General features: G+C 45.4%; 6 protein-coding genes across 8 annotated transcripts; 3 read left to right on the top strand and 3 right to left on the bottom strand.

The window, feature by feature from the left end:
• Nucleotides 1-3,157: 3,157 nt before the first annotated feature.
• On the top strand, nucleotides 3,158-5,432 carry LOC136944487 (protein FAM8A1-like). 2 transcript variants are annotated; one of them, XM_067238276.1, is made up of 5 exons: nucleotides 3,158-3,653; nucleotides 3,802-3,922; nucleotides 4,028-4,151; nucleotides 4,317-4,456; nucleotides 5,060-5,432. In XM_067238276.1, the coding sequence occupies exons 1-5, from the start codon at nucleotides 3,158-3,160 to the stop codon at nucleotides 5,202-5,204; spliced, it is 1,026 nt and encodes a 341-aa protein (XP_067094377.1). In that variant the 3' UTR covers nucleotides 5,205-5,432. The 2 variants fall into 2 exon arrangements, with proteins under 2 accessions (XP_067094377.1, XP_067094378.1); XM_067238277.1 differs by having other exon boundaries at nucleotides 3,176-3,668; nucleotides 5,060-5,355.
• A 9,003-nt stretch (nucleotides 5,433-14,435) lies between these two features.
• On the top strand, nucleotides 14,436-22,392 carry atxn1a (ataxin 1a). Its single transcript, XM_067238480.1, has 3 exons — nucleotides 14,436-14,508; nucleotides 19,165-21,157; nucleotides 21,516-22,392. The coding sequence occupies exons 2-3, from the start codon at nucleotides 19,388-19,390 to the stop codon at nucleotides 22,071-22,073; spliced, it is 2,328 nt and encodes a 775-aa protein (XP_067094581.1). The 5' UTR covers nucleotides 14,436-14,508; nucleotides 19,165-19,387; the 3' UTR covers nucleotides 22,074-22,392.
• A 5,355-nt stretch (nucleotides 22,393-27,747) lies between these two features.
• Nucleotides 27,748-61,050, bottom strand: itga8 (integrin, alpha 8). Its single transcript, XM_067237392.1, is given in 33 exon segments — nucleotides 27,748-28,077; nucleotides 28,271-28,393; nucleotides 28,557-28,658; nucleotides 28,780-28,893; nucleotides 29,210-29,326; nucleotides 32,396-32,554; nucleotides 33,773-33,878; nucleotides 34,602-34,682; nucleotides 35,889-35,968; nucleotides 38,073-38,165; nucleotides 38,910-39,057; nucleotides 39,473-39,540; nucleotides 39,666-39,797; nucleotides 40,005-40,162; nucleotides 40,621-40,676; nucleotides 42,309-42,416; nucleotides 42,565-42,610; nucleotides 46,809-47,006; nucleotides 50,141-50,174; nucleotides 50,176-50,322; nucleotides 50,324-50,348; nucleotides 50,427-50,463; nucleotides 50,466-50,478; nucleotides 50,549-50,605; nucleotides 51,736-51,779; nucleotides 52,399-52,443; nucleotides 52,609-52,734; nucleotides 55,036-55,081; nucleotides 55,680-55,741; nucleotides 58,123-58,246; nucleotides 58,416-58,516; nucleotides 60,277-60,407; nucleotides 60,689-61,050. Coding segments are annotated over 33 exon segments (3,162 nt in total). The 5' UTR covers nucleotides 60,880-61,050; the 3' UTR covers nucleotides 27,748-27,987.
• A 2,692-nt stretch (nucleotides 61,051-63,742) lies between these two features.
• Nucleotides 63,743-83,030, bottom strand: mindy3 (MINDY lysine 48 deubiquitinase 3). Of its 2 annotated transcripts, XM_067238832.1 has the most exons (16): nucleotides 82,220-83,030; nucleotides 82,011-82,090; nucleotides 81,773-81,833; nucleotides 81,368-81,571; nucleotides 81,042-81,093; nucleotides 80,329-80,443; nucleotides 80,067-80,140; nucleotides 79,681-79,760; nucleotides 79,285-79,355; nucleotides 78,520-78,600; nucleotides 71,629-71,701; nucleotides 69,170-69,242; nucleotides 67,787-67,874; nucleotides 66,811-66,882; nucleotides 64,480-64,662; nucleotides 63,743-64,295 (listed from the first exon to the last, which is right to left on the bottom strand). In XM_067238832.1, the coding sequence occupies exons 1-15, from the start codon at nucleotides 82,311-82,313 to the stop codon at nucleotides 64,513-64,515; spliced, it is 1,368 nt and encodes a 455-aa protein (XP_067094933.1). In that variant the 5' UTR covers nucleotides 82,314-83,030; the 3' UTR covers nucleotides 63,743-64,295; nucleotides 64,480-64,512. The 2 variants fall into 2 exon arrangements, with proteins under 2 accessions (XP_067094933.1, XP_067094931.1); XM_067238830.1 differs by having other exon boundaries at nucleotides 63,743-64,662.
• Nucleotides 83,031-83,456: 426 nt separating this feature from the next.
• Nucleotides 83,457-97,275, top strand: si:dkey-12j5.1 (uncharacterized). Its single transcript, XM_067238393.1, has 11 exons — nucleotides 83,457-83,592; nucleotides 83,878-83,987; nucleotides 84,138-84,284; nucleotides 84,430-84,582; nucleotides 84,837-84,940; nucleotides 85,055-85,178; nucleotides 85,780-85,884; nucleotides 86,404-86,472; nucleotides 90,432-90,485; nucleotides 92,224-92,376; nucleotides 96,681-97,275. The coding sequence occupies exons 1-11, from the start codon at nucleotides 83,526-83,528 to the stop codon at nucleotides 96,870-96,872; spliced, it is 1,278 nt and encodes a 425-aa protein (XP_067094494.1). The 5' UTR covers nucleotides 83,457-83,525; the 3' UTR covers nucleotides 96,873-97,275.
• A 10,455-nt stretch (nucleotides 97,276-107,730) lies between these two features.
• On the bottom strand, nucleotides 107,731-140,105 carry LOC136943817 (G patch domain-containing protein 8). Its single transcript, XM_067237279.1, is given in 7 exon segments — nucleotides 107,731-110,694; nucleotides 111,131-111,193; nucleotides 111,196-112,147; nucleotides 122,306-122,436; nucleotides 127,623-127,760; nucleotides 139,226-139,348; nucleotides 139,590-140,105. Coding segments are annotated over 7 exon segments (4,887 nt in total).
• Between the last annotated feature and the right edge of the window lie 4,074 nt (nucleotides 140,106-144,179).

The following is a 144,179-nucleotide window of genomic DNA, read 5'->3' as shown; positions in this document are numbered from 1 at the left end:
AAGTTACATGTCACTTTTGCACATGGCCACATGTAATATATTTGGGGGGGAGGGGGGGGGGAGGTTAAAGCTTGATATATTTACAAGTCAACTGATAGGGCTTGGAGCAGAAATTGGAGGACTTGGTGCAATTCCAATGTACCAATACTTGTTGCAACTTTTATATGCACCATTGTATGTTGCTTTGGATTAAATGATATTTGAACTTTATATGGGCCAAAACATTTGAGTTAAATGGTAGCAAGATGTTACAACAGCCAATAAAAATGCAGGGTGGAGCCCTGACCCTCTGCCCATAAGCTTTCAACATTCATTAGACATGTGATCCCCAGATCCCGACTTGGATTGAAGACTTAATACCTCCGGATTAGTTTGACTTGACATGCCTTTTGTAAATTTAGCTGTGTTGCTAAGGTACCTTTTCAGTGAATTTATGAAAGGCAGTTTGCCTCAAGACCAGCACCTTAAATTGGCATAAGTGACAGATTTCCTTAATAGTGAAGACCTTGACATTATCAACAGGTACACAAGCAACATTGAATTCATTGTCATAGTAAAAGGGGAAAGTTGAGGAGGCCCACTCAAGGTTGAATATTGACCTCACGAGCTGTAGGCCAAGCCAGCTGAGATGCACAGACTTCCCTGTTCAAGCAAGTGCACATAATTCCTTTAATTAGTGTTCTCTGGGTCAGCAGTTTAGGGCCCAAATTCTCCAAAAGATTTCCAGCTTTTTGTGAATGATTATGTCTGAGGGTGGTGTCCGATTATGACCAAGGGTGGTGCCACTGCAACAATCTGATTAATGAAAAAAGAATGAGGGTTTGCAGAGCCACAGAAATTAAACAAATTCTCGAAGAGAGGAAGAAACAGAAAGAGTACTGCTTTGGAGGGCGGTGTTTAAGGAACATCAGAGTGCAGAATTACAGGTATGAGCAGGAAGTCCAGTTCAACTGGGTTTATTACTCTAATTCAGTGGTTCTCAAACCTGTCCTCAAGTACCACCTGTCCTGCATGTTTTATATGTTAATGTGATTCAAATAAATGGGTCGTTATCTAGCTCTGGCAAAGCCTGGTAACGACCATTCATTTGAATCAGGTGTGTTGGAGCAGGGAAACATCTAAAACATGCAGGACAAGAGGTACTTTGGGACAGGTTTGAGAACCACTGCAGTCTAATTCAATGTAACACAAAGGGCACATGTTCGGTAAAATGCACTACACAAAAATGTACAAAAGTTAACATTCAAGACAGGGGCCATATCAGCAATGCTATCGACAACTACACATTCAACAAAAAGTATATCAAACAAAGGTAATTGCTAGCTATTCAACTTCACCCCAGAACAGAAATCAAAGACATGTACAAATTCAGCAATTACTACAGCAGTACCGCCCCATACATACATCTTTTTTACAGGTGGAGTATTCTGATGCTGTGAGAGATAGAGGGACTGGAATTAGTGACAGGTGCTTTGGCTTGCAGTTGAAGCATTTATAGCAAGGACGTAGCCATGGAGTCAACATTGGGAGGCCCAAATCTGTGTGGGGTCTGGGGTAAATTTTATCTTATATAACACAACACAAAAGCAACAGACTCATATAAAATGTATGACTTTATAATGGGTGGTGGTTTTGCCCGATTTTGACACGGCCAAAATTTTGCACTTTTCAAATATTATTGACCCTAATTTGACTCCATATTTCTCCTTGTGCTCATTCAGCTCAGGTCAATCAGCAATCGGCTAATAATATTCCCTTTTGTGCTCGTGGCCTCGTGCCCTGTTCGAGCACATTTGCAGGCAACTTTTCTTGACGTAGGCAAATAAATGAGGTGCTAGTTTACCCATTTCAGATTGGTTTCAAACTTAGCAAAAATCATGGTTGCTTTGTACGCGGCAACATTTTGGTTGTCCCTACCAAATTTCACTCCAAGGTTTTTTGAAAAGTAGGCAGCCCTGCATATTCATCCAAACGGACAACCATTCATAGGCTTTAGCAATAATTAATAGCAGAACAGTTTATAATGTAGAATAGGCCTTCATCTGGTGAGTAACTTGCTGCTAGTGAACGTTTTTACACAGCAAGCCAATTTTTCCTTCGCAAACAAAAATGGCTTCAAGGACGGACATCCTTCCGTCTTTCAGCTAGAAATTGCCGCTCTTCTTAATTCTCTCCGTTTGGTCAAAAATAACCCCAATTTTTTTTTTTACTTTTATGCCTCCTTCACAGTTGTTAAAGGATAACGAAGGACTTCCTATTTGTTCCGTGTTTATTATTTATTTATATTTGTTTTGTTATTGTTGATTCTCTGTATACTACACTTTAATGTACTGCTGTACAAGTATAATGTATGCTGTTATTTGTATTTCTGTATTGTCACTAAGCATTAATCCTTATTTTATTTATTTTTAAGTAGCTTGCTGCTAGACAAATGAAATATTAGCCTACCAAGATGATTTTAAGAAGTTTTTGGCAGAACCTTACGTATGTCTTAATTCTGCTGTTATGACTGAATACCCCATTGTTTTTAGGATTAAGCTTTGGATAGTTCTTGGAGAATGGCAGTGTGCCACAGATCTTTTTCCCCCGAGATGCAGGCAGCCATGCTAAGTAGCGGGAATCCTTTGAACCCATTTCTATGTAATTAGCAAGTTCTTGGAAGTTTGATTGATTTGTCTGCTCTGCCAACAAATTAAACATTCACACGTTTACGAAGTTTGTCACTTTGTCCCATGTGGGACAAAGTGAATGCACGATTGAACAGTCAATTTTAATGACATACATCAAAGAGGATAGCCTGCTACTTCGACGCAGCATAAAGTGTGACCACCAAACGTCTACTTTTCGCCAGAGCCATAGCAGAGCCATAGGTTTTTCTATGTCTCTGCGTTTAGCGAAGCTTTCACTACACTCTTGTGGTGATTTGTTAGAAGTGCGGTTTAAAATATTTGGACTGTACCAAATGTGACAGTGACGAAATGAATAAAGTTGAAATATGTTTCTACATGACAGCGTAAATATTTGATTTAAGTATATATTTACATGCAAATTACGTACAATTATCAGACGCGTGTGAAACTGTTTGCAACAAAATGTGTTTAATACAAGCATTTTTTGGTACAAGAAACCCTAAATGCGTATGACGTAATTTTTCAACATGGCCGATTCAGGAAACACAAACAGAGAAGTATATAAGGAACATATTCCTTATAATAGTAAAGCCAGGCCAGTGTCATATGAAAACATGCGGTCATCGAGTCATCAAGACTCGACGGAAAGCAGAAAAGATAATTTTCGAAAGCTGAGTACGTCGGAATATTGTGAAAAGCTGCAAGGATGGATGTGGCAGTACTACACAGGATATGTTAACTGGCAAAGCTGGCTATCTGTCTCTGCTATGTCGTCTCCTCCTTATTTACCACAGTCAACGAACGAGACATCGACTTCACCACTTTGGCCAGCCGATTTGTCCAACTTCGATGCGCAAAACTGGTTCAATAATCCTTTCGGGTTACCTTTATCGCCATATCCACCTGCCTTAGTTACACCTGGTAGCCACACAGGCGATACTATTGGCAATGGACCTGTGCCAGCTTCAGTGCCCACACAACCGCAGCAGCAACATCAACAAAACGGCAATGCACAACGACCAGGTCAGAATGTTGTCTGTACGTTCAAAAATATTCGTTTTCAACTAATTGGTATGCTTGTCCAAGTGAAGTAGCTTACACAACTGTAGTTTTAATAAACGTTGCTTAGCCAAGTGTAGACTATGCTAACTTTTGCCTTATGTCCTCCAAGGTCGAGAATATAGTATTCCTTCCCCTCTGCAGAGGTTCCTTGCGGAAATGGTGGATTTTTTCATCCTGTTCTTCATCAAGGCCACCATAATCATCAGTATTATGCACCTGAGCGGAATGAAGTATGTACAGGAGTTGGACAGGAGACAAAATAAACACACAGCAAGAATGGGAGAAAAGGCAACTTACTAAAATAACCAAGTAATTTTTGATCATTGTGTTTATAGGGATATCTCCAAGTTTGCAATGCATTTCATTGTGGAGGAAATAGATGAGGACACATCCATGGAAGAGCTACAAAAAATGATGCTTGTTGCACTTATTTATCGGATATTGGTGTGTTTCTATGAGGTATTTTAACTTATATTACAATTGGTATCAAATGAAAATCTTGCACCATAACATGACATATCCTACCCACATCGAAATAATTGTTCTTCAGGAGCCAATGTCCAGGTCAGTGTTATAACTTTCTGAGGTCTTCTAATGACACTCATGTTCCTTGTGCTCCAACAGATTGTCTGCATATGGGGGGCAGGGGGTGCCACACCAGGGAAATTTATCATTGGCCTCAGGGTGGTCACATGTGACTCATCAGTCTTGCTTCAACCCAATCGGGTCCTCGTCGTACCAGCGACAAATGTCTCCCTGACCGCGTAAGTAGTGACTCACAAGAAACCAACCTGTTTTCATTTGAAATAGTGGAACGCATAGGCTTGCTGTTGTAAACGCCTCAGTGCAATTGTAACAGGCCATAGTCGCACTGCTCGTCAGTCCTCCCAATCTTTCCACTAACTGGTACTCGATCCCGGGATCTCTGACTCGCAAGCATGACTACTAGACAACTACGCCAACAAAAAAGCTAGCTATTTTTTTTTTTTTGCTTCAACAAAAAGCTAGCTAGCAGGTAGACTGTATTTATACCTGAGGAATGCGTTTAACCCTTGTGCTGCCTTCGGGTCACATGACCCAAAGGTTCATAACGAACCATCGTTGTGTTTACCCAATTTTACCCAATACAAAAACAAATACAAATAATTTTCTTTTAACCTTTGCAATGTGGGGGGTCTGAGAGAGCCCAACGGTTAAAAGAAAATGCTTCACTTTGTTTTTGTATGCGGTAAAGTTGTCGCAATACGACGGTGGGTCACAATGACTGATGGGTCAGAATGACCCGAAGATAACAAGGGTTAACCAATTCACATTGGTTAGACATTTTCATTCTGATTATGTGTGTTGTTTTTCATGTCTTTCCTCAGTTCAACTGTAAGAGCCCTGAACAAGAACTTCTCCATCGCCTTCTTCTTCCCAGCCTTCATCACACTGCTTTTCTTCCAGCACAATAGGACTGTGTATGACATGGTGGCCGGCACCATAGTCGTCAAGCGCACGGGGGCGAGATGACCTCATGGTTAGAGTTATTAAGGTTAATGTCTAGTGCTAGTTCATGGCTTCCTCCAAAGCTTGAGTCTAGCACAGCAAGATGTGAGGAATGAAGGCCGCAAGGGGAATTGCTCTGCAACATCACTGAAGAAGCAAGCTAGTCTCTTAGACTCGTATGCTCTCGTAAATCGGACTATTTTTCTTTCATTAATGGTATTTAGAATAATTTCTTTCTGAAATTGCTGCTTGATTTGTTTTAGTGGCAAACTGCTATGGCAACCTGAAGGGGTCATGATACAATTTTTGTAATGCAAACGGTATTATCAGTGAGAACTGATAACATGTATTAACAAATCAATTTGATAATTTTGTTTAATTTTCCACCTGAAGCTGTGAACCCTGTGCATGATTTTGCAACTCTAAATGGTTTTAGCTCTAATAGTGCTGTATTTTATTACTAAATATGTATTTTATTGACATTTTGAAAGGAAGACTCATGTTAATTCTGAAATGTGTTACCAAGGTTACAGTTTAGACCATTGCTACCAAATATTATGGCCAGATTTATCAATCTTTTTTCATACATTTATCTCAAGCGCTTCATACAGTATAAATGTGCCATCATAGTGTTTGATATGCCTGTTAAGTCTAAGAGTGAAAGCATGCTGTTCTCTATTGCTTTAAAGCTGTTTTGAAATTTGAAAACCAATTTTAGTACCACTCTATGCTGTGAGGCCTGTGTTGGGTTAATTTTAAAGTATTTTATTTATTTAACAAGAAGTGTGTCCCTAATGACAACTATAGCCAGTACACCTTAACAGCCTCACATTAACAGGTGATGAAAAGATACAAGCAGATTCAAGCAGAAAATGTCAAATTTGCCTTACAGTGTTATGATTTTGTAAATTGTGTTTGTCTATTTGTTCCATCGGTACCAATAAATTGTTCTTTAGGGACAATTTGTAGATTTAATCGAACTGACGTGATATTTTGATGTGAATCGGTGTTTGTAGTATGTAAGCACCTTCCTTTCCCATCATTCCATGCAAGATGAAGATGCTACAGGATATGGCATTTGTTTTTATAAATTCTGATTTTCCAGTTGGACAATGGTACATATAAACAATTTCCTACATCCAGGATTCAGTTTTTACTTAAATTGCTCTGTGAAAGGACATGGATTATTGCTTACACATTTCAAGGTCTTTGTCAGAAACACATGGTAGACAAGGCACACAGTGTAATGAAATGCACCCTCAATGTCATAGGTATGAAAAAGAAGAAAAGCACAAAGTTTTTGCTTGCAATGTACATTGGATACTTCCACTATGTTAGGATTACTCCATGGCAGTGAGCCATGGAAACAAGGTTCTGAACAAATGTGCAGTCTGGTCTACATACTGCCTGAATACGAGGAGAAGGGCACATCCCAGTGTTTGAGCAGTGTAAGTACATGTCTGTTAACTGACTGTAGTAATAACAGAATCCTTTTGATGCTGAACATAATTTTTTGGAGCAGCATCTACTCATTTAACCTGTCATATTACCAATGACTGCCACCCTGTGCATTATAAAACCTCCAGGATGCTTAGACTACTCAAAACCAATACCCTGACATTTGTCCCAGTGTGTGCTGCCGTGTGTTCTGCCGTTCTTTCTGAAGTGAGTATTGGAGCTTAGTATCCATTGCCCAGATTTTTGGCATGTTTTGCAGTGGTGATTGTGTTAGTTTTGACTAAGTGGCAGCCTCTGCTGACAGACACAGATGGTGTCTTCGGATTACAGCCCCTCAGAACAGCTCCGCCTCCTCTGATGCTGTCGCCATGGTGGGCATGGTGACAGTGTTGCTGCGCGAGGAGCCCTTTGCACACCCCACCATCTCCCCTCGCCACAACTGAAACCCTGTGAAAGGACTAATTCATGAGCATCTCTATCAGTGTCCGGTGAAGCTGACTGTATATACTCGCCTCAGTCTTTGATCCCCTCAGGGCCTGCAATCAGTCCTCCACGTAGGGGAATGATCTCCTTGGGACTGGTTATGACATGAACCCCACTTTGGGAACCCCACTTTAGAACAAAGACTGTCAAGTAGAATTTGTGCATGCACTGTAGCGTGGCAATTCATATAGCATTTTATAGAAAACATGATGAATATTAAGCTTGTTGTTGAGGAAGAATACTTTACCAGTCACACACACAAGCAGACACACATCCTAATTGATCTGAGGAAACTAGTGTGTGTGACTGATCTTCAGACATGCCTGGGAACATCTACACATATAGAAATATTAGAATTTATTAGCCGGTTAAAGTTGTCAACTATGCACCATTTTTATTTACTGTTAGTAATAAATAATGAATAAACACATTTTCCAATATACATGCCCTGTACCAGAGAAATGTTTCCCCTCATACATTTCCTGTCAGATAGGCAGTAAAAAGAGAGCCTCTTTATTTGGTTCCTGAGTAGGAAATCTATACCCCCCCCCCCCCCCCCCCCCCCAAGACAGATGGTTGGAGGAACTACTGGCTGTCCTTACCTCTCTTATACTTGCAGCACTGCATGACCTCAAAAAGATTGTCCATTATGTATGGCAAATATATGTTGACATTTTAACTTGTACCTGTAGATTTATATTGATGGAATATTCATAATTTTGTTTTTTGATCTTTTGTCATTAAACACCTAGTGCAGTGGTTCTTAACCCTGTCCTCAGGGAACCCCTGTCCTGCATGTTTTAGATGTTTCTTGGGTCCAACACACCTGGTTCAAATGCATGTTCATTACCAGGCTTCTACGGAGCTAGATAACGACCCATTTATTTGAATCAGGTGTGTTGGAGCAGGGAAACTTCTAAAACATGCAGGACAGGGGTTCCCTGAGGGCAGGGTTAAGAACCTCTGACCTAGAGTTTTGTCTATTGGAGCTTTGTTTTGTTTACTATGGTCTGGACTATATACTATTATGACACTCCAGAACCTGTAATACCGTGAAGCCTGAAGACATACCGCTAGAGCTTAATGACCGAACCTTACAGCCACCAATATGCAGTAATGGAGGCCCTTCTCTCATTCACATCACTTAAACCTATTCCAGTCTCTCCTCTTCTTTTTTGAGGGACAAGAAGGGTCTGGTGCAGAGGCTGATAAGCGCAGAAAGACAGACATTGTGAACAGATACTGAAGACAAAGGCACAGATAGACAACCTGAGTATATGTCTACTAAAGATATTGGTCTTGAGAGGTGCTTGGCATTGTTTGACTTGGTGTTGACCAGCTTGGCCCATCTGCAGCTCAATGATACAACTGACTGGTAAAAGATGCCACTGTTTACCTAACAGCACGCAACCACAACATTTTCCAAACTTTTCCAGACAGAGAGAGAGAGAGAGTACTGAGAAATTGAGCCATGAAATGTTGGGGAATTGTTCACATCAAAGACAGAGTACTGAGACGTGGCCAAAGTCTTCCAGTTTGTGTTGTGGTCTCTTCTAGTTTGCTACCGTACACAACTAATGTACACGGACATTCCTTGAAACAGGTTGCCCTGCAAACACAATAGGAAGGATGAGGATTCAACGATACATTGCATGATGTGTAGTTTGATTTCAAATACGTTTTTGCACCTTTTTCTATGTTTGTATACTCTATCGTGTAACATTTACCATTCATTTACCATTACTTTGCAATTCCATTTTACAGGGGAAAGAGAGAGGGAAATAGAGAGAATGGGGGGTCTCTAAAATGTAGGTTTCCCTTTTGTCATTTCATGGATTACATCACAAACCAGTTTTGCACTGAAGTGTGCTGCCCTCTGCTGGTTGTGTATAGAAGAGAGAGAGAGACTTCACAGAATGGGACCAAAAGTAGTAAAAAAAAAATTTCTAATAATTTCAAACGTTTTGAAAGAAAATAATATTGTTGATTCTTTAGTCTCTACAATTATGGCTGCTAATGTCACCTATAAGGTTGTACTGACAATGACTGGGACACACATTACAGTCACTTTACTTATTGTAAGGAGTCTTACATAAAACCATCAGCTCAAGCATTCAAAAAAAATTGTAGTCTGTTCTAAGTTGTAGGTTACTGGAAACTGCCTCACTCCTCCAGTTCTGAACGACAACCTCCTCTTTCTGCGGCTCAAACAGCATACTGAAGACAATGTGCGTAAGCAGGGGCCGGCTATTTTCAGCTGAATGGAGAGTCTTGGCTCTCAAACATGGGAAAAATGCCTCCACCCTGGAGAAATGTGGACCCAGACTCTTTCAAGGACATTAAAGCACATGCAAATTGTTCCACCCATTGACAAATACGAAAGGGGAGAATCACTTGGACCTTGGTAAAAATATGAAAAGTTCTGATAAGTGTTATTAAACACAGTTCACTAGCTGTTGTCACATTCCCTGACTAGCCTACAATTTGTGAATCCCACAGAGCCCTGCAGGCCTTGTTGAAGACAACAACTAAATTGAATTCCTGAGGGCAGAAACTATAGGCAAACATCAACAGAACATCTATCAGTCTATTTTTAGAAAACAAAAGATTTTAAGAAAAGATTTGGGTGACGCCTATCAATTAATAAGAATGTTTATCCGGTAACGGTCCCACAGTCTGAACATGCATAAAAGTAACTATTTTTAAACGACTATACCACTGCCAGACCAACTCGAGTGTGTTAAACAGGTCAAACGTAACCTGTTTGACCTGTTTGACCTGTCAAGGTCATTCAAAGACAGCTGCAGCCGAATCCTTTCCACCTCGGAGAGTAAACTTACACGTAAACTCGGTCACCCAGAAGTAGGGCAACAGAGCAATTTTTTTTGGTTTGTGACCATTCTGCGGTGTTGACGTGAACTCTGAGTGGATAGGTGAGATTGGTGGCACTTGCCTGCCGACCTGCTTGTCACCTTGATCACTTTCCCTCTGCTTTTGAATTCCCCAGCACTCAATGGGATCTTTCAGCCTGTCATGCTACACCGCCATTGAGAAGTAGCCACACAAGCACCCATCTACCCATCTTTCTTAATGGGGACTGGAGACCGTGGAGCAACCCCTTGTTGCCATGGCAGCATCGAGTTTTCGCATTCCCAACACGCGCGCAGAGCGCGCCATTCGTTCTGAGACCGACCGCGCCACAACAGAGCGAGCGGCCGCTGTTCTCCCGGGGAGTCGGGCCAGGTTTATTTACCCGTTCCTCTGATGGGCGAGACAACGCTTAATCCCAGCTCCGACCCCGGTGCTGAACCCCCATGCTGAAAATGAATGGAATGTGACCCAGCATGGTAGCTCCTACGCTTTCATTCACATCTCCACCCGAGGACGCGTTTAACTGTGTTTATGTGTAGATATTCTTTATTACAAGCTACATGATACCAGTTACAAGTCGTATTGGCAACTACCCAAATATATAATAAAACAAAATGAAAGCAGTGGTATTCCACTTCCCTTTCACCCTGCTATGGGAAATTATGGGAAAACCGAATGTACTGGATTATTCAAAATGGGATTTTGACAAGCACAAACAGAGGGTTAATTATTCACAAAGAACAAGCACAATTTCTCTCAATCCAAATGTGTGTTGTGTGTATGTCTTTGTATGTGTGTCTGTATACATGTGTGTTTACTGCATGTATGCAGTGTTTTGGGATGTGTGCCGCATGCCTGGACATGTCTGCTGTTCAGTAGGAGCAGAGGTGGCACACACAGTCCTGCTAGGAGCAGAGAGAAGGACGACAGGAGACTGGAGACGGAGGGCCTACCCAGGTGGACATGGGATACAGGCAGTCTGGACCGTGAGTAACAGGGGTTGACTAGTGTTGTGGGGCTAATCTTTAGCAGACAAGGTGCCCGGATTGCTGTGGAGCTAGTGTCTCATTAGCTGTCCTGATGCCATGTGTGGCATTAATAGAGAGTTTCCACTTACCTTTGTGGATAGGACAGTGTGATTTCTGTGCTCCTAAGTGGTTTAATCTGGCACTGGGCTTCACAGCGTAAATGTTGCTTTATGTAACCCGCAGCAACAAAACACCCTTGGCTTTTCAAGGTGAAGGTAACGTGTGAGCGTGAAACAGAGGGTGCTTGACTGTGTAGAGAGCTACAGTGGAGCTTAAAATAGAAGAGCAGACACACATTTAAGGACAGTGTGTGCCATTTGTTTGTGAGTGTGTAAAGGTACACATAAGAGGATAAGAGCATGATTCATGCAGGGATGAATAACACACATGCAAAGGTACTCTCACACATACACATACACACACACACAGATTACTACTAAATTAAATATTTCACAGATAGCTTTGGATAGACACAGTATTAGAGGTTTGGACAAAGTTGCAGCAGTAATTGTAACTTTAACGATGTGTTTTGGAAAGCCTTCCTTTTCATTTAGGGTTCAGCACTTGTGGAATGTTATGCATGCTACAGTTGTGTCTGCACTTTGAATATGAAACACATGAGGAACTAGGTCACCAACAAGCCTCCTGGCAGTTGTACACACACCCATCACAACAGTACAGTCATTTACACAGAGGCGTACAGCACTGTATACAGCACCACTGGCTGCCTGAGCTTGACCCATTGTTGACCCCCATTAAGGAAGCCCCCCACCTACCCACTCAGGGACCAGACAGGGAGGCAAATTGAGTGGTTCCAAATGTGCCTTTGGACCCAAATGTACTGCTGTGTTCTCTTATTCTTACTGGTCCACTGTCAGTGTAGTGCAGTCTTGTATGGTATTCACTCGAATATTAGCGATAATATCGCGATGTGACGACGACATGACGACGATGTAAAATTTGAAAATATCGTGAATATCGAATATAAAATAAATAAATAATCTTTTTATTTATTTTTTTCGCTGGTCCTTGTGTTGCTTGTGTTTTAAGATCACCGTCTGGCTCCTCTGTGTTCACATACACACACAGACAAACAAACACACACAAACTGAAAATTGCACTCGCACAGGCACTCTCTTTTGCTCTGTTTTTGTCCTGTCACATAAGGACATTTGCATGAATTGTTCCATGTGAGGTCCATTTTGTCTAGTTGAAAGTACCATGTTATGGCAACTTCTTAAATTTGCCCTACACATTTTGTACTTTGTAACAATAGCTGTTCTATCTACATTGTTTTTGTTGTTTTCTAATGGAGGCAAAAGAGGCTGATAAGCCTTTTTTTTTTTCAAATGCAAACATATCGGGGTATGTATTGAATATAGTAAATTCTTTGACAATATCGAGATATATTTTTGGTTATGTATCGCCCAGCCCTACTGTATAGTAGTGTACAAAAAATGATGTAGTGAGGATACTATGGTTGTGTAGTAAAATAATGTAGTGAGGATAATGTATTGAGAACTATATAGTGAGGATCCTGTATTGAGGATAGTGTTGTGAGAATAGTCTAGTTAGCGGTGCATAACCACAACAGCACGTCACAGGAGGAATGACTCACAGGGACAGGATGGAACTGCACTCATGTGACAGGTTTCTCACAGTTAATAGCTTCATCATGTTTCAAGATTTCAACGAATATTTGTGTGTCCCTTATATGACCTGCTTGTATCTTGCAAGTGCTGTCCCTATATGTGCTATAGAAGTACTTTATACTCCACTGTGCGTCTCTCTGTGTGTGTTTTCTTTGAGAAACATTGGTGTTTGTAAGTGTCCATTAAATTACCTGACTGTCTTTCTGATGTGCTATAGAAGAACATTATGTTCTAGAAAATATTTGCATGTGTGTGAGTGTATGTTTGTGAATGTGTTTATGTGTGTGTACATGTGTGAGTGTCTTCCTCTATATGAATCAATGTGGGAAGGAAATATATAGATATATGTGCACATGACCTACCTTTATTTTGGGCTACAAAAGTACACTGTGTCTGTGTGTGTGCCTGTGTGTGTGCTCATGTTTGCGTGTGTGTGTTTGAGTAATGCACAAAAAAGGAATCTTGGACTAGCTCTTCAGTCTGTTCTTTTTGTTTCCTTCAACCTGCCACTCCCAGACCTCTCCTTCCCACACTTTGTGTCCGGGTCTGGGGTACCTCAGCTCAGTGAGGGCCTTGCCCTGGAGAAGCCAGATGCTATTTGTATATTGCTTTGGATAAAAGTGTCCGTTAAATGAACAAAATGTTCAACGAGAGCTGGTGCTGCTGGTGTTGGTGGTCTGGGTGGCTGCTGTGGATACAGGGGCCAGGCTAGAGGAGGGTCCCAGTACCAGGGTGCTGGGTGGGGAGTGTTTATCAAGCCAGCTCTGCCTGCTATGGGTGATAGATCTGAGGAGCAGAGAGGACGGAGGCCTGGGTTCCACAGAGGGGCAGGTTACTTCAGGTCAAGATCAGCTGGGTCATCTGCCTCTAAGGCTAGATTTCAACCAGCAGATTTGTCTCTGCAGATAAAATGTATATAGCAGTGAAATATTGAACAGCTTTAAAATGCTTGTCTGTTTAACCCTCTGTGAGACTGTGTGTGTTTGTGTGGATGTGGATGTGTGTGAGCATGTGTGTGAATGTGTGTGTGTATTTGCGATGTGTGCATATGTGCCAGCCAGTGTGAACGTGTGGTGCATAGCACACACAGCCGTACTCACATCCATATGTCTGTATGAGTAAACCTTCGCTGAATCCCCAGCTCTTTCCACCTCCTCCTCCCCCCTCTCCCTCCCTCTGTCTTCCCTCCCTACTCCCACACCCCTCCCTTCTTCTTCCGCCCTCCCTGTGTGAGCGTAGTCTGGGCGCGCTGCCAAGTAGAGTGTTTTTTTTGAATGAATACCCGATGCGGCTGATGAAGCTGGCTGGGGGAGGAGCTGTGTCAGTGGAGTACTGAGAGAGGGAGGGTGAGAAAGTGAGGGAGAGGGAGGGGGTAGAAAGAGTGGAGAGAGAGGGAGGGGGGAGAAAGAGTAGAGGAGAGAGAGAGAGAGAGAGAGAGGGAGGGAGAGGGGAGGGAGAGGGAAGAGAGAAAGGGGGAGAGCAAGTAAGAGAGGCAGCGATGGAGAGAGAGAGGAAGAGAGAGAGAGAGAACTGGCAGTCTGGTGGCCTTGCATAACACACGTTGGAGCTGCCTTGCACGCAGGACTTCATGTGAGCTTCACCAGAGAGGGGGGACTTCCTTTATCGTCAAGCCGTCCTCAGCAGAGTAGTAGGCAGAGGGTGCTCAGCTGGGAGCCTACAGGGGGATGTACCACTGAGCTGGACCGCCGTAGAACCCACACCTCTGGCACCGACCTGCACAAAGGAAGCAGTGAGGAGGACGAAAGCACGTCCACAGCTCCCAGGCAGCAGAAAGCTCAGGCTATGCTTAGCAAGCAGAGGACTGTGGACTGACTGGTAAGCTTATTCCTCTCAGGCGGTAGGGGGGGGGGGGGGGGGGTTGTCATTTCTCGTTTGTCGCCTATCTTTTACAGCGTAGTATTTTCCTCCCTGTATTCACCACTCCGGCACTGCTGTTCTGATGCCCCTAGAGGCCAGCCAGCATCTGTTAATCTCAGAGGCTGAGGGCTGGAGAGGCAGAAACAATGCTCCTGGTTCACAGGTTTAATGGAGTTTCCCCCCCACCCCCCCCCCTCTCTCTCTCTCTCTCTCTCTCTCTCACTCGCTGTCTCGCTCTCACTCTCTCTCTGTCTGTCTAAGGATCTGTACATTGTGTGAGTTGTTGGCTGCTGCAGCGGCTCTCTGGAGTCATTGTGGAGACAAACAGGCAGAGCTGGAGCTGGGCTCTCTGTCTGCCTCAGACGGAGAGAGTTAATAGGGCTTGGGTCCGCCTCTTAAAGGGACAGGCACCCCTCTTTGGATGCACACAGGCAAGGGGGAAATGGCTCATTGGAGCTTCAGAGAACTGGTGACACACTAACGAGCCTTGTAATAAGGAAGGAGCTTGTTTGTGAGGGAAAAAGAGTAATACTATTTGATGGAGACAGAGAGTGAGTCTAGCGTGTTGACTCTCTGACCAGTTGTGTGCATTCTGTGCAGTCTGTAGTTCACCGAATGATGATGATATGTGTTTCTAAGTATGCAAAATTGGATTTCTGATACTAACTGCTTCGGTGCAACCCGCCACAAGAGGACGCAGGATCTGATTACTGGCTTGTTTACCCTCTACGTTCCCAGAGTTTGGTCTGTGAGTTAATAAGTGAACCCTGCTTCTCACCTCAGTCTCCACACAGTCTCCACAGTCTGCAGAGATAGATCAATGCTGGGCCGCAGCAGTGTGGAACAGAGGAGAGGAGATGGGATCAGAATCAAATCGTCATGGTGTCTAAACAACACTCTTCACAAGACACACTCACACAAAGGGCTCGACTGATGTTAACACCAAGGCTCATCCAAGGCTTAAAGCCTTGGATGAGACGGTAGGGTGTGTGAGGTCCCAGCAGGATTTGTGTATGTGGAGGCAGACAGCTGCGGATGGTGACTGGGAGGTTATGGAGGGTTGTTAGGGGTTTGGGGCTGGGGAGCTTGTACCCCCACCCCTTCCTACCAGCAGACACCCTACTTATCACCTGGGAATGTGTGAGAGAGGAGTTTACATTGATGGTCGGTCAGGACACAGTCTACCATATACTATATATTTTTTATTTTTCCATTCAGGTGTATTTCTGTCTCTCACACACGATTTCTCTCAATTCAATTCAATGATGCTTACTCAATCATCTCTCTCTCTCTCTCTCTCTCTCTCTCTCTCTCTCTCTCTCTCTCTCTCTCACTCACTCACTCACTCACTCACTCACTCACTCACACACACACACAGAAGCTCTTACTGCACACACACACACACACACACACACACACACACACACACACACACACACACACACACACACACACATACACACTCTGACGTACCTCTGTGGTTTGTGCAGTTTTGTGTGTGTGTGGGAGTATGAATGAGGATGATTGGATGAGGTCACTCTACCATTCTGTTTGACTAAAGTGGCAGAGGTAGGAAGCTTCAGTGTGTCATGATCTTCACAGAGACCCGCCTGTCTGTCCCTTTCCACACAGGCGGTGTCAAGGGTGACAATCTGGAGGCTTTCCCTTTTACATCCTACATGTGACGACTGTGTGTGTGGCTGTGTGGGTGTGACTGTGTGTCTGATAGTGAGTGTCTGACTATATGTGTATGGCTGTGTGTATGACTGTGTGTCGAACTGTGTGTGTCTAAATGCAGTCCGTTGTTCTCTGTGGTGTCATTAAGGGTGTGTGTTTGTTGGTTTCACTGTTCTAATTATAACTGTCTGTGGAAAATCTAGCAGGCTGCCTGCTCTGTGTATATGCTTTCTATGCTCCTGCTGCTTAATACTTTTCCCAATTGTGGGTGGACGTGTGTGTGCACGTGTGTGTGTGTGTCCGAGTGTGTGTACTACACTGCCTCCAGAGCATGTTGAGAGAACCTTCTATAGTTTAGAACATACTGTACTATAGATAGCAGACTGAGACTCCATTCCTTGTACAGTGTGTGTTGTCATGTTGTGGTGTGTAACAGGTTTGTGTGTGTAGTGCCCTGCAAACAGTGTTGTTCTGCCATTGAAAAGTGAAGCATGGGGTTGTGATGGTGCCGTAGCCATGGCAGGCTTAGAGACTCAGTTACCGTGTTCCCTGGGCGTCGTTAGGGCTCTGGGATTATCACACTGTTGTCATGGTGTTGCCGTGGCGGGGTTGTCACGGCGTTGCCGTGGTGATATGTCTGTCATGTGGTTGTGTTGCTGATGAGGGATCTCTCAGGGAGGAGGTGTGTGTGTGTGTGTGTGTGTGTGTGTGTGAGAGGGGGGTGGTGACTACACCACTGTGATGCTGCAGGCTCTGCTCAATGTGGGTCAGGAGAAGCAGCTTTCTCTTTTTGCTTTACATCTCTGTGTCTGTCTCTCTCTCTTCTTCTTCTTCACATCTCCCTTTCCCTCCTCCTGTCCATCTCCAATTCCTCTCCATTGTCTGTCCCCCCTCCCCTCTTTCTACTTCTCTCTCTTTTCTCCTACTTGCCACCTTTTTCCCTCTGTCTCTCGCCTCCCCATCCGCTCTATCTCACTCTCTCTCTATGACTCTTTCCTCCCCTCCTCTCTCTTCATGTATCACATACTCTCTTTCCTCAACATCTTTCTCACTGCCATCTTGCTTTCCTTCTGTCTACCTTCCTCCCTCTCTTACCCTACCCCCTCCCACCCATCCATCCTCTTTTACCAGCCCCCCCCCCCCTCCTCTATTGCACCTCCTCTTTGTTACGTTTGGTTAATCTAGCTGGCTGTGCCCTGAGATAAAGACTGTGGCTGCTTCTCCTATGGATGCCGTGACCTTGTCAAAGTCATGGAGCCTGAGGTTGATGGGCACAAATTGAGATCCTCTGAGGTCGCCGCTGTGGTTTACCGTTCTATTTATACATCATGTTCAAGGGGCATGTCTGCAGAATAAAGGCTCGTCCATACATCAAACAACACTGGATGACTGAACGGATGGATTTCATGGTGTCTAATAATCCTCTTGATGGAGGATGTGTGTATTTGTGGGTGCGTGTGTGTGTGGTGTTTGTGCATGCTTGTGTGTGGTGTGTGTTTGTGCTTGCCTGTGTGTGTGGACTTGACTTTGTGTGTGTCCTGCCCTCCATGTAGGTGTCCCTGGCTAATGAACGACAGAGAGTCCTGTGCACTGAACCTCAGATAAACCTGCAGGAGACACACACTCAGAGGGAGGGAGAGAATGAGAGAGCCGAAAAATAGAGGAAAAAAACTGACAGAGATCAAGAAGAAGGTTATGTTTGTGGGCACACATTATTAATATCTCTGCGTTTGTCTGGGTGTGTGAGGGCTAGTAAGTGCATGTGTGTGTTTTAGTGACTATACCCATTTGTCGATGCCCGTCGTGTGCTCCAGTGGGTTTTTATGCCAGTCAAACACGGTCAACATTGACAGGGCCTCCTTTGGCTGAAGCCTGTGGCTTGTTGGCACAGTGGTGCTTGCTTAACCCACTTTCTACAGCTCTACTGGGCCATTCCCTGACACAACATAGGCCCAAACCACTAGTGGGTGCAGATAAAGAACTAATTTCAGTGTTCACTGAACCCAGCCTCCAGGATACGACATACACTACAACCAATCTGTTATAGAACCTACTCATCTGATACAAAGTTGTATCCCCTCGTCATTTGTGCACTGCTTTTACTGTACGACACCATCATCTTTTTCATATTGAATAGAAAGAATACATCAAAGTGTATTTGTTTACATTGATACTATGCGCTCCAAGTACTATTGTTTTGCCTGCGACATACACAAAGAGAAGCTTCTGTCAAGAAGTAGGAATCGATATATGCAGTTTGAGCTCAGATGAGATAACAGCTGCCTCAGTGTTTCAGTCAGAGACAAAAGCAACAGGCCTCCAGTCTCTGGGTCTTTCCTCAGGAGCTTTGGAGCTGTATGGTGCTCTCTTTACCCGGGCCCTCCTTCCCTTTTCGTCTCTGTATTCTCTGCTGTAGAGTGGAACTGGGAGTCTGATAACAGCCCACAGCTACAACTACACACTGCTACAGTGGAACACTCTCTCTTCTTCCACTCTGCGAGTAACTCGAAAATTCCTAGCTCGGTTTCTAAATGAAACAATATAACCGGTGCCTTTTGAAAACACAGATGATCCAGGAAATGTGTGTCAGCATTTGCATGCTGTGTCTCACAGAAGCAGCTATGAGAGAAAGCATGATGAGGTGGATGACTGAGGAGAATCTGACAGTTGTCCCTGGGGAAAAGGCACCCATTGGTTTATCTCGTAGTTCATTGGCTACTTGAGGTAAACACATTCCAGATGAATCAGGCGCCACCTAGTGGTGGACATTAGAACAGCATCTTTAAGTGTAATTTGTGAATGGGGGATTAAAGAGCAATGATTCAATAGCTGACTCAATGACATGTTGACTGACTTCCAAAGCAATACTATCTCATCTCTCATTTTCTCCTTTAAGCTGCATCCTGTTTCAGTTGCATGTTCTCCTCTGCTCCCCAGATTTGCACTGAGCCTGTGGAGGGAGCTGGCCAGACAGACATGATTCCTCATGAAGTCCATGGATCTCCTCCGTCGCCAGGTGTGACTCGCTGCTCCTGAGGCTGAGGTCTGGAACCAGCCAGCCGGGCAGACGGTCCTCCCTCCTCCCTCCAGCACCACACAGAGAGAGGGGCACAGACAGATAGTAGTACTGGACAACAACAAAAACACGACGAAGCGCACGATGAAGTCCGCTCAGGAGCGGAGTAATGGCTGCCTGCCTCCTAAGAAACGAGAGATCCTCGCGCTGGAGCAGCGCCCGTTGGTCGTGGCCGCCGCTGCGACAGCTGCCCCAGACAACCAGCACACAGAGAACCTGGCGTGGCTGGCCAGCGTAGCCAGCGAGCGCTGCCGGTCCACCGAGACCAGCAGTCCCCGGTTTCCCGTCTCCTCCCCCTCCTCTTCTTCCTCTGTTGCCCCCTCCCTGTCGGCGGTGCCCCTGACCTCCCTCCCCACCATCTACCCCACGACCCTCACCCAGCAGGGTGGCACCATACAGTATGCCCAACTCGCACCCAACGTCCAGTTTATAAGCTCCGCCCTCACCGGGCCCTACGCTGGCTACATCTCTTCCCAGATCCTCCCCACTAATGCCATCTCCAACCCTGCCTCTGGCCCACAGCGCCCCCAGCTTGATGGCTACACCACCCTGGTCTCCCAGGGGAGCAAGGGCGAGCAGCAGCAGTTCCAAATCAGCCTCTCCCCAGACCTGGCTGTCTCCTCCACCCACGTCTCCAGCCAGTACATCCACCTGGACAGCACTCCTCTGACCGTCTCCGCCCCCTCCGGACACCTCCAGCTCCACCCTCACTCAGGGGTCCTCCCCCATACCCTCACCCTCGGCCCCTCCCAGCTGCTGGTGCAGTACGCCGACGGTCCCCCAGCCAAGAAAGTGGAGGGGCCCAACAAGGGTCTGGTAAACGGAGACCTGGAGTTGGGACTGGGTAAGCCAACGGCTGTGGTGAAGGCAGCAGGAGCTGGACATCCACTTAACAACCAGCAGCAGGTTCATGGCTATGAGGCCAGGCATATCCTGCTGCCGGCAGACTATGGGCAGGAGGGCTCCGGCCTGCAGACCTCCCTGGTCCTGGTGGCCAGCCCCCAGCCCAGCACCGGACCTGAGCTGGACACTGGCCCCAACAAGATCATCTCCTCCCTTGTCCACACTGACAAGGGGGGCATCTGCCTGGGGAGGCCAGTCTCCAGGACCTCCTCCTTCTCCTCCCTGTCCTCCTCCGACACCCTGAAGCCCTCCACCCCCCACACGGTCATCCAGACCTCTCACCCTGCCGAGGATCTGCCAGCGAGCCTCTACTCCTCCGGCCAGACCCCTATTATCGGCTACATAGCCAGTACGGGCCACCAGCACGCCGTGAGCTACCACGCCACGCTGCCCCAGCACCTGGTCATCCCTGGGGGCCAGTCCCTGCTCATACCTGTCAGCAGCGCCGCCGGTGGCACCCGAACCTCAGACCTGGAGGTTCCTCGCTCCATGACAGCGACGGCCACCACCCCTCAGCTGACTACCGCCATGCCCCATGCCTACCTCGCCACCGCCCTGGCCAAGTGTGAGTTGCTGGGCTCCGATGGACACCAAACTCCTCCTGTGGTCCAGGCCCAGGTTTTGCCCATTGTCCCTGTAAACTCCACCCCTACTGTGGTAGCCTCGTCCTCAGTCCCGGCCCCAGCCCCGTCCCCTGCTGCCCCTGTCTCCATCCAGGCTTCCTCCACCTCTCCGGCTGCCCTGCCTCCCTTCTTCATGCGCGGCTCCATCATCCAGCTGGCGGACGGGGAGCTGAAGAGGGTGGAGGACTTGCGGACCGAGGACTTCATTCAGAGCGCTGAGATCAGCAGCGAGCTCAAGATCGACTCATCTACCGTGGAGAGGATTGACTGCAGCCCGACACCCAACGCTGTGGTCATTCAGTTCGCTGTGGGGGAGCTCAAGGCTCAGGTAAGCTACTGCCGTTGGAAGGGGGAGCTGTTGAACATAAATCATGCAGGGAAACATTGTGTTTATGTATGTGAAATCAGTATAATGCGATTCAGGGGCATAGGTTTTATTATACAAGGGTTGAACAAAAAAAGATCTGTCCCGCCGACTGTTTATAAAGAAAATCATATTTAACAGCCACATCCTCAGTTATAAAAAAAGCTGTCCCACCCACATTTGAAAACAAACCTACACTCCTGATATGATAACACATTGCAACAAGGAGCATACCTTTATGGTTCACATCAGTGATAACAAATATACAGGTGCAATGATGAAAATTCTGTCAATAATCCTGTGAGTGTGTGTTCCTGTGCAGGTGTGTGTGGAGGTGCTAGTGGAGTACCCCTTCTTCGTATTTGGCCAGGGCTGGTCATCTTGCTGCCCTGACCGGACCACCCAGCTTTTCGAGCTGTCGTGCGCCAAGCTGTGTGTTGGCGACGTGTGTGTGTCCTTGACCCTGCGGAGCCTGAGGAATGGCTCCCTGATTGCCGGCCAGGGGTCAGAGATCAAGCTGAGGAGCAGCCAGGGCCCGGAGCCCTTCCAGGGGCCTGGCCAGTGCTCGGACTCCCCTGTCAGGACCAGTCCCAATCATACTGCACATAAAGCAGCCAATGCAGACTGTCTGGAGAAGGATAGAGGCCCAGGCCCAAGCACGGGAACCACAGGGAGCGCTGAGCTGAGACAGATAGAACAGAGGAGAACACAGTCGGCCGATGCGGACAAACCGCTGGGCCGTAAGCGGCGCTGGTCAGCCCCGGAAAGGGACCAGACAGAGAAGGCGGAGGAGGAGCCGCCCATGACGCTGCCCAAACCCTCCTTCCTCCCTCACGAGGTGAAGGTCAGCATCGAGGGCAGATCCACCACTGGCAGCTGAGGACTGGGAAAGTGTCACTTCTGGGGAAAAGAGGATAACAAAAATTGAATGTTTGTGATATATCGTTTGTGCTTTTCTTTTATCTCTACCCTTATTCAGATAACTGTAATATAGAGTGAGTTTACACAGTATTTACATTTGTATTGTTACATACAGGCAAAGTTAGGACGTTATGGAGGTTAGTGCAATTAACCCTGAGAAAGGCCAAGAGCAATGAGCTGGCTGGGGACTGAGCGTAGAAGCCACACATCCAAGATAAGCTCACCGCTTGACACCAATGATAAGCTGAGTCTTGTGATACAACTTTTTTTTTAACAGACAGACCAATCAAGCAATGTTACATGTAGTTCCATGTGTTTTTCCTCTGGGAAGCAGGGAAGACACAGGAAGGCATTGGTGTATGACACAGGTCCACCTCTCAGACTTGATGATAGTATGGTGCTGTCTGTCTGGGGTGTGTGGTGAGGGGAAGGGGGGACAGGAAGGGGGAGGGGGGATGACTGCTCCAGTAGCACTTTACCTTGCACAGGTCAGACTGACGGAGACACCCCTCTGGTTATCCCCATGGAAACACATTAGCAACTAACTGGATTGGCGGTGATGTCATCCCTCCTCTTTTTGGTATTTAGGCTGCCCCCAATACCAGTTTTGTGTGTTGTGGTGCTGTTTCACAGACAGGGAAGGAACAGGTGTATGTTTGTGTGTATTTGTTTTGTGAGTGAATGTTCAAATGTGTGTGTACACAATGTGTTTATACATGTGTGTGTTTGTGCTTGCATGTGTGTGTAAGTGTGTGTAGCTCTCTGGCTAGAGTCTGTCCCAGTCTCCTCTTGAGCATACTGGCTTTGAGATTGCAGGCCAGGATAGGTCTGAATGTACCTCTTAACCATCACACTGTATCTCTGTAATACTGAGCTACAAACATGCCCGTCTCAGCTCGATGAGCAGATTGATGGGTTTCTAACCCCTTTGCAGAGATGCGCGCACAACTAGGGGGCAAAAAAGCAGCAATGTTCACAGCATTTCTAGCAGAGAAAAGCTCCAAAGCAGAGATGACAAGGAGTTGTTGTGAAGTAAGCTGCACTAATTGCCAAAAAGATGGATGGATATAGTTATGGAGGTAATTCAATGCATCTAATGATTTGTATGCACGCAGATTCTCCTTTGTATAAACACTGGGCCTCTTTATGAGATAGGTGTATGTATAGGTAGGGCCATATGACCATTGCCCACTTGAACATCTAAAACATATTTATCGTCTTGAATAGTGTAGGGATTACAAACAACGTTGTTTGTCTACGTTGTTTTCAATGGCTGTTTACAATATTCTGACTTGCTGGCAAAGCAGTTTTGCTCCCTTGATGTGAGCGCACCCAGTTATGTGTGTGTACAAGAAAACCTCCTATAATAAAATGCTAATTACTGAACCCAGATATTTTGCTATATTATGACATTTCAGTCGAAAAACACAAATAAAAAATTGTGGTGATTTGATTTCATGAAGGCATAATCCTGTGTGGATGTAGCACGAGATTGCAATATTGTGATCAGGTAAAGTGATCAAACCCCTGGAGTCTGAACAACGTTGTGTGATTAAAGATTAAAAATCCACTCCACTATTAGACCCTCCCTGCTCAGGCCCTGTTCCTGTGTGCAATATTGATAATATCTTTATTTACGTAGGTCTAGTTATCATAAGTTATCACCAGTCATCATTGCCAGATCATGGCTCTGCATTGTTTTGACAATGCAAATGCCCAGTGACCTGTGTACTCCAGTTTAATCTTGGAAGGAGAAACGCCATTCAGCCTTTAGTTATATTTTGATAGCTTTAATTCTGACACATAAGATGTCTCTGTCTTTCTATCTGTAGATGACCCTGTCTTATCAAAACCTGTACTCTCTAAACTGACACAGCCAGAAGGGTACACTTGTACACTTGATTCCTGACCCCTGTAATCTCTGTTAGATGGATATGGTGTTACCTGTCACCGTTATTACAGAACAGCCAAAAATAAATCACACATTAAACAGTAATTACTCAGGAATGGCATGTGTGTGTGTTTGTGTGTGTGAGCGTGCATGTGTGTGTGTATACTAACCAGCAGCACTTTTATGTAACTAAGGGTGAGAAGTGGAGTCTCCGTGCCCCTCAGTAATGTTATCATGCCAACTCCCTCCTGTCCAACAGCTAGCCAGCTCCAGGAATCAGAAGTTTGTACATATCAGATCATGGGTGAGGTGGTGATGGTCATCACAGTGTAGTGGTACATATGAAAGCACATCTATCAATCATTGGTCAACATGATCCTGGACTGACCACCCTCTCTGAACTTGAATTTGGCCTGATACATTTGTGTTTCAAAGAGAAGGGAAAGAGAGAGAGAGAGAGAGAGAGAGCGGGAGAGAGAGAGGCAGGCAGGCAGGCAGGCCGTGTGCGTGTAATGATCAGGTCTGCATGGCTCTTCAAATCATTCCATTTTAGGCCATTGGTTTTGCTGTGGTCCCCCGCTGTGTTTGTAACCATTTCAATAGAACATGTTGAACTAAATGTATGAATGTGTGACAGGTTTCCAGGAGGAACAGCTTCTGATCGAAGCATTTCTACATACATCTCTGTTGTAATCAACTTGCACATTTTGAAATGAATGTTAAGATGAACTGCAGTCTAAAAGCAACCCCGGTGACAACATGTCCGTTTATTTGTTGTTTGATATGACACCTCTCTCTTATTGTTATAGTGGCTAATCAGACTCCTGGACTGTTGTTTGTGTCTTGTCGGTGTTACAGGCAAACTGCCAGACAGACCTCTCAGGACTAGACTCTGCCCTCTGACTGTTCTCCGTAAATATATATATATATTTATATATATATTAATGTACATGACTCATTGCTATCATCGTACTATCTGTGTCTTAGTGGCTATCATTCTGAGTTATGTGTAACAGTGTGCTGTAATGCTGTCACAGGAGCATCCCTTATTTGCTTCTTTAATGACACAAAGTTTTGCAAAATCCTGATATCACCCCAGAATTCAGAACACACCTCATCCAATATGCACCAATGACAACATTCTTAATTTAAGCTTTTCATTGTAAGTGACGAGATTTGCGTTGAGTGGTGATAATTTGAGTTGTCATGGATATTTGATGTTATCGTCCTCAGAGGCCTCAGTGTTTCAAATGGAAATGATTTATCGAGTGTGGGTTCCCCCTAGTGGTAGGCCAGCAGAATAGCACATTGGCAACTGGTTCCAAGAAGGTAGGTGGTGGTGGTGGCAGTGGTAGGAGGGGGTGGTGGGGTGGGGGTTTCTGGTGCTAAATATCTGTAACCTTTGACGCTTCTGATTATTGTACAGTACTTTTTCATTTCCCTCCTCATGTTCACAGAGAGAGAGAGAGAGAGAGAGAGAGAGAGAGAGAGAGAGAGAGAGAGAGAGAGAGAGAGAGAGAGAGAGAGAGAAGAGAGAGAGAGAGAGAGAGAGAGAGAGAGAGAGAGAGAGAGAGAGAGAGAGAGAGAGAGAGAGAGAGAGAGAGAGAGAGAGAGAGATTGTATGGAAAAATGGAGCAATGAAATGTTGGGGAATTGTTAATCACATCAAAGACAGAGTATGATGGTGGCCAAAGTCTTCCAGCTTGTGTTGTGGTCTCTTCTAGTTTGCTACAGTACACAACTAATGTACACGGACATTCCATGAAACAGGTTGCCCTACAGACACAATAGGAAGGATGAGGACTCAACAATACATTGCATGATGTGTAGTTTGATTTCAAATACGTTTTTGCACCTTTTTCTATGTTTGTATACTCTATTGTGTAACATTTACCATTCATTTACCATTACTTTGCAATTCCATTTGACATGAACTCAAACCAACAGAAAACCAGAGGAATGAAGACTTTTCTCAGATCAGATTTGTCCTGTTTTAAGTCATTGTCCCCGATTTGATGCCATTTGCAGGTTTTCTTGTTTGAGATAATGAGATCATTATTTTAAATGTTTGATTTTAGATTGATCAAATTTGTTCAAAGAAATAAAACATATAAACAAGTGTATTGTCTCTGTATACTCCTGGTAATAAAATAACAGAGTCCACTGGTATACCTCTATGTTCGTGCTTTTATCTTGTCTGCCCAGAAACACCACTAAACGATTTATTTATCGAACACCCAGTTCAAACACATGAATCACAACCAATAAAAAAGCGTGTGCATTTGTTTGTTTTTGTGTGGGGTGCTTACGTTTGTATCTGTGTGCGTGTTGGCGTGTGTGTGCATTCTTGTGTATTTGTGTGGATCTGTTTGTGTGTGCATGTGTCTCCCTCCCTCAGAGCAGTGCAGCGGCAGCTGCAGTGTAGTAGCAACAGCAGCAGCACTGTCACTGGTCACCTGACACAAGCTGATGTCAGATGGACCTATTGGAGCGCAGAAGCCCAGCACATCTACTGACAGGTCCAGAAACAGGAGAAGAGAATGTAAACTCCACCCCAGTATCTCACAAGATGGAAGATTAGAAAAGACCACTAGTTAACCACAAACTGCACGGTTTCTCTCCTGTAATGAATAATAATGAATTCATCCACTTCATTAGAACTATTTATGAGCTGATGTTTAGTATACATTCACAGTCTAAAACCATAAACTATCCATAACCAGCAACTGCAATTAAGTAATCCTCAAAAAACAGTGCGCTACCAAAATAACCCACTGGATGGAGTAAGAGTTATATGATCTACTTGTGGTTTGCAACAAGGTCTTTCTACAGCTGATTGCATGAGTCAGAAACAGGACAACATGAACAATTAACACTTAATTAAGGACACTTTATTTGAACAATCCATCATCCAATGGTATGCTAACCAAATCAACAATCCAATATGTGATGAGAGTCTGCTAATTAGTGATATTTACATACATATTTACATACTGTACTGTATCCATGATTCTAAACCACTGTATCTATGCATGTAATAGCATGTTCTAATAACATGATCTGGAGGAGTTTATTCATAATCTTTATTTTTACAATGTTTTTATTTTCCCTTTTTTTCCCTTTTCTCCTATTGAGTTCTACAACATAAATAGCTACATGTGACACAATATCTTGAGTTGATTTGACAGGTCATCTAAAGATTTGGGGGTTCTTTTGTTTTGAGTAAATTACTTCAATTAACATTTAACAATACAATCTTTAAAAGTTGTTAAAACATTTCCCTCTATATCCAGATCAGTCTGAATCTGTTTAGGGTCCTGATCCCTCCAGGGTTTGGAATATGCTAGGAGAGCACTTATTTACAACAATCGGAAAAATCAAGCTCAAATAAAATAATGCCAGTGTAAACACGCTTCAGTATCATGTCCAAATATTGCACATACACCATTCATTCATAGATATACATATCTCCCGTGTGTGTTACGTATATAAAACTATACTTCTGTCAGAACTACTGTCAACATAAACAGAGAGGAATGCATTCAACATTGAGAGGAGAGGAGGCAGTGTTTCTGGCAAGCACAGAACGATAGAGTAAAAGATAAACGCACAGACAGACAGACAGAGTGATGACAGACGAACAAACAGACAGACAGACAGAGTGACAGACAGCCATGGTGTCTACTATATAAGAAAGAATGTATCCAACCCCCCCACCCCCACCCCACCCTCCCCCCTCCTCACTGCCTGTTCAGCTGAGCCCAGGGAACACACACAGGTACACAGAAACATGGTCACACAGTGACTCTGCAGGGCTGGTTTCTCTGTGTTGCTGGCTGGATCTGGACCAGTCTGTTAAGGCTCTGGATCTGGGAGTCTGTGGCCAACCAGCAGATCTCAGATCTGTTCCATTGATTTGAGTCACCTCCAAGAAGCCTGGCTCCCCCCAAACCGCCTCCTCCAATCAGAAGTGTGCAGTGTATCAGGCGTCTGCTGCTTGGTCGGAGGTCAGTTGCTCCCGGTCAGAGATGTCATCCCCCGCTGGTGGACGCGCCCGATCAAAGAACCCACACTAGAGGGTGTAGCTACAGTTAAACTGATGTCATGGGGAGGCTGTATGTGTGTGTGTGTAAGTTTATGAATATGTGTGTGTGTAATGTCATCCTGTCAATGACACGCACTGAAGAGAAGTGTATGAGTATGTCAGTGTGTGTAAGCATATGTAGATGTGTGTGTGTATGTGAATGTGTGTTTGTGTGGCATACCTTCCACATAGCCAGTGTTAGTATGGCCAGAACCAGCAGTCCCAGTAGTATAGCCAGTATGATTACCCACAGTGGAACAGCAAACGCCACATCAGGGGTACCCCACAGGACCAGCGTACCCATCTTCAGCACACAAACACACACGCACACACATACATGCACACACACACACAGTAACAAATGCATATAGGGTTTCAATTATTAACAGAATAAAAAACACAGAAACAGTATCTAGATTTCACTCCCCCCCCCCCCCCCCCCCCCGCTCACTCCCTCTCTCTGTTACCGAGGTGTTGCGTCGGGGAAGGGAAGGGGGCTGGATGCGGTAGGGCAGGGATGTCACTCTGAACGACATGGTGGAGTTGAGAAAGTACGGGTCGTTACGCCTCTGCAACAGAGACAGCATGGGGACGTTAGGCAAGTTTTAAATATCTGTGTGTGCTTGCGTGTGTTTGGGTGTGTGTGTGTATGTATATGAGTATGATTACTGGATGTATACGTGTGTTTACCTGGAGGAAGGTGTGAGCCCAGAGGCGAGAGCGTATCTTGACCACAGCACTCTGACCGCGATCCAACCGACCAACCACACACAGAATGTTCAGACAGATGATGTTGCTACAGTTCTGTACAGAGGAGGAGAGGTTGAGACAGTGATTAAGTACAGTGTGTGTGTCAGTTTATATGTGTGTGAGTGTGTGTACATCTATATCTATGTATGTGTGTGTATTTTATGTATGTATGTATGTATGTATGTGTATGTATGTGTATATGTATGTATGTATGTATGTGTATGTATATGTGTGTATACTGTTCATGTGTGATATGTATGTGTGTATGGGTGTGTGAGTATATATATGTGTGTATACTGTTCGTGTGTGTGATATGTATACGTGTGTATGTGTGTGTGTGTGTACAGTATGTGTGTGTGAGTGTGTGTACCAGGGTCTTGCTACTGTAGCTCTCAGCAGCAGTGACAGCTCTCCTGCGACGGTGAGGACCACTAGTGCTGTTCTTCAGGAAGCCAAGCAACTCTGGAGTGTCCTGGAGAGAAGACGTCTGACAAGGAGGGAGGGAAAGAGGGTAGGAGAGACAGGAAGAGAGAGAGAGAGATAGAGAGACAGGGGGAAGGAGGGACAGAGAATGACAGAGAGAGGAAGAGAGAGTTCATCAGGTTCTCTATATTATATCAGGTATAATTGGGTGTGCTTTGCCTTCGGCAAGGGCACAACCTTTGTTCTCTCACATATATATTATTATTATTGGGTGTGCTTTGCCTTCGGCAAGGGCACAACCTTTGTTCTCTCACATATATATTTAGTGTGTTTGCTGCAAGCAAAAACACTATTGTTATTCTGCATACTTATTATTTTTTAGTGTGTTTGCTGCAAGCAAAAACGCTATTGTTATTCTGCATACTTATTATTATTTTTATTGGGTGTGCTTTGCTTTCGGCAAGGGCACAACCTTTGTTGTTTACGTTCCGTTGCATGATTTAAGTGGAAATTAAGTTTTTGTGGCGAAAAGTGAAGCTAACGGTGGCTAACTTGCTAGCCAGAGTCAATGACGCTACTTACGTCACTAACGTCACGAAAACCCGCGTGACTACCTCTAGCAGAACATTAGTTTAGCAGCTCGTTAACTTCTGGGAGATAGCTAAGCTAACTGCTTTACTGCAAGGCAGCTGCAGAAACGCCACAAGCAAAGAGGCCAGGGTGATAACTATTTACTAATTTTACTTTGTGATATGACACACAATTGTGACGTGTAATGTACAATATAAGCTGATTTTATTAAGGAAGTACATCTACTTTCGGAAACGGTAGTCTACTATTTCACTGAAGCATTAGCATCATGACGTTAGCCTCTGTTGCCCGGGCAACACCTACTACTGGTCTATGATGCATCTGTTTTCAATCGTTAAAATAAACATTCCTCACAAATACATTTTCGTTGTAGGATTTATTATGACATTACATTACAAGTAAACGATTTGTGGGTGAAATTATCATTACCTGTGGTTTCAAACCAGTGTTGCTCACTGAAACGCTGTAGCCTACGCGAGACACAGCTGTTTAGGAAGCCAAACGGCGACAGAACATGTTCGGCACTCTCCTTACTTAAATCAAAAATCTATCTAACTACTAACCTTAACTTCATTGCCACAGCCTAAACTTTGTCAATCTGTTAATGAAAATTATTAATTTCAGCCTAAACCGTACAACGGAACGTTAACCCTATCTAGCCGGCCCATTCAAATATGGGTCGAAAAAGACCCATAAGACCCGCCTTAATATCTTTGCCGTCCAATCACCGATTTTATTTCTGAAAACTGCCAGATACTCATGACAAGTTAAGCTCAAAGTACATATCATTGGTTAAGGGGTTACTGGGAGGGGAAAATAAATGTATCGTCTGCAACGGCAGCCATTGTTTTTCGAGGCGGAGCCAGAGCGGAGACCATGGGAGATTGCCTACAGAGTTAGATTTACAGCTTCGAATTGAAATCTGAGACGATATTCTGAGTAAAGACAAGTTTATTAATATGTGTTGTCAATATTGTCAATTAAAAGTCTAAACTTTTTACATACGAAGAATTTGTTTGTGGGAGTGATGCGAGTTTTTTCCAGAAAAAAACTCGCGTTCTGCCGTGTCCGGCAGGACAGGCAGTAATGACGTTAGTAGCACTGTTTAGCCTCGATTTTAGCAGATTTCTAAAAAACTTAGAAAAACAACATTAACTAGCTAGATTATATACACTGTAAGCTAAATGTACATGCCTTGTTTGGCCAATTCGGTCGATTGTGGAAGAAACTCCAACGTTTTTTAGTTATCGAGAGGAGTATCCAGCCATAGCGCTAGCTACTTTTGGGGCAGAGAAATGTAGGTTTCCCCCATGTTTCCACGTGTTTCCATGTAGTCACTAGAATGGTCATAACTTTTAATCAAAATATGATATTTCTAATCTGTCTTCTGTTCCACATTGCCCACAGATGTGTGGATATTCCACCTGCTCAAAGTTTTCCTCCATCTTGTAATTAAAGTGGTTAAAAATGAAGTTGTCTGATGAGGTATGGTGGATGGAGAAGTTTTTGTAAAAAATGGCTGCCTGAAATCACCTTGATAAAATATGATTTGCCTTAAGTAATCATATATTTATTCACATCATAAAAATCCCCTAGTTCTGTTCTTCAATATGGTGTCAACAGTTAAGGTGTATGATTTAATATGAAAATTCATAAAATTTGCATATTAATATGAATATCATATTTCAACAGCATATGGAATGTTTGGAATGTTGGCTTAGGCAGTAAAAGGTTAAATCGAATTCAACCAACGCAATCGCTACCAAGACGAACACAGCAGTACTGTAGTCTAGTACCGTAGTAGTAGAATTTACCGGGGCAGCTTCTCCATACAGGGCTATATCGCATTTTGCGTTGTTACTGACAATGATCGCTACCAGTGAGCTTTTTATGAATGAGCGATTTTCCACTAAATAAATGTCAAGCTTATTTACGTTTTGGGGGGCATATTTTCAGTTAGCAGATGGGACTGTTTGAATCGCGATTCCATCTTCTACTGCCGGGTAACGTCGTAGAATAATCTTCAAAGGGGGTTCTTTATTAATGAATGAATGCAATGAGTAGGCTAAATGCCTGAAAATATCATGAGAAAGGAAAAACTTAAAATGACGTTTAAGTCATAGAGATTAGGTAAATCTTTACACCGGTCTGCCAAATTTATTCGTTTTGATTCAACGATGAGGCTGCCTCTTGCAGGGGAAATGAGAAGACATATATTTCATTCTACACTTCACTTGTATTTTCAGTTGTAAATGAGCAGCAAAAAAAAATGCTTTTAAATCTATGTAATCTTTATAAATAATAAGTATGCATTTTTATATAAAATATACAGAAATATCAGTTGTAAAAATGTCATTCAAAAACGGACCCTTGTGCAACCGACGCAAGCAAGCACACCCAACAATTTCCCCAGAAATTGTACCCTCTCTAGTTATTAATGTGTTTTATTATTATTAAGACAATATAAAATAGAATGAAGTGGCATTATACAATATATACCATATGTATCTCACAAACTCTTTGTTGTTGGAGGTCCACATACCTGCAGACCCAGGGGGTTCAGACTGCTGTTGGTTTCACAGCTGATTGGTCCATCTGTTTTTATCTCCATGGCATAAAGCAAGTTTTCGTCACGGAAACGGGAAGGCCAGCCTACCTGGAGCTCCGCCTCCCCAATACTACTGGGACCAGAATTGTGGAGCTGGGAGGGAGGGAGAGGGAGAGAGAGAGGTGGGGAGGAAGAGAGAGACAGAGGGAGAGAGGGAGGGAGAGAGAGGGAGAGGAGGGATAGGAGGAGAGAGACAGCGAGAAACAGAGGGAGAAAGAAAGAGGAATAGAGAGGGAGACAGAGAGAGAGAGGGATGGATGGAGAAAGAAAGAGAGGAGAGAAACAGAGCAAGAGAAAGAGTGAGAGAGAGAGAAAGAGAAAGAGTGACAGAAAGAGAGAGGGTTACATGATTGTTATCAGTGCCTACCCCATAACAATCTCCTCATTAAAAAACCATGGTCACTAAATCATTAAAACATCTACTCTGTTTCCTGGAAGCTCCATGTGTTGTAAGAAAACTACCTCCATACAAGTTCCACACACACATGAGCACACACACACAAACACTCACAAACACACGCATGGACACACATACTCACAAACACGCATACACAAACACACACACACAGACTCATTCATTAGCACATAGAGTGGACCATACAGGACACGAGCCTCATGCTCCCAGGCAGGAATTCTCCCTGAGAGAAACTCCGGCCTCTAACCTGAACCAGCTGCTGATGGGAAAATTACAGCTAATGAAAATCATTATCATCTGCTGGAACACGGAAGACCGGCTAGTACACTGGATGTCCATACACACACAGGCACACACACATATACACACACACATCAAAACTCTCTCACACTGTCGCCAGTCAGACTGTCTCTGATATATAGGCCAGTTAACCTCTAACCTTTATCTCTCTATCTGAGATCATTCTATCTCTGACCTTCACCTCTCCCTGTCATCCTCTCCCACTCTCTTTCTATCTTTCTGTCGCTCTCTCTCTCTCTCTCTCTCCCTCCTCTTACAGGTATGATGTAATGTGTGTCTCTCTCTCCCTCTCTCTCTGTCTCTTTACAACAGTAATTTCCAGAATTACCACAGTGCAAGAGCTCTTTGATCTGCCAACATTTTGTGCTTTACAGGGCTACTACTTTTACTGTGTGTGTATGTGTGTGTGTCAGTGCAGACTAATTTACAACAACCATACCCCTCCATCCTCTTCCCTTCTCTTCCTCTTTTCTCCCTCAACCTCACCCCTGTTCTCCTCCACTTCCCCCATCCTTCTCTCATCTACTTCCTACGTCAGACCAAACCAATGTTCCCCATTCTTCTCCTTGACTGTGTGTGTATAGGTGTGTGTGTACCTCATAGATGTGTGTGACCTGAGGTCCCACGTCATCCTCCTTCACAGGCTTCTCTTTGGGCTCCCAGCGTGGGAACGGAAGGACTACCTGAGAGGGATGAGACACCCTGGAGGAGGAGAAAAGGAGGGAGGGAGGGGTATGGGAGGGGTCCGAGAAGAGGGGGAGGGAGGGAGTAAGAGTTATAAATGGGGCGAGGGAGAGAGAGAGATATAGAGGAACGGAAAAAGGGAGGAAGGGAGAATGAAGGAGTTAAGGAGGGAAAGAGGAAGAGAAGTTAAGGCAGGTAGGTAGGGGATATTGAGAGGTTGAGGGAGAGGTAGGACAAGAGGGGAGGCAGAGAGAGAGAAAGAGGGAGGGAGAGAGAGAGGGAAGGTCAAGAAAGCAGGAAGAGAGAGAGAGTTGAAGAGGTATTATAACAGGAAGTCATTCTGTTGGCAAGCACAACAGTACTAGGTTTAGAACCGTACACCCAGCCTTCCCACTCTGTTTGTGTGTACAACTGCCTAGACTAAGTCTAGCCTGATGTGTGTGTCTGTATGTATCTGAGTGTGTGTGCATGCATTTATTAGTGTGTGTAAGACAGGGTCAGAACTAGCCCATGTGTGCATGATTAGCTCAACTCTATTCATAGAAACACATGATCTATGCACTGATCTAATCCACACACATATCCTCAGGAGAACAACGGGAGACATAGACGTGTATGTTCTCCATGACAGAGAACTGCTCCACCTGCATGACGCTAGAAAAGAACCCCATCATCTCAGCGAGATGTTTCACAGTCTGGGAGTAGAACCAAGCTGCTCCAAATACGAGATGACTCACTTACCCTCGCAGGTCAAGCTGTGCACGGGCAGAGATGGTCAGAGTCAGGTTGACAGGGTTACTGTGGGAGTTGTCTTTGTTTGAGCTGGAAAAGACATACACATACACACACACACACATACACACACACACACATACACACACAAGACACAGCATCAGCGGACAATCCTGTATTTTCTGTGACAGCCTCAGGGTTGTCCCAATCATTTGTCCCTTGTTGACTGTGTTCTTGGTTCCAGTAAGTTTATGGGTGGAGATACCTTGGTGATACTAATGCCAAACGCCTGGCCGACATCTTTCTTTGAAGTTTCACACTCCGACAACCACGCACACCATTTCACCACTCACACAGACACTGCAAACAGTGGTGTTGTGGTAAAATAGAGGTGGGTAAACTATGAATTTTATTATTTATGTATAGGGTCGTCAAGTCGTTTTTGGGTTGGGTCAGTAGACTGTTTTAAGGCTGCTACATGCTAGTTTAGTATAGCATTTTGGTTGTGTTGAGATCGGTGTCTGTGTATGTATAGGCTGGTTGCTTTGTCGGTTGGCATGTTTTAGTACTGTCTTGGGTTGGGCTTGAGGCAATTTGGGGTATTTTGGGTGACGGTGTTAATTATTTGGTGTAGAGGTGTTTGGATTGGAGCTTTCCCTGGTAGGTTTCTCCTTTGAGCTAGAACAGATCATGACCCATACATCCCAGTGTCTGAATGAAGCATGTTGCAGAGTCATGGTGAGTGTTGGTGAGTGTGTGCAGTGTGTCGCTGTTTGGGATCTGAACAGAGATGTTTTGTCAAGCTGCTCTCCTCTCGTCAGGTCCTGCGGCCCTCTGTCTCTCCTCTCTTTGTTCGAGAAAAACCTGTGTGTATGAAAGTGTGTATGCGTGTGTGCGCATGTGTTTGACAGTGTGTGTGTATGTGTGTGTGTGAGAAGAGAGAGACAGAGAGTGACAGCGAGCGTTACATTAATGCTCCTCTGTCACTACTCCATACAGCCCTACTGCACTCTTTTACTTTATATTTTATATTGTAGTTTTGTAAGTATTTAGTATTTTATTTTTTACATTCTTACATTTTTATATTCTATATTTAAGGACTGCACACACATTTTAAGATAAGAATGGTAAGATTCATATATGTTTACTGTATGCACCTCCCCACCAAAGTAAATTCCTTGTTTGTGTACACTTACTTGGCGATTAAACTTTATTCTGATTCTGAGAGAGAGAGAGACAGAGAGAGAGAGAGAGTGAGAGAGAGAATGTTTGTGTGTATCTGTGAATCTGAGTCACCTGTGGATCTGGAGCTCAAAGTTAATGTGAGGGCCGGCATCCTGGAGTCTTTGGACAGAGAACCGCAGACCCACAGACAGCTGGAGGGAGAGAGATAGAGAGGGTGATGAGAGGGAGGTAGAGAGCAGAGACACAACAAAAACCATGTGACATCTGTAAGTGTTCAGTTATATAGCACAGCCAAACTCTCCTGAGATATCCTGGTCACTATCCCCTCTCTTAATACCCTACAGGGCCTGTGTGTGTGTGTGTGTGTGTGTGTGTGTGTGTGGAGGATAAGTCCAGGTCTGTAGGCTGAGACAGACCAGATCCCCTTCACACACACACACACACACACTCACACACTCACTTCATACAGTGCAGCTACAGTAAGTACTCTCGTCTTGCCCCCAGAGTAAACCCTGTCTGCCTGGCTAACTCACAACATGTGGAAGTTTTATTTTATTATCATGTCAATGACAATGGACCCTGTGTGTGTGATTATGCTTGTATGTGTGAGCGTCTGTCCAAGTGTATGCTTGAGCATGTGTGTGTGTAAGTTTGTGTGTGAGCGTGTGTGCAAGCATGTTTGTGTTAATGAACAGCAGGTCAGTGCCTGGATCAGAGTGGGGAACACTGCCTCTCCAAAACCAGTACAACTTTACAGGACTAGCACCAGAACCAGGACCAGAATGAAGACCAGGACTAGGACCCAGCCTGCTTCAGGAGACCTGCTCCCTGATGCATCTCTACAGTTTGTCTTCAGAGGCTTACCTCTGATTAGATAGCGACAGAGCGATGACAACTGTCTAATTGGGACCCAAAGCACTGTGTAACTCGCAACGATTCCTGTATTCATTACTCTGTCTGTGTGTGTGAGAGAGAAAGTGTATGTAGGTATGTGTGTGTGTGTATGAGAGAGACGTAAAGATAGAGAAAGAGAGAGAACAAATGTGTGTGTGTGTGTGTATGTTAGAGAGAGTGTGTTCTGTATAAGCTCATGAATTCCTGAAGGTCCGAAAGAGCTAGGGCCAGTAAATATGGGAAACATCTGGCCAAGAGGAGAGCTAAAGTGAACTCTCTCTCTTTTTCTCTCACACACACGCACGCACACACTCACCACACACACAGACCTTCAATTTAGAACACTCTAAAGCTCCCCCATCCCCCTATAATGAAATCTGACCACATAATTGATTTATCAGAATGCTGCATGTCACCTCCAGAGTTAAAACACACTTAGCTCAACACCCTGCATAGGAAATACACTTACACACACCTACACACACAAAAAACCCATAAAAACACACACACATACAAACTAAAGGCTTATATATGCTTCTGCGTTTTTCGAAAAACGGACACATGGGAACGCCCTCTTCTCCGAGGAACGCCCTCTACGAGCTCTCCGTCAGCCCTCGGAGAGCCCAGGATAGCTCGACGTGCACCTCCTGAATTTTCTAACTATCCGTTGTGAGCGACGGAGAGCTACGGAGACCCCCTTGGCTGTGATTGGTCAGTATTAAGAATCGCTTGCGTCAGGGGCGGGGGCGGGGTTGCCGGGATAAACAGGACGAACAGAATCCTTTGACCGCCATTGCTGTAAGTTTTCACAATTCATGTTTCAGCTAAACAGTACATGTAAATCAGCATCTGAATTAAAATGTTACGAGAAATGGGCAGTGTAGTTGCTGAAAATGTGCGTATTTTATTGATGAAACGGCTAATTTGTAAATTTGCTCCGACTTCTCGATAACCTAGGTAAATAAACACTCCACGACGATTTACAAAAAACCGTTGCGCCACCTACTCTTCTGGCGGTGAATTGTTTTCAGCACCCACAGCCTACGGAGAACCATAAACGCTGTCTATCCGTCCGTATCCGTGCGTATCCGTGCGCCTGCCCATCCGTAAACGGAGACGCAGAAGCATATTGCGGCCTTGACATACAAAAAACATACTACATAAACACAGGGTAGAGTTTCATGTCGGAAGGGACCACTCCTTACATAACAAAGCCTTGGCTTCCTGCATGTGTCATGCAGGGGGCAAATGGCTTAACACACACAAACACACAGTGTTCTGAAGTTTGGAATATGAAGAGTATCTGTCATATTGCCGGGTTGATGGGTCACTATAGTAATGATGAACCAGTGTAACAGCTGACTGACAGTGTGTATGTGTGTGGACATCTGTTGAGCTCACCTCTGTCCCGGCTACCATCGGGTTTCCCAGGTCACACACCACCAGTCTGGACTCATTCACCATCCTGTACTCACAGTTTAACCTGGACAGAGACTGGAGGAGTGGAGGTGAGGGGGAGAGGAGAGAAAGAGAGGGGGAGAGGAGTAGAGGAGGAGAGGGGGAGGAGAGGAAGGGAAGGAGAGGAAATCAGGAGAGGGGTGTAGGAAAGGAGAGGAAGGGGAGATTAGGGGAAAAGTGGAGGAGAGGGGAAGGAGAGGAGGAGAGGGGGTGAGAGAAGTGGAGATGAGTGAACAGAGACATTGTGGATAGTGGCAGTGAGGGGGGAGGGGGAAAGCAAGTGAGGAAAAGGGGTTAAAAGAGGGAGAGAGGGGGTGGGGAGAAGTGGGGGAAGGCAGGACAGGAAGAGAGTGATGAATGCTCTGACAGTAACAACCTCATCAATCTTCAGAATGCCATTACACACTCATTAGCGTACACCCACACACCCACAAACACAGTCAGCGTCTGACCCCATGTATTTCCGTGGTCACTAATGTAGCATGTAAATAATAATAGGCTCTTATTCCTGGTGAGGCAGATAAACTTTACTTACTCCAAACAAACACACAACAGGATGTGATGTCATTGACATTCAGTTAAGTGCAGGTGAGTGACTTGTAGATTCATGACATCAGAGCCAGTGTCTCTCCTTTCATATATTCTCCTATGTTAACATAATATGATATCTTACTCTATACTGTATTTTACTTTTTTTATGATGTGTGTGCGTGTGTAATCGGTGTATATGTGTGTGTGTCTAGTGTCTCTAGTATGTATGTATTATATGTGTGTTCTCACCTCAACCTTGCGTTCCACTCCTATGTAGTCCGCCTCAGGAGGCAGTAATGTTTGCAGTTCTGTCTCGTACGCTCCCTCTCCACGGTTAACTGCATTTATGGTCAACATGACCAAGTTGTCGTCCCCGATGACCAGCTCTGAGCGGTCCCTGTGTCACAGACACACACACACATATATATATACACACAACCACAGACACACACAGATACATACATAAAGACGCACACACTCTTGTAGTTATTCACACAGAACCAGATGAGGCAAATGTCCCCTGTCAAAACCTGTCTGTTTGCGTGTTTGTGTGTGTGTCAGAATGCATGGACAAGGTATTTGTATTGGACTGCCACAGACATCATACAGCTGTAAACTACTACAGACACACACACACAGTCACACATACACACACTCTACACACTTGGTAAAGTAAACAAGCTGAGTGTAAACTCTCATCCTGTGAGTAAAAACAAACCCAATGGACCTTGTCTTGATGTTGGTGTGTGTGTGTGTAGTTGTGTTAAATGTCCACAGGTTGACAAGAGAGTGTTTGGCACTGTCTGTCTTACATGGTGGCAGAGAGATGCAGGTCAGGAACACACTCGTTGTCTTCTCCACAGTCCAGTAGGATGTAGGCCTGGGAGACGCACAAGGCAATAAGAAAGTCACAGCTAGTTCACTGCATAATGCAAGCAAACCCAAACACACATATACACACACACACTCATGCATGCACATATACATGCGTGTGCACACACACACCTGCTCCTGCAGGAAGGAGCTACTGTAGTGGTTGAGGACCGGTGGGAGGTCCATTTCTGAGGGGGGAGGAGCCAGACTGTAGTTGAGAGTCAATGAGATGGGAGTTAACTTATCCCTAAACTCCTCCTCATCCTGTAGAGAGAAAGAGACAGAGAGAGATACAGAGCAGAGAGGAGCAGAGAGGTACATGTTAGTCTATGTTGGTCATTTCAACAAATCTAGAGACTTGGTCTAGCCAAGGTTAGCTAGCAAGATCTGACCCAGCAAGTCTTGATATATAGATAAGTCTTCCATTCTTCAGGTTTTTGCCAACTGTGTGTGTGTGTATGTCTGACTCACCCGCAGGTATACATGATAATTAAGGCAATTGTGAGGACTGTCCTGCCCCACTGTCAGGACCCCAGTTCGCTGGGGCTGGTGTGTATCCAGGAAGAGAATCCTCTTAATTCCACCCCTGTGTCCTTTCAACCAATCAAGATGGAGCTCTGCTTTTAGGACTGAGGAGAGATAAAGAGAGACAGAGTTGGTGAAGGGAGATGAAAGACAAGAGAATTGGTGGAGGGAATAGAGGGTTGGGAAGAGAAATGAGGCAAGACACTCCTACGATACTTCCTGGTCTTCAAGGCTCCATCAGCAGAATTACAGAGTGTGTGTTCAGGAACTCTCTGAGTATCGTCAGCTCACAAAAAAACTGATGGAAACTTTGCACTCCCCCCCCCCACCATCACTCCATCTCTTTCAATCTTTTTTCTTTTTCACTCGTTTACCCATTGTTTTTGAGCTGAGGAGTGATTGAACATGGGGAATTGTGATGAGACATTTGGCAGTCTTGCACCTAACTCCATTCCAACCCACTCCTCCTTTTCCTTCTCTGTCCGTCTCTATCCCCCCTCCCTCCATTCTTTCCTCCCTCCCCCCACTGTCCCCACTCCCCCCAGTGAGAGCAGCTTCTTACCAACATAGTCAGGGATCCCCACACCGCTCACCTCCACACACACATCCACTCTGATGCTGAGAGAGAAAGAGAGAGACAGAAATAATGTGATGTTATTATTACATATAACATGAAGCCAAATCTTAATCGTTGCATGACTCGCCCAGCAATAACAAAAAGGTGCCTGTTCATTCGACCAATAGAAAGGGAAGTCAAAGGCATGATAATGTGATTCTGAAATAAACACATTAACACCCTCCCCCACGCGCACGCAGACACACACACATCCCAGAGATATGGGAGACTGGAAAACATCAATGTCTGGATTTGAGTGTGTGTGAGTGTGGGTGCGTGAGTGTGTGTGTGCCTGCCTGCGTGTCTGAGAGAGAGTGTGTGTGTGTGTGTGTGTCTGAGAGAGAGAAAAAGAGAGAGAGAGACATAGAGTGTGTGTGCGTCTGCATGTGTAAGTTATCAGTCAGTTTATCAGGAACAGGAAAGTGACTCCCACAGAGGGAGAGCTGCACCATTAATACTCTGGAATCTAGTGATGGCAGAATGAGAGAATCACACACCCTTCTGCTCAACTGGACAGACACCCCCATTAGGCTTTAGTTGAAGCTGTTTGTGTGTGTGTGTGTGTTTGTGCGTGTGTCAGCTTTGATGCAAACCAGGAGTTTGTCTGCAGTGCTCTGCTTAACCATGTTAACCTATTCAGGCAGTGTCATGTTTGTTTAATGTGTGTGTGTATGCATGTGTGCTTATATGTTTCTGCGTGCATGTGTGTGCAGAGCGGAAATGACCCCCAACCTCCTGACAAAAATCTCTGTTCCTTGGTCAGTCATTACTGTATGTAATTATCCTCAAACACACACACACACACACACACACACACACACACAAACATAAAGCTTCCTGAAACAATACCTTCCTCCCTCTCTCAACCCTGTCCCTTAAGTCTCTCACAGCACTCAGATCAACCCTGGTCTTTTGACCATGTCCCACCACCCACACCCCCCCTCAATACAACCCTCCTTCCTTCAATCTTTCTCTCCCTCTCTCCTAGCCCTTCATAAAGCCACTACAGGAAAAACAACCTAACTGCTCAAAAGCCCCCCCCCCCCCCTCACTCCACCCCGTCAAAACACAAAGACTCAGACAACCCCTAACCAGTAGACTGCTGTTTGACTGGGCCTGTGTGTGTGTGTGTGTGTTGTGGTGTCGTATCTGATTGCGTACCTCCGACCACAGTTCAGTGGTTTATTTGAATAAGCTGCGTTCTGTTTTGACAGAATTCCACAGTTTAGTACTGTGGAATTGTCAGTCTGCCCAAACCCCATTCTGTCTGTGCCCATGCCAACACACACACACACACACACACACACACACACACACACACAAACATACACACACAGGCGTCCAGACGACCACACTTCTCTTGTCCAAATAGCCCCACAGTGTGCAGAGAGCCTCTGTGAAACAACAATAGGATACAGAACAATGAAGGCAGATGGAGACGTCCTTCTTCAGGACCTCACTGGTACCACAGAGTTCTTCAGAACATTACCAGTTCTCATGCAGGCGGAAACCACTATCTGGAAAATTACATTTCAAAGACATCCACAGAAGACAGAAAGACGCAATTTCTGTCTCCAACTCTGCAATGTGTCTCAACACCTGTCCAATAAACAACCATGTGTATATGTACTCACCAGGTAACTTTGATATCAGAGTCTGGCAGTGTGCACTGGCGATCATCAGGGTTGAGGATTCTGGGACTTAGCAGAAGTTGAGCCTCCACTGATACAACAGGACGAGCCCTAAGCACACACACACAAACATTTTTGTATTATTTGTTTGTTATAAGATTATTAAAACATTGGTTAATAGAATATTAGACTTTGCCCACCTTGTCTGAAGTGGCAGTGTTGAAAAAGTTAATGAGAGAAAACAGGTTTGATCTCCTACCTGTACACAGACACTTCCCCTGCTCCAAACGCCCCCACTATCAAATCTACAGTGACAGAGAGACAGAGAACAAGAGATAGAGAAAGAAAGAGAGAGATGGATAGAGAAATAGAGAAAGAGAGAGAGAGACTAGTTGAGCTTCAAAGAACACCACACATGGGACTGATTTCAAGGTTTCCAGCACTTTTCATCTAACACAGGCCTCTTACACACACACACACACACATGCACACAAATGCATTCTTATATATTACTTATATGCAGAGCTGTAGGAGCTTTGAGCTCTGAATATAACTATGCTCTTGCACATGACCTGATTCAGGCTGAAACCCAAACAGAATGTGTGTTTGTTTGTGAGATAGCGAGAGAGAGAGATGGTGTGTGTGTTTGAGACGCGACAGAGGGACCCCACGGCACATTCCTGCGCCATTACAACGTTCACATTGGTCCAATCAAGGCTCTCTAAACAACAACAGTATACCCCACTGCCTTCTCCTAGCAACCAGTTCGTTTCTAACGGTGACCAGGCTCCGCTGTATGGAAGTTTATTTGTTTTTACGTGTTTGTGATGGAGTCTTAATTGGCTCTCTGTGTTTAAAATAGAGCTCTACTTTAATGAATGTGGTTTAGGGACACATACCACAGCACCACACACACACACATACCATCCCTGATTAAAACCTGGTGAAGTGACTTAATGAATACAAGCCTACACGGCCAGACACAAAAGAAGCTAGCTCAGCGTAGAACTGGCACAAGGGTCCGGTCAGCACAGGCTAGGCTACTGACCTGGGTGTTGAAGGTGGACTAGAAAGAAATATAGAAAGAAAGAGAGGGAGGGACAATGAGGGAGAAAGAAAGAGAGAAAGAAAGCGAGGGAGAGGAGAAGGGACTATAATTTAATCTAAGGTGGCACATCTGTTTCTGCCGTCACTCAGTCCCTCTGAAACCACATTAAACATTTAGACCCTTGGGTGTGTGTGTGTGTGTACTGTAACAAGGGGCCTGAAGTGTAGGGGGATGTCTAGATGTCCAGTGGGGTGGGGGTAGTTGGAAAGGTAAGGGGAAGGAGGCAAAGGGGAGTAGGGGAAAGAGGGGAGAGGAAGAAAGAAGACCAGAAGCTCAAGTACTTGGTCTTTATACTGCAGTCTGTAAAAGTCATCAGGGAAAAGGTGGACTTCAGAGAAAGAAAGGGAGGGAGGGACAGAGGGAGGGAGAATGAGAAAAAGAGAGAAAGAGAGAGAGAAAGAGGAGAGAGAGAGAGAACAAGAAACTCAGTTAGCTCAGGGACTCAACTGAAGAATTCTACTTTCATTCCGAATTCCTCTGTCCATCCTACTTTCCAACTCCAGAGAAACCTAACTCCTCTCTACCAATAGGTGTATGTGTGTAGGTGTGTGTGTGTCCCAGTTTGTGCCGCTTCTCCTTATCCTGACTTTTTGTTTGCTTTGAAAACCACCAGTGACACAGAGCCTGATTTGGGGAAAGTGCACCTTTGGGGTTAAGTGCACGTAAGTGTGTGTGAGTGAATGTGTTTTTTAAGCCTGTCTGTGAGTGTGTGTGTGAGTGTGTGTGTGTGCCATGTGTGTGTCTGTATGTGTGTGTCTACACCTTTGGGGTATATCAAATAAGGTCCCTCTTTCCCTGCCCAGTCAATCCTATTTCCCCACACAATCGAAAGCATGACTGCCACTTTTCATTTGAGGTTAGTGTGTGTACCCCCTGTGCAAACACACGCACACAAACAACACGCACACAAACAACACACACACAAACACACTACCCCCCCCCCCCCCCATCCCCGTACACACTGAGAGGTTGAAGGTAAGTGCACCTTAGGGCTGCTGGGTAACTGAGCCCATGAGGGCCAGCCTTGTCAGTGATACGCTGGGAAAACATGGCCTCCGTCCAGCGTTTACACAAGCTGTCAGCCTGTCAGAAACCTGCTACAAACTGGCCTTCAGGCTAGTGGAGGTGGGATACACACTGGCCTCCAGGCTAGCTAGCGGTGGGCTAAACACTGGCCTCCAGGATGGCTATGGGCAGAGCTATACACTGTAAGTTATCAATCTCCTATGGATTAGGTCAGGACAGAGATGGTTTTCCAGGAAGCTCCAGACCCTCCAGTGTTGAGAGATAGTGTTACGGATGTGAGCTGAACCATCATTGGTCTGATGATGGTGTTGGTCTAATGAAGCCAAGCGAGACTGTATAGAGGTTTTTCTGCTCTGCTCATCTCTCTTAATATTCCTGCATTCCTGTTTATGTTGTTCTCCCTCCCTCCTTCTCTATAAGGTTGGCAAGTTAAATGTCTGCAGCCTTTGACCTCTGACCTCACTGCCCCACTCCCCAAACCCTGTCCTTCTCACACGTCTAACCCTAACCCAGTCTGTCTATCTCTCTCTCTCTCTCTCTCTCTCTCTCTCTCTCTCTCTCTCTCTCTCTCTCTCTCTCTCTCTCTCTCTCTCTCTCTCTCTCTCTCTCTCTAAACCAAGTCTAAACCAAAACCTGTCTCTCTCACACTTCTAAGCCAAGTCTAGACCAAGTGTCAGTACTCTCTGGGATGGTGTGTGCAGTATACTTCCTCTTCCTCAGTGTTGTTCTCCCTGGCTGGGATGATATGTGTGGGGGACAGATGGCTGTGGCCCACAGTCTCTGGAGCAGGGCTCTTATAACACGGATCAAACATCTTAGGCTGCTTTGAACAGTGTGACTTTACTACCCTGCTAACGACACACCATGTGTGTGTGTCTCACTTCCGTCTGCTTTCTAATGACACATGGACTATTTGTGGCGTGTGTGTGTGTGTGCGCATGTGTGTGTGTGTGCAAGCGTGTGTGTCTCTGTGTGATGGCTCTGCCACCCGTGAGCTTTAACTTTACTTCCTCCTCCAAAGCTTTCCCAGAGGGTCAAATCCAGCCTAAGTTTCAACATGAAGGCTTTGTGTGTATGAGTGGTGTGTGTGTTTTGTGTGTATATGTGTGTGTGTGTGTGTGTATGTACAGTTTATGTGATTCTCTAGTTGGTCTGCACATGGTCTGGCCTGTAGTCTGGCAAACACTCAGCACACACTCTCCAGATGCCAGTGCATAAGCTGGATGCACATGTGTGCTGTGTGTGTGTGTGTGTGTCTGAGTTCATGTGTGTGTGCATGCGTGAGCATGTGTGCAAGTGTGTGTCTGTGTGTGGGCATGTATTTGATTCTGAATTTCCTGTTTGTGAAAATGTTGTTATGATAACAGAACAGAAGAAAAGGGGCAGAAAGGGAAAAAGAAAAAGTAAATATTTCTCCTTTTCAGCTTCAACTGTGGCCGCAAGCAGGCATACTGTAACTATGCTGACGTTTAACAGGCTGCTAATTGGGGAGAAAATAAGTGTGTTGAAAAACTGGTTCGTATGCCAAGATTAGTCTTAAATCAGCTTTTAAGAGCACATGATTGGAACTAAATGAGTGTGTACACACACACACACATATGAACATGCACACACACACGTACACACAATATTTAGGCCAATTCCCATTCAGTCTGCAGTGTTAAGTTTTGTTCATTTTTTGCAGTTGAGAGAATTTAATGTTAAGGGTAGATACATGCAATGTACTTCAGAAGTATTGGTATCCAGTCTCATGTTTAATGTCTGGTAAGTGGATATCATCGCGAAAAATACCCTTCTTACTAGTATATGCCTGACCAGTCTGTTGCTAGATCTTTTCTCTCTCTCTCTCTCTCTCTCTCTCTCTCTCTCTCTCTCTCTCTCTCTCTCTCTCTCTCTCTCTCTCTCTCTCTCTCTCTCTCTCTCTCTCTCTCTCTCAAACACACACACACACACTCCTGTCTCTTTTTCCCTCGCTTCCTCTCTTTTTTTCACTCCACTCCACTCCACTCCCTCTCTCTTTCTCTCTCCCTCACTTTCTGTCCCTCCATCTTTCTCTCTCTCCCTCTTTCGCTCTGCCCCCCCCCTCTTCCTCTGGGGAGCGGTTAGTTACTGGATAATGGCAGTGGCAACAGCTCAGTCGCCCTCATCCCTCTCTCTTAAAGTAACGACTTTACCAGAGGAGGAGAGGAAAACAGGGGGAGGTAGTGAGGGAGTGTAAGTGATTGAGCTATGAGAGGAGAGGAAAGGAGACGAATGGACAAGAGAGAAGAGGAGAAGAGAGGAGAGGACAGGAATGTAAAGGAAAAAAATAGGAAAGGACAGGAATTGAATGGACAGGAATGAACAGGACAGGTGTAGCTGATACCTACCAGGGTACTGGTTGTTGTCCAGGTCTCTGTCCCCCCTCAGGGTAAACCCAAAGCCGGGCAGGCCACTACTGGAGGCCCAGGCTGCTTTGAGCTCCTGGCTCAGGGTCAGGCCTCGGCTTAGGACATCTCTCCGGCCATTATAGATGAGCACCCTCCCTCCACGCTCCTCACCAGCGAAGGGACAGCCCACAGCCACGTCTGACACACAATCACACGTGCACACACACACAGGAGGAAAACAGAAAGATGGTTAACACATCAGCAGGTTAGGGCTCCTGAGAGAGAGAGAGAGAGAGAGAGAGAGGAGAGAGAGAGAGAGAGAGAGAGAGAGAGAGAGAGAGAGAGAGAGAGAGAAAGAGAGGGGAAGAAAGAGAAAAGAGACTGATCTTCCTTTACCTGCTCTGGGGAACTACCTCTGAACGGTCACCTCTTTCTCTTTCACTCTCTCTTTCTCTCACAAACACTCTCTTTCCTCTCTGGTCCCACCAAGATCTCCGAGGAGAACTTGGTTCTACATCTGACCTCTGGACAGGAAGTCGGAGGTCAAAAGGCTGGAAAGGGCACGCGGTTGGCATGGCAACTGTCCCTGCAGATCATCATAATACACACACAGAGACATACACAAACAAACAAACACACACATATACCATTTCAACAGCTAACAGTTTTTTGTCACATTTTAAACTCTCTATCTACCATTCCAAGAGAGACAGTATTCCTTGTGGGTTCAGTGTGTCAGCAGATCTCTCCAGTGTTTCTGATCTCACAGACACACAGGACACATGAAGCTGATTGTGGGGTGGAATGCAAGCACAACCATGTGTGTACGTGCATGGCATGTGTATGTGCTCAATGTTTGGTGTGTGTGTGCTTGACAGCAGCTGTGTGTGTGTGTGTGTGTGTGTGTGTGTGTGTGTGTGTGTGTGTGTGTGTGTGTGTGTGTGTGTGTGTGTGTGTGTGTGAGTGTATAATGTCCTAGTAATGTGCAAGTCCGTCAGGAAATCACGGCCAATGCTCAGCATATACCACAGAGCCACAACAACCTTGATGCAGAACACCCACAGAGATCCCTCAACTCTCACACACACACACACACACACACACACACAGACACACACACACACACACACACACACAACAAACACACGCCTTAGAGCATGTTCTCTCAACACCTAATACCTTGACTGAGTCAAGCCTTTTAAAAGTCAAAAGTCTTGATGCTTTAACTGTGATACTGAGCAGCCAATGTAGTCCCTCCAATAATCCCTCGCCCTTATCTGAAACATTGGCCAGCCAGTGATACACATACATACACACACAATAGCAAACACACCTGCATTCTGTCCACTGACTGGAGAAAGCAATGAAAAAAAGAATTGTTGACACAGTCGACTACCTTTGTAAGGATTAGGTATGAAACCTAACCCCACACACTTCATCTCAATATGGGGGTCCCTGGAGGCCCCCAGCATTCAGCTTTCAGCTCCAGCCTTCAACCCAAGCCCCAGTTTCAGCCTTCAGTCCCAGGTCCAGCCCCTGCTCCAGTCCCAACAGTGTTCAGTGCTCCCACCTGGAGGCCTGATCAGATTAAGATCCCTTCCTGAAAGCTATTGATCCCCTTGTTATTGATCCACACCTTAAATAAGGACTTAACAGAGGTGTCCAGAGGGAGGGGATCATGACACACACACACACAGTCATATAAATAAACCAATGTGTGTGATGGCTCCCATCTGAAGACAAGACTGCTATTCTAAGCAATAGGGAACAACCCTCAACTTCAGGACAATATTTGGCCTCCAGTCCTAAACAAGGATGTGTGTTAGCATGTCCATGTGTGTGAGAGAGAGAGAGTGTGTCGAAGTCAACATGAAGATAAAACAATCACAGAGAAGAGGAATGAACTCTGGGCTCGAAGACAGAAACCTCCACATGATCGTATCTTGCACATCTGGAGAGTAAAAATAACTCTCACACACCTACACACCACTCACACCCTCACCCCTTGCTCATCATCACAGGAACAGGGGAACCAGTTTACACGGACACACTTTCAACACCGTACTTCCTGATTGGCTGAAGAGATCCAGGTTTTCATCATCGGAGTATTTGATAGGATATCCGCTCTCAGAGACCAAACAACCAGACACGGAAACAGGAAATACATAAACAGATGTGTCTGTCACACACACACCCACACATTGATTCACACCCATACATACACAAACCCAAATCAGCTCTAATGTTGGGGAGGGCAATTGAAGGGCATGGGGTAGAAACCTGCTAGTCTGACGTTGTCATACTCAGAATTCTAGTCAGAATATGAGTCTGATACTGCTTGGGCTGTGATTATGGGGCGTGTTTCAACCGAACCTGGAAAGAAAATGCCTTTTCGCTCAATTGGATACAACCAATCAGACCAACGTAGTATGTTAACTTTTACCGAATCCCGTAGGAAGGACGGCAAAAACATATTTTTGATCGACAAATGCCTTGATCGCGTTTCTCTGTTCCTCTTTCAAAATTCATGCGCTGTCAATGTCTTCTAAAACAGACTCGATGGCAGAATCTACACATCTCTGCTCTCCAGCGGCAGCCATGTTTGTTGAAAACAAATTCAAACCCAAGCGCTCTTTGGTGACGTGGTTGATTACATTACTGTTGATCATCTATCCATCATCGTATAAAGCCCAACCTGACAATTGATTGGTACGAACAGCTCTTGTTCGGCATCGTTTTTTCCCCAACCGAGCAACCCCAGGCTGAACTCCCGACCAAAAATGTTGTGGGCGGGGCTAAGTTCGGCTGGCACCCAGGCTAGAAACCTGCCTCACCTGGAAGGGTATGGGGGCAGGCGAGAGAGAGAGAGAGAGAGAGATGAGAGAGAGAGAGAGAGAGAGAGAGAGAGAGAGAGAGAGAGAGAGAGAGAGAGACAGGTAGACAGAGTAAATAATCGAATGATCTTTGAAATATTACAGTATGTGTGTGTGTTGTCACTGCTGTGCACTGCCAGTATTAAAAAGCTAAAAGACCAGTCTCCAACAATAACCTTCAAACATTCTGCAAAGCCATAGAGAAAGGGGCAGAGAGATAGAGAAAGAGGGAGAGAGGTAGAACAAGAAAGAGGAGAGAGGAAAAAACCCCATCTGCAAAGTCAAGTTGTGGTCCTCTCTGTGAGTTTCTGTCCCAGAAAAAGAGTTTGCCTCAGTCATCCATCTCTTTCAATTGCTTAAGCTGACTTGTATCCTTTTGTACAGTCCTTTACACACACACACACACACACACACACACACACACAGACAGACACACACACTGCCTCTCTCTCAGCCTACCATTGAATCCATCCTGGTTGAGGTCTCCCAGGGGGGGCGATGGCGGAGCCAAAGCGTCCGAAGGTGTGCGTGCCAGTGAGGAGGACGGGAGGAGAGAAGGAGAGAGGGGACAGCTGGAGGTAGAGGTACACCCTCCCCACCTCCCTGGGCTTGCTCTCCATCTCTCTCTGCATGTAGAGGGGGCGCACCCACCAGCACGTCGTCATACCTGGACACACACGCGTTTACTGAAAGTAATTTCTTAGTTTGTGTGTGTGCATGACAGAGGGAGAGAGGCGTAACTCACCCGTCTCCGTTCAGGTCAGTCACCGCTAGAGAATACCAAAGTAGGAAGCCATCTGCAAGACAGAAACACTAACGTTACACACACTCACACAGTCACACACACACACACAGTACTGTACACACCTGTTCTCCGGAGAAGTTCTGAATAAAGGTCAGATTTGTGGAGTTGATGATAGCCACCTAAAACAAAGTACACACACAGACACACAAAGTCACACATATTCTTCCGCAAAAACCCTTGATTTAACTGTAAAATATTACTAAAACACAATGCGTGCACACACACACAAGGGCTACTTCATGCTTCAAGTAGAGGCTGAACCACATACAGATTCCCAATTCTCTTTTCCCCTCTTCCCCCTTCTCCTCCATCCTCACGACTCTACCACCCCAACCCCCACCCCCACCCCCCAACACACACCTCCCTCTGGTAGGGGGGGTTGAGAATTCCTTCAGGAGACCTAAAATAACAACCACATGGAGACAGCCAGAGGCTAAAAACACACACAGACACATACACACAGAGGCAAACAAACACACACACATGCATACAGACACACACACAAACTGACAGAGGCCGGGTGTGAGAAACACATAGGCACATATGGACTGCTTATTACTGCTTCAGCCTGACAAAGATGTAGAATCACAAACACTGAGTCTATGCTTAACTTCCCTCTGACCTACAACCCCCTCCCCCAGCCCTGGCGGAGGTGTCAGCACGCTTGTCTGCCCAGCTCACAGAGACCTGATGTGGGCTGACAGCTACTTTAGTCCCAGGCTTCTCTCCCGGCCTAACTCTAACCCCAATAACCCCACCCCCACTGTGAGCTACCGCCCTCCAACTCCTCAACACACACTGAGTTAATGTGTATGCTCTGTATTGTGTGGAGAGTGTCGTCAGGGTCAGGCCCAGAGTCATGTGTGTATGCAGTGGGGTAGGCAGGGTTAGGTGGGGTCACCTCTCCCCACATGCAGCGGAAACCATGCGTCATTAAGGAGGACGAGAAGCTCTGCATAGGGGACACACTCTCACAACACACACACAGGGTTACACACACACATATATTCACAGGCATACATACTCATTTTTACATTCTTACACAATAACTCAATGAACATTGACATGCATACACTCACATAAACTGATAAGCACTGACTTGATTTGAGTTATGTATGTGTTCTGGTCAGTGAGGCGAGAGGGAGGGTTTTACAGCATATAGGCACTGAATGACATTAACACATCCTCTTTCTGTGTGTGTGTGTGTGTGTGTGTGTGTGTACAAGCATAACATCAATTCCATACTCACATATCCAAAATTTTGAGCCCCTCTTGGAACCCCAGCTATCAACTCTGTAGGAAAAAGGAGGGATACACATTATAGAGAAAGACAAAGAGAAAGAAAAAGGAAGGGAGAGAGAAACCCTTAAGGGCCCACCCTGATTCAGCAGATGTGTACTGAGAACAGACTGACGGATTGGGAAAGGGTCTAGCCTTCTACTATCTCTGTCTAAACGTGTGTGTGTGTGTATGTGAGTGCTCGCCCTTGCGGACTGATGGATGAGTGTGGCGTGGACATGTGGGGATGATCTGATAGTCCCACCCACAGAGACAAGAGACAAATCCCCTCAACCCCCCCCCACCCACCCACTACAGACAAGATCACGAGCTAGACCTTTAAACAAGGCCCCCCAAATGCCCCAGCCCCAACCCAGCTTGAAGGGGCTGGGAAAACTAGACCGCGACGACCACAACACAACACAACACAGCCTGTCAACAAGCATGTGCAAACCATTACGGAAGTGCATTCTGATGAAGAACATGTTGGTGCAGCAGAACTTCTAGGTCTGTATTTCTCCCCAGACAAAGATATATAGAGTCATGCCCCCCCCCCCCTCTCCGAAAGTCCGCCTTGCCCAGTGACCAGGGTGAAGTCGATGTGGCAGGGTGTCTCTCTCTCTGTTGGTCTCACCTTGCTCTGAGTCTCCAGTGAACTCTCCCACCGCCACAGAGTAACCTGCAACCAAGACACAGAGTGTTTCTTGCACTGTGTGTATGTGTGTATGAGACAGACTTTGTGTGTGTGTGTGTGACAATAAGTCTTTGTGCTTGCCTGTCTGTATACCTGTGCATCTCTGTAAATAAGTGTTTGTGTGAGTGTGTGTATATGAGTGTGTGTTACCTAGGTAGCTGTCATCATGTGTGTCTGCAGCAGCGATGGTGTGCTTCTCTCCAGGAACCCTTCTCAGGACGGCCTTCAGTGAGTACCCGTTCAGTATCTCTGCTATGCCTGCCGTCATCACCTGACCTGCACACAAACACATACACAAGTTGTCAGAACGTCTGTGTAGACTTTCCCAGGGCAGGGAGAGAGCGGTGTCGTTTGTGAGGAAGCCGCTGTGAACACACTCCCGGCCCCACATGAAATAGCCGCTGTGCGGCCGGCATGCAGAGCTCCGCCCCCTGGGACAGCTAAAATATGCCGTTAACAGGAAGAGCAGGAAACACTCTCAGATGTTCCTGAAAACGAACACTTTAAATCCACGCGCTTACAGGCACATTATGAAATATCCACACACGTTTGCAAAGGAGAAGACACAGACAGCCAACTGACCACACACATACTCTGGTACCTGCACACACACACACACATACATACATACACACACAGAGACAAGTGAGTAAGTGTGTGTGTGGTGACAATGAGAAATGTCTGTCATTCCTACTTTTCTCTCTCTCAGTTATCTCCTTTGGCGTGTCTGTGTGATCCCAGATGCTGTTGTTTCTATCTGCTACCAGTCACTGTGTGAGTGTGAGATGTTAGCAAGAGTAAGATGTTCTCGAGTGTGAGTAATAATAATGTATTAATTTAACAGTTTTATCCAAAGTGACTTATTGGGGGGGGGGGGGGGGGGGGATTGTTGATCTGCAGTCAAATACTCTAACCTCTGAGCTAAACCTACCCACCTAGTGAGTGTGAGATGTCCACGTGAAGACCAGTGAGAGACATTATGGAACTCAGTCCACATACCCACAACCCCCACTCTCCTGGGTGGGAAGAAAATTCCAGGTTCCAGCCCCCCCCCCCCCCCCCCCCCCCCCCCCCACCCTCCCCTTCCCCCTCACTTTGAATAAAAGCGGCTGCTAAATTAATACATTATTATTATTATTACATCATAAAATCTCCTGTAGGTCCAGGGCTAAGAACATTGTATATAAAAGCCTTCCTCAGATCGCCTTGTGTAAAGGCTGTAGATAACTGCTGTATTAGAGGCAATAAACCCCCGGCTCTGAGAGCTTTTATAAACATTCGCAGGAAGTGTTTAAACGCCTCGAAGCTGAGCCAAGCACAGGGCAGTGCCAGTCTGGGCCAGGGGAGACCAGTCTCATGCATTATTAGGCCATGTTGTACTATTCTGTAAGATATACAGTACACTACACATCTGTCACTGTATATGTCTTATGTCATACACTAGTTATCAGTGATGAGTCATCGTGTCTTGCACACCTTCACCTTCTCCTTCTCTCTCTCTCTCGCCCCCCACATCTTCTCTCCTCTTTTAGTAACTGTCCTTTTTCCCACCATCTCTTCTTTCTGTCTGCTTTGCCTTATTAAAGGGGAGGGTCCTTCTTAAGTACCTTCTCATCCTTCGTTCTTTAAACAAATTAAGTGTGAGGGAGTGAAAGAGCATGGAGGTTAAGGTGGGGGGAGGGAAAAAAGGAGTGTGAGCCTGTATTCCCATATCTGTTACTGTCTGACTTTCTCTCTGTCTCTTTCACACACACAATCTGAATCACAGTGGTAATGAAGATGAGTTAGGATGGACAAAATATGGAGGACAGAGACAGACCCTGACGGACCCCTGACCCTAACAGACCCCTCCCCCCATCCCTCCCTCCCCGCCCCCATCTCCCAGCTTCCTCGTCCCCACTCACAAACACCTGGAGCTGGATGAGCACACCCTGCAGCAACTGAACTTTGACCCCTACTGTCTCTTTCTACATGCGCTTATTCACCTTACCGACACCCCCCCCCTCCAACCCCCCAACACAACTACCCAGACTGAAGCCCCACTCAACCAACACTGACCCTAACCTAATAACTCACAGCGTTCATTCATCTCAACAGCTGTCCAGTAAAAATCAAGTGTTTTCTCTCTCTCTCTCCGTCTCTCTCTCGTACATTTCCGTCAAGCATCCCCCTCTCGTTCCCTCCCTCAATCCCTATCCCTCAATCTTTTTATCATGCTCCAATGAGGGGGAGTCCCTCCACCCTCCATTACCCTCCCATCAGCTCAATACAACTCAGACGCCAAAACACACACATCCTGTTCCTGAGAGAAAGAGCAAGGGAGGAAGGGAGGAAGGGAGGGAGGAATGAAGAGAGGGAGAAAGGGAGGTCTCTTTCCATCGTTCTCCCGGTAAAAAACTACAGATGAGGAATGAGAGGAATTAACGAACAGTTTTGTACGCACGTGTGAGTGTGTGTAAGCATCCAAATGGGTATGCGTGTTTGTGTGTGTGAGGTCCATACTCTTTAACATCTCTGTCTTTTCATCTACTATTTATTTGGGTCTCTATCACACACATCACAGCAGCATGACTTTACCTTGCCAGTAGTAGCTCCCTGGTCCTCCCACCACCAACGTTCCTTCCTGTAGGAGAGAAGATCTGGATCAGGACAGGAAGATCTACACTTTGGGTCTGGAACTTGGATGCATGTTATTGGACACACACACACACACACACACACACTGTCTCCAGCAACCATAGGAGCAGAAGATTAAAGAAGGCAGGAAAAGATACAGGAACTGGACTCGGCCTGGTGTAGGGTGAAAGGGCACACAGATTAGAGCTTGGTTGGCAAGTTGGGGTTATAAGACAGTGTGTGTAGTGTGTGTGTGTGACCAATGTAAAGAGGAGGCTTGTGTGAGTGCCTTTCCTGTCATCACTTAAATAAACAAATGTCAAAATTTCTGTACAGTAGGGTTGAGTTGGATGGAGAGACGGGCGTGTGTGTGTGTGCGTGTGTTTAGCCTCTATTGTCATCAGAGGTGAGGGGTCACACTCAAAGGATAAAAACTCTAAATCCTCACACACACAAACACACACACAAAGCTCCACTATCATCTTCCGTCTACACATTCAACTTCAACGTTCTGCCTGTGAGGGGAATGGCTCTGTGCTTTTGGGTTCATGGATACAGAGGGGCGTTGATTATGTCATATATGTTTTTGCAGTGACAGTCGTTACCTTGGTGAAGTCCACACTGAATCCAGCCTGGCAAAACCCCTGTCCTTCTGGGTCTGGATCATCTGATGAGCACACATGCACAAACTTCTGTATTATTTTACATTCTCCTTCCACCCTCCAAAAACAAACTCAACCTAGTTGAGCACATAAGGTATTGCTCCCAGGAGACATACATGTGTGTGTGAGTGTGTGCGCACGCGCACATGTGTGCATAAAAAATACTGAATCCGGAGGCATAATGAATGGCCTCTCCGTTTCAGAAGCACCCCGGGGTGAATCTAAATGACTCGTGACAACACACAGATGTGCACGTGCACACACTCCCATTACATTTAGTAATTTAGCAGACGCTCTTATACAGAGCAACGTACACTAAGTACAGGGACATTCCCCCCGAGGCAAGTAGGGTGAAGTGCCTTGCCCAAGGACACAACATCAATTTGCACACACCGGGAATCGAACCGGCAACTCTCTGATTAATAGCCCAATTCCCTAACCCCTCAGCCATCTGACCCCCACACATGTACATGGTGGTACACACACACATGCAGGCTTGCGGAGAGGCTCAGCTACAGTGTTTTGAGACCCTCTGGTCATAAATCCACATTAACATCTGAAGCTGGGAGAAACACTGGCTTAGAAACATTACAAAGCTGCACAGCCCTGCTCCCACTGTGCGTGTGTGTGTTTGCACTTTTATATAGCTGCAATATAGCTGTGTGTATTTAAGACTATTTTCCTCTTGGGAACAATAACGTTTTCAGTGTGATTACTTTAACTGCTTGATTATTAGACTGTTAACATACATAACATAAAACAACCCCTAAGGAACCTTACGACAATCATTACAGTTTTTCTCGATTTCTAACACACAAAAATGGTATGTGTAAGCCATCCCCACAAAACCATTTAGCCAAATCCCAGCAGAAAGACCATGTACCCCAGTCTTTAAACACAATTTACCCTTTTTGACACATTTCTCAGGTTCATTCACACTTCTTTGCAAAAGTCTAAACACACCTCTTACTTTAAGACACAATTATCACCATTATGTCATTCAGAAAATACTGCCATTTGATAAGTAAACCCAAAACAGCGCAATTCAAACACCCTTAACAACCAATTATCCATGTGTAAGCACTAACAAGCAAATATACTCAACAAGCAATCAGGGGTTTGGAATGAATACAAAGGTAAGCTCATCTGTACTTTGAAATCATGGATGCAAATATCAGAAGAAAATGAATAATTGTCCAAATGAGAGGAGGTGGACAAGGGAGAGGATGAGGCAGAGGAAGAGGGAGAAGAACAACAATCTCAAATGAGATCCATGCCACACCATGACAGAAATCCCTATGACAGAACAACATTCTCCAAGCCATGGAAGAAGTTTGTGGGGACATTGCTCTTGAGTCTTGTCATGGATGGCTCAGGCATTCAGGGGCATTTTCCCTACTGTTTGGCTGAGAAAACATTGCCTGTGATGTAGAGGAAAATCTCTGGCCTGACCCTGGTCAGAGATAGGATGCTGACCCACAATGAACAGTACTGTACTCAAGCTCTGTTACCCAGGTAAAAATTATTTGTTTATTTCCTTGTTTTCTTAGCCTTTGTTCGCCAAATTACAATTTACAGCAATACATTTGTGTTGTTGACTAACAGTACTACTATTTGTATACTGTGACCACTACAGTAACAATAGCTCAAAATTCAATTGCTGTATAATGTAAATAGAAAATAAACAGCCTGTAAGAAGGACAATTGCAGTAATTGCGAGTTTTATGACATCATGTCAAACTCATGAGGTGGAACATATCTAAAATTCAGGGACACGTTATAGTCAATGGTTCTTGAAAAGCTTTTTATAATAGTTTTTTCAATTCCTCCCAGCAGTGTCTAAAAGATATTCAGAAGGTTGAATTTATTTGAGGGCTTTGTGTGTATTTTGAATGCAAAGTTAGGTTTATACGACAGATAATATGGTTTTGACTACTGTGTTTGATTTGTATGAAGTATGAAGATGTGTGTTTAGAGTTTGGAGAAAACACAGTACACATTCAAGAAATGTGTCTTAGCAATTGAGAAAAACTGTAATTAGTTTGCGTGTGTCTGTCTGTGTGTGTGTTTCTATGTGTGTGTTTGTGTGTGCTTGTGTGTTTGTGTGTGTGTGCAACAGCAGAGGGTGTGTCTGTAGGGCAGATGATAGAGCTTTGTTTGATCCTGTGCTTATGATGTGCCACTTGATAGCAGCCATAACTACTGAGAGAGAGAAAGGAAGAGAGAGAGAGAGAGAGAGACAGAGAGCCAGAGAGCGAGAGAGCGAGAGAGAGAGAGAGAGAGAGAGAGAGAGAGAGAGAGAGAGAGAGAGAGAGAGAGAGAGAGAGAAAGAAAGAAAGAAAGAAAGAAAGAGAGAAAGAAAGGATACAAGCAGAAAGAAACTCACTGGTCCGGCAAGGGGAATACTCAGCGTAGGCGCTGAAGTTTTGGACGGCCACGTAGCACGTCCCCACCGGGTCCTTCTCCCCGCTCACCTTCACCGTCCTCCAGTGGTAAAGAGGAGCACAGGCCTGCAGGGACACAGCCAGCAAGCAGCTCTGCTCCGTCAACATGATCTGATACACCCCCGAAATACACCAGCAGATCCAGATAACAGAACGGAAGACAGACGGATCACGTTTCAAGTATTATTTTTGTTTTGTTTCCGCAAGTCCAGTGGTTGTTCGGTGGAACGCTCACCACCACTTTGCCCTTGTGTGTCCTGACTGAAGCACCGAACCACTGGTTAGACTTGAACTCCAGGGGCTCTCTGGTCCCGTTCACCTTGATCATCCTGTTATCTGCAGAGAGAGAAGGAGGGAGAAGAAGAGGTGAGAGAGAGAGAGAGAGAGAGAGAGAGAGAGAGAGAGAGAGAGAGAGAGAGAGAGAGAGAGAGAGAGAGAGAGAGAGAGAGAGAGAGAGATGGAAAGACAGGGAAAGAGAGGAAAGGGGAGAAAGGGGAGAAAGAGGGAGGGGGGAAATGTGAGAAAGGTAAGATAGAGAAAGATGAGAAAGGGGGAAAGAAAAAGAGAGAGAGAGTTGCTCAGCAGGGGTGCAGTTGACTCTGGTGCAGATTCTTCTCGAGTTATTGAAGACCAGCTGCGTCTGTTTAGAGGGTGCAGTCCACACCTCATAAAACACCTTCCTCTGACACACACACACACAAAAAAAAACATCCTACACAAAACCAACTGGGCCTGTAAGGTATTTGGTCCATCCATCGTCTCCTCTGTAAACAGAAGGTAGTCTAGAAGTGACATGCTGCTGGAGACAGCCCTGTTAGCTGTGTGGGTTATGTAGCTATAGCTTAGTATGTTGTGAAGGCACATGTCTATAACAAGGTCAACTGGCAGAAAAGACAGATAGGCCATAATCAGTCAGTCAATTCAGCCGTCATATGATCAGCTTGTACTGAAACCAAAAAGCCCCCAGACACACACACACACACACACATAAATGCACACTCACATGCACACTGGCATGACCTCACACATGTGCACACTGTCACTGAGCGCAGAACACACATGCACACGCACATCCGCATGTTGCAGAGCAGGAGACAGAAACCAGCACATAGGTTTAACACCTTATACAGTATTCTGACGGCTTTGTGAGAGTGTGTGTGTGTGTGTGTGCCAGTCTCTGGTTTGTACTTATTTTAATGGCCCTACAGTAACTCTAGACATATCCACTGTATCCTCAGTAATCAATCAAACACATACACACACACACGCACACAAACGCACACGTCCACAGAGACCTCCTGTGCCATGCCCATCACTCACAAAATCATTCTAATGGCATTCTCCACCCTTTCAAGACAACAGCATATGTGACAGTGAGAGAGAGAGAGAGAGAGAGAGAGAGAGAGAGAGGGGGGGGGGGGGGGAGAGACTTGGATGATGTGAAGATCTACTATAATACAAAGCAGACCTCACCCAACTTCTCCTCAGTCTCTGAGGGGAGCTGAATTCCCACGTGCACACAGTTTACCTCTCCTCTCTCTTGCTCTTGCTCTCTTGATGAGTACAGCCTCCTTCACTCTCTACCATCTCTCTTCCTCTCTCTCTTTCCTCTATCTTGTTCTCTCATTCTCGAATGTAATTTACGCAACTATCTTCGAAGTGACGAAATTTTTGAAAGAAGGAAGATTTTGAGCCAAAGAGTGCATTAAGAGTCCATCAACCAAACAAATGCGGAGGCCAGGAAACCCAATATCAGTAACCAATCTACATGTGTTCCGATAACTATGATGTTATGTAAATGGTTTATGACTGATAATGCAGAAAACAGAAAAACAGAAACAGAAAAATACAGTATACTCTGAACACTATTCATCTTGCCTCTGATACACATTTCAGCCCAATATGGTTTATCACACAACACACACACATATAGGCTATACACGCACACTTTCTCATTCTCAAACGATACACACGTTCCTGCTCCTGAAACCCGAGGCAAACTACACTTTAACTCTTCGTTGGGATCAAATGTAACACAAACATACGGGCGCACGCGCGCGCACATACACACACACATTGAAGGTAGAGTTTCTTACTGGCGCTGTCGAAAGGTATCTGTCTGCATCCGTCTCCCTGCTGGGGCCAGGAGCAGTAGTAGACGGCTCCAGCTTCTATGATTCCTGGCTGAGACGTGTTCGCCTTGGGAGCCCCGACCAGCACACTCAACCTGACAGCCGCAGAGGACACCCACAAACATGCGTAATAAGGTTTGGGCATTCTACATTTGATCATGTTGATCAATTCAAGTCAAAGAAGGACTAAAAAGTTAAGACGAAGAAAAAAGCGGGATTATTATGTTGCAATTATGTTTTTAACTGTCTAGATAAAGTGGCACCATCAGATCTCTGATATCTATATTGTATTCACCCATTAACTCTTTTATCCACTCTTCAACGGATGGCTATAAATGCCAGACATCTAAGAATAATCTAAAATGCCGTTACTCACGTATTGCTGTCGGGGGTAGCTTGATAGAAGTCTACCGAGTAACCGAAGTAGCTCCCCTCCGGTCCGCGGTACACGGCGGGATTCTCCGTGTGCAGGTTAAAGCCCCATACTCCTAGGACCGACCACAGTAGCGACAGTCCCCAAAGTAACATCCCTGCGGAAGACACCGTTCTACTCAAAGCGCGTACCATCCCGCAAGCACACACAGTTCTTACTGACAAGTGCTGTGCCACTGTAATCCGACAATTAGAATAGGAAAGAGAGAGATGTTCCCGATTCTTCGTCCGTCCAGGTGAGGGAAATAATCCAGGGTCAATGCCGTTGCTGCGCCCAGTTCTCGCGCCGTTGTCAGTCACTATAGATTCTAGACTACTCACACACTCACACTCCTTTGGTCGGCTCCTCTTGACTTTACCCTCACAGTCCTCCAGCTACGCGCCACTCGGCGCGCCCCCGTCCGCGGAACAAAACTTTGAGCCCCCCACCACATACACTTCTTAGAGCACAGTCTCCAGACCACATGAGAGCGCGCTCCATGCAGGCGCGTCATCAGGCCCGTTCCTTTTAAGGGGGGAAAAAGCAATATCTGTGTTGCGCGAGTTTTGATCCTAAAACAATAAATATCTAAAGAGCGAATTAAATACCGACATGTGACATCAGTGTGTCGAAATTAAGCACACATCACATGGTACACCACACAACCACACAGGCTATATGCACGGAATATTAAAAACCAAACGTTGGGTTCATTTCTCTTTATTGGACCGTTTACTCTGACCGCAAGGTTTTAGAAGGCGCGTTTACTTCCGTATTGAGAATAATCACATGCAATTATGTCGGTAATTATTATCTTGATAACTGAGTGAGAAGTCTAAAGTTAGACTAAACACGAACGGCCCGCAGTTGGTCTGCAGGCACTCTAGGATGACTTCGCCTGTCGGCTTATTTTATTTCACCTTTATTAATGTACGGAGGCCCACTGAAACCAGACCCTCGTTTTTAGTGTTGACCTGCAATACAATACAAGCAACACCTAATAAAACACGTCAAAACATTTTAAGGTCCGAGACCCGGCAGCTGCACAGCACGCGCTCACCTAAAAGCAGATAGAATAGTAGGTGTAGGCTCAAGACAATTATATAAGTATATTATATTCGATTTCGACACTTAAGGGTCTCTCCGCGGGAGAGCGCGCGTGTGTGGAGATTTTTTATGCTATCGAAGTGTGGCACATTCCACAAGATCCAAGTAGTCTATGTGTGCACTCGAGAGTTCCGGTGCCAACTATCTCTTCATAATCAGCACCAGACGATTTCTGCAATTAAAGCGTTCTATAATACACTTTATAATTGTCACAGTTTCAGAGTTGTTTAGCCACACGATAGAGTATGACACTGGAGATGTGAAGGGGAACAGGTGTGTTGGTGTGTGTGTGTTTGACTCTAGATCCAGAGTACTGGTGACTAGGAGTGGGAGGTTCCTGGTGAGTAACCTTGACCTGCCAGATGGAGAATTCAAGTTTCCCAAACTCACCCCACCCCCTCCCTCTCTCCTTCAGCCCCTGAGCCCCAACCCTTTGTTTCTTTCCATCTTGCTTCATCTCCTCTCGTTCCCTCTGCCTTTCTGAAGCTAGGGACAGCCTGGTTCTACATCAATGAACAGCACATGATTTTGGTGTAACCCCTACCAAGCGTGAGTGCACACACACACTCACACACTGACTAACGCACACTTAGAATGCAGGAGGTGTGTGTGGGCATGTACACATGCAGGATCATGTATGAAGATGTTAACGGTTGAACTCAAACAGTCCGTGTGTGTCACACATGTTGAGCAGGTGTGTTAATTTTGGTTCACACTGTCCAGGAACTGTGAGGTGAAGGACAGTTTACCTCAAGCCTGGTTTATGCTTCAATGTCAAACACGTCTGTGTAGGGTCCACGGGCGTCGCAGAGAGCGGCACAGGGCTGCACAGCTAAAACAAGGTATCCCCTGTGGGACTTGAGAGTGATGGGGGGGGAGTGGGGCTATGGACTGACTTAACTCCTCTCTTACAACAACTCCAATAGGAACAAAGCAAGACCTCTCTCCCTCAACACACACACGTGAATTTGAGGATTGAGGAAGAGCAGAGGTCTAATTTATTTCTCTTCTGTTATGATGCCCGTTCTGAGCTTTGAGTTGATCTGTGTGTGAGTCTAAAGACTCATGCTGCCCTGAACGTTTCAACCATCTGTTATTGTTTTCTCCTCTCTCTGTGTCTAGCATCCAATAAAAACACGCAGACAGATATCCCCTTTCCTGCAACACACCCACACACACACACCCACAGTGATCTAATGACACTGTCCAGAGAGAATCTGCCCACCCTCCCCTGCTTTCCAGTTACGCTTTGATTTAAATACCTCAGTTTGTGCATCTCATAACGTTGAAGAGGCCCAACTCCACCTTCACCAAGTTCCACATGTTGATAAACTGACTTCTGCTGTTAGTTCAAAACCCGTCTTTGTGATCCACTACGCCCCGACCACTGTCGGCCAGACTGTATTAGACAATCACTGATCATATCCTGTCTCCATTAGGCATTTCCATAAGACACAGCCCTGCATTATGACTACGGTCTCCATACACAAATACACACAATCCAGGTAACGCACAGTCAGACTCAGCATGTGTGCGTCTGGATGAGACGACTGATGGATGCAGCCAACTAGCTAGTGTTAATTTCAACACTGAAGGTGAACTGTGATGTTTATAGTTTCTCTCTTCCTCACTTACACATACGCACAGACACACACACACACACACACACACACACACACACACACACACACACACACACACACACACACACACACACACACACACACACACACACACACACACACACACACACACACACACACACACACACACACACACACACACACTAATGACTAAAACAGATACATTCCTTGATCCAGTCCCTTCTTGTTAAGCCTCATATCCAGCTCTACGATGCCAGCATGATTGGAGTGACTTATATAAACTCCAAGAAAAAAACTGAAGCGTGTGAAGAAAAAAACATGTTTTATTTCTTAACGTCATAACTGTGGAAATAAATACAGGAGTATTCCGTCAAAATGTGTAAAAGATAACACACCAACTTGACCAAACCTGGCACGGGGTCTACTTCCGGGTCAAACACCAAAAAGACGGTGAGACACTTCCTGCTAGCTGCTCCGCCTCCAAAGACTGAAGAGTGGTCCCTTGAAGCTGTAAACAGCAGGTAGATTTTGTAGAAGTGTGGTAGTGTGTTAACAGGCTGTATGTGTATGTGTTTCATGCAAAAAGGCTTTGGTCATTATTCTCTAGAACAGTCACAGCTGGAGTGACAAAAATGTACAGTGTTGGTTTTCAAGTCACTGGGGATGACGTTGGGTGGAAGGCAGGACAGTTCCAGAGACGCTGGTAGCCGGGGAACCAGTCAGCCAGGCCAGATGTCGTACCAGTGGGCCATCAGAACCCAGAGTCCCAGCAGAACACGCCCCTAGCCGAGACATCCATTCTGCTGAGTCATCCAGTTCTTACATCACACCACTTAACATCCTGTGTGTCGATTTACAAGCTGTGTACAACAGACCATAGAACAAACAGTAAACGTGTGTGGATCCAAAGTGTGTTTGTGTGTGTGTGGGGGGACTGTCTCATGTGTGTGTCTCAGTCTCTGGGACCTTCTGACCTCTAGTGTCAGACTGCAGGTTGGTTGGTTGGGGGGGGGGGGGGGGGGGGGGGGGGGAGGCTGTCCTTACATTCATACTCATACACACACGCACACGGCCGGGCTAGTTGAGTGATGGGGAGCGCTCGGTGGTCCACAGCAGCTCCACGTAGGGCCACTTGGTCTGCAGGCAGCGCTTGACTGGGGTGTCGTCTGTACGAACCATCTGGTCCTCAAAACCTAGAACCAGGGCTGTCCCCTCCACGTACTCCACCTGAGGAAACACACACAATCAGAACAGAGGTATCACATAGACCAGTCAAGTGCAGAAAGTATACCCGTGAGCATGTCGCCATGGTAACCGAGACCCAATCAGAACCAGGCCCGGCTCCGTTAAATAAACTTCCAGTTAGTAGTTAGAGTACTTCCAGCTTCAGCTGTGTGTGAGAGGGAGAAGGTTGGCAGGCGTCACCTCTATCAATCACACACTTCCTCTGGGGGGCAGAGTTGAGACGCACACATAGGCAAACACAGGTACACACACACACACACACACACACAGACAGACAGTACACACACAAATACAGAGGTAAAGCACAAAAAAAGAGAGGTATAGTACACAAACACAGGTATTCACACCAGGGATGGAAATTAGCACCCGCCACCAGCCAAATGCGGGTGATTTTGTGTTGTGGCGGGTAAACTCGCTTCACCTACCGGCCACCGTGGCGGGTAAATAAAATTATTACACGGCTGTTATTAATGCTGTAGAATTACATTTACATTTACATTTAGTCATTTAGCAGACGCTCTTATCCAGAGCGACTTACAGTAAGTACAGGGACATTCCCCCGAGGCAAGTAGGGTGAAGTGCCTTGCCCAAGGACACAACGTCAGTTGGCATGACCGGGAATCGAACTGGCAACCTTCGGATTACTAGCCCGACTCCCTCACCACTCAGCCAACTGACTCCCGTGAATGCCCCATTCACTTGAATGGGGCTTCCCAATGTTCTGCGGTCAATTATTTTTCAATAACAGACCGTTGCTATGTATAACTGACCGCTGTCAAGAGAAGTGGTCTTTTTGCCTCGGATTCACGTCTTTCGTAGCACTCCGCAAGTAGTCCAGTAACTTTTCAACTCCAGCGTACTCCGTTGCTTAGCGACGTCAGCTGATTTGAAGCCTAAAGAATGTTCAACGTCTATGAAGTTCAATGTCTTTGGTGAACTATTTCTCTGCTGATCAACACTACGAATGGTAACATATAAATTGTAATAAGACACACTATGTTAAGTTATTTTTTTTGGCAAGTAGCCTTGTAAGAAGCGGGATAATGTATAGAACGCCGTTGTCATTATCGGGAAAATAAGCCCCTTCAGAGCGAAGCTACACCCCTCCGCTTCAGGGTGCTGTTCGCCCTGTCGTGGAAGAAGAACGCTCAGGAAAGCACCTCTGAAACTTCAGAATCTGATTCTGATGAGCAGGAGTAAACTGTACTGGGAGTGGGGAGGATGGGTGGAGGAATTTTAGTTTGTTGTTTAATCTGCCCTACTCATTTAATGAAATGTATATCAGTTCGTGGTTTGTGTATGTATAAAAGAGAAAGTGTCAGTGTTTCATTGAGACTGAGATTAAATAAGTAAAATAAGTAAAAAATAATTAAATAATACTGCTTAAGTATTGTAGATCTTGTAGTATTAATTTTCACATGCAGTTACACATTGTCGGTTAAAAACAATAAAAGTGGCTGGAAAAAACATTGAGTGGCTGGTAGATTTTGAAATTAACGCACAATTAAATGTTTTATTAATTTTTTATTAAAAATTTAATTTCCATCCCTGATTCACACACAAAGGTGCAGTACACATGCGCGCGCACACCAACACAGATACACACACACAAATTCTGAGGTACAGAACACAAACACACACACTCAGGTCTAGAGGAAAAGGGTCAGTGCAGAGCGCTGTCAGCAGGTCTGATATTCCCATCAGGAATATGAGACTGGGAATGCCATCACAAACCTACAGGCGCCATATAGACTGTGTGTGTGTGTCCTGTACCTGTGTGTGTGTGAGATGTCATTCATCCATTTAAAGGGAGTCCTTTGGAGAAAGGTAAGGTTTTACAGACTACACAGTCTGGACTGACTGATATTGATGATGATATTACTTAGTACCAGTCTGCCAAACACACCTTCGGGTATGACCCCAGGCTCTCGCGCATGCACGCACAAAGGGTTGGGGCACGCAGTAGCTGTGTTGTGTTACAGCTACTGCTTATTCTGGAAAGATGTGTGTTTGTGTCTGTATCTAAGTAGTGTACCTCTGTGTGTGTGTGTGTATATGTGTGTGTCTCTGTATACATGTGTATGTGTCTCTGTATCTGTGTGTACCTCTGTATCTATGTGCGTGTCTCACCCTCTCATTGTGGTTGGACTGCTTCAGTCCATTGTAGTGGTAGACAGGAAACGAGTCTGGGATTCCTGAGTCCTGAAACACACACAGGGCAGCGTTAGAACAAGAAACAAGCAGTGTGTGTGCGTATGTGCAAACTTGCTTTGGCAACCCACGGACTGAGATGAAGGCAGAGAGAAATGGAGGAGAGAAACCGACAGAGCAGAAGGGGGGAGCAGAGAACATTCTCCAGCCGACAGATAAACCAGCATGCTGTACCACTGCCTAAAACCCTCGCTCCAATCCAGTGTGTGTGTGTGTGTGTGAGAGAGAAAGAGGCTCCATGTACATGTTTGAGAGCTTAACCCCAATCTCACAGAACAGCCATGATGCTGAGCCAAAACACTTCCCCTTTTCCTCAGCTGGAAGATACAGAGGCTAATAGTGTGTGTGGCGGCGTGTGTGCATGCATACATAATGTATGTGTATGCCTGCATGTATGAAACCTTAACCCCAACACAATCCCACATGTGTGTGTGCGGGTGAGTGTGGTATGTTTGTGTACAGTACATGAGTGTGAGTGTGTGAGAGAGGGAGAGTGTGTCCAGTTGGCTAATGGCAGTATAATTTCTCTGTGGCCAAGGGCCATTCCTCTGGGAGTCTCTAAAGCCCTGATCACTTTAACACACTTTCCTCTCCCCCCCCCTCTCTCTCTCTCCCCATGGTCACTCAGGAGCCACTCTGCCCCTCTGTCTGTGCTCTCCCCCCCCCCCCCCCTCCCACACACACACACACACAGCTGTGTCACTGCAATTTGTATCTTTCATGAAAAAGAACGGTCTCTCAGCATGTGTGTGTGCGCTAAGTGTGTCGACATGTATGTGTGTGGAATGGATGAACATCGGTATGTGCTGACTGGTTGCAGCCTCAGTGATGGAATACATCTGTGATGACCTCACGCACCAAACAACGGTCGCCATGATGAGCCGCGCACAGTTACCTGATCAGGGAAGAACTCGAGGAGGAACGGGCCCAGGAGGATGACTCCCAACCCCTCAGGGTCCAGCTTACTCTTCATCAGGCTCACGCTGGCGAGAGACAGAAGTGGAAAGTGGAGAAAGAAAAGAGAGAAATTTACAGAGAAAGGGTCAGAATTCGGTCTCGTAAATTTTAATGTGAGAGGTTGTGTATGAAAACCAAACCGTGGAGTCATTTACGAGACCAAACTGTGACACGAGGGTATGGCGTGCGCCAGTGTGTGTTTGTGTGTTCAGAAATAGTTGTGCGATACTAAATATACCTCTCAAGACAGACATTCCTGTGTGTTAGCTCTGTAATATTATTATTATTCCTACAAGATAAAAGCAGACACAGATTTGCCTTTTAAGGCAGAAAAGAGAGGAACGACTTATTTTCAGACACTGGGACTGATAACCCTGTAGCTCTGTCTGTGTTTCTGTGTTAGTGAGAGGGAGTGTGATTTAGTAGTAGTATTAGTGTGAGGTTAAGCTATTAGCTGGTTGTAACAGTGTTTAGCTTGGTTTGGCTGATGATGTTAGCTTGGCTGCTTCTAACTTACTCTGAGCTAACCAAGATAATATAGAAATCCAAAATATTTGAACAATTGGGCGGATAAGACTAGAATGGCATGGGCTGGACAAAGGTGGACTAGACTAGGGAGACCTGGGCAGGACTACAGTGGACTAGACTAGAATGGGCTGGACTAGGGTGGTCTGGACAATACTAGGGTGGACTAGACTAGAGTGGTCTGGGCTGGGAATGTCTAAAATAGACTGGGCTTGTCTAAGCTAGACTGGGCTTTGCTGGGCTGGTCTAGGCTAGACTGGTCTAGGCTAGACTGGGCTGGTCTAAGATACAATTTGCTGGTCTAGGCTAGTGGGCTGGGATAATTTAGACTGGGCTGTGCAGGACCCTTGCCACGTGTGCCTGGCTGGGTTGAGATCAACCAGCCATGTGGACCTGGGGTCTGGAGAGCAGCTTTACATCCCCGCCAGGCCTGGTTTCTGGGCCACGCTAACGCTAGCTGTGCTAGTGGCACAGCGGCGGCGAGATAAAACAGGCTTCTGTTTGAAGCTTTAGGGTGTTTCCTCCCTCTCTCCTTCCTGCTCTCTCTCCCTCTCCTTCCTGCTCTCTCTATCGCTCGCTCTTCCTGCTCCTCCAGGAGGTTCTATCATTCTTTATGAGCCGGCAGTGAAACATGAGCTGTGTCCACTGACCTGGGCCTGCACACTGCCACTTACAGGTGCTAAGCACACACACGTACACAAAAGTACAAGTATACACACAACATGCAAGTTTACACACACACTAAAATGTACACAGAACGTACACAAAAATGAAGTTCAAACACAAACACACTTACTAGTCGGGCTCAGAGACAAGGTCAAGGGCCTTCATGACATCTTCCAGCATAGAGTCAGGTACGAAGCCATTATCTGGAGACAGAGAGGACAGATGAGAGGAGAAAGAAGGAAGAGGAATACAGAGAAAAGAGAGGAGGAGGAGACAGGAGGAAAGGAGAGGGGGGAGAAGGAGAGAGAGGGGGAAACAGAAGGGAGAGAAAAGGAGGAATGTAGAGAGTGGAGAAAGACATGAGACATAAGAAGGAGAGGAGAGAGAAAAGGGAAGAATTCAGAGGGAGTAGAAGAGGATAAAAGGGAGGCAGAGAGGACAGAAGAAGAGAGGAACATGAAAGGAGGTCCCAATGACACGGAGGTGAAGCCTTCACCTACACACATGCAGGAGGCACCCTGTTTAACCTACGCTGCTCTGGACACACACACAGACCTTGTCCCCTCTTCTCTCTCTGACCTACATTCCACAGCCATGATGAGCACTCTACCTGCGCGCACCACATTTAAGCACTACCATGTGTGTGTGTACACACTCATGTCTTACCTGTCATGTTTAAATGCTAACACATGAGTGTGTCGATGCCTCCAGTACAGTTATGTGCAGCTCCCACAACAACATACCCTGAGTCACAGTGTCACCCCGTTTAGGTTACACACATACAAGGACAGCAAGAGAATGGGGAACATGTTCAAGGAGTGTGTGTGTTTATGCATGTGTGTGTTTGTTTGCTCTGGCGCCACTCTTCTATCACACAGTGAGCTATGCTGACTCTACATGCGACAAAGACAGATTTATAGGACTTTTACTCGGCACTCACTTGTGTGTGTGTGTGTGTGTGTGTGTGTGTGTGTGTGTGTGTGAAAAGCATCCATATGGCTTGCAGAATGTCCGGCACCAGCAGAAGTGTATCAAAGCCAGAGAGAGGAAGAGAGACAGATGGGGAGAGAAAGAGAGAGGGGCGGGGGGAGACAGTGGGAAAGGGATAGAGGGAGAGATATGGGTGAGAGAGAGACAGAGGAAGATAGGGATAAAGAGACAAAGGGAGATTCAGGGGGGAGATAGTCCACCCTTGTTCTCTGGTCTAAATGGCCTAGAATGTTTTGTTTACATAATATTGATGCAGAGGCAACTGGTTCTGACAAGACTGCTCTCAGCTGGTAAGTTTTCCCTCACAGGACCACGCATAGCTGGACACACTCTTATTGTCACACACACACACACTATGAAACAGATTGTTCTTATGAAGAGGAATGTTGTTTACTTCAGAAACACAAAACACTTCCAAGTCCTCTTTGAAGACACTAACACACACACAGTTATGACTACAGTGATCGTATCTGTGATTGCTGACTGCACACATGCATTCAAGCGCACACACGCGCATACACACAAATACTTCATACTCATAATCTGCAGAATAGCGATCAACCATACCATGACTCGTGTGTGACCCCAATCTCTCCATCTCTCCCCACCTCACCCATCTCTCCATCTCTAACCTCCCATCTCTCCATCTTGAAGCTCCCATTTCTCCATCTCTAACCCCCCATCTCTCACCCTTTCTATACCTCTCTCTACTTCCATTCTTTTTCTGTCTCTCTCTATAGCATAGGAAAGTGATTAGAGCACAGATGTTCTTAAAAGCTTCAGACCCACACCCCCCCCTTCCAATGTCTTACTCTCTCTCTACCCATTTTGTTCTCTCACTCCTCCTTTCCTCTCTCCTCTTCCCTCTTTCACACCCCCCCAACCCTGTCTCCCTCTTTAGTGTTAACAGAGGCCTAAGAGAGGCCAATCTCTTCTTACCATAACTCACTCTTTGTGAAATGCTTCTCTTCTGTCTATCATTCCATTTTTGCACCTCTCTTAGCCTTTCCCCCAGTCACCCCATCCAAAAGAGGAGGAGGAAGAGGAGGTTGACTCAGCTGTGTGTGTGTGTGTATATGGGAGGAGGGGGGTTCAACAACAACAACCACAGTGGCGGCGGCAGAGATGAGAAGTGAGAGGACCCCCAGTCCTACAAGCAAAGAGCTGGAGAGGAGGATGGGGGTTTAGAGGGAGATTAGAAAGGAGAAGAAGAGGACAGGGGAGGAGAGATAGGAAAGGAGGATGTGGGAAGGAATCAGAGGAGAGAGTAGGAGAGTGGAGATGAGAATGAAAGGAGAGGGTATGAGAGGAGGATGGGGGGGGGGTAAGAATGAGAGGAGACAGTAGTAGAGGATGATGGGTGGTGAGACTAAGACAAGGAGGATAAGATGGGGGGTATTGGAAGCACCTGCTCTTCCAGGACGGAGAGAAGGGAAGAGACGACTAGACCAGGATATTGTTCTGAGAGAGCATGTGTGTCTGGGTGTGTGTGTGTCATCATAGGTTAGGATTGAGTTGCATAGATCAAATATTTGGGTTGGGGGATGAGGCCCATCTAAACATGACTAATGTCATTATGGTCTTTAATAGTATGGTTACCTTCAGGGTCAAAGGTCTGGAACACTCTCCTGGCTTGCTCTGAGGCTGACTCTGGGGCCACCAGGGATATCTCCTGGAGAGGGGGATAGAGAGAGAGATAGAGGATAAATGTATATAGATAACAAATATAAAGGATTCAGAAATGGTTTACTTCTTTGGGAACAAAAGTAACTGTTTGGCAGCAAATTATGTTGCAACCTGCATATTTTTTTTATGGGATTTTAGGGCAGCGAGTTTCAATTATGACAACTGGCTCAACCATTTTCCATGTAATGACTTCTCTTATGAAGTAAATGTCTAAATGTTTGTGGTGGTAAGACAATTTAACAGAGAACAAATATAATAAATAATAAATAAATAAAATCAACATAAAATAAGCAATTGATTTACGTAGGAAACGGCAGACAATTGAAGGCTACATAATCGTTTGCATGAATGTACCACAGCATTGGCAATTTGTTTAAAATAATGAATAATAGCTTTTATAATGTGCATAAGTGACTAGAATAGATGATGTGTGAGGTTGAACAAGTACAGTAGCCTATTTCAGAGATGCCAGAGAGAGCGGGGGGGCAAGAAAGAAAGAGAACGGAAGGGTGGATGAAGGGGAAAGCGAACTTTCATTAGAAGACAGAAAGAGCTTCTGCACTGAAACTCAAACTCTCCTCCTTTAACTACAAAGATTGAGCAACACTGACTTGGAACATGAAACACACACATGCAGCATGTCTGCTGAAACACACTGTGTGTGTGTGTTAGTGTAATGATTGGGCTCCACAGCCTTATTAACTGATCTGAAGATAAGACGGCATGTTTTCACTCCAAACACACCATCAACCAATCGGATGTCTCTGTCTCTCTCTGTCTCTGTCTCTCTCTATCTCTCTCATCACACACATTCATGTTATAGAATGTTTGTTTGCTGCCTCAGTTTGGTGCAATCTGACTCATAGAAATCAGAAATTGTGATAGTGATTTTCTGTATCTCCTCTGATTTTACCTTATTAACGAACCCCCTGAACCCTAACCCCGCAAACTCCTCAGTGGAACAGGACACTTCTGATAGGCTGGGAACATCTCCTTCTCTCCCTCTCTCACATAAAGACACACACACTTTCCCTCAAGCACGCACACACACACACACACACACACACACTGACCACTAAGTGCAGAAGGGAAGAGCGGACCCTTCTTCGCTGGACGGAGGCGCGGGGTGTGTTTACAACGGTGGCTTCTTACACAAACACACTCTTATACAAACACACACACCGGGCTGTAGAGCAAATAAAGCCCTGCTCGTCTCCTTCAGCCAGCGTTTATTAAAGAGAGAGCCTGAGATGAGCGGGAAGGGGGGTGGTAAGGTTTCACCAGACATATGACATCCTCAGGGGCCATGAGGGGGGGGCATGAAGAGCTGAAGACAACCAGCTGCAAGGTCTTTAGGCTGGCGGGAAGCACACACACTGAATTACACACACAAACACTAGTTCGCAGACAAGCAAGGACTAAGAAGTGTCGTATCTGTTGAAATCTTAATTTATCATCCACAGATATAGCACTGTATATACAGACACATTTTGCAAGGTTGTGTGTGTGAAGACAGTCTGTCTGGGACAGAGAGGAGAGGTCTGGTTAGTGTGCGACAGAGACATGCTCCTCTAAACGAGAGGGCGCGTGGTCATCCAGTCCAGACTCCCCCCAGCAGGACCATCTCTAACCTAGAGACGTGGTTCATCTGTCAGCTCTGGAACGCCAGCCTGACTGCTGTGACCGGAGCGCCCAACTATCACCACCTCCAGCTCTCCGTCCACACATACCTTCTCTCTCACTCTCACACACACCTCCTTACTTTGTCTCCCCTTTCCTTGTCCTTACTAGTGTTCTTGTCTAATGGAGACTAGGGAGCGTTCCAGCAGAGTCCGACACAGGATATAAGATGATGAGGGTTTATTAGAGCCTTGGGCAAAAGGAACTCTTGGTAAACATCACCGTCACAAGGGGCAACAGGAGGAAATGTTAACAATAGGGGCCCATCATATTCTTCAGAAGCATGTCTGAAAACAGGCAGCCCAAACCTGTCATTTTTTTAGAACTACCTAACATGACCTAACCTCCACAAACACCATCATCCCACAGCTAATAAGACGACACACACGATGACTCACACACACAACCAAACAGACATATTAGGCATGACGTGTGCGTGTGTATGTGTGTGAAAGACAGGCCATATGAAATGACAGGCCTAGCCAGCTCTCTTTGATCGTTGTTTTATAAGAGGCCTGGGGAAGATGCTGCTGTACCATCCAACTCATACACTCTGTGGGGTGGCGGGGTCTGTGTCAGACTAGTGTTTATTAGCTCTTCTCCCCTGCCAACCTGGGTTTGCTTGTACTGGAACACAGGCCTGCATTCTCTAAATAGACACACACACATGGAAAGGATGCCAAGTCTGTCTGTGCTTGTATATTATCAAATCAAGAGCAACACATTCCTATCCAACAAAAAAAGCTGTTCTGAAAACATGTTATGCTTTTTTCCTGAGAACAGACAGTTTCCCTGAACAGAAGACTACACACACACACACACACACCATAAGAGACCAACATCAGACAGTAAACAACAACATTGTTTCTGAGAAAGAGAGCTACACACACACACATACACCACCTGGGAGTTCTAACAAGTTTGGGATTAGTCATCACACTTCCCAGATGACACTTCCAGCTGTACGTGTGTATGTACAGTACACCTGGGTTTTGGCAGACTCAAACACAGCTCAGAAGCGTCCATGTGACCTTGAGTGAGATACCAGAGATTTTCCTCTCCTGCTGTTCTAAGACTAGAACATAGCTGGACACACTAGTGTGGCCTTTGGGAACGTCTGCGTGTGTGTGAGTATAACGTCCCCAAAGCCCCAGCCTATCTTAGATCCTTAGTCTTATAAACAAATCCAAGCAATTTTCATATAAAATCTCTGTGCGTCTGTGTATGTGTAAGATTGGGGGGGGATTCTCCTCTTTTTTTTTATTTATTACCGAAGCCGATGCCCCAGTTTTCTAAGATATTGGTTACTAGCGTCTGTCATACAGAGACAAAGAATATCCCTCCATCACCTGCCTTCTCTCTCTACCGGGTCAACCATGTTTGTTCTTTCCCCTTATATCATCCCTCTCTCCTTTTGTCTTTCTCTTTTCTTCCTCCCTTCATGTCTTGCTCTCTCCTTACCCCTTTTCTCTCCCTCTTTTCTGAGTAGAAGCTTCAGGTGCAGTGTTCTCTTACCCTCCTCTCTTTCTGTTTCTCTCCCTCTCTACTTCCCACTTTCCCCTGGAGCACTGACACAGGTAGGCACTTCAGTCTGGACAGGTGTAGGGTTTCCCTCTGTCTCTCTCTCACCCTCTCTGTCCATTAGGCCACCTCAGGTTCTTTGTCCAGGATGAGTGGGGCTGAGTGGATGATTGTGTGTGTGCATGCAAGTCCGTTTGTGTGTCTCTACTTAGTGTAGTGTTCACCTTGTTAACCTGTCAGGAAACAGAACACTGTTGTACCTGAGCAGTCTCCCATGGAGAGTGGGTTGTGTGTGTGTATGCATCAAAGCCAGCTACATCTGAGACTCTAGGTCTAGAGAAACAATGAAGGCTCTCCTGTTTCTGTGTGTGTATGTGTGTAGGAAAGCAGTGATGGACAGACACACAGGTGATTAATGAGCATGTCATGGATCAGAAGAGCTGAGTCTGAACAGAGAAGCCAGACACCACATAGATTCTATAGAGCACTGTGAAAGGGCAGACACACACACACACACACAGAATAAGCATTTCATCCTGGTTGAAAAGCGTTAGACTGATGTGTCAGTGATTATTAATGACTTGCTACTGTATACCTCTTTCACTGCTCTGTGTGTGTGTGTATGCATGTATGTGGGTGTGTGTGTGTGGCTATGGACAAACTGTCTCACTAACGGTTAGACACACCCATGAACAAAAGCCACTCTCCAAAGCATATCAGACATGAATCTGTTCTGACATACAGTTTTAGCAACACGAGTATCTGTGTGTGTGTGTGTGTGTGTGTGTGTCAGACAGAAGACTGACTCCAGAGGATATTGGGGCTAGAGGTCTTGCTCTTCCTCCCAGTAAATCACTGACCCAGAACTGCTACTGTATACACACACACACACACACACCTCCATAGAGACTGAGCAAGACAGAGGCCTGTGAATCTCATCACTTAAAGAAAGGACAGAGAAAAGGGGGGGGTGAGTGGAGGAGAGATGGGACATTTGACCCCAGAGTGGCCTTGTTCCTTCTCATCTCTTTTTAAAAAGCTTCCTCCCTTCCTCCCTCCCTCGAGGAACCTACCGATCTGAGATTACCTGACTGCTGAAGAAATGAGGAGTTCGATCTTTCCTTACTAGCTTTCATCTCTCTCTGGCTTTTGTCACAGGGGCGGACAGCTGCTTTTGAAAAGCCTTTTAACATGGTATCTACTACGAGATAGGATGCCATCTAGTAGCACCTCGCCTCCTCTCCTTACTCAGGGCTTGAAATCAACTTCAAGTTCGGCGCACCAGCAAATATTTCGGAGCACCCACCGAAAATTTCCGTATTATTTCACATTTTCAGTGCGTTAGCTCCCTGTCACGTGACAATCTAAAATCTGCATTAAAGTTAAGAACATGAAAATGATGTTGAACTGTTTTTGAACCTTGGATAAAACGGTAGATCGGTGTATCAGCTCACAACAGGCACATACTGTGCACCTAATAAGCAAGTTTTTTGTAAAGAAATTTAAACCTGTCGCACCATAACGATTATTTGCAATTTCGGGAGCATATGCGACCAAAATGGTCACAATTTCAAGCCCTGTTACTTCCTCCTATCGCTCTCCTTGTCCCTTTAAGGGTGTTTCTAAGGGACAGGAGGAAGCAGGGTTGTCTAAGCACAAACACACTAGACTATTTTTAAGTAATGGTGAAAACAGGAAGGGGTGGGGAGAGGGCTGTCTGAAGCCTGAGTGTAGGTAGATTAGATAAGACACTAATGCTATTAGAATCTGAAGCTCTAAAAGCCCTTGTCACACACAATTGGTCACACACACACATTATGAAAGTGACTTTGGGGAGAATCCCAGTCAGGCTGGGGTGGGTGCAAGAGAAGGAGACCAGGGCAGGAGGGGATCAGGTTTACTGCTATTGTCCAAGGTGGATTTATACAGACTCCCATCACTGTTGCTTCTAAACAGGGATGTTCTGCTCTCTGAGCCCTGACATGGATGCTGAGAGACCCTCAACCCCCCCCCCCCCCACCTCCAGAGGGGTAACACACACACCCCTACTCCACTACAAGAGGCCAGAGGGGCTATGGGGGTGTGTGACATGTCACATGGCTCTTTTCCATAATCAGGGTAGCGTCAGCTGCATTAACCCTGTGTGTGTGGGTTTGTGAGTTCCTGAACTCCAGCAGAACAAACGGATCCAGATGGGAACTCTGGGATCACATTCCCCACAGGAAACCATCCACCTGAGGGCACACAGACATGCACACATTCCTGGGAGTAAGGAACCTGATCCTGATTAGCGTTAATGGGTGTGAGAGAGACAGAGCGAGATAGAAAGAGTGTTCATGTCACTAGTGCTCTGAGGGCTAGGGTAATTGACGAGGTCATCAGTGGAAACAATGACGACTACCACACATCACTGGGGTCTGCGTGGTGCACCTTGCGTGCGTGCGGTCAGACAGACCGTCACACTGCCTCTCGTCAGGGTGTCAATGAGGGCGTGGTGCAATGACGGTGCAGGGTAACTGTAGCTCTCGGCTTCTCTGATGACTCATTCTGTGCCGAGGAGAATTGATTATCTCCACCTGAATCTGATGTCTGGCTTTGATACACAAGCTAAAACAACAGATAGGGTTACACACACACAGACACACACACTTGGGGATTCCTATCTCTAGGGGTCAAGGGGTCTCTCTGGTTGAATCAACACCTCCAAAGTAGTGACGTGTGTGTGTGTGTGTGTGTACACCTTACATGTGGGGGTGTGTTACATTTGGTCCACCACCTCTCTAGCTGGGCTCTACAGCTTAACTAGCCTGCTATTTCAGCATCCAAATCTCATGTTCTAAGCAAGGAATCTTTTCAGCCTTACATCAAGTGCTCTTAACACAATCACCTCTTCCTCTCTGCTCCAGACTGTGTGTATATGTGTGTGTGTGTGTGTTCCAATCCCAGGGGAAAACACAGGATCTGTGAAGAACGGAGCAAGGCCAGGCAAACAAATTCTAAAGATAAAAGATGAGAAAAAGAAAAGGCACCAGAGAAAAAAGAAAATGAGAGAGGGAGCGAGAACAGAACAGAACAGGAGAGAGAGAGAGGGAGCGAGAACAGGAGAGAGAGAGAGAGAGAGAGAGAGAGAGAGAGAGAGAGAGAGGGGTTGCATGGACAGATTGTAGTATTGGATTTCAAACTTCAGTTGGCCCCGAGATTGTGCTGATTTTGGGCCCATTGTCCACCAGAACACGGTGTGTTTCGTGCTGGCTTGCTCCAGCTTCACATGGAACTGCCAAGACACCAGTACTGGCCATATATGACCATTCCTCTGCTCTCTCCTCTAACCCCCCCCCCCCCCCTCTCTCTCTGTTACCTGACCTGGGATGTATTAAATCTGTTAAAGCACACATTCCTGCTCCTGCTTTTTCTAACCTACTGCTGGAGAGACTGGCTTATATTACTCACACACACAGGGATGATGGTGTGCACGGATGGGTATTTGTGTGCGTGTGTGTGCATGATGGTCTGAATGTGTGTCTGTGTGTATACAAGTCTGTATGTGTGTGTGTGTGTGTGTGTGTGTGTGTGAGCGTGCATGTTCGGGTGTATCTAACTTACCTTGGCGAAGAACACAGAGAGATGAGTCTCACTGCCAAGTATCCAAATAGGGAACTTTGGAGACTTCAGGAACGCACCAACCTGGAATACACACACACAAGTCAGAGTTCACAACCACAAGGATTACTGTTTCCAACAGAGGCCTATTCAAATCTTACTATGAGTACTATCCAACTGTGTGCTAGACTCTTAGCTAACTGGCCCCAGCAGAGTGGGTCAGGTGAAGCTGCCTCTAACCACAGCCCAACAACACTGTCAGTCTTCTGGTCAGGCCTCCATCTCCATCAAGTCAAGTGCCGGAGTCTAGAACACAGCACAGTTCCACGGTTGACAGTTGCTAACCGTTGTCTTAGCCACATTTTTCAACTTTCTGTACAGATCTAATCTGTCCTGCACACACAGAGACACAGAGAGACAGCGAGACTGGCATGAAGTTGTCTGGGAGGTTGGGGTGTTTTCACATGGGGGCTCCCATAGTGGTTTGTGCTATTCATATCGTAAAATCCACTGGGCCTACAAGCCCCAGAAAATGTGAGTATGTCATTGTGTGTATGAGTTTGTGTGTATTTGTGGAGGTGATTCTATCACAGCCAATTAATTGGTCTGTCTTACATGCTGTCACTCATGACCTGTAAACAAGAATTCACTAAAAACCACAAATTGACGAGAAACAGACCAGCCTCTTGGGGGTCAGTGAGTGAGAGAGAGGGTGAATGAATGTGTGTGTGTGTGTGTGAGAAGGTGAATGAGTGTGTGTGCTCCTACCTTACAGTAGCGTAGTGACTCCATAAGCGTGAGGAAGCCTACTGACGCCTGGTTGTGGATACCATGCAACTCTGAGAAAAAACAGTCAGCCAAACAGTTACGGTCGTCCAAACAACGCTGAAGACTACTTGGAAACCGAACTGCACTTGAGACTGGGAATCAAAGTGGACCAACACTGCCCTCTGGGGGTGATATGTAGAACGCATGTTTTTTGTGCCCTTGCCTGAATGAGTGAGTGTGTGTGTGTGTGGTTGTGTGTGTGCAACAGCAGAGGATGTGTCTGTAGGGCAGGTGACAATAGCTTTGTTTGATCCCGTTCTTATGATGTGCCACCAGATAGCAGCTATAACTACTGTTAGGCTTGGTGTGTGAGAGATGATAAAGCTGAGGACTTACTCATCCCAGAACACTCTCTGTCTCCATCCCATACATTAGACACAGCATGGCCCGTTATGAGGAGGTTGACTAGACTCTGACTGCAGGCGGGGAGACAGAGATAGAGAAAAAGAACTATAGAATAAGACTTTTATCACTGTGGATGGACCAAACTTCTTAACTCTCAAATCTCTCTCTCAATTGTAGGTGAGATGATAATAACAATAACACTATGGCGGAGGTATTGTTATTGTTCACTGTTCCCGGTAGCTGAGATGTGGTTATTTTGTGTTGTGCCTAGTAAATACAGACAATTGCTTGACTCTGACCCCTAACTATGCTCTTCTGACAAGATTTCAGCTTCACCGCCCTGGGAGCTGAGACTGGATTGCTGTGGAACAGAGTACCTGCCGTGGCCATACACTGGGTCTATCAGAGGCTCTGCCGTGTCCTGAATCTCATTCTTTATGTTCTCTATGCCCTGGAGGGACAGACAGAGGGAGTGGAAGGGGAAGAGAAAGAAAGAGGAAAATTGAGAAAGGAGACAGAAATAAATATGGAGAGAGAAGTATATACCGTCATGACTTCATTTTCATTATTTTTTCTTTTTGTTAAGAGTTATCTCCAAAGCATCCTTTGAACCCACATCTGAAGCTGGACGTGTCTTACCTTGGTGAGGATGACAGAGTAGAGAAACAACAGGACTCCACAGCGCCCCCTCCAGGTGTGTGAGAGGGACAGTATCTCCTCTCTCAGCTCTGCCACAGAGCTGACAGTCCGCTTACTGCAAGAGACGCAGAGGAGAGATCAGCCACCCAGTCAGCGTATTTAGTTGGAAAATATAGCTACTGGTGTTGAACTACATACATGTCAAATTAAGAGGCCTAGAAAACTGCCATCTTTGAATAGATAGTAATCTGGTTGTGTTGATGTAATCCTTGGCAGCTTTAGTAAACAATGAGTCAGCAGGGGACCGCGTTTTCTGCAGCCACAGTCTATATGCTTGACTGCTTAAAACTCCAATATGCCTCTGGCACCGGAAGCTCAGCTGTGGTTCATTAGGTGTGTGTGTGTTTCAGGTTTCAGTTTATAGCTGGTAGTGAGAAATGTGTGTCCTTCCTCAAGTCAATGTCCTGAGTCAGGGGTTTGTGAGGGCCGGAGAAGGAGCCAAATCACTTTCACCTTCTCCATTCTTATTCGTGTCTCCCTTTCTCTCTCTTACACACACACACACACACAAACCAATCCCATTTCTACATACACTACAGCTCCAGACTTCAAGCAGAAATCTAGGCACTGAGGTGAAAAAGATGGACGAACTACCCTCAAGCCTTAATCAGTGTGGGAGTGGGAGGAGAAGTTAACATAAACCAGACACTTACTGGAGGATGCTGTGAAATCGCTCAAAGCCAAGATCCTCTGCAGCCAAAGCAGCTAAGCACAGGAGGACACACACGCACACACACACGTCAGTAACACAACACTGATTATGTATGCATGCCACTCTAGAGTAAGAGCTAGGGCACCACCTCACACTGCCATACAAGTTAGGGTCAGCTACTCCATCCCAACACGACAACACAGTTAATATCCACATCAAATTTAGTGAGTATGTCTGAGCTTGATAGACTGGTAAAACGTGAGGTGTGAGTGTAGATCATTTGTGATCATGTGTGAGTCTGTTTCTATGTTAAATTCAGTGACTCACTGGGTAGTTGATCTTGCTGTGGCTGGCTGCTCTCAGGCTTTGATGTCTCCTGAGAGGTGTGTGTTTCTGTGTGAGTGTGTGTGCTGGTGTGGGGGCCCTGTCCCTTGGCCCAGGACACCAGACAGTAGCTGACGGAGGGGGTGGAGCAGGCTGACTCCAGGATCTCACTCAGGGTGGAGCACAGGGTTGCTCTCTGCTCTTCTTCTGTAGTAGATGAACAGACAAAAAGACAAGCACAATACGTTAGACATGCTAAAGTCTAAAACCTACAGGCTTATTGTAGCCTTACATGGCCTATAACATCCACTGACAAATGTGGTGTTTTGAAGGTGCCTCTTCAAAACACTCTGTTCTGGTTACATTATGGCGATGGATGAAGACAGAGGCTTAGCGGTGAACACCAACCTGTGAGGCGTCTCCAGTTGGAACTATCACGATTAAACAGGATAGTCTTCAAGAGGAAGGCCTGAAAGAAGCACAAACTTAGGATGTAGCCTACAACTCTGTCCCACCACTGGTCATGGACCCGTATGAGGACACAATATGAGCCTTTCTGAGTACTAAGCTCATCTGTTGCACCCACTTGGAGAATGCATTGTTTTCTCTCCACTAAACTTTGTATGAGTGTGTGTCTGTGGCCTACCTGAACAGGGGCAAGGACAGCACATGGTCCTCCTTCAAACTGCTCCAGGGCTGAGGGCTCATTCTCACTGAAGGCAAACCCTGGAACACATTGACAAAAATCAAGGCAACAGTCAAAACGGTGAATAATTCGGGGGCCACGATTCAGTATGGCAGCCTCAAAACAGTTTCCTTACAGATGAGAACAGTCACGGGGGGAAGGCTGCTAACCTTGAGTCCATCTCCGAAATAGAGAACCAGACACTCCGCCACTGGAAGGTCTCCCCCAGACTAAATCCACCACTTCTTTGTTGAACTCCGACATGTCAACTTGAACGAATTGCAGGTCCAACGATCAGTATTCCCAAAACGGGACTACAAGCAAGTTATACTGTTGTAGCAAGCTAGCTGTGTTTATTCTTCGTTCTTCTCGGGATTGAAATTCCAGTTCTCTCGGCAGGCAGAGCCGGTGGCATTGGCCACAGTAGAACACCGGGGCGAGGCAGTCTTGCCTTATTAGCCAGCAACAGACAGATACAGGAGAGGTGCATCAACGTTGGTATTGGCACTGGACTGGATAGATGAGCTAAACAGTCTTGGTAATTTAACAAGTAGACAAATACCGTTCCCAGAGTCCAGATCGGGCCCACTTGGGTCCACCGTTAGCTGACTCAGCTCTATATATAGCTAGTTAGTTGGTAGCATATTGGATATCCCTAGTTAGCCGATATTTGTCGAGCTATGTTGTAAACGCAGGCAGTGAAAACAATTCAACTAAATTATATAGCTAACGTTACGTTGACGCTACTTGTTAGCCTGGGTAGCAAACATTAGCTAGCCTAGCAACGCGATAGCTGTCTAGCTCTAACTAGCTAACGCGGAAACCTCCTACCGCTTCGACGGTCAAAGACTAAGCACAATGAAGCAACAGATGTTATGACTCCCGTTAACTTCCACAGCAAAAATGTTGCTGGTGCAAAATCATTAATATTGTATCCACAATTATTCTTGATAACAAATTCCTAGCATCAACGTCTGTGTATCATTCGTTTATTTACTACACAGCTGTAAAAATGTGCGTCTTTGACGTTAGCATACGTAACTGCAGATTGGTCTAATTTTGGAACATTCACTCTGCGTCAAGGGGCACAGCTTCAAGACGCTTTCCCATTGGTTTAATTGCGACATCAGTTGTGTCATTTTCCCGCCCACTGTACGATTCCTTGTCATTGATACAGTACGTTTTAAACTAAAAAGCGCATCTTATTAACAATGCAGATATAATATTCGACTACATTACTATACAAAGAAGACTTTAAAAATGTAGTGTTCCGTGCTCAAATATAGTGTTCAGTCACACAGCCATTTAGTCAATAGAATTACTTGCTTTGCGTAACTAGACAACTTTTGTCTACTTTCGGATACCGTACTACCAGCTGTAGTACCGAATGAGCATGCGCCGCCCCGACCTATTCCACGCGTGAAGTTCCATGCAATTTATACTGTGCTCCTGTACGCAACCCTAAACAACATCAACATGGGAGGCCAGGCAAAGAGTAAGAAAAAGGCTAAAGGCAAGAGGAGAGACACGCGCGCAAACGGAGGTGTGTAGCTAATGTATCTAACCTTAAAGTTCTGATCAAAGTCTTAAACGATGGAGTCAGCTAGCGCTATTAGCTTGCTATGTGTCATCCGATTTTGGATGTAATCTACTTTAGCTAGCTAGCTAGTCAAACGAATACCGTGCTTTCCACTCATCTTTACCTAAAAAATTGTAAATTACTGTTTATGTGTATATATGTGTGCAAATCTGTCTGTGTGTGTGTCTGTGGTGATGTGCCTGTGCATATGTCTGTGTGTGTATTCGTGCACGCTCGTCTATGCTGCAGACTCCGGGCTTGCTTTTCTATCTCCGCAAGAAAGAATGAAATTAAAGATGCAGGAGAAGACCAAAAAGAAAACGGCAGAAAAATACTCTGTTGAACAACTACTAGAGAAGGTCTGTTTACGGTCCAACTCTTAGTGTCACTCTCTCTACTACCAACTTTATCATTAATTCATTGTGCCATACTTACTATAGCAGAAGCTGTCATCTTTGTTTGCGTTCAGCGGGACATGCTGGTTATCTCTCTGTCTCCCTTTGCTCCAGACGGAGGAGTGTATGGACAGTTTTGACTTTGAGATGGCGGGCCGTTTCTGCCAGCGGGCTCTGGAGTTGGAGCCCAACAACAAGCAGACCCTGGACATGCTGGGCCACATCCACTCTGAGCTAGGAGACCCGCAGAGGGCCAAGGGAATATCCTTCACAGAGGAACACTGTGTGTGAGTGTGTGAGAGCTGGGAGACACTCAGCAAGTCAATGGTAAATACATCTCAGAGAAACAGAGTGTGTGTACCCGTGGACCTGTATATGTTCACAGCTTTTCCTTGACTGTGTGTAAGTGTTCCTGCGTGCCGTGGAACTGAGCCCTGATGAGGGCCACAGTAAATACATGTATCTCGGACAGTTACACACTGGTCAGGAGGCAATCAGCTACTACACCAGAGGCATACAGATTATCCTCGCTGCTTTGGAGAGACAAACGCTAAGCATGGTAATTTCAGAGACACTGCACTCTCATGCTCACTGTTCATGCTCTCATGGCCAGTGAATAAGCTACATATTAGTTAGGATCAATTCAAATGAATTAAACCCTGGTTCTTGCACCTATGCTCTAAATGAAGGTTTTTTTCTGACAGGAGAGGGTGCTGTTTGTCAATTCTTAAGTTATAGCCAAATGTATTATTTATAAATGTATGTTATAGCCAGGCTCTCTTGTACTGTAACAACCCCCCCCCACCCCCCCAGACAGAGGCTGGGGCCGCGGCCCCACCAGACCAGGAGCCCCTCTGTAGGAAGGATGTGTGTGTGGCCTACTGCTCTGTAGCAGAGATATACCTCACTGACCTCTGGTAAATTACACACACACACACAAGCACACACGTGCCCTAACATTTAAAATAGAGACATCAACTGACCTCTCTTGCTCGGTGTGGGTGTGCGTGTGTGTGTGTGTGTGTATGTAGTATGGAAGACGGTGCAGGAGACAAGTGTAGAGAAGCTATAGAGAGTGCGTTGCAGCATCAGCATGACAACCCAGAGGCTCTACAACTAATGGCCAGCTACCTATTTAGTACTGAGAAGAATCAGGTCAGTACACACACACACTCACACATTGGATGAGTTATTACCACATTAAATCAGGAATCAGATGCTAATTAATGTTACAAAATTGAATCATATGCCATTAATCAGATGATTTACTCAATCTCATAATCTACACACACACACCTACACACATTCATCTTCTTATGGCAGATGATAATCTTGAATAATTATATGCCAGAGCGTTTGGAGCACACAGTCTTTTAATAGAGAAAGGGGAGAAGGGAGGACATGCAGGCAAGAATAAGGGCACTGGAATGAAGCTCATTGAGGACTTGTTGCTACTCTGCAAACCTCTTAGAACAGAGTTGGGAGATGTTTACATCCACAGGCTTACTGAAGCCTGTTCATTAAAGCTTGTCTGAAGTACATCTGAGACAAAGGAAAGCATAAAGGAATTAGTGTAAAGAGGTTTCGCAATGCAAACAGCACAGCTCATTAAGGAGTGTGGAGTGGAGGCCTTCTGCCTGCAATACCACCCCTGGGCTGTGGGTGGCAGTGTGGCTCCAACAAGCTGTTTCTCTTGGCTGGACCTCATCAAGTGAGTGTTTTGTATGCGTGTTTCCTTGTTCGTCTGTGTGAGAAGGAGGGGAGAGATTACCTGATGAGGAGTGTGGGGGCGTGGCTACCTGCCCTCAAACAAAGCGAGGCCCTGCCCCCTAGAGGAGACATGGTGGAGGAGCCAACACAGGTGAGATGTAGCCTTTCCCTAAATGAAAGTGTTTTGCTTTTTTTTACCAACCATACTGCAGGGTTTCACGCAGCATTTATCAGTTAAGGCGGCCGCCTAAGCAACACACGCCTGCCGCCTTAACTACGTCGTAAACTGCCCATCCCCCCCTTTTTGACAACAAAATAATATCTAACCAAGAACAGAGGTTTTAAATAAGATAAAGAAACAGATAAACAAACCACTCAGGGTTGGAGAAGGAATCTCTGGTGACAGATCTGGAAGAGAGGTCATGATGGAGCTTGCAGCGTGCTGTCATGTCTCTCCACTCTCCAAGCCTGACACATCCAGAGCAGGGTCCAGAGAGAGGAGGCCGGGAGCTATTTCTGTTTCAGGGCCACGGCCTGGGGCCTCTGGCCTGGTTGCTGCTGCTGTCTGGCCTCAGGAGGGCCACACCTGGGCTTTGCTGGACGCTACCCGCTCTTACTGAGCAGGCTCATCCTGTGTTTTTATTCTTCGTGTTTTGGTTTTGTTTCTCAGAGTGAGATCCCTCCATACGAGACTCGCATCACCACGGCCAAACTGCTCATGGAATCAGAAGAATATGAGGTAGGGATGCCTGGGTTTGTGCGTGTCTGTTTTTATGTGCTTGTGTGTGTGCTTTTATGGGTGTGGGTGTGTGCCTTCTCATGGCTGAATAGCACCTTTGAGAGTGAAAGGCCAGGCTTGTCTTTATCACGGCTAGAGTTCAGGCTCGCGTCAATAATAGAGGAGTGGTATTTACTGAGGGGTGGGGGGGGGGTATAGGAGTGAAGCGTGATGGAAAGAATAGGGAAGCAGACAGAGATAGGAGGGAGATGGAGAATGGATGAAAGTGGAGGGAGTATGGAGGAAATGGGAGAGGGGGGGAAAGGGAAAGAAGATTTGAGGTAGAAAGGAGAGGAAGAGATGGCAAGGGGACGGAGATGGAGAGGAGGGGATTGAGAGGGGATAGAAGGAGGGGCAGGAGATGGTGTGTGTGTGTGGGGGGGGGCTGAGGTGATGAGAGGAGAGATGAAAAGGGCACTGAGAGCTAGATGGAGGATGATAGGGAGATGTGTCTAACAGGACAGTAATGTTACCGGGAGCCCGGCTGAAAGCAACGCAGCTCTCTTCTTAACATCCATCCACATGCTTTCTAGAGAGGGGGGGGGCAAGAGAGGGACAGGGGGAGTTGGGATGGAGAGAGTGTGCTTGTGTGTAAAGAAGATGAGGCTGTCATGTAGATCAGTTAAATGACAATCTGGTGGGTAGTTTCTGACGCATCGTTTGTCTTCATCCCACACATATCAGCAAGCTCAGCACACACGCTCATCAAATACACACACACACATATACCCTGGGCATAGTTTTATGGTATGTATGTTTGAACAACTCAGAGTGTTTGGCTGTTTCCAAGACAAAGCTGAAATTTGCTGAAAGCAAAATGAAATTCAAGGAAATGAACAAAGCGGAGACTCTCTCTCCCTCTTCCTCCGGGCTCTTCTGGGGGTTTGGTTCTTACAACTCTCACTGGAATTTCTCTCGTCAAAGTTTCGCTTAAGTTGACTTTACTCGGCGCTGCGGATGTGAAAGAAGTCCTTGGTCTGACAGATGAGTGGAGGCTCTTCGATGGTTCCGTTGTAACTCCGAGCCCTCGATCTGCCACAGAACCTCTGAAAGCTTCCTGGACAGCCGTCATCCACTCCACTCTGGAGACAAGTTCAGCTGTAAGAGTGTAGGCTCGCAGACAGACAGGGAGAAGAATAGACAGGAAGGCAGACAGACAGGCAGATTGATAGTAAGACAAGCAGATGGGTAGATAGACAGACAGACAGACGATTAGACAGACATTCATACAGGCTGATGGGTAGAGACAGACAGAAGAATAGACAGACATTCTAACACGCAAATGGGAATATGGACATTGAGACAGGCAGACAGACAGGCAGATGAATAGACAGACTTTGAGACAGACAGATGGACAGACAGACCCAGGTCCCTTGATGATGGACAATACCTTAGGTCTAAGGATGCGGTTGTAATAGCAGGTGATAGATATCACATCCCTGTGTTTAGGCTTTGTGTTTATTTGTTTTTATGGTTAGCCTAGATGAGGCACAGTCTCTCTCTCTGCTCAATTGAGGCAAGCAGTGCTTTGGGATATGCTTAGCGCTGCCGTGTGTGTGTGTGTGTGTGTGTGTGTGTGTGTGTGTGTGTGTGTGTGTGTGTGTGTGTGTGTGTGTGTGTGTGTGTGTGTGTGTGTGTGTGTGTGTGTGTGTGTGTGTGTGTGTGTGTGTGTGTGTGTGTGTGTGTGTGTGTGTGTGTGTGTGTGTGTGTGTGTGTGTGTGTGTGTGTGTGTGTGTGTGTGTGTGTGTGTGTGAGGAAGAGTCAGCCCAACCGACCCCCACATGCTAGTAATTTCTTTCCCCTGTCTGCAGCATCCCCTATTAAAACAATTTAGTTATTTTCTATTTATTTTTACAACTGCATTACAGTGGCAAAACTGCACGATAGGAAACAACACACACACACTCTGACACACAGTAATTATAAATGTGGGCCGTTGGTCACAGCTCCTGAAGTCAAAAGAAGAGCTCAGAGACTGTGGCTGTGTTGACGGCTGTCTGGATGCAGTTCTTTCTGTCTGTCTTTCTGTCCTGTCTGCCTGTCTGACATACTGCCTGGATGTGTACCCCGCCAAACACACACACACACACCTTCTCTCTCACCATCTCCCCCTCCTTCCATCCATGTCCAGGGGAATATTAATCTTGTTGTTTAGATTCTGAGGCCGCTTTCAAAAATGAAATGTTTAATCAGTAGCCTCTGGTCTGGCTATTCTATATGAGAGAGACAGAGAGGATTGAGCGAGAGAGAGAAAGAGGGACAGAGAAAAAGAGGATAAGGAGAGAAAGGGCGAGAGGAAGAGAGATCAATCAGAAGGGGAGATCACCTATGATTGCTTCCAGTTCTGTTCTATTCTATTTCTACTGTTAAAATCTTCCAAAGGTCTTATCTGTGGTAAAAAAAAGGAGGTCTCAGGCTTCATATCTATATCTAGATGTCCAATTGGTACCCTTTGTGTGTGCTTGCATGTGTACGTTAACTCAAACAAGAGGATGCTGAATCAGGCCACAGTCATCAACCGGGATCAGATGTTTGTTTGTGCAGATCAGACAGTCGTTAATTAATCATAGCCGATAAACATTCAGCATATAATTGGCCCAACAATTAATCAAACTGTGCGCTGACGCACACACATTTTCACACCTTCCCTCACTCCCTCTCTTCTCTCTCGTCTTCTCTGTTTTCTTTTTCCTTAACAAGCTGGTCTCAATTAACCTGTTTTCATCCTGGTCTCCCCCGGCCACAGACCTATTTATTGCCACGGGAACCACTGTACCTGAATGAAAAGAACAGAAGAAGAACAGAAAAGAACGTCTGGAGAGAAAAGGGTGAAGAATCCAACTCTAATGAGAGTTAGATAACAGGCTTGCAGCTGACACGTCGCTCTCTTTTTCTTTCGTTTTACTGTGTGTCTGGTTATGCCGGTAAATAAGTGTGTGTGTGTTGGGGTGTCTTGCCCCTGCCATTCTCTTTGGGTGATTACCTAACACTGTTCAGCAAACTCAGGTTCACAAAAAAAATCTATATTCCATCACCTGAGGCCATACACACACACTGACACGCTTCCCTTTCTCTCCCTCTTTCTCTCTCTCACAATCTCTGCCCCCTCTCCCTCTTTTCCTCAACCCCTTTCCTCTTCCTTCAAATAGTAACCAAAGTATCTGCCTCTTCCAATGCTTTTCACTGCCCACACAAGGTCACAAAAATCTGAGCTGAAGTCCAGTATGGAGTCCAGGCTTGTTACACCAGGGTTAGGAGACAGCAGAGAGGCCAGAGAAAATTAATGTTTTCAGAAGAGAAGATAGGGAAGGAGATGTAAAAGGTGAAGGAAAGATTAGAGAGTATAAATTGAGTAGATACAGCATGGTTAAGGAAACGCTGGGAAGACTTGTATAGGAGGATGAGAGAAGGAAAGGCTCCGGTCTGTGAGAGAACGTTGAACAAGTGTTGAAAATGTTCGTTGATAACAGGGACTTAACAGGGTATTGATTGACGCCCCCCCCCCCCCCCCCCCGTATCCGTCAATGAAGGTGATGGCTTGGTATTGATCGAGGCTGATCGGGTAGCCCGGAGATGAGATGGGGTGTAGATCAGGGTTAATAGATAAAGATGGCTATCGATCAATGAGAGGACAGTGGCTATCGACCGGGAGATAAGGCCCGGGGCCCATCGACCTCCGTGTCAGCTGTCTTGTTGGCCATTGACCACCTTGTCGACGGAACAGCAGCCTTGTATGCGCTTCTCGAACTAACTGATCTCATTGGTCGATTGACGAAGTAGGAAATATACTAGGTTGTTTTTATTTTTTAAGGGTCTCTGACGTCTCCTACCCTCTCTCTCCCATTCTGTTCTCTCTCCCTCACCCTTGTTCCCTTGTTCTCACCCTACCTCCCCCTGTTTTCTCCCTCTCTCCCTCTCAGATGGCAGTGGACGTGCTGGAGGGTCTTCTGGAGGAGGATGACGAGGTAGTCCAGGTGAGTGCTGGGGATGGAGCTACTGTAGGTGGCGGGGGGCGTGCAAGTTCGGACACGTGATCCCAGGCCATTCCTCATAGAGCATCCTGTTGTAGCCTTCAGCTACCCAGGGTATTCCTCATACAGAATCCTGCTGTAGCCATCAGCTGCTTAGACTTATTAATCATGACAGACTGTAAAACACTGCACACACTTTATCAGGAAGATCAATGAGTAAGACGCAGATGCGTGTGTGTGTGTGTGTGTGTGTGTGTGTGTGAAGAGAGCTTTAATTCCATATTTGTATGTTTTAACAGTATATGGAGCATTTTTGGGTTTGACATTAGGCCTTTTATACTTTGGCAGTATCTGAAGTCTGCTCTCCTGACACACACACATAAGTGTACGTGCACATGCATCTGAGATGACAGATTGAGAGCAGTCAAAGGGGTGCTGAACTTTTAAATGACTTCAGAAGACGGCACTGTGACACCTGCTTTTGTGCGGGCTTGTGCGTTCACACACAACGGTTATTTTAAGTGTGTTAGAACTGTGCTGAGGCAGAAGAAATACGTTCTTACACACACCTCTCTCTGGAGGTCACCCACTGTCAGCTCATGATTAACTTACAGTGGAGCTTGAAAGTTTGAACAAAAGTTTGTGTTCTGCACATAAAACTGGGGAGTTATCACAACTCTGAAAAATAAAAGCTTTTTCAAATGTGTTCTTGTCAGAGCTTAACCAGATGGTTGGCCACTAGGATATTTCTTCAACTAAACGAGTCATTTAAATTGATTGATTGACAGTGTGTGTGTGTGTGTGTCCTCAGTGGCGCGTCTGATGTTTTTAATTAGCTGACTGGTTAATTTGCAGAAGCTCGTGGAGTGTGTTTGCAGCACATGCATAAATAAATGAAAAGAACCCATCTCGTAAACAGTTTCAAAGAGACTTATTCTAATGAAACTGCTTTGAGGACGCGCTCCCTGTACTGATGGAAGTGACAAAGAAACCTCCAGATATTTCTCCCTCTTTCTTTCTCTCTTTCTCCCTTCCTCCCGTCTTACACACACACATGCACACCTTTGGCAGAGACAGTCCATCTAGGTCACAAATAAACATGAAAGCTATGATTATCAAGCTAGATAATTCAGTTATTCAGTTAGTCAGACCAACTGTGTGTGTCCTATCAGTCTCAGGGGTATCTGTTAGAGGTGTAAATCTTTTTTTTGCCTCTGATGAATAATAGATGAAGCAGATATTCATGTGTGGCTGCTCCAGGAACTGTAGGTGAATGGTCTTTGGGCTCAACTGCTGAGCTCAAACAAACCTAAGTGATTGGAAGAGAGGCTTTTAAGGAGAGAATTCAGGATCTGGAGGGACTGGCCAGGGCCTGGCTGTGTCGGGGGGGTGGGGGGTTGATTATGTGGAAAAACAAGTTATTGTATTAACCAGGCTTCTTGAGATGGAGGACTGTGTGTGTGTTTGCATAAATGCGATTACATGTTTAAATGTATGTGTGCATTGGTGTGTATCCCTGACTCGTCCATCTGTGTGTTTGTGCAAAAACCTATTTGTCATTGCTAGAGACGAGATTTCATGCAGACATGCTTTCGGACACTTACAAATGTGTTTGTCCCGTCTACAGCTCTGTTAATGTAACAAATAACAGTTTTTCTCTTTCCCTGTTTGCCTTTCTTCGTCCTTCGCTCCCACTCTTTCCATTTCTGTCTCGCTTCATTTTTCTCTCCCTTCCTCTCAGGTGTGGTATCTGTCCGGCTGGGTGTGCTGTCTGCAGAAGGAACGAGCGGGGGAGCAGAGAGTGAGGGAAGGGAGAGAGGCGGGGGAGGAGGAGAGGGAGGAAGCTGAGGCGCTGAGGGAGGCTGCCAGATGCTACCTGACCAAAGCCAAGAAGGTATGACCGCATCCACTCACCTATGACCTCACATCCTGTAGAAGGCCTTCCTCCACACACACACACACACACATTCTGGCCTGGCCTCCTGCACATCTGATTGGACCATGCACAGCGTTCAGGTTTGGCTACTCCAACACGCCCAGTAAACAGAAGGCTGGAGCTGGTGTGGAAGTAGGGGGTGGAGTGGGGGTCTAGAGGTGAACATGAGGAGTCAACAGAACAAGGGCGAGGCCAAATAGTTGGAGCAGGAGTGTATTGGCTGAAGGATGAGGGGCATAGATAACTGCCGGTGAGGAGAAGCCAGATCTGTTTCGAGGACGGGGAGGGGGTGGGTGGTTCTGTGTATGGATATTTCTCTTTACATCTTTCTCTCTTTGCGTGCCCCCCCCCCCCCCCCCAACACACACAACCCGTCCTGTCTTTCCCTGGCTGTTGTCCTAATGGCAGGACAGGCTGTCTAATGAGTCAACACCACCATCTGTCTTCTGACACCGACCTAACAAGCCTGGGATATAGGAGATGGAGTGGGACAGAAAGAGAGAATATTAAGGTTACTAAAGGTTGCCTTGAGAGGATGTAAGCCTGTCAAAGCTATGGCAGGACTGTGAGGGTTTGTGTGTGTGTGTAACCCACTTCTTGTTTATATCTGAGCATTGTTTCGGAGTATGTGTGTAGTTAATTATTTACGAGGAGTCCGTTGGAAAGACTAAATGAGCTCCAACATGGAAATGAGGCGCAAACCTACTGGTTGGTTTAGGCACCCGTCCACATCTCTGCATACTTTATGACTTTGTTTGCTGTGTGTGTGTCTGAGCATATGTTCATATTTAATTGTGTGTTTCGCTTGCATTTCCAATTTGTTACAAATATCTTAATTCATCAGATCTACTGTGTTTTTCAGAAGACAAGCTGTGTGTATAACAGTCCAGCGTGCAGACGCACACACACACACTGAAACTGATGCCGTGTGTCCATTTCCATCATCCTTTTTCCATAGAGGCGTGGCTCCAGCTACAGTCCCACATTCCTCCCTTCTTCTCCACCAGAGGGGGGAGATAATGAATGTTTAATGTGTGACGCACACACACACACATACACACAAGGCAGGGTGTGACAGTAGATTAGATTAGACCTTCTTGAGTGTGAACAGGACGTGTCCTTAGTCAATCCCAGGGGGACGGCCTCTTAAGTCTCTCTTTTTCTCACACACACTGTCTCTCTCTTTCACACTCTCACACACACACACTCTCAAGCACACACACACACCACATAGTGTGTTTCTTAACACCTCTCCTGCAGCCCGACCTTTCAGCCAGAGCCGAAGGCATTAAAATGACATTAGAGGCTGGTGGTCTTAGCTCTCAGCTCTGCCTGAATCTGGCCCTTTGGGGCCCCTCTCGGCCCTATCAAACAGGAACACTTTTGACCTCCAATTTCCACAAGCACACTCGAGCACTATGCCACAAGCTCTGTCACACATGCACACACACACACACACAGATATGCACATACACATTTTTGACACACACTAACACACAAAAACACAATGCAAACCCTCCACCCCGTCTTTCGGCCTTTGTCACACTCTTATCTTGTTTCAGCCCAGGTTCTATCTCACGTCCAGTCTGCTATTGATTTTAAACCAACCCACTCATACACCCCCACCCACACTCACCCCCACCCACACACACATACTCACACACACCTCACTGTTATTCACCATTAACCTAAATCCCAGTATTGTCCTCCTCTTTTATCTCTCTCCTCTCCTCGGACCACCTGACTACTCTCCTCCCATACTGCCTACCCAACCTTGATCTCCAACTCACTCCACACTAACTTTGTGTGTGTGTGTGTGTGTGTGTGTGTGTGTGTGTGTGTGTGTGTGTGTGTGTGTGTGTGTGTGTGTGTGTGTGTGTGTGTGTGTGTGTGTGTGTGTGTGTGTGTGTGTGTGTGTGTGTGTGTGTGTGTGTGTGTGTGTGTGTGTGTGTGTGTGTGTGTGTGTGTGTGTGTGTGTGTGTGTGTGTGTGTGTGTGTGTGTGTGTGTGTGTGTGTGTGTGTGTGTGTCAGATTATATTAGGTACCAGTATAAACTGTGAGGCCTATCTATCACACCGACAGTAAGGTCACCTGTGGTGGAGAGGGAGAAGGTGTGAGAGAGAAGGAGGGGGAGCGAGACATAGAGGGATTGAAGTATAGGGATCGGAAGGGGGGTGGGGTGGGTTGAGCACTGTGAGATGGTGTAAATGTAGGTAAAAACTTCCTGGTTAACTTAGACTTCCCAGTAAGGGAGAGATAGAGGGAGGTTATCTAAGATAAGACAGATGGAGGTTAACTTTGACTACACACTGAGAGAGAAATAGAGAGAGGTTAACTAAGAGTAAAGAGAGTGATGGAGCGAGATAGAAAGCTTAACTAAGACTACCCAGTGAGAGAGGGATGGAGATGAACATAACTAAGTTCCATGACCTCCCTTTTCTCTGTGTTAAGGATAACATTCCTGCTGTTGTCTACAACTATTCCACACAGCCACAAAACTGCATAGTCAGAAGTATGGCTTTGTGTGGGTGTGTGTGTGTGTACTGGAGACTGATCAGGCTTACTGTATGTTCTGGCTCTGTTTTTAATAAAAGAACTAGAAACCATCAAGTAAATTCACACACACACACCCCTACCATCTTTCACACACACACACACACACACACACACACACACACACACACACACAGAAACACACCCTACCATCCCACACAGACACACACCTGCCATCCCACACAGACACGCACGCACCTCTACCATCCCACACAGACGCCCACACATTTCTCTAAATGAGAAATGACCTGGTCAGAGTGTGTGTCTGTGCTGAGCTCAGCAGCAGAGTGTCTATGTTGTGGATGGTTGTTTATACAGCCAGCTCATGCTGTCTGAATGAGAAATGATCCAGCGCTGGGACGCCAGGTAATTTGGACTGTTGTGCCACGCTAAATACCAGCTAGCTCATTTAAAACAGTCTCACACAGTCTTTCAGACCCACACACACATACACGTTTTCCTGAATAAATGAGGCCGCTTCCAACATAAAACCGAACTTTAGTCAAAGTGGAGTTTAGCTCCTAACATCACGAAGCGTGTTTCTTCACGATGGGAGGAAGATGAGAGAGAAGACAGCCGTGATCCTCCAGGGGCCTGGAGTGTGTGTGCTCCCCCAGGGATCAGCTCTTCAGCCTGGGTCACCGACTCTCTGCCTCCCCCTGCTCCCCACAGATCTCTGGAGCCTCACAAGCACAGACCTCATTCACACACTCCCTCTCTTTCTCTCTGTCTGTCTCCAAATGAATTCCCAGAGGACTTGTCTGCTGTCAAGGCCTACAGTTGCTTAGTGACTGTTCCTGGGGCGACACACTCACTCACTCTTTTGGCCTGGTTACACTTGCAATGGGATGAATCTTTTTCTGTGAGTTTATGTGTGTGTGCATTCTCATATCCTGACTAGATTAAACAGAAAAGGCACCTCATCTTCTAATCCCATGTCTGCTTATCTCCTCCACCCCTGGACCAGAGAACGTCTCTTCCTGGGAAGAAAGGAGAAGAGGCATTGTTTGTGTTTGTGAACACGAAACACACACATGCATACATGGCTAGACCTGCTATTCTTTTTGCCAGAACTACTTTTATCACTGAGCAGTCCTATCATGTGGATAATTAGACTCAGGCAGAGTATTGTGCTGAGATAAATCTAGTGGTCCGTTTTAGAAAATGACTTTTTTTTATCTTGCTGCTCCAGCTTATTTTCCTGAGATAACAACAATGATTGCCTGTGTGTGTACGTGCGTGCTTCTGAGTGAATGCACCTCTGTGTGTGTGTGTTTGTATGCATCTGTGTGTGTAATCGAGGGAGATAAATACCCTCTGTATCTCTTCTCAGCTGCTAAACAGTGTATCAAATGTGCTGATTTTCCAAATAAAAGACAATCCCTGTTTACCAGTGCTCCTGTTGCTCAGACTGGCTGACAAAAAGCTGCAGCCACTGCAGGAACATTTCAGACTTGCCCATTATAACAGAATATAATATGATGGGAGTGCACACTGAATGTATGCTAATGAGTATAATATGTGATTTTAAGTGTGTTTCTAACCTGTGTGTGTGTGTGTGTGTGTGTGTGTGTGTGTGTGTGTGTGTGTGTGTGTGTGTGTGTGTGTGTGTGTGTGTGTGTGTGTGTGTGTGTGTGTGTGTGTGTGTGTGTGTGTGTGTGTGTGTGTGTGTGTGTGTGTGTGTGTGTGTGTGTGTATTTGTCTTTCAGCTGTATTGCAAGCTGCACTGTGATGACCCCCCAATGTTGGAACATGTGGAGCAGCTGTTGGGCGAGCTTGGGGGGGAGGTGGAGGAGGGAGAGGAGGAGGGGGCAGGTGCAGCCCTGGACCAGGAGTTTGAACCCTGCAGTGATGAAGAGGAGGAAGAACAAGAGGAGGAGGCTTCTGCCATGGAACACTGAGCTCTCTGAACCATCTCTCTGAAATATACACGCACACACATATTCTACAGCGTGTGACCAGTGTTTTAGGATCTGATATGGTGTGTGATCTAGGTTGTAGATCAGTGTGAATCAAACTTCCGTGTCGCAGATGTGGTTCCTAAGGGATGGATGCTGAGAAACACCGCTCCACATTTCAGTTTTTAATGTGATTTCCTTAATTATCTCGCTGTCTATCTGCATCTCTGCGTGTTTCACTCAGCCTCTCTGTCTCTCCTCGCCCAACCTCCTCCTCTCTTTCAGTGCTGTACTTTCTGAAGTGCCTTCAGTATCTTATCTCTGTCAGTCAAACTCAGTTTACAATAGATTGGAAATACACACCTCAATGCTGACAAAGACAATAAAAACTGCTATTTTAAATTCACACTTTTTCTAAACCTCTGGTGCTTAATAGACTTCTAAATGAACTTTCTTTGAAACGACTTTTGTAAATGAAAGACGTCTAGGTTGATGGACTGATGGGATTTCTATATAGCTCTTCACTGCCTCTCAAGGCCTCATCAAACACATCCACAGATTAAAATCTATGTGCACGCACACTCAAACACAAAGTATTGTTTCCAGTTCTTGTTAGGGTTCCCGCTCTCTTGGTTAATCAAAAAAAGATTGTTCACTAGGGACTTTAAAAGGCAGAATGTGGGATGCTGACAAGTACATGTACGCACACAAACACATTGCTCAGACTTCTACTTTGTCTTTTAATGATGCAGTGGCGACTTCTTTGAGACTGCAAGGGAAGTTCGGATTCCCCTAATGTCTTTTTATTTATGGTCAAATATTTACTATAGTGTTAACATTTTAAATGCGTTAGAAAACATTCATCTCGAAGACGAGTTCGTTCAGAATCAGCTATAGTAGCAGGCAGGGCGTTGTTAGACATAAAGCTCTAATGGGGCATAGGCCCCTATTCATATCCCTTTTTTTACTTCCAAGCTTGCTGCGCACAATGCACTACTCGGCTATAGAAACTCCCCTTGCTTAACCCACTATACAACAGTTCAGGGTAGGGATGGGATCATTCCTTGGAATCGTTAGCAAAATTCCTTAACGATTCTGTTAACGATTCTCTGTGCCGTTAAACAATTAAAATGCTAAGTTTAATAATGGATTAAAAATCGATATGCTCAGTTTAATAATGGGACACGCGAACGTCTGTCTGAATAAACTATAAAAGTTCGCGCATAGACAGACTGCAGCATGGCAACTAGGAAAAAGCGTTCTAAAGTTTGGTTGTATATCACAGGAGAAAATGACAACAACGCCACTTGTAACGCGTGTAAAAAGTCTATTTCGTCGAAGGGAGGAAATACTACAAATATGAAGAAGCATTTGAACACAGCATGGAATGAAGTTACTGGAACGTCATGTGTTCGATGCATGCAGCAGCGCAGCTAACGTTCGCACTTCATCTCTAACTATCTAAGGTAGAGCTAAACTGCTCAAAAGTGACTTGTTACTTGCCACTTGTTACTGTGTGAAGCAATTTGCCTTTATTGTGTGTAGTCGATCTAGTTATCTTCTGTCCCGTCGTTTGAAGCATACATTTTAGCTCCAGCATTCGTCTCCCATTAGTATTGATCTTATTGATCATTTCACGTTATCGGGGCGGCGTGTGTTATCAGCAAACGTTCGCGTGTCACATTATTAAACTGAGCATATCGATTTTTAATCCATTACTAAATTTAGGATTTTAATTGTTTAACCTTTTAATAGTCCTGTTAAATGTGACTGAAAACGCCTAAACAACATACCCAAAGTACATTGGAAGCTGTTGTTGAACCATTTGGAGTACATGCATGTAAATGGTCTCTTTTGAAAGGTGACACTGAAGTTATTTCACCTGTTGTTAGGACCCCTGTAAGTCCTACTGGTGTTGAGTAATAGAAGCTTGAACACAAGGAAACTGAAAGTTTCTATCTCCGACTAGATTTAGTTTTGAAAACAGAGGCCTGAAGAGGCCTAGAGGTGGTAGGTATTAGCTCATTTCAGAGCCAGTCAAAGCCAGTTCGAGAAATTCGTTTAGAACGAGTGTGTGTGTGTGTGTGTGTGTGTGTGGGGGGGGGTGCAGGACGCACAGACCTATGGCTGTAGAGGGGAATATCGATAAGAGAATCGATAAGGAATCGAATCGATAAGCAGGAATTGATAAGGAGTCGGAATCGTTAAAATCTTATCAATACGCATCCCTAACTACAGTGTACAATACTATACAGTAAAAGGGACAAAAATCAAAGGAGTAAATATGTGATCAATGTGCTTCTTCTTTTCTTTGGGCTGGGTCAGGCCAGAGCACTTCGTCGACATCACAAGCAATATTTTCCCAACTTCAACAACCTGTTAGCTCTCTAAACTGGCTTATATTGGTTGTGTCACATCATTTGAAACAAGTGAAATAAATTTAGAGTGGTTGTGTTCAGTCAATGACATTTTTTCTCTATTTGTATTTGGTTGTTGCCATTTGTGTTTACCAGTATGGATGACATGTGCATTAGAGTGCAGAATGTGTTTGGAGAATGAGAATGTGTTTAGAGTTGCAAATCGTGTTTTACCATGTGAAATGGTTTAAGGTATTGACAACAGACTGCACAATTAGCTACATGAGTTCAGGCAACTGAGAACGTTGTTCAGCCAATGGGTTTTAGTGTTTTAGCAATTGAGAAAAACTGTATGCACATGTGCAACCACTTTATTAGTCTTTAACACTTTGTTTTACTGTTACCTTTAATGAGTTGTTTTCTAACTATCAATTGACTTCAGAAAAGCATGTTGATGGCCATTTTTTTTTTCTTCACCACTCTGCTGTTAGCATACTGTACCATACAGAAACGTGCTGAGGGAGGTGTCCATGGAGAAGCCTGGATCGATAGAGTGAGAGTGCTGAAGGACAGGGTATTGTGCTCAGCAGGATGCCCTGTCACCGTGACACTGAATGAAACACTCCTCAATTCTAACACCAGCCTCACTTATTATACTGTACACCTACACGCATATTTTGAAGTCTGTTTTTGGGTCCACACTTGCATTCCTGACAGAACGAGTTTCTGTTGAAAGCAAACAACCGGGCAATTCTGTATTCCATTTTACTGTAAAATAGAGAAAAAGCTCTCAAAAGTTTCCTTTACATCTATTTAATTGGGGAAAAAAAAACTTTTCACTAAGGATATGTCATAAAGACACAAGGAAGTCAGGTGGCTGAGCGGTTAGGGAGTCGGGCTAGTAATCTGAAGGTTACCGGTTCGATTCCCGGCTGTGCCAATGACATTGTGTCCTTGGGCAAGGCACTTCATCCTACTTGCCTCGGGGGGAATGTCCCTGTACTTACTGTAAGTCGCTCTGGATAAGAGCGTCTGCTAAATGACTAAATGTAAATGTAAATAAAGAAGTTAAGATACAAATTACTTAGCATTCATTGCGCTTCATCACACACACATTCACACACACCCCACACACACCCACTTCTTAGAGCAAGGCAGGAGCTACAGAATATCTTAATGACCGTATTAAACTGCATCAAGCCATCAGTGTAATGTGTCTAAAATGACCAGGAAGGAAGTCGTGAGTGGTTGAGTCTGAGTCAATCCATTGTTACATCTCGGGGCCCGGCCAGCCACAGCACATTAGGAAGTTCATCCCCCACACACACACACCACTCACCATCAACAGGACCTCCCCACCTCCCAGTAGAGCAGATCCAGTTCTCCTGCCATAATAGGGAGTTGAGTAGGTGTCGACAGGGGTGTTTGCAAAGGCTGGAAAAACATACTTCACATTCTGTCAGACAGACATCAGAGACACAGTGAGAAGAGGTTGTGGAGGTACGGTACTCAACTTAGTTATAGTGCTGTACAAAGAAGGGAGACCTGAAGCATTATGTTTTTGTCCCTCTTGCTCTCTCCATTACTCTCCTGTCCCCTCTTCTCCTTGTCTCGCTCTCTGTCTCTAACTCTCTCCCATCATCTCCTCATCTCCTCTCACTCTTTATCTCTCTCCCCATCTCCCTGTCTGTCTCTCTATCCTCCTCTCCACGTCTCTTTATCTTTGCCTTGTCTCTCTCCCCGCCCCTCCTCTCCTCGTCTTCTCTCTTTCTCCCCGTCTCTCTGTCTGTCTCTCTATCCTCTCCTCTTCTATCTTTCTCCTTGTCTCTCTCCCCTCCTCTCCTCGTCTTCTCTCTCTCTCCCCCGTCTCTCTGTCTCTATCCTCCTCTCCTTGTCTCTCTATCTTTCTCCTTGTCTCTCTTTTCCTTCCTCTCCTTGTCTCTTCTCACTCTCTCTCTCCCCATCTCTCTGTCTGTCTCTCTATCCTCATCTAGTCTCAGTCTATCTCTCTCCATCTCTCTCTTTGTCTATCCTCCTCCCCTCCCCTTTCTATCTCTCTCCCATCCTCAGTCTCTCTCTCCCCTCCTCTCATCTGTCACTCCCTTCGCCCCTCTCTCCAGCTCTCTGTGTCTCTCTCTCTCTTTCTGTATGCTCTGAGTCCAGATTGGGTCCCTCATGTTTCAGTTTATCTGGTTTTCTTTGTAATTCTAAAGATTGGTTTGATTTCCACCTTAATCCCCCACGAGAAAAGGACCTTCTTAGCTCATTAATTAACACAAACACACTCACACACATGAAGAACTCTGCAGTTTGTGTGTGTATGCACACTGGGCGGTGGAGGAAAATTGTATGTGGCAATGTTCAGTCCCAATGAAAATGTTGCTATGACAACAGAAGTTTTATAATCTGTTAATCCCGGATTATTCTCCCCTCCGTTCATCTCATTATGGATGATTAATAAATCAGACACACACTCTCTCCCTGTCACTCACTCAATCGAAACCTCTATAATTATAGTATGGTTAATTATGGTATACTTATGGTTACCTTGGAGACAATTTATGTCTGGATGGGGTTTTAGTTATGAAAAGTGCAAGGCAGCCAATCAGAGACACCCACATTCCAAGGGAGGGACAGACACCAGGATTCTCAGGGGTGTACACCCCAGACACCAGCTATGTTTGGACGCTGCTGCCATTATCTAAGGGCAGGTGAGAGGGGGATTCCCTGCCCAGCCAGAGTAGGGGGTAGGGGGGTGTCACCATGACTATAGTTGACCACAGTCAACTATAGTCTACTATAGTGGCTCAGAATAACCAGGAAGTCTCACCAGGATGGGAAGGACGGAACAGGAGCTATTAATCATAAAGGTCTGTCGAACACACACACACAAACAAGACAAAAACACACCCAGACACAGATCTTCTCATAACATGTTGAGATAATCAGAGACAAGATGATAGAGATAGGGAGGCTCCACCTTTCTTATCTTCTCTATCTCCTTATCTACACTTGTTCTCTATTTATAGTGTCTATCTTATTTACACACACACAATCAGTTTTCTTTATCTGAGCTCTTGAGTTCAGTCTCCTGAGCAGTGCTTCTATCACGGCCTGAATCTCATGCTTCTTTTCCTTTTACCGGCTAGAAGATTCTTCAAAGAGACAGCCAGAAGGAGAGGCCTGCAGTGTGCTGCTGCTAGCAGCCGTGAAGCATGGACAGAGACCCCTCTGTGTGTATTGTGAGGGGAGGGGGGGTCTACACAATCTGTAGACCAGGGAAACCAATCTAGAGGCACTTATAAACCTGTTTTTGTCCCATTTTTTAAAGGCAAACTGAGTTTAAACACTGTTTAGACCATCCCTCATTACAGTGGTGGCTGCTGGTCTTTCATATAGGGGAAGCTCATTTTCGGCCTACATCATAGTACAGTGCATTGTAGGCTGTATACTGTACAATGAACAAATGGTATGGCCCTGAACATTGTGCTTTCCATGTGTTATAGTAATAGTACTGACTGCTCAACAGATTTTGACTGGTTGCAGGTTCATATCAACAAAGAACAAGAGTGAGTTTTGAGTCGTGAGATGCAGGGTACAGCACTGTATAGGGGTACAAGGAGGAGAAAGAACAAAAGAAATTGCAAAGAGCAAAGCAGAGTAGTAATTTTTTATCAATTTTGAGGTACTATGATAGAACATGTTTTCGTTCATCAAAAGACAATGACGGATAAATATGAAATTTGTTTTGAGATTAAAAATGTACTTTCCCCTGAGAACTATATGTTTTGAACAATGTGTTTGCTATTTTTTGGTGTATTGTTTACTGACTGCTTGATAGTGTATATCATTTTGATCACTTTGTTTATGATTTGAGAGCAGTGTTTGATTTTGAGCACAGGTAAATCTGTTTTGAGGTGAAAGTTTGATTTTGAGCACAGGTAAAACAGTTTTGAGGCGAAAGTTTAATTTTGCAAGAGGATTCAGAGGTTTTGTAAATAGTGCTTGAAGATGAGGTTTTGTGTTCACAGTTTTGAGAAAATGGGTGACTGTTTCAAGAAATGTGTTTTAGCAATTGTAAAAAACTGTAATATTACTGTTAATCATGTGGGTGTGGGCATTAGAGCAGAGATTGTTCGCAGCTGGAGGAATTTATAGGCACAGTCCGACCTTGAGCCAGTGAAAGAGGGAGGTTAAAGGTGAGATGTGGAAGGTCAGAAAGTGTAGAAGAGAGGGAGAAGGTGTGTGCTGAGGCAAGAGATAACTCAAGACACTGAGAGGAGCATGTGTGGGAGGAGTGCCCACAACCTTTTGTTTGTTCGCGATTGTAAATGGGAACTGTGATCGTTCGTTCTTTGCTGTTGTGAACCTTTTAGCCTGAAAACAGTGATTGCTTGAAAGTGCTTGTGTTGAAAAGATATTAGAGATGAAGCCTTGGTCTTTTTAAAGTTTATTAGTAAGATTGACTCTAACCCATTTGAACCTGGAGAACCCTTTCATCCAGAAATGTAACTACTTCATCGGCTGAACTGTCTGCCTTTTACAGAATATAAACTGAGCCTCTACTGACTTTGTGTGTGTGTGTGTGTATGTGTGTGTGAGTGCCACGCCTCCAGTTCTTTTATACATCATTAAGCCGCAGTACAGATTTACCAAAATTAACAGCTTATTCCTGATCATAAATCAACATCCTCTCTCACACACGTACACACACACTCATACACACACACACAAACCAATATTCTGATCTCAATACTTTGATAATGATTTAATCAGTCACAGGCAGACAACAGGAAATACAGTGACATAATGATTAATAATCCTTCCCTCCTTGTGGTCTCAGTGTGCGTAAGTGTATGTACACGTGCGTGTATGTGTGTGTCCCCGCCGTCCCCCCCCCCGAGTCTACATACAGACAGATGCAGCATTCTCTCCGGCAGCAGTCTTTCCCCACTCTACAGACAGTACCCTCAAGCACTGCCGATTACTGACCTTGTCATTATCTGTGGTTGGAATCTGAAAGACAGTTTATTAAGTGGGATTCAAGCTAGGAGATGAGATTCAAGCTGTGTGTGTATGCTAAGTGTGTATGTGTGTGTAGCATTGGAGTGTTTAGTTTGAGTAGTGTTGTAGTGCAGTGTATGCGTGTGCAGAGTTGGGGTGTGTGTAGTTTATGTGAAGAAGATGAGAGGTTTGATGACATAACAGCTGCTAATTATTGCTGCTCTAAATTTCACTCAGTCTGTTTGATCTACTGTCCTGTGGAGATGGATAGGGAACACATTCAAACACACACACACAGACACCCACAGGGGTCAAAAGGAGGAGAGGGGAGGCTTGCGCTCTAATTACTGACTCTTTACAGGGGTTGACTTGAAGCACCAGCAACCCCTGGAACTCCGTGTGTGTGTGTACATATGTGCACTCTTGTCTCAGATATCATAAGGCCAAATCAATCAAATCTCTCAAAACACCCTGGGAAGTCTGCTCAATACACCATCTGGCGAATTGGGGTGATGATAGCTACCCCCCTAACTCCCACTGCCCCCCACCCCCTCACCTCACTGCCCTTCTACACTCTCACCAGTCCAACAGACGTGCTCTGAAATCGTAACTGCCAGAGCCCCCCACATTCAAGTTACAGGAATGTTCACTCTGATAGACCCTTCAGTCAGCAAATGCCAAATGTAGAATTTCTGTCTCTTCTTGTCATTGTTTGTTTGTGTTTGTGTCTATCTGTGCTAGTGCATTTGTCGTGTATGCCGTCCTCCAGAACTACAGACCGGTATCACTGTTACCCTTCCTTTCAAAAACAATTGAACGTGCTGTATCGAACCAACTGTCTAACTTTCTCACACAGAACAACCTGCTTGACCCCAACCAATCGGGCTTCAAGACTGGCCACTCCACAGAGACTGCCCTCCTTTCAGTCACCACTGCCCTCCAGTCTGCCAGAGCGGCTTCCAGGTCATCCGTCATCATTCTGCTGGACCTTTCTGCAGCGTTTGATACGGTTAACCACCAGATCCTGCTCGCCAGACTTTCTGAGATGGGCATCACTGGCACTGCACTCCAGTGGATCTCATCCTACCTGTCGGGAAGATCCTACCAGGTTTCCTGGGGAGGCAAACTGTCAGGACCTCGCCAGCTCTCCACTGGTGTCCCACAGGGCTCCGTCCTTGGACCCCTCCTCTTCTCTCTGTACACCACCTCACTTGGACCAATCATCACCTCCCATGGCTTCTCCTACCACTGCTACGCTGACGACACGCAGCTGTACCTGTCGTTCCCCCCGACCGATCCGGGGATCTCAGCTAGGATTGAGGCCTGCCTCACAGACATCTCCGCCTGGATGACCGAGCACCACCTCCAGCTGAACCTCGCCAAAACAGAACTTCTCATCGTCCTGGCTAAACCCTCCATCTCCCACAATCTCTCAATCACCCTGGGATCTGCGACGGTGACCCCTTCATCCTCTGCCAGGAACCTTGGGGTTACCATGGACGACGAGCTCTCCCTCACGGCCCACATTGCTGCGGTCTCCCGGTCGTGTAGATTCACCCTCTACAACATCCGGAAGATCAGGAGATACTTGTCTGAGCACTCCACCCAGCTGCTAGTCCAAGCACTTGTCCTCTCCAAGTTGGACTATTGCAACTCGCTGCTCGCTGGTCTCCCAGCATGTGCAACCCGCCCCCTTCAGAGGATTCAGAACGCAGCGGCCCGCCTGGTCTACAATCTACCCAGACGCTCCCATGTTACCCCGCTCCTCGTCTCTCTCCACTGGCTACCTATCATGGCCCGTATCAGATTCAAGACCCTGGTATTGACCTTCCGAGCAGTGAACGGGACTGCACCCGTCTACATCAAGTCTCTCCTGCAGCCTTACACCCCCACCCGTCACCTACGGTCTTCTTCAGACAACCGCCTGGTGGTCCCACCGCTCAAGACCGCCCGGTCCCAACACAAGCTCTTCTCCTGTCTGGCCCCCCAGTGGTGGAATCAACTCCCCACCTCCATCAGAGATACTGACTGTCTCTCCACCTTCAAGAAAAGGCTCAAGACGCACTTGTTCCGGGAGTACAACGGTACTTAGGAATGGTTCGCTTGACCCGATGTTAGTTTCCTCAAGGATCACAATCATTCTTGCTTAGTGACTTGTTGCTCTTGTGGTTAGTGGTAACTGTTTTAAATTTTTGTTTTCGCTGTGATATATTGTTTTTATTACTGTTGCTTGCTTTTTTTCCACAGGTACACTTGCACTTATAGCATGTTCATGTTCATTCATGTTGTTTAATTGTAACTTGTTTAACTACATGCTCTTATGGTTCTTCCCTTTGGCACTTACTTTGGTTATTCACAATGTGTGCTTCATGTTTTGGCTACTCGCGATGTTTTTTGGCTATCTTGTTGTTATGATCAGTGACCTATGCACTTTGTAAAGCTCTCTCTTGGAAGTCGCTTTGGATAAAAGCGTCTGCTAAATGAATAAATGTAAATGTAAATGTATGTGAAATAAAAACGACACGCATACCAACAATACCATCAGTTCCTGTTTTATTCCTGCAGTCTCTCTACGACACCCCTGGACAAATTATTTACACAACAGACATTATTTAAATTATTAAATACTATTCAAGGTCTTTTTACGAGTCCACTGGAAAACAGTTATTGCCTATTTCCAAGGGTTGTGTTTGTGTTTGTGCCCCAGCACCGGGCTTGTGTTTCACCCTGTATAAAAGCTCTCTCCTGGATTTAGATAACCCCAGAGTAATGGAGTCAGAGCAGAGCAGGCATTTTCTCTCCGCCTCTCTCTTCCTCCTCTCTCTGGTGTGAAGAGTACTTCAAAAGACAGCTGGTCTGTCTCCTGTGCAGGTGGCCAGAGAGAGGGAGATGAGAGGAGGCCAGTTGGTCTTTGTAGCAGGTGCACTGTTCCTCTCCGCACAGAGCGAGGAGAGCCCCGGGATCAAAGGGCCACGTCTCCTGGCACCTGCTTTGTCCATGTGTCCGAAGGCAAGCAGTTCAACTCTGGCTAAATGGGAAATTGCATTTATTTCAAAAAGGTCAAACATATTTGATGTTGGCGTGTCCGAGTGTGTATTTTGTGTTTATGTGTGTCTGTGATAGAGTTTACAAACAGAGTCCAGTGGTGCTATTTGAATTGATGTGGCTGCATCAGTTGTTCTTTTCTACTTGTGATCCATGGTCAGTGTCTTGTCTCTGAGTGGCCCGAGGGCTGGTTCTAGTGGTTCTAGGGATGACTGTAGTGGTTCTGGGGCTGGTTCCAGGAATGATTCTTGTGGTTCTAGGGCTGGTTCTAGGGATGATTCCAATGGTTCTAGAAGCTGGCTCCACGGCTATTTCTAATGGGTCTTGGGACTGTCTCTTGTGGTGACTAAGAGCTTGTTGTAGTTGTTCTGGGGCTGTTTCTAGGACTGATTCTAAGGACTGATACCAGCCAGCGGTGACAGGGAGTCATCATGGCCGTCACGCTAGAGAGAGAATCACAGCGCTTTCTGCTGAAACCTCAAGGGCCAGACTCTGTGTATGTACGTCTGAGGCCGCAGGGGGTGCAGGTGCAGGGTCAGGGGGAGAAGGGGCGTGGGGGGGGAGGGATGGAGGGCTGTGGAAGGAGGGAGGAGAGGGAGGGGGGAATGGGGCAGCAATATTGAGGGGAAGAGAGACGAGAAGGAGAGGGGAGCGAGATGGGGGTGGGGACGATGAGGATGCAGGGGAGCTATGGAGTGGGGCAGGTGAGGCGAGTGGGGACTGAGGGATGTGGGTGGGGAGGGGCAGGAGGAGGCCATGGAAAGAGCTGTGTTTTGGAGGGGAATGTGATGGAGGCTGGGGAGGGGGGATGAGGGGGAGGCAGGGGGGAGAGAGAGGAGCCCCAGAGGGATGGGCTGTGGATACAGATCCTGGGGGGTCAATGTCATCAGTTGTGCGGCGGAGGATTCTTGTTTGTGTGTGTATGCAGCATGTGTGTGCATGGGGTGGGAACGCACCGGTAGTGGGTTCTGTATAGAAAGGTGTGTGAATTCCTCCTGGGGGGTCATGTGTGTGTGTGTATGTGTGTGTGTGTGAGGGTGTGTGTGTGTGTGAGTGATTGTGTCTTTCTCTTCCTGAGGAGTCTGTAACAGTCTCTGCATGTGCACTCTGGCCTGCTCCTGCAGGAGGCGGTACTTGTCCATCTCCTCAGCGCTGAAGGTGATTGGCCCTTCTGTCTGTCCATCCTCAGACCTGGGTTGGGATTGGTGGAGGGAGGGATGGCTGGGAGAACCTGACTGGTCCTGGGGAGACAAATGACTGTCTGTGTCCTCTCTGCTCTCAGTGTTCATCCTCTCTTTCCTCTCCTCCCTCTCCTCACCCTCATCCTCTCTCCTCCGCCCCTCCCTCCTTCTCTCTCTTTTACGTCTCTGTATGGAGGGCAGTTTACCTATTAGGGGGAGGCTCCTCTTCTGCAGGGGGGCCCTAGGGGGCCTGGGGTCAGGGATCATGGGGTCAAGGTTGAGGTTGGAGTCCAGTGTAGTTTTGGGAACCGTCATGGGAGAGGGGGGTGATTTGTGTCTGGGGGCAGTTGGTTTCTCTGTAGGGGGAGAGCGGGGAGAGAGAAGACTGGAAAAGGTGGGGGAGGGTTGTGGTGCTGGGGTGGGTGAGGGTCTCTGTGAATGTTTCCGCTCCATGGAGAGTGAGAGGCCCAGGGCTGCTGTGGCTCTCGTTGCCCCACCCAGGGTGAGCCCTGAGCGGATACTTTCCCTGCTCCACTCCCCACTCAGCTCAGACACACTGGTGATACTGCTGCAGGAGCCAGGGCTGAGGCCCCTTGTGCCCCCTGCACCACACACATACCTGGTGCTGGGAGTGTGTGTGTGTCTGCTGCCACAGTAATCAGGGCTCGGGGGTCGCCTGTTCTCCAACCTCCAGGCCCACTCCGGGCTGCCTCTCCTATCCCCCGGACCTAGGGTGTGTCTGGAGCCACCCTGCTCCTCCCAGCTGTCTCCACTGCCCCAAGTGCATCTGTCTGGGCTGGGTTCCCCTGCACCTCTGCCCCCATCCATGTCTTCTACCCTGGGGTGTCCAATCTTCTGATTCCAGCCGGCATGCAGCCTGATCCAACCTTCAGGACTGGGGCTGCATCCCCTGGCTGCCCTGGTCCACTCCAGGGCTCTGTGCTTGGTTCTCGAGTCACACCGACCCCAAACCAATCCACCACCAGGGTTCGGGCCACTCATCCAGTCCCAGGCTTCTGACTCTATCACCTGCCTGTTTCTCTCCCTGCTGTTCTTCTCCTCTTTTTCTCTGTACCTTCTGCCTATAACTCCTCTTTCATTCCTTCTCCAGCCTCCCTTCAGCTCCAAACTCCCCCCCCTCCTCTCACTGTACTTCCTGCCCTGCTGCATGTATGTTCTCTTTCTCAATGGGCCAATGCTTGGACTGTTGTCAGGGTAACCGTAGTCAGGGTAGCCCCCGGTGTTACCATGGTGACATGCTTCCCAGGACAACTTCAAAGATTGCAGAGAGGAGAAGCGTGGCTCCCAGGAAAACCGTCCTTCACCCTTTTCCCATCCCTCCTTCTCTCCATCCCCCTCTCTCTGTGTGTGAAGGAGAGTGTGTGTCCTCGCTAGGCCCAGGGCTGGGTGACAGTGTGAGGGGTGCGAGTCTGGACTGGGACTCCTGGAAGTCTTCTCTCTGCCAGTTCCAGACTCACACTTCTGCGAAAGGCAGCCACTCGCTGGCCTGCGAACACTCCTCCCCACCTTCATCTTCCCCTCATCCTCCATCCTCCTCCTAACCCCCACCCGCGCCCCGGTGTCTCCTCTTTTCTCCCCGACAGCCACGCCGGAGACCGTGGCAACAACGCTCTTCAGAGTGCACGCTGTCACTCCACACCTGTTTGAATTCCCTCCTCTCACTCCTTTCTTCCTCTCTATGAGCCGATGTCTCTTTGCACCATCACTTCTGTTCCTGGGCGACGCGTTTGAGCCGCCCACGGGCTGAGAACACACACGCTCAGGGCAAGTGTCGCTCCCACACACACACCTGGGCTGGCGCGCTTGCACGTCCTCCATGCCTGGCCTGCTGACAGCGTCTAATTTGCGGTCGCCGGCGGAGACAGCTCGCTCCCTCTGCCGTCTCTCGCCTTCTGATCTCCACCCCAGAGGATTGTCTGAGTTTTTGTTGTTCCTGTCAACGTGACTAAGGTCAGGGAAGGGGTGGATCTGTCCCTCGCATGAGATCTGACGCCACACAGCTTGTCTCCTGTTCTCTATGTGGGCGGCTTGCTGTGTTTGGGAGGGCGGATGCATCTGGGGTGGTAGCTGTGTCTGGGGGGGTGGATGTGTCTGGGGGGGTGGATGCATCTGGGGTGGTAGCTGCGTCTGGGGTGGTAGCTGTTTCTGGGGGGGTGGATGTGTCTGGGGGGGTGGATGCATCTGGGGTGGTAGCTGCGTCTGGGGTGGTAGCTGTTTCTGGGGGGGTGGATGTGTCTGGGGGGGTGGATTTTTCTGGGGGGGTGGATGTGCTTCTGCAGACTGTATATCTGTCCTCCTTTTGTTCTCTGTCTGGGGGGGCACAGCTCTGCCATGGAGCTGCTTCTGACCCTTGACAAGTGGTGGGGGCAGACCCGAGTTCGACTTGTGTGTGAGGAGTGTGTGTGAGTAAGATTTGTCTGTGTGTGTCAGTATGTGTGAGTTCACCTCGTCTGTGTGAGTGAGGAGTGTGTGTGAGTTTGTGTCTTCTGTGAGAATGGGGCTTAAGTGTGAGTAAATAGTCTCTGTTGGCATAGCTGGTGTGTGCGAGTTAAATTCCTTGGTAACCGTCAGAAGTTTGTGTGAGTTGATGTCCTCTGTCCGCACAGGAAGTGTGTGAGAGCTCTTCTCCTCTACGCGCGTGTGTGAGCTGGACCCTTCTCTCCTCCCTGTGTTCTGACGACCCTTCAACACTCCGCTGTGGTTGCCGTGGAAACAGAGACAGCGAGGTCTGCAGCTGTAGGAGAGAGGAGGTTGAGTCTTGGTGAACTTCAGGAGCTCCACCGGCCATCTCAAACTGCTGGACCCGTCTCTGCCGAGCACACACGCATACAAGGCTGGAGGCTGCCCTCGGCCTTCTCTCCTCATCCCCCTCTCTCCGCCCTCCTCCCTCCCCTCCTCCATCTCTCCATTCCTTTCCATGTCGGAGAGGGATAGCCTCCTCTGTCTGTCTCGTGTGTGCCAGAGTGCTCGTATTCTGGCCAATGAGGAGGAAGAGGAGGGGGAAGAGGATGAGGAGGAGTGTATGCCTCCCTCTATTCTATCCCTGTGTTTAATGGTGCTTTCTAAAGTGCTGCGGTACACTGGATGTTCTCGGCTCTGCTCTTCTTTCTGCCCCAAACAGTCCCTCATTAAGCTACGGTCTTTCTCCTCCCCTTCTTCCCCCTCACCCCGCTGCTCTGGGAGGAAGGTGTGTTGCGACATTTCACCACCTTGCCCCACCTCTTCATCCATCTCTTCCATCTTCATTCTGGCCTTTCTCTGCACTCGCCTCACCTTCTCCTCCTCCTCCTGGTCTGAGAAGACAGATGCAGATGGTTCCAGCCTCTGCCCCCTCCGGGAGAAGCAGAAGGAGACCCCCACCCTGGTGCCATCCCTGTCCAACCCAGAGAGAGAGTGCGGAGGGGACAGGTCCAGGCAAGACTGGGGATTCACAGCAGGAGGCCTTTCGACTGAGGGGTCTTGTGCTTTAGTAGGTTGGGGAGGGGAGTGGATGTGAGTGCGGAGATGGGAGCATTGGTCCAGTGCCTGGGGTTTAGTGGGGCTTGTACAGGGCTGACTGGAGGTCTGGGGTAGTGTGGGAAGAGGGCTGTGGGTCAGGCTGCTACCCCCAGGACTGGACACATGTCTCAGCCCTCTGGTTCCTCTGAGGCAACAGACCCATCCTGTACCTCTGGAGAGGAGAGAAAGAGAGAAAAAAAGAGAGGAAGCATACATACATTTAAATTCTGTCATAACATGTTTTTTTAACCTCTTAGCGTAGGATTGTTAAGTGCTAAACTACGCGACGCACAATATTATTCGTTTTATATTGGTACACATGTAGGGTGACCAGAAGCATGACCCTGAAAAGGAGGGCACTTGGGTCCAAAAAGGAGGACAAAGGGTCAAAAAGGAGGACAATCCCAAAAGGTTGTTGACCGGGGGGGATGGAGGCCATTAGTATGAAATTCAGACAATAACATTAGTCATTTTAGTAAGTCAACAGTCTAAACTGCAGTCTAAACTCCTGTAAGAGTGGTGATGTTTCACAGCATGAAATAATGTGGTCAGCTCAGCAGCGGTTGTTTTATCATCTGCTGTTGTGTTCGGAGCAAAAAATGATGTTAAGGAAGAGTGCCCGGCAGAACTAGCATTATCCTTGTGCCGTAGCGGCATGCCACTCTAAAGCCCATTTCCCCCTACTACCCACGTCTATATCAATGCGACAGAGCTTACAGAAGGCATGATATTGATCTGTGCTGCTCTTATTGGCAAAGTGGATTTCTGAACTCCACGTTGGTTTGAAGGAGGTCTTTCTTTTTGGCCCTGAAGCCCACGCGAGTGGTACATTGCGACGGTGTGCAGGAAGGATCAAAAAGGAGGACAAAAAGGCGAAAAGGAGGACACGCAACAGTGGTCCGGACAAAGTGCTGGAAAACCGGACTGTCCAGACGAAATCCGGACGTCTGGTCACCCTATACACATGCCATATATCGTGGAAAGATATGATTCTTGTGATTCACTTAATGAAATCACAAGACCAACCATTTCAAGATTGAGTCGCAACAGCAGGTATTATCACCGACCACCAACAGGTAAACAAAACATAACATAGACGACTCACTTATCGAGCCTCACAGTTGTCCAGTTATACAATAATGCCAACAAAAATGGTCTGGTTACATTATCAAAGGTCCAAACGATCCAGTCAAGTAAAATATTTCATCCAAAACACAGTATTACGTCCATAAATGTTTGAACTATTGTCATTCACATAAACCAACTTCAGTTTGGATGTAAACATTCCTAAAATATCTGCATTCTGGCCTTTCGATTGACACCTCATTTGATCCAATAGGAGCTTCCATGTCATGTCCAGAGCCTTCAATAGCAAACCACTGCATCATCTAAATGCTTGCGATTACATTACTGTGTTTATCTGCAAGTTGATAGCCTATCTTTTTTAGTCGAAAAAATCAATTATTTTGCATCGATTTTAACAGACCGGGAAGGCAATACGGATAATATTCTACCTGCGCACGTTTCTGTCTCAAAAATGTCGAACGAGTGAAAACTTTAAATCGTAGGGTAGGCTAAATTGTTTTAAATAGGCCTAAATACAAAACTGCCTACCAGCAACCAGTATAACAACCAGGGCTGCGTTTCCCGATAACGATGGATAGTAGCAACGATCGAGCACAATAACGAAACCATCGATATTTCTTACGTGCGTTTCCCAAACATGCTCGTAAGGAGTAGGCTAATCTATGCGCTTTCAAGAGCTACGAATTTTCAAGAGACACTTTAGCTACGGTGTCTTTGGGAACGGCCCGTAAAACTAAGATTCGTCGTACGATGGATTCTACGATCAACTTAGGCTTACAATGGTTTCAGGAAACGCAGCCCAGGACAGTTTCCCGCTAGGGCGTGTAGCAATCTCAGGAATTTAAGGTTTGGCATAGAGACGGACACATCCTTGCATCAGAGCGGCATTGTGACGTCAGGCCGGACCGTTTTTGGCACCCGGACCGTTTTTGGTATGACAGCACCCGGACAGTTTTTGGCATTACAGCTTCAAACCAGACCAGACCCCCACCCCTCTCCCCTCGGCTTGAGGCAACGGCCCCCGGTGGATGTAGGTGGTATTGCATTTCCGATTTGCTACCCAACTTGTCCGGTCGTTTTTATTCTATTAACTCCAGTCAACATATCTAAAACTATCTCTCCCAATAATTTTTTTTTTCTCAAACCTGGTTCTTACTACTAGCTTTTCCTGATTTTTGCTAATTTATAAACCAATCCAAAATGGGTATACTAGCACCCCATTTATTTGCTTACGTCAAGAAAAGTTGCCTCGCTCGAACAGTGGCTGTTTATAAATCCGAAGAACCCTAAGAACGTACTTGCGTTCTTGAGAAGAATGTTCTTGCCAAGCGTCCTTGCGAGAACGGTCTTGCTAGACCGCAAGGACGGAGAATGAATTGAGATGCGGGTTTTCTTGGCTAATGCGCAATACCTATGGAGCTAAATCAGGGCCAAATGTTTTGTAACTTTGAAAAAAAATCTATAGTTGAAAAACTAAAGCTTGACATTGAAAATGTAAGTTTTGGTTTAAAACTTGAAAAATAAAACCATGTATTCCCACAATAAATAAGTGTACCAATTTTCTTTTCAGGTGGTTGAATACCATTTCGATTAAATTCTGGAATTATTTTGAATACATTATTAATTTTCATTTTTCACTTTTATATTTTCACATAGATTTACATTTTATTTGTATTTTTTAGATCTGTTTTTCAGTTTCAGACTTTCGGCCCCGATTTTGCATAGGGGGCGTGGCTTCAACTCAGAGGCGGGAATTATGAGTGACAGCATAACAAAGAGGCAGAAGACTCGGCAGTCGGCATGGTGTCCGGTCCGCCAAGGCAACACGCTGGCGCCAGCGCACAGGTAAGACATGTGAAAGATATGAGCCTTTTTGAGAGTATGTGTAAATGCCACTGCGGGGATAATGTCCCAAAGTATCTATTCAAAAAGGCTAATATCTTTCACATGTCTTACCTGTGCGCTGGCGCCAGCGTGTTGCCTTGGCGAAGCGGACGCAAAAGTCTGAAACTGAAAAACAGAACAGAAAAAATAAAAAATTAAACTGAAACTGAAAAAAAATGAAAACATGAAATGTGAAACTATGAAAATATAAAATTCATAATTTATTCAAAATAATTCCAGAATATAAACTAAATGTTAGTCAATATGAAGAAAAAATAATTGGTACACTTATTTTTTGTTTGTATACATGGTTTTATTTTTCAAGTTTTAGACCAAAACTTACATTTTCAATGTCAAGCTTTAGTTTTCAACTATATATTATTTTTTCTTGAATTAACAAAAAATTTGGCCCTGATTTAGCTCCATAAATACCCTGGATTCGCTAGCTAGGTTAGCGAAAAGTCGGAGCAAATTTATAAATTAGCCATTTCATCAATAAAATAAACACATTTTCAGCGACTACACTGCCCATTTTTCGTCACATTTCAATTCAGATGCTGATTTTTTTTTTTTTCACGGTTTCAAATCTTTTTTTTTGTTAGAGTTTTTTTTAATAATTAATTTTTTTTAGATCTGTTTTTCAGTTTCAGACTTGACTTCTGGGAAATCATATGCGTTCTCGCTGGTCAGGTCACCATCCGATGCATCCTCGATATATATATCTATGGATAAAAGGGGCAGATCAAGAACATTTCCGAGTATTTTTGGCGTTCTTGGTGACTTGTGTTCTTTGGATTGGAACCGTACTTGGGCAATGAAAGATGACGTCAAACAAGTTCGCAAGAACACAAGAACGGAGAAAAACGTGGATTGATAAAGAGCCAGTGTTTGCGGGTACGAACAGGGCACGAGCACAAAAGGTAACATTAGCCGATCGCTGATTTACCTGAGCTGAATGAGCACAAGGAGAAAGGGCTTGATAATCTACAGTTGCCTGCCCTGCCAGTTTTACAAATGGTTGCACACATACATGACGGTTGTTTAGAGCAGTGGTTCCCAACCCTGGTCCTCAGGGCACGCCTGTCCTGCATGTTTTAGATGTTTCCCTGCTCCAACACACCTGATTCAAATGAATGGGTCGTTATCCAGCTCTGCAGAAGCCTGCTTATGACCATTCATTTGAATCAGGTGTGTTGGAGCAGGGAAACATCTAAAACATGCAGGACAAGGGAGCCCCGAGGACCAGGACCACCCGTGCTTCCCTGCCTACATTGGCTGGCACGGGGGTGTTTGAACCTGGCCTATCTGAATACCCACACCCCCAGTTGGGCCTACATACCCTTGATGGTAGATATTAGACAGTTACACACCCACCCCGGAGCAGGTGGCGGGCCCCCCCCATCCCACTCTCTCCCCACCTTATCCCACCCTGCCCCACCCACATGTCCCACCAACATGCCCGAAAAAAAATATTCAGTCAGCTCAGGGGGGGCCATAGGGGGGGCCAGGGACATTTTTTACAGGGGCACTGGCCCCTGTAGGCCCCTGTGTAGAAACGCCCCTGGAAATATGTACCCTATAGCTACATTTAAATTACATTTACATTTATGCATTTAGCAGACACTTTTATCCAAAGCAACTTCCAAGAGAGAGCTTTACAAAAGAGCATAGGTCACTGATCATAACAACGCGCAAAACGTAAACACTATGAATTTTGGTAGTGTTTGACACTTTTGGATCTCGAATCATGGCAAAATGGACTAGGAAAACAAAATCGCTCCAAGAAGTGGTGAAAGAATGCACTCTGTATAAAAGCCTGGGGATTTAAAAAAAAATTATTATCATTATTATTAGTAGTACTCATTGATCTTCAAATAACAAATCAAGCAGTATTTTTGGAAATACAAAGTAGAAATAAAAATAAAAATAAATGCAAATAAATAAAAGTACATCCAACTCAAGTACATACATTTAAATAACGGGTTAATAGTTTGGGGAAGTATCAGAAATAAATACTGATTATGCTTTAGTTGCTCTGTGTCAGCAACACTAATGGGGGATCTGGATATGGGATGTGATAGCTCTAAGTACCACTTTACATTAGAGCCAACAATTATGAAAAGTAATGCCTTTTTATCCTAGTATGGATAAAGTATTTGACCATGGGTCCTTTTGGAGTCTCCAAAAGACACTTTTAGAAAACACCTAGATGTACATTTAGAAAAACATGTACACTACCGTTTAAAAGTTTGGGTTCACTTAAAATGTCCTTATTTTTCAAAGAAAAGCACTATTTTTTTCAATGAAGATAACGTTAAATTAATCAGAAATACACTATACATTGTTAATGTGGTAAATGACTATTCTAGGTGGAAACGTCAGTTTTTTAATGAAATATCTACATAGGTGTATAGAGGCCCATTTCCAGCCACTATTACTGTATGTGTTCGAATGGTACATTTAGTTTGCTAATTGCCTTAGAAGACTAATGGATGATTAGAAGGATTAGAATTAGAATGCCAAAGGTCTGCAATGTTGTAATTGCAGCAAATTGAGCATTATTTGATGAAAGCAAAGTTTGAAGAACAAAATTTATATTTCAAGTAAAAATAATTATTTCTAATAATAATAATTAACCTTTTAAATGTCTTGACTATATTTTCTATTCATTTTGAAAGTTATTTGAGAAATAAAAGTGTGTTTTCATGGAAAACACGGAATTGTCTGGTCGACCCCAAACCTTTGAACGGTAGTGTATATAATATAAAAAATGTATGGTACTGTTATCAACTTTGGACTTGGAATAGGGCTTCGTGCTGTGGTCCAGTTGTGTTTTCCAGCTAATACCTCCCACCTATTGTCATCTGCAGGCATCTGTATGCAAAACACAATTCAAGGGGAAATAAAAACTTCCTTTCTCATTGTGTTCAAGCTTCTATTACTCCACAACCATGCATGTACTCCAAATTGTTCAAGAACAGATTTCAATGTATTTTGGGTATGCCCTGTTTAGGCATTTTAAGGCAAATTGTACAGGATTGTTAAGAGATTTGTAGCGTTCTACTGCTTTATTCGATAGGGACAGTTATAGATAGACAGGAAAGGCAGGGAGAGAGACCGGGGATGACATGCAGAAAATGGCCCAGGCTGGACTCGAACCCGAGCCCCTGTGGCAAGGCATCAACTGATCAGATATTCAGAAAACTGTTCATTTATGTTATCATAAATTGAATGAAAATAAATAATACACACACAATATACTGTTTAACAAACCACCTGGAGCCCACATTACATGCTACTTTGGAAACATTTACATGTATGCATTTAGCAGACGCTTTTATCCAAAGCGACTGCCAAGAGAGAGCATTACAAAAGAGCATAGGTCACTGATCATAACAACAAGATAGCCCCAAACATTGCGAGCAGCCAAAACATGAAACATACATTGTGAAAAGAAAAGAAACAATTGTAATTATAGTCAAACCAACTCTGCCATGTTTATGGTCTCACAAACATTATCTGATAATTGAACTAACAATAACTTGATGATAAGTGCTTTTGGCATATACCGTATTTTCCGGACTATAAGGCGCACTTAAAAGCCTTTAATGTTCTCAAAAAACTACAGTGCGCCTTATAATCCGGAGCGCCTTATATATGGATTAATTCTGGTTGTGCTTACTGACCTCGAAGCGATTTTGTGTGGTACACGACGCTCTGTCAAAATGTTTTAGTACGACTTTGGTAAACTACAAAGCTGCACGGCTTGCAGAATTACGGCTACCGTAGTCAGGAGCGTCGCGGAGTAATACATACTGTGCTTCACCATAATATTACAGTGTGTGTGTGTATAAGGACCCCAAAATGGCACCTGTCAAGGGACACGCTTACGATGCGGACTTCAAGTTTTTTTTACGTGTTACAACTGAACAAGGTTGGGAGTTATTGTGAATACGCTCATTAACGTTTGAACAATGTTGAGAGTTATTGTGAACACGTTTAATAATGTTTGACTGACTGTTTTGTTTAGCTTACAGTGTCTCCTCTAGGATTTTTTTTAGCAGTGGGGGCAGGTCTGTCCGGAAAACGTTGCGCCAACTACTCTTCTGGCGGTGAATTGTTTTCAGCACCCACAGCCTTCGGAGTACTATAAATTCAACCAATCCATCCGACTCCGTCCGTCCGTCTGTCCGTAACAGAGTCGGAGAAGTATAATTCGGCCTTTACAATCACGGCTGATAGACGGCCTCAATTTTTGTACAGCCCTATTTCTAATACCGTGGCGGCAGAAATTTAACAATCAACATAGCGGAAACACTGGCTTAATGCGCCTTATAGTCCTGTGCGCTTTATATATGAAAAAAGATAGAAAATAGACCATTCATTGACAGTGCGCCTTATAATCCAGTGCGCCCTACAGTGACGAAAATATGGTACATGCTCTTTTTATATAGAGCTAACCCTATCCCAAACCCTTTAAGACTTTCATCAGACTTCCAGGGATATTTTGTGTTGATGTTGTTCTGTCCTACCACATGGGGCCTGTGTGCTAGTATACTGTGAACTCTAGCTCTCCTGTGAGGACAGTGTATGTAACGGGGGCAAATGTCCACAATGAACATGTGTTTGGGGGTGGGACAGCCTGTCTGTTTGTGGGTATTGGTTTTGTTTGTGCTTGTGAAGACATCCCTCTACAGGTGTTCCTTATATGCTGGCTGATTGACAACCCACGGGATTGGTTGCGTCCACGCATTAGAACCACGATCTCCTCTCAACGCCAGAGCCGCGCCGGACGACGAAGATTTCCACATACTACGACAAGAGTCAGAACCAGCTACTCGCCGTTCGGAGCCCAGAGCGATCGGCCAAAACGACTACCCCGAGTTCTAGCAACACACGCATCTTCCTCGGCTAAGGAAAGTAATCACGCTAAAACGTGATCACAGAACAATTGGGCCGGGGTCAGAATTGTTGTTTGTCGCTCATTATTGTTTCCTTGCCCCCCAACCTGAACGGAGTGGCGAGAGCACGGGAGACCTACACCAGGGCCATATAGGCGTTGCCGGACGGAGCGCCTTGTTCAGCCAACCTCCTGCTGGACTCACATTGGCTAAGCCGTGGGTTGGGTCGTGAGAACCCTGGACTGTGGTTGGCCTGTGATCCGTCCCTCCTTTTGAGCCATAGATAGTGTAGTAAGTACGATTAGACGTTCCACTGGCTGCCTGCAGTGCCTTTACTTGTATGTGGTAAAACCCCTATGACTAGAGCTCTATGTCCGCATGATATGATGTGGTAGTGTCTACTCGTTGACCGAATTGTTTGCACACAAGTTTGCAGTGCCGAATTGATTGTACCGTTTGCACACAAGTTTGCAGTGCCGAATTGATTGCACCGTTTACACATACAATTGTAGTGTTAATTTATTGGTATTGGTTGTGCACATTGTTATACTTACTACGGGAGTTACTACGCGGTCATTTAGATTGCTCTAGTCCCTTCTGCCGCTTTGACACATATCCACTGCCGGTGCCCAGTCTAGCCGTCTTATTTTATGAACTACTACTTCTCCTGGTATTTTATAGTGCGATAGTTTTATTGTTTTAAATCTTGTCAATAAAAATCGAACCTTTCTTTACAAATACGTTTCTGTATTGTTGTGTATCTGAGGGTCAAACAATTAGAACCTGCTACGGTTACATGTGCACGTGTGAGTGTCTGTGAGTGTGTGTACCTTGTGTGTATGCATGCACAGTTGCAGATGCAGCGGTGAGTGTTGGTGTGTGAGTGTCTGTAAGTGTGTGTGTCTGTGTGTGCATGTTATATTTATCCCACCTGTGCCCTATGTAGGTCAGCTGAAAGCCCTCACATCTCTGGACACATCCATCACCCTGACGACTTCAGACTGGCGCCATTGCACCCTGCCCTCTCTGCCATCCTTCCCTTCTTCACATACATTATGTATACGCACACACACACGCAAGCAGACAGACATATGCACACACAAACACAAACACATGCATCTCTGTTTTTGCAGTTGCATACACATTTACACAAAGCATACAGACATGCAGACAGACACATATGCAGTAAAAAAAAATACTATACATGCACACATGCATACATACACATTTACCTCTACTTCTGCAAATGTGCATGTACACACACAAAATACACAGACACAAAGTCAAACACACACATCCCTAGGGATGGGTATCGAGAACCGGTTCTTGTTTAGAACCGGTTCCCAGTGAATCGATTCCTTGGAATCGTTAGCAAAATTCCTTAACGATTCTGTTAACGATTCTCTGTGCCGTTAAACAATTAAAATGCAAAGTTTAATAATGGATTAAAAATCGATATGCTCAGTTTAATAATGGGAACTAGGAAGAAGCGTTCTAAAGTTTGGTTGTATATCACACGACAAAATTACAACAACGCCACTTGTAACGCGTGTAAAAAGTGTATTTCGTCGAAGGGAGGAAATACTACAAATATGAAGAAGCATTTGAACACACAGCATGGAATGAAGTTACTGGAACGTCATGTGTTCGATGCATGCAGCAGCGCAGCTAACGTTCGCGCTTCATCTCTAACTATCTAAGGTAGAGCTAAACTGCAAAAGTTATCACAACCACCTGTTACTGTGTGAAGCAATTTGCCTTTATTGTGTGTAGTTGATCTAGTTATCTTCTGTCCCGTCGTTTGAAGCATACATTTTAGCTCCGGCATTCGTCTCCCATTAGTATTGATCTTATTGATAATTTCACGTTATCGGGGCGGCGTGTGTTATCAGCAAACGTTCGTGTGTCGCATTATTAAACTGAGCATATCGATTTTTAATCCATTATTAAACTTAGGATTTTAATTGTTTAACCTTTTAATAGTCCTGTTAAATGTGGCTGAAAACGCCTAAACAGCATACCCAAAGTACATTGAAAGCTGTTGTTGAACCATTTGGAGTACATGCATGTAAATGGTCTCTTTTGAAAGGTGACACTGAAGTTATTTCCCCTGTTGTTAGGACCCCTGTAAGTCCTACTAGTGTTGAGTAATAGAAGCTTGAACACAAGGAAACTGAAAGTTTCTATCTCCGACTAGATTTAGTTTTGAAAACAGAGGCCTGAAGAGGCCTACAGGTGGTAGGTATTAGCTCATTTCAGAGCCAGTCAAAGCCAGTTTGAGAAATTCGTTTAGAACAAGTGTGTGTGTGGGGGGGTGCAGGACGCACAGACCTATGGCTGTAGAGGGGAACATCGATAAGAGAATCGATAAGGAATCAAATCGATAAGCAGGAAATGATAAGGAGTCGGAATCGTTAAAATCTTATCAATACGCATCCCTACACATCCCTCACACTCACCGCTGTTTCTGCTGCTGCAGCTGTGCCAGTTGGTGCAGGCGTTGCAGCTCTCGCCCCTGCTTGCGTTCATCCTTCCACGACTTGGAGGCCACGTTGCGAGCGAACTCTCTGTGCTGCAGCTCCTTCAGCCTCTGAGGGGGCGACAAGGGAAGCAGACATGGGGGTGTGTAAGCACCCCCTCACATCAGGCAGCTGTCGTTCACAGAGACGCCAGCGACCCCCGCAGCGTGTTAGGTCACTACGCTCTCTCATCCACTCAGCCTGACAAGTCAGCTCTGGGCACGAGAAAAAAGGAATGTTTTCAAATATTCCACTGTGAGCATTTAAAGTCAATCACAAATGGAGAGAAAGAGAGAGGGAAAGAAGGAGAGAGAGGGAGGACTGGAAGGAGGGAGAGACATCAGGGCTTCTAAAGAGAGAGAGAAAAAAGAAAGACAGAGCAAGGCCTGCAGCTTGAGTGACATCGGAGCTCAGACTGTTTAATGCTAATGACTGTTGAGAGTGAGTGAGAGTGAAAGAGATCCCCCCATCCCACCACTGGCATACACACGGAACAGACATCTGGGACAGGACTGGAGTTCTTCATCAGAGGACAACCATTTAAGTGACATAAACCCTCTTCATCTAATGACACTGAGTCATTGAAGAACTTGTTTTAAAGCTGAAACGGCACATCAACAAAGATATTGATTTCTTTGACGGGTCATGAACAGGATCTATCACTAAGAGGTGTATACTTGGCATACAGAAATGAAGAGCTGAGTGTCTGAGTGGAATGACGACAGACGATACTTGAACAGGATACAACTCTCTCTGTCTGGATCTTCTCCTTTATTACAGTAAAGCACAAGCAAATCCACTGATTGATTGCGTGTGTGTGTTAGATGGAGTGTGTGTGCCTAAATGTGTGGGGTATGTGTGTCAGAGAGTGTGTGGGAGTGTGAATGTGGGGTGTGTGTGTGTTGAGGGTATTGCATGAGAGACTGTTTCTCCGTATATCGGGCCTCAGTAGTGCAAATCATTGCCAAGGAGAAAACAAAGCAGGGTTTTAAAAAGAAAAATCATTTTATTTTCCACTCTTGCCACAAAAAGGTGTAACTCAGAATTCTAGGTTAAAGATAGTAACACAAATTATTAAACAACAGAAAATAGGGGGAAAAGGCTTTAAATAGTTTACTTTCCCCACAGGGTTGCAATCAGGCCACAGTTCCACTCCTCTCACTGCTGGCTTATCTTGTTCCTCTCTCTAGAACCTATCCAGCCCTCCTGTGTGACAATCATCCCTCTTAATTCACCCCAGGTGTGCTAATGCACTGTCTTGGGAAATGTAGTTCTGTCAGCAGCCACCATTGTATTTTGTATGTGTGTCAGAGCGTCTGTAGGGGTGTGTGTGTGGTGAGGATATATGTGTGGGAGTGTGTGTGGTGTGTGTGAGTGTTTGTGTGGGTAAATATGTAAGAGAATGTGTGGGAATGTGTGTGTCTGTGTGTATGTGTGTCTGTAAGAGAATGTGTGTAAGAGAGTGTGTGAGTGCATGTAAAACACAGCTCCATCTGTCTGTACCCTCAGGTGTGGTAGTCCTCTCAGGAAATCTGTGATTCATACCTCTCTTTCTTTCTGCTTTCCTTTTTAATATGCTTTCATCCTACCTTTATCCATGCTTGGCAGGTGTAACTGCATGTGTGTCTGTGTGTGTGCGTGCATGGTTTTTTGTGTATGTATGTGTGTGTGTGCTATAGTACAGTTTGAACTGCTGCTTTTTTAACAACTGTCTAACAGTCCTCCTCTCTCTGCTCACTTCTCTCTGCTCTCCTCTGCTGTCCTTTCTCCCTCTATCCTGCATTCTCCTGCTTTCTCTGCTCTTTTCTCCTCCTTTTTCTGCCTCCTCTTTCTTCCTCTCTACTCTCCCTGCTCTCCTCTCCTTCTCTCCTCTCCCCTCAGTGCTGTGGACTTAACTGTGAGCCATAACTGGGGAGATGTTAGGATTTAATGTCCTCACATCATTCAAGCATCTCATTCATCTTACACATCAGATGAAACGTGGGAGTATTACAACCAACTCTCACCATACATCACATTATTACAGTTTTTCACAATTGCTAAAACACATTTCTTGAAACAGTCACCCATTTTCTCAAAACTGTAAAGACAAAACCTCATCTTCAAGCACTATTTACAAAACCTCTGAATCCTCTTGCAAAATTAAACTTTCACCTCAAAACAGATTTACCTGTGCTCAAAATCAAACACTGCTCTCAAATAATAAACAAAGTGATCAAAATGATATACACTATCAAGCAGTCAGTAAACAATACACCCAAAAATAAAAAACACATTGTTCAAAACATATAGTTCTCAGGGAGATTTTTTTTAACATAATCTCAAAACAAATTTCATATTTATCCGTAATTGTCTTTTTATGAACGAAAACATGTTCTATCATAGTAGCTCAAAATTTATCAGAAATTACTACTCTGCTTTGCTCTTTGCAATTTTTCTTGTTCTTTCTCCCCCTTGTACAGTACTGTACCCTGCATCTCACTACTCACAACTCACTCTTGAAGAGGGATCCCTTCTTCAAGAGGGGCAGTTCTATGGGCATATGTGAAGCCCTCTGTGAGTAAAAAGGGCTACACAAATACTGTAAATTTGATTTGATTTGAAAATATTACAGTAACCATTACAACTTAGTACTGTCAACAAAGAAAACACGGGGTAACACCCCTCTGGTGTGCTGGATCCAGCCTTGAAAACACTCCACACCTATGTCACCACAGGCCAATTCCATTGCCTGTAGGAGATTTACCCTGGTACTGTATATGGGTTTCGGTTATAGAACTTCCACCGCCACGCAGAGAAAAACTCTTCAATTGGTTTGAGAAAAGGGCTGTATGGTGGAAAGCAAACATTTACAGTAAAAATTGCTGGTTGACGTTGAACTATTCTCGTATGCGGACACCACGGTGAAAGCTGACATAGTCCCAAACCACTATTAGAAACAAGTGTGAACAATTTTGAGTCATTGTGTTTTACAGATGGCAACTGTGATGTAGTTGTGTTTACTGTTTGCCGCCAGTGTTTACCATTTTGCAGCACAAGTGCATCACAGTGCAAAATGTTTTAGTGAATGAGAATGGGTTCAGTTTTGCCAAAAGAGTGTCTGATTCGACAAATGGGTTTACGCCACTGAACATTTTATTCAGAGAATGGGGTTTAGTGTTTTAGCAATTGTGAAAAACTGTAAGTTGACAGTCATCACACTAATTCTATCTCCATCTCTCTCCTCCTCACACTTAAACACAGTCACCTAAACACACACACACCAAGCAGGCGATGACAGTTGTCAGGTTAATCTGTGCTGAGTCTTACACAAGCGAGTGTCTTTTTGCGTTATCATTCAGTGCCTAACATCCCCCTGTCAGCTCACAGGAGAATGCTTTGATGTGTTCCAATAGGTTTGTGTCTGGTGAACATGGTGTGTGTGTACGTGTGTGTATGTGTGTGTGTGTGAGTGTGCATGCCGCTAGCATACAGTAAGAGGCTTTGAGGGTCTTTGATGCCAAACTGTCTATGATCAATATTAATCCTGTTCTTTTGGACTAGCATGCATAATGTGCTGGCCTGGACACTAAGAGAGGAGATGAGAAGAGAGATGAGAGGAGAGGACAGAGGAGAGAAGAGGATTTGAGAGAGGACAGCAGTTGTAGTTGTCCATGGTGCTGATATCACCGATGCATAAGATTAGCACCCTGGACAGCTCCACGTTTTCTCTCTCTCTCTCTCTCTCTCTCTCTCTCTCTCTCTCTCTCTCTCTCCCCTCTCCTCGCCATACTGGATGGAGAAATCGAGAAATTAGCTGATTGCCCATTGATTGAATGGATTGTCACTGGAGAGTGTTGCATTGAGCAGTGAATGTGTCTAATCAGTTATAGTGCTGAGGTAGTGCAGTCTGTCTGTGTCAGGAAGAGAGAACAGACACAGAGAGGAAGCAATCAGGATCCATTCTCCGGCTCCGACCAGAAGAGGAGGAGGACTGTCTTCTGCTGGTGCTAATCTATAGCCTGTGTGCTAAATCTCTGCTGGGTGTGTGTGTTCTAATTGTGGGGGTGGTTGGGTGTATATGTGTATGTGTTTTGTGTGTGTGTTCTAATTGTGTGGGTGGTTGGGTAGATATATGTCTGTGTTCTATGTGTGTGTGTGTGTATGTGCACGCACGCGTGTGTGTTTCCCTATCGCCAGTGGCCATTGTCAGCTCTCCCCCTCTTTTAGCTTGTTTCATGTGTCTGCCGCCGGCTAAAACAAAGCATTAGCATTGGCCTGCCTGAGCTCCAATTCATTTTCAAAGAACAATGACAGTAAAGGAACAGTTTTATTTTATGTTTATTTAATTTTCTCTGCGTGGGTTGAGACCAGTAGGAGGGACTCTGTATAATATGCACCACTTTGGGCTTCTATGTGTGTGTATGTGTGTGTGTGTGTTGTACGTTTGTCTGTGGATGTATCTGTGTGTGTGTCTGCATGTTGCTTTCATGTGCCCATGGTGTTTGTGTATTTCTGCATGTGTCTGCGTGTGTATGCGCTCGCTGGTCTCCCAGCATGCGCAACCCGCCCTCTCCAGAGGATTCAGAACGCGGCAGCCTGTCTGGTCTTCAATCTACCCTGACGCTCCCATGTTACCCCGCTCCTCATCTCCCTCCACTGGCTTCCCATCAAGGCCCGTATCAGATTCAAGACCCTGGTACTGACCTTCCGAGCGATGAACGGGACTGCACCCGACTACATCAAGTCTCTCCTCCAGCCTTATACCCCCACCCGCCACCTACGGTCTTCTTCTGACAACCGTCTGGTGGTCCCACCGCTCAAGAGCGCCCGGTCCCAACACAAGCTCTTCTCATGTCTGGCCCCCCAATGGTGGAATCAACTCCCCACCTCCATCAGTGACTGTCTCCCCACCTTCAGGAACCTGATGTTTCAGGATCACAATGACTCTTATTGAGAGTCTTGTTGCTCTTGTTGGTTAGTTGTAACTGACTTAAAACTATTGTACTTGCTGTGTAATATATTTTTGTTGCTTGCTTTTTTTCCACAGGTAAACCATTGCACTTTTGAGGTTCATGTTGTTAAATTGTTTAATTGTAACTTTTTCAACTACATGCTCTTATGGTTCTTCCCTTTGGCACTTAATTCGTTTTCACAATGTATGCTTCATGTTTTGGCTACCCGCAATGTTTTGGGCTATCTCGTTATGATCAGTGACCTATGCACTTTTGTAAAACTCTCTTCTGGAAGTCGCTTAATGTAAATGTATGTGTGCTACCTGTTTGTGAGCGTGGTCGTAGGAGTTGATGTGGTTGTCAAACTCTTGGTGTCTGAGGTACTGCTTGTCACAAAGCTCACAGTAGAAGTGGGCCTTGGGATCCTCAAGAGGAGCTCCTACACTCCTTTCAGCACGATCCTATAGACAGAGGGAGAGAGAGGGAGAGAGAGAGGGGGAAAGTTTGATCAAGAGCATGGAGTGAATCAACGCTCCATTAGACAATTAGACGTGCACACACATCACACAAATACACACACACACAAAAGGAACAGACACATGGATACAAAAGAAAATCAAATAAGAGAGGCCCTCTTTATGGACACAAATAGGGCTGTGTGTGTGTGTGTGTGCATATATATGTATGTGTGTGTGCACGCTCCATGCCTCAGAATGTAATTTCCCTCAGGCTAGAAGCTGCCAATAAACAGTATTGAATCCTGTTCTACCCTGACATGATGGGAATTTAATTTGAAGTTGTCAGTCTCTCCCTCTCTCGCTTTCTGCGACTCTCCTACTCCTTTCTCAATATATATCTTCCCTCTTCTCTACATTTGTTCTCTCTTCTGTTTTTCTCTATTTTCTCGTGTTTTCTTCCTCTCTTACCTGATTTCTTATGCTGTCATCCTGTTGTGTGAGCTCTGGGTCATCTAATGACAGACTCCATTGGCCCCAATTTTCTGAGTAATATGGAAGAGAGGATAGAAAATAAGAGGATAAGAGGAGAGAAAAGAGAAGGTGATGAGTGGAGAGGAGATGAGAAGAGGAGATGAGAGGAAAGGAAAAGAGGAGAGGTGATGAGTGGAGAGGAGAGTGGAGGATAGAACATGACAGAAGAGAGAAGGGGAAAAGAAAAGAGAGAGGTAGAGAGAAAGGCAACAGGAGAGAGTAAAAATAGAGGGAGAGAGGTGAAGAGATGAAAGAAGGTGGGGAGAGGGAAGAGATGGAGGTGGGGATGAAGAGCAGCAAAAAATATTGAGGGAAAACGAGGGTGTTGGAATGACGTATAGAAGAGAGGAAAGAAAGGATGGACACACATGTTCTCTATCTCTTTCTTGCCCTCTCTCTCTCACACACACCCATACACACTTGTGCACATATTCTTCAATGATGGCACCACTATGTTATTTCCTGCAGTCCCTTGGGCGAAGCATGCTCACACACACACATGCAGACAGACACAGACATTCACTCAGACAGATGCACGCACACATAAACAAACATACTGTACAAACACACACATTATTCTTCTGAAATACACACAGGCAGATGTTGACAACATTCCCCAATAGACAAAATGGGAAGGGGGGAGGACAGGGAAGAATGGGAGGAGGGTGGAAGGAGAAGGAGAATGAGGAGGAGGAGAGAATGATTCTTCTGAAACTCTTAAAGAAAAGACTGAAAAGTAATTCCTGCTGATTAGATACATTTCCTTCCTTCCTCACTTTCTCTCTCTCTTTCTCGCTCTCTCTTTCTCTTACTTTCACTGCATCCCTCCCTCCCCCCTCTCTCTCTCTCCCTCTAGTTCAGTTCAGAATGCTTTATTGGCATGACAGTTTGGGTTGAGCAGTATTTACAAAGCAGTCCATATCAAATGGACATTTTAACATATATATCATAACATTTTACAAGGAGTCTAACAATAATAATATGGCAAAATAACAGTAACGTAGTAAGTTGAGGACTGTAGAAAAGTAACAGATAAATACATGTTACAGTAAGATATAGAAAGGTTTTAACAGTCATACAAGGTTGATTCACTGTCCCTCAGGTTGTGACATTTAGATACATATCTAGCGGCAAGGCTTGCAGTAGGCCCTCTATCTCTCTCTGCATTATTCACTCCAACCCTTTCTCTCTCTCCCTTTTGTCTTCCCTCCCCTCCTCTCTCTCTCTCTCTCTCTCTCTCTCTCTCTCTCTCTCTCTCTCTCTCTCTCTGTCAGTTCCTGTATCGATCAGCCTCAGATTCAGACAAAAGCAGGAAGTGAACAAATCACCCACTGACGTCTCTCTATCCTGCTGGAGATGGCTATTTGTATGTGTGTGTGTGTTTGTGTGTGTGTATTTGTTTGTATATGGTGTGTGTGTGTGTGTGCGTGGGTATGTGTGTGCATTGTTTCCCCTAGGTTTACAGCTTTGGGGGGGGGGGGGGCGACGCCCATGTAGAGACAGATATGACATGCAGTCGTGTAAATAAGATAAATAACATACGGCCATTTATTGAACAATTGGGTTCTATCGACTTATTTGGCTGTTTCTGATTGGACGAGAGACGTTCCATGAGTTGAAATATCCCAGGACATCCCAACTCAGACTTTTCACAGCTAATAATAAATCACTCCGCGATGAAACATTCGCGTTGATACAAATAAGTCACCATAACAACAGGGACGAGTCAAAGCCTCCATTTACAATTTTGAAAGACTTTAACAAGCTAACTTGTATTTACAACAATGAGTGACTTCAATATTTATTGTAACCTATTTGAAAAATGTTTCTTTTCAGAACGTACTGTGTCAGTGTCACGTAACCGCTCATCTCACATCCCATTCGCTATTCACCTCGCTAGTCAATCTACTTCAGACAGGCTGCGGCCAACACGACAGCAGTAGCAACTCTACACATGGCCGATTATTTTCTTCTTAAAAATCTATATTTTATTTGGGGACAATGACATGGCTCGATAGCTGGCTAGACTTAAATGTCAACTTTGATGCGGTCATCTCACATCCATTTGCTGTACTGTACTGTATTCAACTCGCTCCACAGGCTGCGGCCTGTAGACTAGTACTTTACTAGTAGCCTAGCTAACTATATGGCCGATACTTTGTTCGTGAAAATCTTGATATCGATTTTGGGACAGTGACATGGCTGGTTAGCTAGCAAATCTTCTTGTCAAACATACTGTAAAATTATATTTACTGTTTGTCAACCGTACACAATGTTATTGCCTTTGAATCTTGCTAGCATAACGTTAGCTTTCGGGCTAATAGCTCACTCAGCTGACGTTGACAATGGAACTATTTTTTTTTCGTTGCGGAGGAACAATGGCTAAATAAACATGTTTTTAATCAATAACTTCGTGTTTAAATGTTAATTGGTTGACTATAAAATTGTTTTATAAAAGCAATATAGTACTCGTGCGAGTGGGGTTGGTAAGGGATATTCCCACGGGTGGTGTTCGGGGATATTCCCACGGGTGGTGTTCGGCCGTAGGCAACAACACCCGTGGGAATATCCCTTACCAACCCCACTCTCACTCGTACTATATTGCTTAATTAGTTTGTTTAATAAAAGAGCAAGCTATAGCTGTTTTATAGGAAAGGTAACCTTAAATGACTTATTTTGTGATCTGGCGCTATTTAAAAAAATAAATAAATAAAAAATAACTTGACCTTCCGGGGGGGGGGGGCGCGGGGCACCCCCCTAATACAATGGTAGGGGAAACACTGTGTGTGTGACTTGTTTAGATATTCTTGTGGGGAAGTCAACTTGTGGGGACATTTTCTTGGCCTTTTCAAGTGTTATTTATTTAAAGGAGACATGACATGCTGTTTTTGGATGCTTTTATATAGGCCTTAGTGGTCCCCTAATACTGTATCAGAAGTCTCTTTCCCGAAATTCAGCCTTGGTGCAGAATTACAGCCACTACTAGCAGTCCTACAAGGAGCTTTCCTCAGAACGCGCTGTTTTGGTGTCTGTAGCTTTAAATGCTAATGAGGAGCGGAGGGGTGGCACCATGCGCTAATGTTTACAATGAATGTATAGCAATGGCTGTAGCCCCGTTGCTGTAAGGTGCCTCGAATTTGCCCATTCTCATCTGACAACCCTGGTTTGCAGAGGTACACAGTCAGTCATTTCAATGAGGGGAAAGGCGGATATCGCGCGCGCCATAACACCAACAGCAGAACGGTTATCCAAATAACAAAGAAGTGTACAACACTCACGTTACAGCATGTGTATTCACACACATACTTGATGCTATATACCTTTCCATTAGCGACCGTAACTCATCTGTTAGCTGCAGAGCTAATGTTACAGCCACATTCTAAGGGTAGCTAGGTAACCATATACAGTAAAGCTACAAAATGATATAGTGTTAGTTAACTTACTTGTCCGAGGTTAGTAGCTGGACGAAGGAGAGTTAGTACTGATACAGAATTTAATTTCAGCAAGGCCAGTTTTGTATTAGCTCAAGTTGAGGAAACAGTCGTAAGTAAGACTTTATTTATATAGCACTTTTCATACAAGAATTGCAGCTCAAAGTGCTTTACATAAAATCAACAAAAACAATAATACAAGTGTTGATCTAAAACTTTAACCAAACTAGCCGCACTCTATCTTCGGTCTCTCGAATCCATCTTAGATCCGAGCTGCCACTTGCAGTTTCTAATTTCGTGGCTGAAGTGTTTGACGCAGACATACAAAACAAATGCGCCTACAACATAAGTTGTGTAGGCGCATTTCCAGAGAAACTAAAATTAAGTCACTGGGTCTTCAGAGGCTCGGATGAAGGAACTGTAAAAAGATTTTTGTTTTCCTTTGTACATCCAAACTGAGCAAATGTAATGCTTCCTTAGTTTGCAAGCCATGATGTCTCTCTAGGATAAAAACACTTGCACGGTCGTAGCTCAGTTTCTTATTGGCGGGCCAGATTCTCTGGGCGGGCAAAGCAGAGAGCGGGGAGGTAACCTTCCTCCTTGTGACGTAACAAAGAGGAGATTTTCAAATTGAGCTTTCCTTTTCTGAAAGGCGGAGAAGAACACCCAGGGCTTGGTTTACACCTATCGAAAATTCTAGCCACTGGGGGACCAAAGGCAGGCATATTAATGTTAAATAACCTCCTAAAGTGACGTTTTCATGTCATGTCACCTTTAAGGAAAAGACTTAGTATAAGGGAAATAATTACATTAAGGGTTAGGGTTAGGAGTTTTGGATAGTTTTGGACTAAATTGTTAATCCCCACAAGAACAGCAAAACATTTACATTTAGCAGACGCTCTTATCCAGAGCGACTTACAGTAAGTACAGGGACATTCCCCCGAGGCAAGTAGGGTGAAGTGTCTTGCCCAAGGACACAATGTCAGTTTGCATGACCGGGAATCGAACTGGCAACCTTCGGATAACTAGCCCGATTCCCTAACCGCTCAGCCACCTGACTCCCTTTTTTAAAACAAATTATTGTGTGTATGTGTTTGTATGTGTGTGTGCCCTTAACCTTTTTTTCCCTACCTCTCTCATATGTCAGTTTTCTTCTATTGTTTATCAAGTCTTTAACCTAATCTCACTCTTATTATCCCTTTCACCCCATTCTAATGATTGGAAATCATTACCTTTACAGTACATCAGAAAGCTTATCAACGCTCCATTACAAAGACACACCCATAGTGGGTCAGATGGCTGAGCGGTTAGGGAATCGGGCTAGTAATCTGAAGGTTGTTGGTTCGATTCCCCAGCCGTGAAAAATGACTGTGTCCTTGGGCAAGGCACTTCACCCTATTTGCCTCAGGGAGAATGTCCCTGTACTTACTGTAAGTCGCTCTGGATAAGAGCATCTGCTAAATGCACAGACACACACACAAACTTAGACTTTATTGCTCTGGTTTCTCATGTTGCTAATGACAGCTGACCTAAGGGATGAGATGCTTCTTACAGCAATGATTTCTCGACCTAAATAACACACCCACCCAAAACCACCCTCCTCCACACACACACAGTAATTGGGTGTTAATAAGAAGCTTTTTCCTCACATGCTCAGCACCATTAAGGCCTTCGCTTGTGTTGCTGTGCACTCTGTCAGAAAGTCTGAGACCCACACAAAACCATCACACACCTCCACGCGTGTGAGCACACACCAAAGCAACCAGAGAGAAAAAAACATCAACAGCCAAAAACCCAGATGTGTCAAACTTTGATAGTATTATTCATTACCCATTAGAGCTTATTTTACAGCCAAATCCATCAATGTGTTAGAACACCATATAACCAGCAGCCAAGAAACAGGAAGTGCTAAACTAAACAGTGCAGACCAGGCCATACAGATAGATCTGTTAAAACTAGATAGAACAGCATGACAAATGAGGCCAGCAGCACAGATGGTGGAGCCAGATAGCACATGGTGTGCCGATATGCCGATATATCTCCCTGTGTGTGTCTTTAGGACTGAATAGTAGGATTCTATTGTTGGGCAGTATAGAAGCACTGTAAAGTAGGGCTGTCCTGTAGGACTGTACTGCAGGGCTGTATAGTCCAGTAGGACTGTATAGTAGAACTGTATTGTAGGACTGTATAGTAGAGCCGTATAGTTCTGTAGGACTGTATAGTAGGACTGCATGGTATGACTACCGTATTTTTCGGAAATAAAGCCGCGGCCTGTACCCCGATTTTACAGTTTTCTTGTGGTTGTATGGCTTATATTTCGAGCGACTTATAGCCCGGCTTTAGAACAAAAAAGTGTCTTTGTTCCAAGATCTCTACAGACCGTGCAGCTAAGGGGCTAGAGGTACTTTGTACGCAGCAAAATTTGGGTTGGCCCCACCAAATCTCACCCCAAGGTTTTTTGAAAAGTTGACAGCCCTGCAGTTACTATCAGGGCTTGGAAATACAGTGACTTGCTAAAGTAGGCAAATGGCTAGTAGAACATAACATTTCATAACTAGAGAGGGTACAATTTCTGGGGAAATTGTAGGGTGTGCTTGCTTGCGTCGGTTGCACAGGGGTCCGTTTTGGAATGACATTTGTACAACTGATATTTCTGTATATTTTATATAAAAATGCATAGGGCCTACTTATTATTTATAAAGATCAAATAGATTTTGCTGCTCAGTTACAACTCAAAACACGAGTGAAGTGTAGAATGAAATATGATGTCTTGTCATTTCCCCTGCAAGAGGCAGCCTCATAGCTGAATCAAAACGAATAAATTTGGCAGACCGGTGTAAAAATTGACCTAATCTCTATGACTTAAACGTCCTTTTAAGTTTTCCCTTCTCGTGATATTTTCAGGCATTTAGCCTACTCATATTGCATTCATTCATTAATAAAGAACCCACTTTGAAGATTATTCTACGATTTTACCGGCAGTAGAAGATGGAATCGCGATTCAAACAGTACCATCTGCTAACTGAAAATATGCCCCCAAAAACATAAATAAGCTTGACATTTATTTAGTGGAAAATCGCTAATTCATAAAAAGCTCACTGGTAGCGATCATTGTCAGTAACAACGCAAAATGCGATATAGCCCTGTGTGGAGAAGCTGCCCCGGTAAATTCTACTACTACATTACAGTACTAGACTACTGCTGTGTTCGTCTTGGTAGCGATTGCGTTGGTTGAATTCGATGTAACGTTCCGTTGTACGGTTTAGGCTGAAATAATTATTTTCATGAACAGATTGACAAAGTTTAGGCTGTGGCAATGAAGTTCAGGTTAGTAGTCAGATAGTTTCACCTATTCAAAGACTTTTTATTTAAGTAAGGGGAGTGCCGAACATGTTCTGTCGCCGTTTGACTTCCTAAACAGCTGTGTACTGTAGATGTTTTTGTAGTGTGTCTCAAGTAGGCTACAGCGTTGCAGTGAGCAACACTGGTTTGAAACCAGAATGATAATTTCAAGTGGTTTCATGTAAATAAAAATACAACCAACGCAATCGCTACCAATACGAAACTTTTGACACCTAGGTTGTCTATGTAGTCCAAATATTGACTGATCCTTAGGGGGGCGAAAATAAACAATAAACTAGAAACGACTGTTGCTGCGAAACAGCAGTGAGAATGCTAAAAACCTGAATGTGGATAGCTGACCATGCTAAAAAAGCGGAACATTTTGAAAATTTAGTAGTAAGTTATAAGCTGAAGCGCCTGAAAGGTAAGTTTGAAAGGGGCTGGAGCTGGACGGATGTATAAAACTACAGAATAGAGAAGAAAAATGCAAAAAGAGAAATAATTCTGAAGAATTTGAAAATTTAGCAGAAAATTATTTGCTGGAGTTTCAAAAGGCCTGAATGCAAAAGTACTGGCAGTTGGAAGGTACTGCAGTGAAAGGTATTTTTGAAAGGACCTGGAGCAAGAAGAAGGCAGAAAACAGAAGAAAATAAGAGAAAAAATGCAAAACAATAAGGGCAAAAATTCAGAAAGATGAGCTGCAGGAAAATGTGAAAATTTAGCAGAAAACCAGTTGCTGAAGTCTGGGTTGAACGAATTTGAAGGTAAAAGGACAACACTGGAACGACTTGAACTTGCTGGAAAAACGTAGCAACCGTTGGTCATTGGCAACAGACTGGCAACATTTCTAACCTAGAATCTAGGTTTCAGGTTCAAGGTGGAGGAGAAACTAATCATGTGTGCCTGCACACCCAGCCCTGTTCAGACACTTAATTGAAGATGACATAAAAATAAAAACTTTTAAATTCAATCACGTCACATTACGTGACTTTGTTGGTTGTGCAACTGCAAAAGCTACTTGAACTCATATTAAAATGCTGCTGCAAAAAAAGCTGAACTACAGTATTGTGGGTATTAAATAAGATCATGCTACATCTAACCAGCGGATCATTTCTTGCAAGTGTGTCAAAGTGGTATTTGTACAGACTGTATTAACACCGTAGGCGTGAACAATGCATGCATGCATCGTCATCGTCGTCCATCTGACTTTAGCCGAAGCGAAGCTAGACAGAGGATGCATTGGGAGATTTCCTATAGTAAGCTAGATACTGCTTCAAATTGAAAACGGAGAATAACGGAGTAAACGGAGTAAAGACAAGTTACTTAACATCTGTGTTCAATATCGTCAATTAAAAGTAAAAACTTTGCAGTTACGAAGCGTTTGTTCGTAGGATTAACGCCAGCTGCAGAAAACACTTACACCAGCCCCGGTTTGGCTGTTCGTGACGGTCAGCTATGACAGTCTTGAGCCTCGATTTTTGCAGATTTCTGTGAAACTTGCTAAAATAAAAACGATCTAGCTAGATTATGTACACTTTAAGCTCAATGTACATACCTTGTTTGGCCAATTTGGTCGATTGTGGAAAAGAAGTCGAACCGTTTTTAGTTATGGAGAGCCATCGCGCTAGCTCGACTATAGGAGAGAATAACAGAAATGTAGCTAGAATCCACACCTCAAACAAGTTAACCTAGATGCAAAACTATACGTCCAATCCAAAAAATAAAATAGAAATACGACTCTACCGGCAGTTTCAAAATCTTGTTCTTTATGCTTTCTCTGAAGATTTTGTCACCAGATTTGCATTGGTCTCTATGGGGCGAGAGTTGGACTTTGTCTCGCTTTCGTGGGGCTCTGAACAAATGTGTACGTCTGTTGGATTCAACAGACAACTGTCTACGACCAGCACAAAATTAGTTATCTATTGATCCAAAAACAAAGCATGAAGAGCGAAAATTGTGGCAATGCTGGCAAACTAGAAATATTTTTTCAACAACATCCGAAGCTGCCCTCCACTCTAAGCGTTTCAGTCTGCACTCTAGGGTTTCACGTACACACCCATGTAAATCTCAGAAACGGCTTGAAAAAGTAATTAAACATAATCAGTGATATTGAAAAAAGTTGAATAGATATCAAAAAGCTGAATTATTTAAAAATAGTTTAGGGTTTTGTCAACATTTTAAAGTGTCAATGGTGGCTCTAGCTGAAAGATTGAGGAAGAAGAAGGATTTGGAAGTTGAAGAAGTTTAAAGAAGTTTGAGAGGATTTGAAAGAAAACTCCATTGGAAACCCATGTTAAAAATATTATGAATATTGATTTATATTAATTCAAGCATAAGAGGTACAAAGCTGAAAAGTCATAGCACCCATGGCCTGAAACTGCTGAAGCAGCATTCCATCAAAAATAAGGAGAAACAGGAAAACAATAGTGAGAATGCTTAACAGCATTCACACAATAATAATAAAGATAAACAGGAAAATAATAAATAAATAATATATATGTGAGAGAACAAAGGTTGTGTCCTTGCCGAAGGCAAAGCACACCCAATAATATATGTGAGAGAACAAAGGTTGTGCCCTTGCCGAAGGCAAAGCACACCCAATAATTTCAGTAAATCAAACAGCTGCAAGACCCAGTGAAATGTTATATATATTGTGTTTTTTATTTTTAAATTGTTGTATTTTCAAATTGTTTAGTTCTTAGAACAGACATCCCGAGTCTCCCGCATTTCAATAGCGGCTCCCTGACGCAAATGTCCCGGAAGTCAGGGATTTTGTATTGCGAGCGAGCGAGAGACCGTCTAATGGTCATTTCTGGTAGAGATCGGTGCATATGGGGGGGAGGGGGGTGTGTGTGTTTGTGTAACATACATGGCGGATAAACCAAATTCTGATTGTGATATACAGCTACGTTAGCTAGCATCGCTAACAACATTGGCTAATTCAACTTCGGTAGTGTAACCGAGCTCTTTGTAGGTTCGTTTTAGATACAATTAGTGTGTTTGTTGATTCATCTTCTCTATTTCTTCCGTGACACCTTTCAGCACCTTCAAATCTTCAGCTATTAAACCGTTAAGCTATCAAATTCAGCAGTTTCAGGCTATGACTTTTCAGCTTACCCCTTGTTTGAATTAATATAAATCAATATTCCTAATGTTTTTTTACATGAGGGTCCCAATTGAGTTTTTTCCCCAAATCCTCTCAATCCTCTTAAACTTCTTCAACTTTCAAATCCTTCTTCCTCAATCTTTCAGCTACAGCCACCATTTAAACTTTAAAACTTAAAAAAAAAAAATTAATAAGCTTTTGATATCTATTCAACTTTTTTCAATATCACTGATTATGTTTCATGAGTTTTTCAAACCGTTTCTGAGATTTACATGGGTGTGTATGTGGAGAGCCTAGAGTGCTGACAAACACTTACAGTGCGTTTACACTGCAGCGACGCGAATCGCTTGCCATCGCTCGCCTTCCCACAGTTCACCACGCGCGAGGGCGTATCAAACAGATTAATGTAGAATTGTAGTTCTCTAAAGTCAGTGTTGTAGTTGTCATGGCCAAGTGTGCAGACTTGGGTTTACGTACTCACAACATCGATCAACATACAACTTGTATACAAAATACAAAACTGTTTAATAGACATACACGTTGACATATGTAAAAACTTTTTATTATATTACTAAAAGTCTCTGCTAATCTGTCAATACGACCAGGGAGTTCCAGCCGGGCTGCTACTGTAATTTACGGTGGCCCTGAAGTGCAAATACGAGTCAACTCCCCCCCAAATAGGATGACATGCTCACCTCCCCCCAATACAAAGACACGCTCCCCCAAATGGGAAACAACATTACAACAACAACAGTTCTCAAGGTCACTCTTGTAGTCATGGCCAAGCGTGCAGACTTGGGTTCATGTACTCACAATATCGATCAAAATACCACTTTTAGCACAAGGGTTAAAAGTATAAAAACACACTAGGGACACTGAAAACACAAAAACGCCCCCCCCCCCCCCCCCCCCCCCCGTCTTTCGGTCAGGTCCAAAACAAAACAAGCCCTGTTTGTTAACCCTCCCCCTTCAACGTTTCCACCCAAACCAGGCTAGACATCTCCCCCAATGAACAAATGACACTTGAACTTGTGTAAACCAAACCCTCCCAGCGTTACACTGCCTCCCCCCATGTCAAATCTCCTCGCACCCGAGGAGCCCCATCTCATGATCCCGGAACCGCTGTGGGACCCTCCGCCGTCTCCTCGGCCGTACATCCTCCCTGGGTTCCTCTTGTACCCCTGCCATAGGAGGAACGACTGCCCCCAAGGGCGTGACCTGAACTTCAACCTGGGGCACCCTCCCCTGTTGCCCCGGACGACGTGCAGCGCCTCCCCCCCTCCTCCCTCGTTGTGGCCTTAAAGTTGATGCTGGCTGGTCCAGTGCAGACTGGTCCCTGACTGGGGATGGGCATGAGGGTCCCCTGCTGTACCCAGGTTGAGCGTTACCCCGATAGGGTGCCAGATGATCACAATGCAGCACCATCACTCTTCCCCCGGGAGCCATCTTCACCCTGTACACCACCGCTCCAGCACGTGTGCGAAGCTCCCTCCCGAACATAAGCAGTGCAGGGGTGCAGCCCGTTGACTCTTGATAAGCCAACAGAAGCAACGGCAGCTGCAGGTCCCAGTCCTTCTGGTCTTTTGCCACCACGAGCGCCAGCTGAGCCCCGAGCGTGCGATTAAACCGCTCCACCAACCCGTCACTCTGGGGCCGAAGTGGTGTGGTGCGGGTCTTGTGGATGGCCAACTGCCTGCACATCTCTGCAAAGAGTCGAGCTTCAAAGTTCCTTCCCTGATCGGAGTGAAGCACAGTTGGGACCCCAAACCGACTGAACATCCCTCCAATGAGTGCCTCACAGACTGTGGCCGCCTCCTGATCAGGGACTGCATACGCTTCGGGCCACTTAGTGAAATAGTCCATCGCCACTACCACAAAGCGGTTCCCTCTGGGGGTGCGCGGGAAGGGTCCCAGAACATCAACTGCCACCCGGTCCATGGGGGGCCTCACCCTTACGGTGGACGATAGTGAAGTTGTACTTTTGTAGCCGCTCTATCCATCTTGCCACTTGACCCTCTGGCTCTCGGGACGACAGCAACCACTTGAGGGAAGCATGGTCAGTGCGAATTAGGAACTTAAGGCAACACAAGTAGTGTTTAAATCGATTCACCGCTTCCACCACCGCCAGGAGTTCTCGGCGCGTGACACAGTAGTTCTTCTCCGGTCTTGAGAAGGTTCTACTGTAGTAGGCGATCACTCGTTCCCCCTTGGTCGTGACCTGGCCCAGGACTGCTCCCAGCCCCTCATTGCTGGCATCTGTATCGAGCACAAACTCCCCTCCAGGCTCTGGTGTTGACAGTACGGGAGAATGGCACAACAACGTTTTGAGTGTGTCAAATGCCTGTTGCTGCTCTGGTCCCCATGTAAACCGGATGTTTTTGTTCGTCAATTGGTTAAGCGGAGCTGCTTTTGTAGCAAATCCCGCAATGAACCGACGGTAATAGGACGTCAATCCTGCTGCTCTGGTCCCCATGTAAACCGGATGTTTTTGTTCGTCAATTGGTTAAGCGGAGGTGCTTTTGTAGCAAATCCCGCAATGAACCGACGGTAATAGGACGTCAATCCTAGGAACGATCGTAGCTCAGTAAGGTTTTGGGGAGTTGGACAATCCCGAATAGCAGTGACCTTGCCCTCTTCCTTGTCCACTCCTTCCCCACTGACCTTATGGCCCAAGAAGACCAGTTCCTTCCTCATCAACTTGCATTTCTCTGGGTTCAACTTGAGTCCAGCCTGTTGGATCTTTGACAACACTGTTTGGAGGGTTGTTAGCGCGGTTTTGAAGTCGATTCCGTGCATCAGCACATCATCTAGGTACATCTGCAGGTTGCTAGCCGGGACCCCCGCCAGCACCCTCTCCATTAGCGTCTCGAAGGTCGCTGGTGGGTTGCACAGTCCAAATGGCATGGCAGTGAACTGCCATAGGCCTTAGCCTGTTGAGAATGCAGTCTTGGGGCGGGCCTCTGTAGACAGTGGGACCTGCCAATATCCACTTCTCAGGTCCAGCGAGGAGAACCACACCGACCCGTTGATTCGGTCGAGTGACTCGTCGACCCAGGGCAGCGGGTAGGAGTCCTTGACTGTGATGTCATTTAGCTGTCGGAAATCAACGCAGTAGCGCCAGGTTCCATCCCACTTCTGACACCAATGTAGCGTGCGGGGAAACAGACAGGACTCAGAACACAAGAGCCAGAGACCACGTAGTCAGGTTGATAGCTTGAAAGCCCAGATGTATTTTTACACACAGCTACCCGGGGTTGAGATGTCCGCCCAAAACACAAAAACGCCCCCCCCCCCCCTCTTTCGGTCAGGTCCAAAACAAAACAAGCCCTGTATGTTAACCCTCCCCCTTCAACGTTTCCACCAATACCCAAACCAGGCTAGACATCTCCCGCAATGAACAAATGACACTTGAACTTGTGTAAACCAAACCCTCCCAGCGTTACACTATAAAGGATATCTGTGGTTTCGGCAGAGTCTTGGGTCTCGGAAAATATCCGTATTTTTGGGATTGGACGTATAGTTTTGCGTCTAGGTTAACTTGTTTGAGGTGTGGATGCTAGGTAAATGTATGTTATTCTTTCTGCCCAGCTTGTTAGCAATCACAGCTGCGCCATCACCGTGGCAACCAAACAGACACGCACCAGGAAAGCAGAAGGAACACGTTTTTTAAACTGCCGGTAGAGTCGTATTTCTGACCGCACAGACAAATAAGAGATATCTATGGTTTCGGCAGAGTCTTGGGTCTCGGGAAATATACATTAATATTAATAATATATATTAGTTTTGGGATTGGACGTATAGTTCTGCATCTAGGTTAACTTGTTTGAGGTGTGGATTCTAGGTACATTTACGTTATTCTCTCTGCCCTCAGCGCGTTAGCAAGGAGCTGTACTAGGCCTTCATCATCTGTACTGGACTTGTGAGCAATGAAATAATGATTTATATTTGGGCATCCCAATTTATAGCACCTTTTTACTACCTACAAGTATAAGTGTGAATGATAACATTCATGGGTAACATTGTCTAAACATCCCTTAAAAAACAGCAATTTAATGCAATCTTTACCAAAATGGACAAATTCAACTTCTCACCTGAACCCCTGATGCTGATTCATCACCAACCTGCTCTACATCTGTAGCTTCAGAGTGCTGTTTTTCCTGCACAGTAATTCATCAATTTAATACAGACACTAACCATGCTTAGTTGACTGCTGACATTGGTCGAGATTACAGGGAAAGCCATATTACTATCCAAGGGATTATATAGGCCTATTTATTACCATTTAATATCACTTTTAAGTTTGCTAGCCTGCTGGTACTAGGCTAAACTAGCACGGTCCCATTATGTGGGTAAGTCAGCTTTATCCTTCTGGATAAAGAAGGATAATTTTCCTATCTACAAAGCACAAAAGGGTCAAGAATATCAATGCTGAGACCAAACAAAATACTAATATGAGGCTTTATTATTTCCTGGCGTATTTAGTAGTTTACCGTGTCAGACTACTGACAGCTCTCTTTCTGCAAGTCAAGATTCATGAAGTGTTTCTGACTGCCACTTCAGCCAATTAAATTACATCATCTTGTTTCGCAGGCTCGAGGGCACATTGGATAACTTGAAAATAAATGTTTCACTTTTCTGGGCGACGAACAATAATACAAATGAGTTTTGCAAATATATTGTGCAAAATATGTTTTTGGAATCGATCCAAATTACAGCACAAAGGAGTTCGCAAAAATATTGGTGGGGACAATTTTGTCATCTTAAAATATTGGTGGGGACTAGTACCTAGCGTCCCCCCCAAAATCTACGCCCATGGCTGCACCATCACCGTGGCAACCACACAGACACGCGCCACTCAGTCTCTTACACAGGTGATTGGTGAGTGGTCAGGTGAGTGACCAATTATCACCCTACGTCACACGACAGTCAAGCATGCTCAACTGCGCATGTCGGATGCAAAAGACGAACTTCTCCCGGGTATAATACACTTGTGTCGATCAGGTCATCATATATCTCTGGCCACTGGATTTCAGGGCTTGACATTAACTTTTTGAAGCACTTGTCCTTTGGACAAGTACATTTACGTTTCATTTGTCCATGCACAAAAGTCACTTGACCCCGATACCTTTAAATAGCCTGAAGTGATCGCGCAAAACTAGCCTGGCTAACGGAGGTCACTTTCTCAGGCAAATGACGAATGAAACAGGCTCGGTTAAAGAAATCCGAGATGCTGGCTATCTTCAGCAGGCTTGTATCTACAAACGGCAGTCCTCCCTGACATTTATAGTGTAGAATGGAGTGAAATACAACATTGTGCACACTGTCAGTGAGCGACCCAAGTCTGACTGAGGCTAACAACGTCAAAACAGTGTGACGGGGACGCAGTTTCACTCAGATTGCCAGTTTTACACAAATCACAAAAATAATCGGACCAGCTGGCTAAAAGCAGAATCCCCATATCTCTTGAAAGCTGCCCTGCTCGACCTTTTAGGTGTAGAATTGACTGTAAAACTGTACAATTATGAACTTTGTGACATGACGAGAAGACATGGCTGCCGCCTAAGACTATGCGGTCAACCGGGCGATATTCTCACTCAAATTTCAAGACTTTCGTAACCCAAATCAAAATCCTGATGTGACAGATCAATGGGGAATTGCTTTCTCTCTTAAAGGCTGTCCTCCTCGACCTTTTTGGTCTTTTTAAATCAAACTAGTTGTATAATGTGAAGGAATGATAACATACTGCTAATCAATGCTGCTACCAATCACTACCATATATATGTACACATATATTATGTAATGCTCTATACTAAAACATGTATCCAATTGTGATCAATTGATTTAATAAAGAACATATGAGATCATGCAACAGGATGCTTTCTGTGCAAGTGAGGCCGTGCTGAGATGTATCTGTGCAGTAATTTTGTGCTTCAATGTAACTTTGGTGGGTGGGGAAATATGCCAAGGTCAGACAGGAGGCAAGCTTTTGACGCTCAGGGACTGGTGTGAGCA

This window comes from Osmerus mordax, chromosome 6 (assembly GCF_038355195.1).
Source record: "Osmerus mordax isolate fOsmMor3 chromosome 6, fOsmMor3.pri, whole genome shotgun sequence".
Lineage (NCBI taxonomy): Eukaryota > Metazoa > Chordata > Actinopteri > Osmeriformes > Osmeridae > Osmerus > Osmerus mordax.
This window is presented reverse-complemented; position numbering and strand designations above follow the sequence as displayed.

Coding starts and splice junctions, on each gene's coding strand:
- LOC136944487 (XM_067238276.1), top strand. CDS start 3,158: ATGGCCGATTCAGGAAACACAAACAGAGAAGTATATAAGGAACATATT. Junction 3,654..3,801: donor CGGCAATGCACAACGACCAG/GTCAGAATGTTG, acceptor ATGTCCTCCAAG/GTCGAGAATATAGTATTCCT. Junction 4,152..4,316: donor TATTGGTGTGTTTCTATGAG/GTATTTTAACTT, acceptor GTGCTCCAACAG/ATTGTCTGCATATGGGGGGC.
- atxn1a (XM_067238480.1), top strand. CDS start 19,388: ATGAAGTCCGCTCAGGAGCGGAGTAATGGCTGCCTGCCTCCTAAGAAA. Junction 21,158..21,515: donor TGGGGGAGCTCAAGGCTCAG/GTAAGCTACTGC, acceptor GTTCCTGTGCAG/GTGTGTGTGGAGGTGCTAGT.
- mindy3 (XM_067238830.1), bottom strand. CDS start 82,313: ATGTCGGAGTTCAACAAAGAAGTGGTGGATTTAGTCTGGGGGAGACCT. Junction 80,141..80,328: donor ACTCTGTCATCCTCACCAAG/GTAAGACACGTC, acceptor CTGTCCCTCCAG/GGCATAGAGAACATAAAGAA. Junction 66,883..67,786: donor TCGAGTTCTTCCCTGATCAG/GTAACTGTGCGC, acceptor TGTGTGTTTCAG/GACTCAGGAATCCCAGACTC.
- si:dkey-12j5.1 (XM_067238393.1), top strand. CDS start 83,526: ATGGGAGGCCAGGCAAAGAGTAAGAAAAAGGCTAAAGGCAAGAGGAGA. Junction 85,179..85,779: donor TTAGTACTGAGAAGAATCAG/GTCAGTACACAC, acceptor CTGTGTGAGAAG/GAGGGGAGAGATTACCTGAT. Junction 85,885..86,403: donor TGGTGGAGGAGCCAACACAG/GTGAGATGTAGC, acceptor TTTGTTTCTCAG/AGTGAGATCCCTCCATACGA.